Below are 144,179 nucleotides of genomic sequence, written 5' to 3' on the forward strand. Positions count from 1 at the left end.
GTTTTCATTCCAGGCCTACATTTATCTTGGTGGCAGAGCTACAAATGTGAAATCAAACCTCCAAACCTAGATGAATGAAATTGCATTTACCTGCTCATGACATGTTAACAAGCTATTTGCTGTGTCTTCTTAACTGGCATATAAGGCACATTGCAAAGCTCTCTGGCTGGAGGTCAGGGAGGGACATGATTTTTTGTGGTGTCCAGATACAATAGGAAACACTGCGGGATAGGATACAATTCAGTATCCTGGGTAAGACAGTGGAAAAGAATGACCTGGAATCTCATAGTTGTCATCATATCATCATCATCATCATAACTACTGTTTATTGAGCCTCTTCTACATGACAAACACTTTATTTGCATTATCTCATTTCACCCTTGTAATAACACTGTAAGGTAGCTAATATTTTTTTACTATGGATGGATGAGAAAACTGAAATCAGGTAACTTGCCCAAGGCCACCAGATGGCAGGTTCTAGATCAGAATGCCGGTCCAACTCGTGCTCTGAACCACTAGGGCTTAACAAACCAGAACCTCCCAGAATACACAAGTGCAGAGAACACAAGGGCTTGGGGGAACCCTGAGTCACCTGGACTGACCAACCTGACAACTTTAAAGCTTTGTTTTCAACAAAGCCAATCAGAGAGGATGGGTCAAGCCATCTTTCTGCAAAGCTGTTCTTTTGCCTACTTTTGAGGAGTCTCACAATACAAGAAAGGGACTAAAAATATTCTTTCCAGAAGTTTGATCCACCTCCGTTAGTTCTATATTTTGATTCTTTGCCTGTTAATTGCCATTATGGTCATTTGGGGAGAAACGTAAAGAAATATTCTTTAGAGTATTAGAAACTATGGCCAATTATGCCAAAATATGCTAGTGAGTAGCATAGAGATGGAATACAATTAAACCTTGAACATGGGTTTGAACTGTGCAGGTCCATTTATATAGGAATTTTTCCCCCCAGCATATATACAGTCGGCCTGCCGTATCCCTAGGTTTCGTATCTGCAGATTCAACCAGACATGGATCGAAAACAGTATTTTTGATCCAAAGTGGAAAATCTGCAGATGCAGAGAGCTGACTGCTTCATTGTTCTATACGCCATAATGTATGATTACAAAATAGTGATGGTTGCAGTCACCCAGCACACACTCTGGGCCACATGATTTTCGTACAGTTTCTCATTTAATTCTCACCACGACCCAGTAAAGTAGGTACTTAGGAGAAAAGTGAGACTCACCCACATGAAGTAATTGGTTCCAGATCACAACTATAGTTCCCGATCAGTGCTATAGTTAGCCTTAGATGCATAACAAACTACTCAAAGCTGACACGGCTTAAAACAATGATTCGGGTTTTTCTCCCTGATTGGTTGGGTTGCTGAGCTGCTGATTTCACCTGGGCTCACTGACAGCTGCAATCACTGGAGCCAAGGCTTCTCTCGTCAGCCTCCCCGTTGGTGCTGCTGTCTCTGGGATGCCCAGAGTTCTCCTGAACCGAACCTCTTACTCTCTAGGAGCCACACTGGCTTCTCGGCATGGCAGTCACAAAGCAGCAATCTCCAAGCAGAAGCTGCAAAGCCCTTTGATTCCTGGGGTGGAAACGGCACTTGCCCACATTGTAGAGGTCAAAACCAGTCATGAAGCCAGGAGGACTCCAGGGGAGGCAAAACAGACCGCTCCTCCACAAAGGAGTAAGGGAGCATGGTGATTTTTTTTCTTTTTTGGTCACCTTTAACAACAATGGCTCAGAGCTAGTAGATAAGCCGAGCCAGGATTCAAAGCCAGGTGGCCTGACTGGGGGTGTTCTAAGTAACTGTGCCATCTCTGAACACAGGGCATTTGGGAGACGAAGACATGGAAAGGATTTTGTACCACGCGTGTGTCTTACATTGCTCTTACAATCTCCTCACCTTTCAATTCTGTCTTCCCCCAGGGTCAGGCTCAGTGCCCAGCACGTGGGGGTGATTAATAATACGTATTTAGGTGACTTACAAGAGAAGTGACCCTGGATGGGACACGTCACCTCTTCAAGCCTCCCTTTCCCACCTGCAGAATGCGGATACAGTGCAGAGCACCACAGGTGGCTGTAAGAGCCCAGCGCTGTAGCGCGCGGAAAGCACTGGGCACAACACTGGCACTCGGTGTTCTCTCAGTATTAGTGTGACAGCCGTGTGGGCTGTCGATGAACGAACGCATGGGTGTTTTTTAAAGTGGGAGTACAACGCCGCTCGGTTTCCAGATGGAGACGCTGGCATGCAAGCACGCACTGGCGTGGGGGAACTAACTTTAAAATAGTGTTGAAATACTAAGATAACAGCTTTTAAAAAGTGGGAGAGAAACGCAAAACACAAACGTACAAACAAAAGGGGCCACAGCGCAGCAGATCTTTCTCTGCTAATTTTTTAAGGTTCCACGCTGGGGCTGCTGGCTTCTCCCAGGCTGGGGGGGGTGGGGTGGGGGTGCTGACTGGGCGCGGCCAGGTGGCGGGAGGGTGGGGGGGACGTACCTTGGGCTGACAGGTCTCGGTCACTTTGACTGGTCGGCAGGAGCCTTCACAAGCTCGCTTTCTGCAGGGTTCTTGTGCCTGGGAAGCGCGAGGGGAAAGGCTCTTGGACTTCGCCCTGCTTGGCGAAGCGCCGCGGGGACCGGAGGGCTCGGGTCTGCGCGCCTGGTGCAGCGGGAAGGAGCGCCCACCGCCCTGCGTGAGTGCGCGGGTCTCCGGGAGTCGAGCGGGCGCAGCGGGGCGGGTCCTCACCAAGTCTCGGGACGCGGGGCGCGCGGGGCGATGGCCTCAGGAGCTCTCAGCGCAGCGGGGGAAGGAAGCGCCGTGGAGGACGATGGGGTTCAGGTGGGCTTGGCGGGCGCGGAGTCTCCAGGTGGAGATACCTGGGGATGTTTGGCCCCCGGCTCTGAGTGCGCTCCACCTGGACAACACTCCCCAGGGCCCGTGGCACAATCAGAGGCGGTCGCACCTGGGCTTTTTTCAGACCAGGAGGCGTCTCCTAGTTGAGGAACCCCTCCAGGGAAGCGCGAAGCGGTGGGGTCCTCCATTACGCTCGGTGCGAGGCTCAAACACCATCTCCATCCTTCGTCAACACGTGTCTTTGGGGTGCTTTGATTTCAGGGTGCTATGATGGAGTGGAAGTGAAAAATGCCTTCGCTTTGAGCATGACCCACCAAAGACCTGGCTGACACCACAAAGACTTATTCCTGGGATGTAGGATTACGAGAAAACCCGGGCATGGGACAGGTGGAAGCAGCTCCCTGCCAAGTGGATTTGGTCCTCGCGGGGGAGTTGGTAGGAGTCAGTGAGACACGTAGAGACATGTATGAAATGCAAGCATCCAATACCTTTCAGATCAGCTTGGTGTAATGGGGAAAAAAATGGGCTTTGGCATATTTACGAATTTAAATCCCAGCTCTGCCTTTTGCTAGCTGGTGACCTTGAACAGATGATTTAAGTTTACTCAGCCTTAGCTTCCCGATTTAGAAGACACTTCTGTCCCTCTCCCCCTACATGTACATCCACTTGTTACTTTTTTTGGTGTGGGACGAGTAAGCACAGACATGTGAGGAGAAAAAAGAGGTCCAACTAGGATGCATTCTACTGATTTGAAAAATAACTTTTAAGAAAGTTGTTCAAACTAAGTACTGGAACATTTTTGGAAAAGCACTGGCTTTGTTGGCATGTGAAAGTCTGTGCAGTTGTCAAAACCCTTTGGCTGATTGGGCTTTCTAGACTTCAACCCCAGGTGAATCAAGTCCACGGGAAATCCTTTATAATGTTCTGCCAGTGTTCTTAGCAAGAAGCTGTTTTCTTCCTTTATAGGAGTTGGTTGTTTCGGAGGGACATAATTGGCCCCACAACATATGTGAATCCAGCTTATAAACCAATTTACAGTCAGGTTCTACTAGGCTGCTTTTGTAGCCAGAGAAATAAGTGGGCTTTGACTGACAGAGAGTTCAGCAAATCTGCTGGGCTTACCAGTTCACTGTCCTGGAAAAAATGAAAACAAGAAGCAAACAGCCTGAGCGTATTTTGTTAATAACTTTGTTTTTGTTTCTGGAAGCATATGATTTATTAGAGGAAAACCTAAGTGTTGAATACTACCCTGGTATGCACAGAACTAAGACAGGGAGAGAGGAAGAGCTTAGTTACTGCCAGATAATATCATGTAACCGTTAATTATTAACACCCAAATACCCAAGGTAAATAGGCAATGCCCAATTCTTCAGAGGAAATACAGTTCATCTATTATTAAAAGAGCAAACGTGATTAGTTTAACATTCCCAGGGGTTTAATAATGTGGAGTTTTTGTGGACTGAAACAAGAACATTTAAAAGAACTTAAATAGGGAAGTCTCTCATAATTAGAAAGATGCCTGTAGAAGAATGACTCGTTCATATCCATACTGACTTGGGAGAGGGGTAAGCTGGGCAGAAAGCTAAGAACTGTATTTTCCTGGCCAAAACCAGAAATAGAGTTTGAACTTTTATGCTATACATTTGCAAGTTCAAAGACTTAAGCAATAATGGACAGTTTATAGGACAGTGATCAGGTGCTTTCTTTATAAAACCTGTGCTCCTAAGTATAAATGAACTGAAAGCAAAGTATTGAGATTCTTTATCCTAGATATTGCAGGTACAGCCTTGAGCAAGAAACCACATGTTTTTCTTTTATTGCTTTGACCTAGAGCCTGGGGAGCAAGATGGGGGTGGGGGAACTGACTCTATGTGTGAAAAAGCAAATTCTTAGCATCTTTCCAATGTTCTTGAGTCTTATCTGTTAACCTTTTCTCCCTGTTCTGATTCTAGTTAGTGGTTTTAAATTGCTACGGTTGTTTATTGGCTCAAATACATATTTAGGACATCCTTTAAGGACTTTCTCCTTTTTCTTTTGGGACTCCATCTCCCACCCACCACTCATCTTTCAAAAAGACCTCTTGGCATAACCTGTTTCCCCGAAAATAAGAGTCGGACAATCAGCTCTAATGCGTCTTTTGGAGCAAAAATTAATATGAGACCCCGGTCTTATATTGTATTATATAAGACCCGGTCTTATTTTACTATATTAATAAATATTAATTTTTGCTCCAAAAGACGCATTAGAGCTGGTTGTCTGGCTGGGGCTTATTTTCAGGGAAATACGGTATTTTCTTGGACTTGTGTGGTTCTCTGGGGAGGAGATAACTCAGCTCTCAAGAGATGCATTCCTTCATCCATTTATTTATTTAACTGATATTTTTCCCAATGTTTGATTATAAAAATTTTAAAACATTCAAAAAAGAAAAGTGGAAAGAGTTTTACAGTGCATCCCCCCACCTAAATTCTCTTCTCATTCAATTGATACTGATTAGTGCCTACGTTTGCCCGGAGCTGTACTGAACTGTAGAGACATAAACAGCAGAGTACAGTTAGGGCACAATGAAGGGTTTAATTCGGCTGGAGCATAGAGTTTGTGAAGGGCTCATGTGACTTGGGCCTAGAAGGTTATGCTGGAGTCGCATTGTGGAAGACATTGCATTTCATAGCAGGAAATCTGTACTTCACCCTGGAAGGCATTTGAGGAGAGGGGAGTATCTTGTGCTTTAAAAAGCTCTTTCGGGGCCTAGGGGTAGGCTGAATTGGGTGAAGGGGGACTGAAGTCTGAGAGATGAGTTAGGAGGTTTGGCAAATGTCCTGGGGCTAGTAACAGGCAAACTGTGAACAGAATGGATTGCAGAGACTGAAAAGAGGAAGAAAGGTGGGACTTGGTGAGTGATTTGACATGAGGACGTGGCTTTAGAGCCCAGGCATCTACAAAGATAGTGTGCCATTAAGGATAGGGAAGTCGGAGGAGGAGGGAATTCGAAGGGGATGATGGTGTCTTGTGATATGACTCTATTGGGTTCGAGGGACCAATTGGGTACCCACGTGGAAGTATCAGCTAAGAGTGGAGAGACCAACAGCAAAGTCAGGACTGAACAACTATTTGGACTAGCAATTCGTGACCAAGGCGTGGTTGAATGAGAATGTATGGACAAAGATAAGAAGGACAAGACCTTGAGGGAAATCTGAATATGAGTTCTTGGAACAGAAAAAGAAATACTGATGTGCACTGTCAGTTAGCATTTTAATGACAGTTCTATCTACAGTGTTGTTGTAGCCACTGTTCTCCTTGATAACTTACAAGAGTCACAAACTAAAAAGCATATGCATACCAGTAGCATGGAGTCGTTCCTACTCCCATGATAGGAGGCAAGGGGCAAGGTGAGGGGAATAAGGCAGGAGTGGGGAGGGAAGAGGGAAAGTTAAATACTTTTTTTATCTAGGACTTAAATACACAGTGCTTTATCCATATAAACCATTTCCAAATGTTAGGAAGCCAGGTAATTTAATGAATTAGTCTATATTTTCGGAAGGCAGCACCTACTTAATGTGGGAACCACAACAACCTATCCTGATGGTGGCCATATTTTCCAAACCAAACCTCAGGTGTGACACATATTCCCGCTGCATGGTCGCCAAGCCTTCATCCAAATATGTAGCAACCCAAATGCCCCCCGCCCTTTCCAATGTAATACTTTAGTACAGGCTCAATAAATAAATGTTCAGCTCTGTAAACCCATTTTATTAATTGATATACCACTGACAAGGCAATTTATTAGAAAATAGATTTATTTAGCGTCTACTCTGTGGCCAGGGACTGTTCCAAGGCCTCAGCTGGAAGGTGAGGGCAGGACAGTCCTTTGTCTTCCTGTAGTACCTGGTACAGCTTTATACCGAGGGTGCCAAAAATGTGTATACAAGTAGACACTTTGGTCAGCGTTGCTCAAGCAGTCATTTGCTGTAATGAGAAGTATCTGGATGCTGATGGTAACCACTTTGAGCACCTCTTGTAACTGCAGAAGTCAAATGTGACTTGTATTCATCTTTTGTTATCGGTATATATTATTACAGTTTTTTAAATTAGTGTATTGGGGTGACACTTGTTAGTAAAATTACACAGATTTCAGGTGTACAATTCTGTAATACATCATCTGTATATCACATTGTGTGTTCACCCCCCAGAGTCAGTTCTCCTTCCATCACCATATATTTGATCCCTTTACTCTCATCTATCACCCCCCCCCCTTACAATTTTAATATGGTTTTCCTTTCTTAAAATGTGGACTCAGAATGGGAGTGAGGTCATTACCTGTGCCGACTGGAATAAGTGCAGTATTGATTGGCAGTGGCTTAGAGAACTGAATTTCTTGTGCCTTCTTCTAGCACACACTCAGTCTGCCTGGAACTATTGGGTTTTGTACAGGTCTCTCTTTTTCATCTTTGACTCCCCCACAAGTTTTAGCAAAGTATCTTACACTTGAGCATATACCTGGAAAATCTCTAATGAATTGAGTCCTGTTAAAAGAAAGAAAACTGTATGTGGAAAAGAGTGGAGAGGCATCTATATTTGAAAGGACTGGGAAATGTGGTTGTTGTAGGAAAGACCGGGCTGGGGCAAAGCTGAGCGGTGAGAAATGTAGAAAGTTAAAGACAAACCCATTCTGAGTCTGTGTGGACCCTATAAATATAAACTCCTTTGTGGAGTTTATATTTGATACAAGGGGGGAAAGTACAGCCATAGCTGATTCCAAACATGAAAACTTCCTTACTGGGTTTCTTGATGAAGAATATTATTAGCCATCAACAAATCTACTGGAAATAATGTTTTTGTTTTTGTTTTTCTCTCCCTCTAAGTATTGGAGTGTTTGTAGAATTCACTTGGGTTAAGGGGGAGTTCTGTATATTCAGGAACTGTGGCAAAGGCTTTCTTGCTTGTCTCAGAATAATACAGAGAGCCCTCAGCTGCCCTTAGCGTCCTTGTCACTTCTCTCTGTATTTTGTGGCCTGCCTAACTTCTCTACCTGGTCTCAGTACACCCTTCCAGGGGATGTTAAGCCCATGGATGAGAGACTACCAGGAATACACTTGTAATGACACAAAGTTAGTTTTATTAGCTTACCTCAGCAAAGGAAGACGCACGCTCAAAGGATCAGGGACATCACAGGAAGAGGCCTCTGAAAGGTGTGGCGTTGTGCTGAGTGGGTAAGAAGGGGACCCGTTGGATTGGGGGCTGCCCAGTAGCCATGACGAATCAGCAAACGATTATCTCAGCAGTCTTTGTTCAGGAGGTGGGGGAACAAAGTGGGGCTGGGGACACATTGGTAAGAAACCAGTCACCGCTCAGAAAAAAGGGTTGTCAGTCATTTGGCAGCTGCAGTACAGCCCTGGGTCTGGGTATGGAGAAATATTGTCAAGTGTTCTGAGAACATCAGAATGTGATTACCAGGAGGTTGATTTTCACTTACTCGGGGTATGCATTCATGTTCTCTCTCTCTCTCTCTCTCTCTCTCTCTCTCTCTCTCTCTCTCTCTCTCTCTCTTCTCAAGCACTGGTTCATTACTTCCATGGCAAAATCAAGTAGTGGGGGATCTTAGTTAATGATGCCACCGTCTGCCCTAAGTCAAATTTGGGAGTCATCCTCGATTCCGTTCTATTTCCACGTATAATATTTCATCACTCACAAGGTTCTGTGAATTTTACCTTCTACTTAATTTCAAGTCTGCCCTGTACCTGCTATTCCTATTGCCCTGCCCTAGCTTAGGTTTCATCATCTTTATTCTGGATTATTCTAAAGCCTATTAAATGGTCTCTCTGTCCCTGTCTTTTTAGTTTAAACCCATCCTTACACTATGGCCATGATAGTCTTTTCAAATTATAAAGCCCTCAGTAGTTTCTAGTCACTGGAGACTGAAGACTATGAGCACATCTACAAGGTCTCCTGGAACCTTCTCTCTATTGACTTCTTCAGCTTCATGCTGCTCTTTACCCACTTCCTACTTTATGCTTATATCTTGCCTACGTAGTGGTTATCAACTGCTGTGCAACGAAGTTAGAGAAGGTATAAAACCCATGGCCCAAGGAAATAGGAGAGACAACAGCAAATGAGAGTGGGGAATTCATTTGAAATGAGCTTGGAGATCTGCAATGGTCCAGGTAAGTAATGGCAAGTCCCCGGTTGAGGACATGGGAGTAGAGTTAGAGACGAGTGGGGGAAATGAAAACTATCCAGGAGATTCAATAGGTGGTTGATTGGCTGTGGGAAGGCAGCAAGAGAGAGACAGATATTCAAGAACAGGGAGTTGTCAGCTTTAGCGCTTGAGAGTATTTTTAACCGAGGTAGAAAATAGAGAAGTAGGGACACATTTAGAGAAGAAGATAGTAAGGTTAGTTTCTAACTTACTCTTAATTACTTTTGATTTTTGTCAATTCACATACATGGGTGAAAAATCCAAGTCATAGTGCAGTTCTCATAATAAAAATTTAGTTCTCTTCATCTTCCATAAGTTTATCTTTGAAGCCTCTTCCCCATGCTTTCACCTGTTTCTTCTAGTATTTCACTCCAATTTCTAAGTATTCTGCCTAATCTGCCTCTTGATTTCTTGATTTCTTTCTTGATTTAGAGTTGTACTTTTTATCAATTTGAGGTATTTTTCTGTGGACTTCCTATAAAGAGAGGAGAGAATTTAGTGCTCTTACATACTTTACTTATGTCCCAGCTTGCCGCTCTTCCATCCTGTCCAAATGGTTACAGAATTTTTTTGTTGTTCTTGCTGAAACCATATCTTATGTTTATTTATTATGTAGCTATTCCTCACCGGTAAGCTAAGTAGTACACTCAAACTATAATGCTTTCCTTGAACAGTTCGATATTCTTCGAGTTAAAAATTGCCTCTTTTTGGATTGCTTAGTTCTCTATGTCACTGATGGACTTCTGTCCAAGCCTGGTGACAGAACTGTAGAATCTTTATGGATATGATTTTTCACAAACATTCATGGGGGAGTCAGTATGTATTGTTTTTCTTGAGGCTTTTCCCTTCGACTTCAGTCTGCATTGGCGGCTCGTTAGCAGAACTGTCAACCTGGGGCCTCTCTCCTGCCTTAGTTCCCCTGGTACTGGGATGCCATGTCTTTCTTTTTTTGGTTTACTTCTTTGTTTTGGTGGAACACATCTGCCAGTACCTTTCTGAGAAGTGGCATACGAGGACCAATTTTTTGAAACCTCATGTACCTGAACATTTCTTTGATTTATCCTCACACTTGTTTGATAGTTTGGCTGAGTATACAATTCTAGTTCGGAAACCATTTTCCTCTTAGAATTTTTAAGGCTTTTTTCATCAGTATCTTTTAGTTGCTGTTGCTGCTATTGAAAACTGCAATACCATTCTGGTTCTTGATTCTTTTTATGTTCTCTCTCTCTCTCTCTCTCTCTCTCTCTCTCTCTCTCTCTCTCTGTCTCTGTCTCTCTTTCTCTCTCTCACTCCCCCCCTGCTCTTTCTATCTCTATTTTCCTCTCAAGTTTATAGAAGCTGTTCTATGTCATTTCATTCCTTGATCTGGGAAACTGGTAGTCCCTTTAAACCTGCAAATCATGTCTATACCTCTACTAAATGTTTTTGTATTATTTCTTTAATAATTTCCTCCCCTGAATTTTATCTGCCTCCCTTTTCTAGAACTTTCACTACTCAGATGTTGGTTTTGGTTTTCCAGAACAAATCTCCTACTTATCTCTTTTCTCCTATTTTTTAAGTCCTTTTTTAGTTATATTTTTCTGGGAGATTCGTGTGATTTTATTGTCCCACTCTTTTATAAAAAATTTAAAATTGCTACTACCCTATTTTTAATTTTCAGGAGTGTGTTCTTGTTCTTTGTTTCTTTTTAAGACAGCATTCCATTGTTTGATGAATGCAATGTCTCCTCTTATCTCCTTAAAGGTGTTTGTTTGTTTTCAAAGAGCTCTTCTGTTCCCCGCATTCCTGTTTCTTTTGAGGTGTTGGTTTTTTTTTTCTCCAAGTAGTTTCTTTTGGTTTTTCTTTCAAATTAGAACCTTTCCTCCAATATCCAGTGGTTCTTTGCATTCTGGTTATAGATTAAGTGTGAGAAACTAAGTTGCTGGTTGGAAGTTCCACTGTGGGAAGGGATTTGTCAGCAGCTCCCTGGCTCCCTGAAATTGATTGGCAGGTCCAAGTAGTTTCATTGGAGGACCTCATGTGTCAGTATGGATAGGTCCTGTCTGTAAGAGCTTTCATTTATTCCAGAGAAGAATTCTTCAGTCTCCAGTGCAGGGTGAGAGATTGAGGAATATAGTGGTTGCTGCCAGCTTTCTTTGAGCTGAGTGTTCAAGGGTTGTGTTTGGGGTACATTCAAGTTCAAGGGGAGCGTTGGCATGCAGTTTTTAATTGGGTACCTCTTCCCCAACTTTTGCTGTATTTCATATTTCCAAGTCTAGAGTTTCTCTGGTTTAATTTTCCAAAGAATACATTTTCTACAGAATAAGTCTCTCCTTTCCTGTTGGAGTCAGGGAAGGATCAGAGTGTCTCCCTGCTGTTAGACTCCCACCAATCCTTATGTTCACCCATGACTCACGTTTGTCTTGTGCAGTGTCCAGTACTTACCATCTGTGAGTGTTTCTGTGGTTTTGTAATGTGAATTAGCTTGTTTCTCATCTATATTCTACTTTAAAGTTTTCTCTGAAAAACTATTTGTTCACTTTCCATCTAACAACAACAACAAAAATTGACCTGTCTTACTTGCTATTTGGGGGGGCTATGGGTTTTATACCTTTTAAACATGTCTTAACTTTCACACCAAGGGGTTCTATGAGAGAACAGAAATAAATGTGTCTGGTTCACTATGTTTTAGCAGAAGGATTAGGTTCTACTTGGACAAGTTGAGTTTAATATACCCATGGGACATTAGGTGAAAAATGTTCTTCAGGCAGTTGGCTAGATGGGCCTGAAGATTTTAAGAAGAGATATTATTTTGAGCTGTGTCAACAGAAGGTGCTACTTAACATGATGAGGCCACTCTGGAGAGAGCGTTTGGAGTGAGACGAGCAGTGGACCAGGGATAGAACCTGGGAAACCCATCATGTAAGGGAAGGCAGAGGAAGAGGGGATTATGAAGGAGAACTGTGGGGACAGAGTCCCAGAAAGCAGTTTCTAGGCTCTCGGCCTCACGTGGAAAGGTGCTTGCTCGGGTAGTAGATGGCCATCAACTGTGATTGGATGGCCATCAGCTGTGGCTAGTTGGCCGTCAGCTGTAACCAGTGAGCCATTGGCCACTAATATAACTGCTGTGGTTACGCTGGGGGGGGGGGTTGGTTGGTTGGCAGAGAAGTGGACAGCGGATTGCTCCTGCTTCCTGTGTCTCCAACCCAGCACCAGAGAGAATATAGTGGTGTGAACCCCCTATCCATGGCTCCGTGGGTGTTCCTTTTTGGCCTCACCATATCCTGCATTCTTGTGCAGGGAGCGGGAGCTGAGACCCCTGCATGACAGGAACATTCTAGAAAATCCATGAAAGCACACATTACAGAATGCTAGGCAACAATAAATTTATCAAAGGGGTAATGTCAACGTGTCAGAGAAGTCAATTAAGATAAAGATGGAAACTTTTGTTTTGAGATTGGAGGTCATTGATGATTTTGGCAAGATGGTATGGACAGAAGCCAGAATACAGCAAGTAAAAGGGTGACAATAGTTTTTTTGCTTTTAGAAATTGCGGACAGAAGCAGTAATAGAGGGCATTCCCGTAGCTCAAGAACCAGGTGAGCAAGTCTGTGGGGTTTCTCCTGTTGTCCCACTTTGGAGACTATGCACACTTGATTTTAAAATACTTTTACTAAGGGCATTCAGCTCTGCACCTTTTGTTCTTGCTAAATCGTCCTTTTGTGACTTTGCTGCAACACCTTTGATTAGCTGTGTGCAGATAGTTTGACTGGTTTGATTTTAGAAATCATTTCCCACAACTCTCATATCTTTTCAGGGCTGGTGTGGGCAAACCAGACTGTATGGGAAATCCAGACTATTCTGATTATGTGGGGGAAGCCGCCTTTGTGCAGTTACAGGGATGATGTGTAACGTTTGCAGCGTTACACAGTGGGGTGCAGTGGGGAAAAAAATTCCAGCCCTTTACACTTAGAATAAAACTCAAATCCCAGAGACCCTTGTTAAGGTCTCTGAGGGTACCCCCAAAATAGCAAACTTCTCTCCGTTGCCAGAGTTCTAGGGAAACTAAGAAGACAATAGAGCAAGGCAGGTGGGTCACAAACTATCACCTTTAGTCCTGAGAGACGCTGGGCTGGGTTGGAGCTTTTACTTCTGGATAAGTGTGCTTCCTGTGACTAAAGTCCATAACTGAGAAGTCTTGCCCAACCATTCATAGGCCAACACCAGGTGGAGAGAGGAAAGCACTGCTTCCTGTGGGGACAGCAAGGGAGTTGAGACTAACTCCCAAAATCACATACATTTTTCCACCTCTGACCCCCCACACCCCGTGGTAGAGTGAGCAGGAGGGTGGCAAGAGGCCAGCCTCACCACTGATGGAAACATCATAACTGGGAAGAAGTGAGCCCCCAAATATGGGGTAGCTTTGAACACCCTACGTGAGCTGATACCTGACTCCACTTTGTACCACTCTCCCCATCACTTGCTGGACTCCAGACACACTGGCTTTTGCCTCCTATTACAGGGCCTTTGCAATCACTATTCTCCAGCCTTGAACTCTCTTCTCCCTAGATATTCACATGGAACTCTCTCATGCCCTTCAAATCTGTTCAGATGTCACCTCCTCAGAGGGCCTTCCCTGACCACTCGATCTAAAATAATACCGCTCCTCGACCCCACTGTAACCCTTTATCTGGCTTTAATTTTCTTAACAACTCTCATCTCTCTCTTCCCCCTAGATGGTAAGCTTCATAAAGGCAGAGACACTCTGTCTCTTTTGTTCTCTGTGCCTACACTGGAGTATGGCACATAGTTAAAAAAGCTAAAGATATAGTTGTTTATTAACTGAGCGGATGGTCGCCTTGAACTTGGAGTTTGTCCCAGCTGTGCGACTGACTGGTGTCATTTCTTGGGAAGGTGCTCCATCCACATGGGCCTCTGTTGAGGAGTTGTACTAACTCTTTTCAAGAGTTGCAGTGAAGATCAAGTGAGACAATGTGTGGGAAAGAGCTGAGGAAATCAGCTAGAGTAATTACTAAAGTAATCGAAGGCAATTGCTCTCAATAATAATAGTACCTCTTTTGGAATCAGGCAGGAATTTCTCGTCACCTCAGCTAGTGATGGTTAAGGTGACAACATTCAGAATTTCCGAGGTTCATTCTCATATGAAATATCCTCTTCCATTGGGCCCAGTCTTACCCTTCGATTGGCTACACTGTGTATCCTAATTTTTTAATTTGAAAATGGCAGTCATAGTAGGGACAAAAAGGCCGATTGTGAAAGGAATAGGCCTACATTTTTACCTCAGTGAAAGTGAAAAATTTCTCAGTGGAAGACACGGCATTTCTCATGAGTCTGAAAGGACTTAGGGCTTCAGCCACCGCCCCCCCCCAACTTACCCTCCCTCAAAAAAAAAACTAATTTTAAAACCGAAGGAAGTACACTAGAAATTCATTGTAAAGCAAAGTCTGGGCATGTGATTTTTCACTTCTTTGAAAATAAACATGTACTTAAATCACTTGCAATTTCAGCACCTGTAAGTCTTATAAACGGTATGTGCAGATAATCTAGTTTACTTAGAATTCTGCTTTTGTCAGAATTTGCCTGGAGGCAGATTTTGTCACCTTATGTCATTTATGCAGTGACATATGGGAAACATAAGGGATTTGGAACCTTCTAGACCTGGCTTCAGATTTCAGCTTTACTACTTAATGTCTGAGTGGGGAAAGGAGGTCTTGAGAAAATTAACCCAGGACTTGAGAAAGTATTCAACCTAGGACTTAGTTTCCTCACCTGGATATATCTTATAGAAAGCATTGGAATTAGGGCTTTTCTAAGAATAGCGTCACCGTCAAATAAACAATGCTGCCTTTCCACAGTCTTTCCAGCCTCTGGTGTGGTCCCACTACACATGCAATAGGGTCCTAGGGCAGCCATAACAAAGCACCACAAACTGGTGGCTTAAAACAACAGAAATGTAGTGTCTCTTCGTCCTGCAGGCTACAGGTCCAAAATCAGCATGTTGCCAGGGCTATGCTCCCTCTGAAACCGAGGAAAGAATGGCTCCCTCTCTATTGTTTGTCAGCAATCCTTGTTTTTTGACCTGTAGATGCATCATTTCAATCTCTGCCTCTGCTGACACATGTCTGTCACCTTCCTGTGTCTCTGTCTTTAAACGGCATTGTTTTCCTCTCTGTATTTCTCTCCTGTTATAAGGACATGGGCTATATTGGATTCAAGGCCCACCCTAGTTCAGTATGACCTCATTCTAATTTAATTAGTTACATCTGCAAAGACACTATTTCCCAAGAAGATCACCTTCTGAAAGACTGGGGGTTAGAACTTCAACATATCTTTTGGGGGGAAACAATTCAACCCATAAAATTTCATGCAGTCACTTTGGGCAAAACACTTAGGAGTCATCCTTGCTTCTTTTTGCCCCTCAGCCATTGTATTTCAGTCTATTAACAAATATTGGTAGATGTGCCTTCAGAATGTAGCTGACGTCTTCTCACCACCTCCACTGCTGCTCCCTGGCCCCACCCTCGCTCATCCCTGCTGGATTATTACATTATTATTAGCCTCCTAAGTGGTACCCTGATCCATCCTTATTCTCCTAAAGTCCTCTTGCTACATAGCATAGCAATCAGAGTGATCATTTCACATTTCACAATTCTAGTCAGACCATATTATTCCCTTACTTAAAAGCCTCCAATGGTCTCCCATCACAATTAGAATAAAATGCTGATGCATATGAATACAGATAAGATTCGACATGTGTTGTTGCCCATGACTACTCTCCAAACTCATCATGTACCACTTCCTCCTTTATTCACTGTACGCCCATCGACCCACAATAAACAAAGCTTCTTTGCACCTCAGGGCCTTTGCACTGCTTCCTCAAGGCTGGTTTCACCCAGACATGTGTTTCCCGACCAAACAATTGTTTAGCCCAAATACTTTATTGAAGGCATTTGGAGCAAGGAGAGCCTAGGGTATAGGTGTTCCTCCAACATAATTGTTTGAATGAATAAAGATCACAGAATGTGTTCCATTACGTTTTTAGATATTACAGAACAATAAAAAGTCTTATCAAATATTGTTGGTTTGGGAAATACTGGGGTAAAGTTTTAACACATTTATTTATAGCAAAACTTCTCAGTGACATAATAGTTTAATTCTGAGGGGCTATACTATGTTGTATTTCCAAACTTACCTGAATAGGGAGTAGGGACCCAGGCCCACACAGCACATTTTGGGAGATGCTGGTATTGGAACTATATAGAGTGGTCTTTGGAGACTAATAAGGACTGGTCTCTTATTGCTCTGCCACTTAGCTTTGTGGACCTGGGCATGTAAGTTACATTCTCTGAGGATCGGTTTCTCACCTGTAAAATGAGATGATAATAGTACTTGCATGGAAACGATTAGAAATACATATACAAAGCAATTGGCACAGTGCCTGTACATAGGCAACATTCGATAATTGGTGGCTATTGTGTTATTATCATGATGATGCTTTTGATTCTGGGAATGGTCTTTCTACATCAAAACTGTTACTAACATTTTGGGACATGTCTACTTTTTATTTCCCGCTCCCACTCAAAATTTTCCTTCTGGTTGGAGTGAGATTTCAAGGTAAAGCTCCCTAATACAGTGTCAGATAACGTTTTCTCTTCTTCCTGATTCTTTTCATGCTCTACCTGCCACATACCTCAGGTTTGTCTCCCTTTCCTGTGAGTCTCAGGATATGGTGGCAGAGATAGGGACAACTAATACATTAGCACGATTAGACACCACTATCTGATGTCAGAGGGGCAGCCTGTGTAAAAGAGATAGGCATGTAAGTCTCGGTGCCACTTAGTGCCAGCAAAAGGTTGTCCATTACCTTGTGTGTCATGTTCTGTGTCCTTTCTAGGAAAAGAGTGCTTCAAATACCAATTTTAGAAATTACAGTGATGTCATAAGGAAGATGAACAGTGGATCCTTCAAAATAAAGTTTTTCTTTCACCATTTGTTTGCATGGAAATCGTTTTTGCAAAATAGCTAGATTTGGGATTTGAGTTGGTATTTAATTCTGGGTTGCACAATAGCCCATTATTACAGGATTCAAATGCTTTGGATATGCTTGAATAATCTTCAGAGGTAACTGAATCTTTTTTAAATAAAGGAACCACCTTTTTGTACCCTTCTTTTATTACAGATTTCATGGAAATGTCTGCTACTAGTTGGCCCGTTTTTGTTTGTTTGGGGGAATGCTTTTATTATGTTGGGAGTTACTAAAACCAGTTAAATATGTAAGGGAGCTCCAAATAACTGTTTTAATTACAGCTATAATGTTTATTACATGAATGATTTTTATCCTTTGGGTAGAATAATCTGTAATATAAAAGGGAGAAGTGGGAAGGAGAGAAAGGGAAAACAGAGCTGCTTGAAACACGTGCTGTTTTTTTGTCCTCTTTCTGGAGTTTTTGTTTTGGATTCTTTTTTGTTGGTAGAACACACACCTTCCAGTGGCTTTTTCAGGTTTCTTTTCTGGAGGCTTTGCGTATCTAGTTTTGTTGTTGGATGCTTCCACATACAGATGACAACTTGGCAGGATTTTTCCCTTTTTGTCTCTTCTGCTGGTCATTTCATATGGTTTCCAGCTCATTTTCCAAATAAGAGCATGAGACCAACCTGTGCAGGTAAATATTTACCAACTGGCTCCCTGGGGGTGGTAGCGGGGAGGGGGGCAATACAGGAAAGGCCTGACTTGTGATGTTTGCCGATTTCCATGGTGTAAGTATTCCCACCATAGCTGGTTTCACACTATCAATATGACATCATTGAACACAAACTTGGAAAGAAATGCACTGTGACAAACCATCCTATAATCCATCCACGAATCAATAAATAAATAAATAAATAAATAACTCCGGAGCATACATAATAGTAAAATGTAGTAAAATAAGTTGGAAGTGATGAGTTTTGAGTATTTATGACATTTTTAAAAATGACTTATGAAGGGTAAGTTTTCATAGTTTCATTTTTAACAATGACCATGTTGAACAGCTGGTTCTCAAAATTTCTAGAAACCTAATCTTTGGTTCTCACCCACTGGCTGGGACGTAGAGAAGTCACTGTCTTGCCCGAGGGCCCCCTGAATCAGTCATGGCAGAACCTGGATGAGTATGAACTCCAAAATACGAAATTTCTCTGGAAAGATTTACTTATTAATGTTTCAGTTATTTATTTATTTTGCACATCCTCTGATGATCTACGAAAAGGTTTAGGACCATTATAGGCTGTTATTATCTATTGCTAAAATAAGAGTTAAAATATCTGAATGTGGTGGTAACCAAAGATGGGGGAGTGGAAAGCAGATTGGATGCCTGGCTTTGAGTCTTGCTGGGTCCTACTGCTCACCAGTGGTATAATCTTAAGCAAGTCGCATACTTACTTTTCTGGCTTCAGTTTTCTAGTCTGTAAGATGAAAGAATTGGGCCATACGAACATCTGTTGTCTCATCTAGGTCTCAAATATCACGATTCATTGTTTGGATCCATCAGTTCAACAAATATTTGCTTACTGCCAATTATATGCATATTGGTTATGAATTCTACTCCAGGCAGAATTAAATACAAAAGCAATAATTATTATGATTATTATAACATCTCACATTTATGCAGAGCCTTCATATTTACCAAAGAGAAAATGCACTTTGAGTCTCTGAGGTTCTGTTGCGTTAGGAGATCAGGACACATCTTCACAGAATGTTAGAGAAAAAAGCACCTATTCTAAAAGAACAAACAGAACCTTACTCCTAGGAAACGCAAGAGGTCATAACCAGGTAATAATAAGGAATAAGAAACAGGAACAAGCATTTTTTTTTTTTACCATGTCTGTCCGTTGCTTCACTTTGTCTTAAAAAAGCAAAACCAAAAATTATTTTTTCTGATTATCAGATTATCGTAGAAAATTTAGAAATTCTTAAGAAGTATTAAATAAGGATAAAATACCATATATCCATTTTAATAGCTTGCTTTTCTTTATCTAATATTTTAGTATATTTTCCAAAACATTATCATAGAGTCATATTCACTGCTACCATGTTTCCCTGAAAATAGGACCTAACCGGACCATCAGCTCTAATGCATCTTTTGGAGCAAAAATTAATATAAGACCCGGTTTTGTTTTAATATGACACAAGACTGGGTATAATATAATATAATATAATACCGGGTGTAATATAATACTGGTCTCATATTAATTTTTGCTCCAAAAGACACCTTAGAGCTGATGGTCTGGCTAGGTCTTATTTTCAGGGAAACATGGTATATATAATAATTTTATCTTTTTGGTATACTGTAACAATTAAGTTGCTTACATTGTTGACTGTTTTTATTCTACAGAGCACTGTGATATCCTAAAATTAGCCTGAATCACTTTTATTTATTGAACATTGTACATTGGACGCAGTTTCCAACTATAATATTTAAAGTTTAAATAGTTGTTTTAAATAGTTTTTAAAATAATTTTAAAGATAGTTTTAGCAAATCATATACTTTTGACCTTTAGCTTATTTGATTCTGCCAACATTGCTTTATATTTGCCTAGGTTTTATTCTGTTTCTAAACATTTATTAAGAGGAATAGTTTGCCTGAATCCTTCAATATGATATGTTTGAACTGGAAATAACACCCATGTTTTCATATTATTTCAAATAGACATATGTTAAACTGTATGGTTAACAATTTTTTCTTGCACCTTCTGTGGGCATTAGCTTCAGGTACAGGGTTTATTAGTTTAGAAAGTACTCAATAAATGTTCAATAAATAAAAATGATTCAGGCTAATCTTAGGATACACAAAAACAGTTGAGAAGGATATTAAGAAAAAACACACTTCCTTTCATGACAATAGCTTTCATTTCATTAGGAGAGATGACAACTGAGCACAGTTCAGGAATTCAGACTGTTAAATGATAACTGTGTAATGAAAAATGTTGTTGCTTTAATTCTCCTACACGGGAAATCGTGACTCTAATAGTTATTTGATTAAATGTTAATGAGATCTACTAATTTGACCCAACTCTGACTTTTATTAATTAAATATGTCAATTAAACGAAAACCAGTTTTACCTCTTTCTTTAACATCTTTGAGTCAACATCTGCTTACAAGAGAAGTGCTGTAACTACCCTGGTTGTTTAAATATTAATGACTTCCATTAAAGGGGGCTGGAGGTTTGCAGTAGGAAGATTGAGGAATTAGATGGCATTCTTAGTGTCTTGTTTCTGCCCCCAGGGGGAAAAGAAGAAAAAAAAAGAAAAAAACCTTTTACTGGAAGAACTTCTAGTATATTTTTAATACCACAGATTGTTTTACCCCCTGAACCAGTTAGAAAGATTGTTGATTTCAAGCATTCCATGAAAGTAGCTGTTATTAAAACATCAGCACAAGTTCACTTCATTTAAAAAATGTTTTATCAGTGCCGTAGTGGTCATTACCCTTGAGCTTCTTGGGAACCTAATTTCAGTTTCTAAATTCATTTTGTTCTTTATTATAGTCAATAACAGGCAAAGGCAATTTTTAGCTACATATTGTATGTGCTTGGGCTTGTTTAAATTAAGTATGGGGAATTCTATTAAGTTAACCGTGAAAGACTTTACAAGGATTATATATTCAATTCAATTATAGTTATAAACTTTTATCTTATGGGGGAAATGTGGCTGAAAAGCTTTTTAAATTTGCTACAACCAGTGTTTTCATATTATGCCAAATTGGGTTGTGATAAGCATGTGGTTAGTAGATTTTTTACACATTTTGTTTTTAAGATGTTTTCATAGCTTGGTATTTTAAAGCAGCAAACAGTCAAAAGCAGGCATTATATTTGCATACTTGTATATTTCTTTTTGCATCTAGAAATCTGAGTGAGCAGCGTATTTATTTCATGTGTTTTACTTTGATTTTAGGACTAAGAATTTGAATCGTGCTTAAATAGGAGTAATGCCGAGTAATGTAACAGCATCGATGTAGGCATCGTAATACTTAGCAGGGTCAGGATTAAGTGAAGAAGCGAGACACCACCTTGGGTGAAAAATTTGAGTGCCAAAAAACTCAGTCATCAGGATAAATAGTGTCACGCAGGGGACCCTGCTCACTGCGCCATGTGTCGCGCAGGGTGGCAGGCAGGGCCTCTGGTCCCACTCCCCACATAAGAACGCAGGACACGGTAAGGCCAAAAAGGAACACCCATGGAGCCATAAGTAGGGGAGTCAAACCAATATATTCTCGCTGGCGGCTGGGCTGGAGACACAGGAAGCAGGATCTACATAATCTGCCTAACAGCAGTCCGCGCTTGCCAGCCACCATCTTCTTGCTAGCCCCCATTTCTTTCTCTGCTAACGTAGCCACGGCCGTTATATTAGTGGCCAATGGCCTACGGGTTACAGCTGACGGCCAACTAGCCACAGCTGCTGGCCATCTGATCACAGTTGACGGCCATTTACTACCCGAGCCAGCACCTTTCTATGTGAGGCCGAGAGCCTGGAAACTGTTTTGGGGGGGCTTTGTCCCCACAAATAGTATGTAAAAATTGATGACAAAAAAATTCATGATGAACTAAATGTCAAAATTAAAAAGAAAAAAAAAAAACAACGACGAGATCCAACACTGTATCTCCACCTGAGTTGCCTTCCCCTGGTCCTGACTGGTTGAGTTCTAGTTGTGATTGCTCCAAGTTCATGTCGTTACATAAGGCCCTCCTTTGAGTCAAGTTTTCGCGATATTAACCCTGGTGATAATAATCCTGGCTTTCCTGGTTGAGTTATTAAGAGGTTCAAATCAGCTAAAAATACAAAGGAAAAGACCATTTTAAATCTAATTTACATGTTTGTTTATAAGTCGGAAATCTCATATAGTTTTAAGCCATTATTATTATCAGCCCAGGTGAATGCTCTAAGCAAATGTCAGATTTGAAGATCCTTGAAGAGCTTTGTGTTAATGAATCGTGAGACCTAACTCTTGAATTTATCAACTAGCTTTGGGGTAGGGACCCAAAGATCGTTCTAGAACCCTCCCTCTCTTCCTTCTTTCTTTTTTGTTCTTGGATGCCAAGTTTCCTGATTTTGTAAGAGACAGCAAAGGGAACCACAGATTCTCTTGGTTTGTTTTAAATTTCCCTACAAAGTGCCCGTCGATAAGTAAGGTCTCAAGGTTGCTCAAGCTACAGCTATTCCACCCACCAGTGATGCCTTCCCCATTTCTCCTGCCAGTCTGAGTTCCACCCACTCTTTATTCACATCTGACCTTGGTAAGGCCTTCCTAGGTTCTCTGCCTGAAATGTTCTCTGCTTCCTGTAGCGAATGAACGGTCTCTACCACTCATTTGGTGGTCAGTTACAGAGTCCTTGTTGTCTCGAGGCTTTAACTAATTCTGCATTCAATTTACTTTCCAGACCACAGTATTTATTAGAAATATAAATTGTTTCTCCAGTTACATAGTAAACCCCATTAGCCTGTTGATTTCAGGATGAGCAGGGATTGGGTCTGTTTTATTTTGGTAGTATCCAAGGGGTTGAGCAAAGGACCTTTACACACAATTTTTTTTGAATGAATAAATGAATGCCTTGCATGTAAAATGGTAAATATTTACTCTTTTGATTCATTTGTGGAATTTCATTGTTTTTATCCTAGGCGCAGACGGAATGATGGGTGCCATGTGGAAGGCGACTGTTTCGTTGGTACTGTTGGTGTTCAGCCCTGGCGGTGATGGGCTGTTTCACTCCATATACAGAAATGTTCGAGTGTCCATACCACAGAAGGGAGATGCAGGACAGCCATTGTTTCTTACTCCCTATGTTGAAGCTAAGAAACTCGCAGAAGGTCAGTTTCATCAGAAAACCATTGGGATACTTTTAAGTTTTTCTTTTTTTGAGCAATTATCCTGCAGGATCCCAAATACGTTCTGGTATTTTTATTCACTTGTTCTATTTCACATGCTAGTGATTTGATGTCACATATTATTAGAGTTGTGAGCTAAACGGAGAGTTTGTCAGGGCCGGTTTATCGAGTTGTTGAATCCCCATACTTCTCTTTATAAGATTAATACAGCGTCTGTCTACCACTGGACACTTAATAAGGTTATTACCAACCTTAGAACTTACTATGTGTCAGTTACTGGTTCCAAGTATTCTACATAAATTCATTTAAGCATCTCGACAATCCAGGGAGGCATACTCATTTTAACATACAGGAAGCTAAAAAGAAAGAGAAAAAGTTACTTGTCAGAATCCACAGACACCAGAGGCAGGATTCACACCCAGAACCTGTGCTCCCAGTCACGTGCTGACCCCCCTTGCCTGGCAAATTACCCAGACATCCTACGCCTCAGTTTCCTCATTAATTAGCTGGAGATGTAAGAATTTCCCCAGTTGCAGGGATATTGTAAGAATCAGATGAGAAAATGCAGGTGAAAACTCTTTGTGCTCTGTAAATCGCTCTCTAAAAATTAAGTGTTTGCAAATGGGCTTTTCTACTCTTATTAGTAGTAGGAAAAAATGTGTCATTTGGTGTCGTCAGAGACTGAAAGTTATGACCTGCCTCCACTCTTCATGCTCTTTCATGCTTCGGTAAATCATGGTGTAGATACATTAATCATTTTGGACCTCAGTAGGCTCCTGAGCTATAAAATAGTATATAGGTGGCTATTCTGATGAGCTATTTGTAAATGGAAGCAGGGATGGTGGCTGGAGGGAGCTATGGGGACAGGAAGTGTCTTTAAGAGGGTAGGAGATACTGTGTTTGGTGGAGGAAATGATGCGGGAGAGCAACTCTTGGGGTGGGGGCAACTCTTGCTGGAGCACTTTCTTTAAGTAGATGAGAGACATGGCATCTGGCACATAGATGGAGTCATTGGTGTTTGCTCTGAAGGACCAACTTTGTGCCCGGTCACAAGCGGATCGGCAGAGTTAATGCTTGTGTCTGGTGGGTTGGTAGGTGTCGCATGGGAGTGTGGAAGTGAGACTGGAAATGTTAGGGAAATGATCGTTTTAAAGATCAAAAACAAATCTATCTGCTCCATATGAAAGTTTAAAATAAAACAGCCGATGTCATTGTTCTTTTTCTTTGTTTTGTATAAAACCAGAACAGTGTCATATCTTAAGGACACATTTGAGTCCTGTTCATATCTCTTTTTCTAAAATACACATTGGTTCCATGTTTCACCATCTCTTTTCAAAGAAAAAGCGAAAAACTTTGATAATGTAGTCAGTGTACATTAGTGTGCATTTGATAACATAGCCAGTGGTCATATAGTCAGATAGTATAGTTAGATAATGTAGTCAGGCTTTTTTTAAAAAAGATTCATTTTTACTTGCTGTAGAAAAGTCATGAGAAGATGGTGGCCTCCTACAGATCGGCTCATTCACTAGACTTATATGAAGAGGCAATCAATCTAAATTTACCAAACTTCCTTAATAAGTGGATACCACTGACTTAATTATGTTCACTAACAATAAACCAAAGCAAACCATTTAGTTTAGAGTTGAAAAGGAATTAAATACTCATAGAACCAACTCTACCAATCCACAGATGAGACACAGTTACCTGCCATGACTTGCCCAAGGGGATACAAGTAATAGGAACAAACATGCGTTTAGGACCCAAATTTTCTCTGTGATGTGCCTGCTATAGTTTGTTTTTCTTTGTTTAAGAAGCTTGTGCTTTACTGGGGTGACCAGGTACACACATGAAATGATGAAGGACTAAGGCAGTGAATATTAAAATACTAAAGTATTGCATTTGAGTTCGGCACGCTGGAGATTTTGAGGAGAAAATGATCCCATTAGTTGGCATAGTCCAGGGAGACAATAGTAATAATAGTAAATAGTAAAAATCTCAAGTAGCTAGCATTTAGTCATTATATCCTAGGACCTAGCAACGTGCCCCTATGTAATGGGCACGCAATAAAAATTTGTAGAATTTAAATTTTAGACCTGAATATGTGCCAGGCATTGTGCTTTACGCACACCAGCTCCTTTAATCCCCAGAGCAACCCTAATGAAGAACGCATAATTATAGTTCCCATTTTACAGATGAGAAAAATGAGGCCCAGAGAAATTCAGTATCTTACCCAAGGCCATTTAAAGCTAGCACGTGGCAGAGCTGGGATTAAAATCTATCTCTGCTAGTTCCAGAACCCAAGGTACAAACCGCTGTGCGAGGTGACTGGCTACAGATCTGAGGGTGCTGAGCAAGATTTGGGAAAACAGACAAGGCCTGTGCGTACTGAGTGAGGACAACGGCTTAAACAAAGGCATTACGTGACAGTGACCCTGGTGTGTCTGGATCAGACACCTGGTAGGATCAAGAGAAATCCACCTGGGGAGATTGTCCACATCCCTCTCTTTCCTGTATTTCTTGACTATGAGTGTTGCAGTGATAATCGTCAGCCCTGGCAATGAAAAGATTTCAGGGGAGGTAGTTTCATCTTGTCCTCTGTGCCAGCCTTGATAGATCACCGTCTGATGAGTGACAATACTTAAAATATTAAATCTGATGTGATGTCACTTTCTAATGTTCTGTTACACAGTCAGAATCTTTGATTGGAATTTTAAGTGGCTGATCCAAAATCTGGTACATCGGGGTATGCAAATGAAGCCCTGATAATATAATTAAGGATACATTTATTCATCTACTGTACTGAAAGTTTTGGAAGCTCTGGACAGATGGTCAGCTTGTTTCCCTAACTCTCTCTTGTTTATTGAGTCTGTGAAAACCCGAGGAACGTGAGTCTTAATATTGCAATGGAACATTTTTGAGGTAGTCATTCACAAAAAGACAAGGGACATTTTATTTTTCTAATCCCCAATTAGCTGGTTTAGTTTCATGTAATTGTAATTGCATGTTTACTTTCTCTGCAGCTAGAATAAAATCCCTACGCTCTGAAACAAAATAAATATAGGAGGCAAATTTTAACATGTTTATGTTCACGGCATTTTCACACATTTTAAAGACTATTTTGCTATTAGATCTTAATGTATTATCACTTAGGGTCTGGTAGTGTCATGTCTATACTGATGATGACCCGAGTCTTGGAGGATGTGAAATGCACCCTGAATTTTATGCCCTTTTGGGGGCACACTCCAATCTTTTTGAACATGGTACTATTACAAACACTGGTAACCGCAGTAAATAACAAGAAGGAAGTGAAATCGCTTCAAAGAAAACCTTTTTCCTTTCTTTAACGGGTTTAAACATTTGTATTGTGAGTCATGGTTCCAGGAAGAAAGAAACTTCTACAGGGGTGTATTTTCCATATTCCATTAATAGACTCTGGAAGGATGAACAGAATATTTGAAAATATAAAACAATCATTTTAGTTGAAAGAATTTTTAATTATTTTATTGTGGTCTACTTAAAGGAAATTTAAAATTTGGAACAGGATGAACCATTTTTCTGTGGGCCAGGGAAGTTTTTCAAAATTTCTTAAGATCTTAATAAGGCCTGCTTGCTTTAAAAGGTTTTTATAGAAATAAGCTAATTCTAGGGCATTGTCAGTGAGGCTTGTTTTAGTCCATTCATTCATCCATCCATCCATTTATTGAACGTATGTATTGAAAGTCTTAAGTGTGTAAATCAAGCATGCTATGTCCCGGGAGGTACAAAGATAAACTAGAGAAATTCTTTGTTTTCCAAAAGCTGCTGATCGAGAAGGGAAGGTAAGAAATGTACCTGAGTAAATATAGGTAGCAGTGAAACAACTTTTGTGTCCTCAAAAGGGAGGGTAAGCATCTGAGTCATTTTCAGATAGATTGGTTCAATCATCTCTCTTCCATACTCCATCCCCTCCATCTCCTTTCTATTATATATTTTCTAAAGGGAGGGTAAGCATCTGAGTCATTTTCAGATAGATTGGTTCAATCATCTCTCTTCCATACTCCATCCCCTCCATCTCCTTTCTATTATATATTTTCTCTTTTTCTTGTTCTACTTTGACCTTTCTCATTTTTCTCTGTCGTTTCTCGAATCCTCTCCTGTTCACTTAGCCTTCTGTGTTTCACATCTCACTCGTTCCCAACCCCTCACTTTTCAGTTCTCTGCCCTCCTTTTGTGAAGGGTGGGGGTCTCTGACTCTGAGAAAATTGATAGTTTTGTGAAAAAATGTTTCAAAAGGGTTTTAGGTACAAACTTCCGGTTATAGAAGAAATAAGTCCTGGGGATGGCATGTACAGCATGGTAACTATAATTGACAATACTGTGTTGTATATTTGACAGTTTTTAAGAGAGTAGATCTCAAAAGTTCTTATCACAAGGAAAACAAAATTATAAGTGTGTGGTGACGATGTTAATTATACTTACTGTGGCGATCATTTTGCAATATATACAAACGTCAAACCATTAGGTTGAACATCTGAAACTAATATGTTATATGCTAATTATATCTCAATTGAAATAATGGCCCAAAACAAGTGTTTTAAAGCCTGCCCAACAATGAAGGGTGATCTTTTCTTGGGCTAATTTGAGAAAGGAAGCAAAGAAGGGGAAAGAAAAGAAATGACTGCTGGAGGGAAGGGTCTGCTGGGTAGGAGGAGTGAGGGGGAGGGCTGGCACACACCGTTTTTCCCTAAACATCTCTCTTTTCTTTTTCTTCAAATCCTTCTCTCTTCTTCTTTTTTCTTTGCCTTTTTTCTGCTGGGGAGGGTAGATCTCATTGGAAGAGAAGGGGAAGAGCTGGAGAAGTTAGATTAAGCAATCTTCACTGAGGGACCTGGACTGAGCCCAAAAAAGGCAAAGTCTTCCAGACTTCGAATGGCCTGGGCTGTTGAAAGTTATCCCCCACTTTGCTTGTGCCCTTATTTCATGTGCAGCTTTGTGCTAACGGTTCTTCTACACGTTTTCATTTGATCCTCACAGAAAGTCTAGGGTGGGGAAAACAGCATCCACGTTTTGCATAAAAGACAAGAGACGCTCAGAGAGATGAAGTCACTTGCTAAGGAGCCTAGTTAGGCTGCAAACCCAGGTCTGTCCGACTTGGAAATCTGTGCTCTTCCCATTGTGCTAGCCCACCGGGACCCTCTGGAAACTACCTGTTGTCACCTTTCCTATGTCCCCACCGTAGCCTCTGCTCCCAGGTGCTCCCCATTCCCAATCAGTAGATGCATTTCCCAGACAACAGCAGCAATGCTCTCTACAAGCCAGCCTCTTTCCTACAGGTTCTATGTGCGTGAACTCTTCAGGTTGTCCGTGTTTCATAGATAAGAGACTGGAGCCCAAAGAGGTTAAATATCCGCCTGTTAAAAGGGTCACAGAGCAGGTCATTTGTAACCCGAGGATCAGCAAAGCACCAGGGAAAAGGAACTGTGTGGTACAGAGGAGTTTCCCTTTGGGGAGGCAGATCCATTTTAAAAGCAGAACTTGTGGCCCCAGAGCAGTGGTGTGCAGGGAGAAGTTTAACAACTGGCGGGGGGCCTGGGCGCTTATTTGAAGCTCTGATTCCATGAGTGTAAACATTCTCCCTGTGGCTTATTGCACCCTGTCAGTGATGTCACTGAAGGTCAAGTTGGTAAGACATGGGAACCATGGGTACTCCAGAGCCTATGGGCTTTGGCAGCCACCGAAGCACCTTTAGTTGGTGGCATGTGTAAAAGATCAAGCTTCCTACCTACTCCTGCCTACTAAACAGTCTCTAACTTAAGTCTCAGACTTAAGTGGCTTTTCTTGAATGAGTCCTTTTTATTTGGGACCCTTGCTTTGTCACCACTAGAGAACTCCATTCATACTTCTCCTTCCACTTCCCTACCACACCCTGCGATTTAATTTCTGTTTTTTCTTAACTCATTTCCAAATCACTGCTTCCCCTTCCACTTACACCTCATGACTAATTCTCCAACAGAAGCAACGTAGCAGGGTGGGGGAAGGAGCAAACTCTGCAGCCTGACTCCTCGGTTTTAACCTCTCCTTGACTGCCTGTGTGACCTTGGACAACTTACTTAACTTCTCTGTGCTATACCTACCGCCAATGTAAAGCCCTTGGTACAGTGACCTTTTAAGTGTTAGCTTCTATTAGTATTATTTCCTCCTGGGTGGCCTTGGTTTTCCAAGCATCCCCTCTTTCCCCCTTCTTGTCCCTGTCCCTTTGCTGCCATAAGAAAGCCAGGACCTCTGCCTCCTACGACTGTCCTATCTGGCTCCCTCTACGTAGCCAGGCGGTCACCCCCAGTTTCACTGCCTGCCTCTCCCCACTGTCCCCAGCCAGCCCGGCTCCCCACATGCCTCAGCCCATTTCTCTGGATGGAAGTTAGCAGGCCTTTTGCTTTTATGATAAGGAAAGTGTGGAGAACACAGGCCTCCCATGGCGGAACGCTACTTAGCTATGTTGTTTCTCTTGCAAGCCTCTCCGCTTTGGGGTCAGGTGAATTTATCCTGCCCTGGCCCTCCAGGTGGCCCAATATGAACACTTCAGTTTATTTTACATTTTAGAGTGGAGCTGAAATTAGGAGATTTTTTTTTGTTTGTTTAATGAAAGTCTTATTTATTATCACTCATAAAATATATTTGGGGACAAAAAATAAGTAAATAAAAAATCAAAAACCCTGAAAGATGTCACTGTCCTTGGCTCATTTATGTATGTCGAGTACATAGACTTGGCAAGGGCACGTTGGAATTTGCTACAGTAAGTACCTTTCTGCCAGTCCCCTTGTCGCTTTTCTGCATGCCATCCCCGACCCAGCCCCTGGGAAAAGTCTGGAGAAGATGGAGATGGCTAACCCCCTATTATTTCTCTAATCCTTGGGTACATTTTTCTCCTCACTAGGGAGACAATTGAGTTTGGTCGCTCCTTTCTCAGGAACAAATATGGAGAGTTACGCTGGCTACCTCACCGTGAATAAGACTTACAACAGCAACCTTTTCTTCTGGTTCTTTCCGGCTCAGGTAAGCCTGCCCCAGCGCCTTAATAGGACACTGACCCTCAAGAGCGGACGCTCTGCTCCAGGGTAGAAATATTAGCCTACAACCAACTTAAGGGTGTATTTATTTTTAATCTTTTAGATGTTTTCTTCTTTTTCTTTTCTAAAAATAAGCACCGGTGACTCGGTGTGGTTTTCCTGTTTATGTGCAGGAAACAAATGTTTGTGGGGAGGTCCAATGTTTAAATTCCTTACAGCCTTATTCAGAATATTAATCCTACCACCTTCTTCCTGCCACAGACTTCTTCCTATCTTTTTGTGGTTTTGTTCTAAAAATACCTGAGGGCAGGGATGGGCAGTGGGGAGCAGAAGGAAGATAAGGAGCTAGGGAGTGAGACTTCTGAAGTTCACAGGTAGTAGTGTCCAAGCATGTCTTAATTTAGTCTTGTATGGCTGCCCTGTCTGTGGGTTTGCTGGGCCAGTTAATATTCCTGCACTCACTCTTTCATACATCCAGTACCCATTAATTGAGCAGTACTACCATGTTTCCCCGAAAATAAGACCTAGCTGGACCATTAGAGCTGATGCATCTTTTGGAGCAAAAATTAGTATAAGATCTGGTCTTATTTTACTATAATATAAGACTAGGTCTTTATAATATAATATAACATAGTATAATATATAACTAATGTAATATGACATAATATAATACCCAGTCTTGTTTTACTATAAGACTGGGTATTATATTGTGTTATATAATACCCGGTCTTATATTAATTTTTGCTCCAAAAGACACATTAGAGCTGATGGTCCAGCTAGGTCTTATTTTCTGGGAAACACACTGTGTGGAGACACAGAGGAGAGGACTCTGGGCCTTTGGGAAAGGGATGGGGAAGACTGGTAATTGAGGATGGCTTCCTGGAGAAGGAAGCCACTCCCCCTCTTAAATCTATAGAGACACAGTGGGTATTCTCTTGTATTTTACCAATCCTAATTAACTACTTTTAGGGTCACTTAGTTTTTCAGCATGAGCAAGTCATTTAGGCTTATGGATACTGTTAGGGGTATTGGCAGGGGTGCTGAGATGCCTAAACAAATATTATACCACCGCAAGGTAATTTTCTATTTTTATTTTGCAAATCGGATTTGCTTTAGAAGCCAGAGAAAACAATGAGAAAGCCGTCCCTCTGGAGGGTGGTATTTATATTTGCATGTGATTTACATGTAGCAATGCTGTATATATAATGACTAGATAAATTGCTTAATCTAGGGTAGTTTTCAAATTAAATTGCTTCTTTTGGTATGGTTGGGTTGTATTTTCTTGACTTCTCATTTCTGGTTTCCCAACCATGACCTCTGACATAGTTCACCACATAGTTGTGAATGGAGGGAGGCATGTAAGAAATGGTGAGGAATTCTAGATACTTTTGGGCTGGGCTTATCGTAGTCTTCAGGCTGTCACCTACATTGGGAAGACTTCCCTGGGCCCTAGATAAATTTTCTTATTTCTTCCTCAGTGTTACTGTTGAGTGAGGTAAATGAGGAACCTAGAGCATAAAATTTAAGGAAGGATTCACATGCAGTGTTTGACAAATGCAAGCTGGATACGTGACTATCCTCCAGACTCCTGCTGGTTTCCCCCCCCCAGCCCTTTGGTACCCAACTGGAAACCAGAGGATCAAGGAGTCTGGTCCATAAAGTTCTGCCTTCCAGGGCACAGAGCAGAGACTGGAACTCCAGAGGCAATCAGGAAAACATCCAACTATCCAACACATCTATCTTAAGGAGAACTGATGTAAATTAAGCCAAGAAATATGACCTAATTCTAACAGGTGGAAATTTTCTTTGTGTTCTTGGAAGTCTCTTAAACTTTATGCCTTTTAGAAACCATAGTATAAAAGTGTATTTTTGATATTGTATCTATCAATATTATTGAATACAGGGATTTATCATGAATCCCTTTGTATTAGTTTTCTATTGCTTCTATACAAATATTCACAAACTTAGTGGCTTAAACAACACTAACTTATTATTTTACAGTTCTGGAAATCAGAAGTCCAACACGAGTCTCACTGAGGGCTGCAGTCCTTCTGGAGGCTCTAAAGGGAAAATCTGTTTCCTTGCTTTGTGCAATTTCTAGAAGCTGCCTGCATTCCTTCACTTGGCACCTTCCACCATTTTCAGGGAAAATGGGTTGAATCTTTCTCACATTGCATCACTCTGGCTGACTCCATAGCCACTTCACTTTCTCTGACTTGTTTTCTGCTTCATTTTTCTACGGGGAAGGACCCTTGTGATCACATTGGGCCCACCCCCGCATCGTCTCCCTACCTGCAGGTCTGTTGACTGATGATCTTAATTCCATCTGCAACATTAATTCCCCTTTACCATGTAGCTTAACCTGTTCACAGGTTCTTGGGATTAGGATGTGGACATCTTTGGGGAGACACTCTTCTGTGCAAAATGGATACCTGAAAAAATTTGCCTACATTAGTGACTCTCAAGAGTGTTCCCTCTCAGTGATTCTCACATTTTATTGTATTTAAGAATTCTCTCTGAATTCTCCCAGGATGCTGACTTGTCAGTGGGAAGAGTCCATCCAATTGTAGAATTAACAGGTGGAGCATACCGAAGAAACTATTACTCCAGCCTGTGGGCCGCCAGCCTGTATTCAGCGTTTCTGGTCCCCAAGTGGCCCACATTCCTTTTACTAGAAAGAAACAACTAGAGCAGGCAAACCCAGATGTAGGCGGGTGTGGTCCCACGCACACACCTGGGATGAGGGCTGGAATGGGGGGCTGGGGACACGAGTGCAGCCTGTGGGGATCAGCTTCCCTAATCCTGCCTGGTATTCCTCTAAGGCCTGTTGGGGCTCAGCAGGCATTGCAATCTCTGCCTCCCCCAACCCAACCCCAGCCCCCAGAAACCTGATTCCTTACTTTTTCTTCTGCTTTGGTAGCTGTTTATGATACCAGTAAGTTCCTTCAGTAAGTTCCTCAATGACTTTTGCATATTGAGTCTTCTTTAGTAATGATTCAGATTTGTGAAAACAGGAATTAATGGTTAGGGAAGTGATCAAATGAAAATAAAACAAAGACCCAGTTTTTTCTTAGGTTGCCTCCGAGCAGGTTAACAGCTATGTGTAGAATGTAGGTGATGCACTGGGGTACTAAAGCTGGTCAGGAAAATGGGCTTAGGCTCTGCACCCTCTCTTGGTTGCTAGACTGAGGTCTGAACCCCCACACTCACCGCATTAAAAAAATGACTGAACTGTTGGGGTTCCCCCTTAATTAAATGAAGTCCTCGCTATGCATCTCCTGATTGGATTATGTTTTGAGGGGACTAGTCCTGTAGCCCTAAACACGTTCTAAGATGATCCCAGCAGACATAAACACCAGGCCGCCATGACAGGAAGAAAGACGCTTAAGCACAGAGTATACTATTGAAAATGACAGACTACGCTTCAGGGAACAGAGGCAAAGATGAAAAGACAGTACCGCTGACAGCTGTCACCCTATGGCAGCCAGGATGGATTGTTCCAAAGCCTCCTTACCAGGGGCCCACCTGCAAAGCCAGGTCTCTGAGGCCCCAAAGCAACCATTCCTGCTGAGTCAGTTGGGCTATAAATGATGGAATGGGCCAGTTTGGGTAAAGGAGATAAAGCATGTGAGAAGCAGCAGCAGTGGTTACCCAGATGGGAGAGAGTTCCTTTCATTTGGCAGATATATTAGTTCCTGGCCTGTCTCAGGGAAGCAGCTGATATTGTCATCGAGAGAGAAATGACCCTATAGAAAATGAAGGTAGAGAAAATAAGAGGTCCAGGAAGGATGAGACATTTGTAATATCCTCTGTGTATTTTTTTGGGTTGCTCTTTCTCAAATTAGTTTTGTTTTCCTGTTATTTCTGTGAGATTCCCCTGTTATTGTGTACAAATCAGTGCATAATGGATTCTAGAACTTGAAATTGGTGTGCAGTGGGGATACAATCTGCAAGAGAAATGAACAGGCATTTTGTATAAGATAAAAAGTACAATGAAGCCAATAAAAATGGAACAGTTATAATAGCTGTTGTTAATTGAACACTGACTCCACGCTAAACGCTGTGCATTTTTGAAATGTAGTCCTGAAAATAACTACACGAGGAATGAATTATCCTCATTTTATAGATGAAGAAGATTACAGAGATTAAATAATTAGCCCCAACAAGAGATTGGCAGAATTGGAATTTAAAACTAGATCTGGGGTGGAGAAAATCTTTGCTCTTGCCCAGCATGGATGATCCTGAGAAAACACTCACGGAAGGTACTAGACTCCAGTTGTTACAGGTATGGCTCTTGAGTTAGTCAAGCTTGCATAAAACCTTGGCTCCCCTGCTCGTGCCAGATGTGACCTTGGGCATATTTTCTTCACTTCTCGGAGCCTTGGTTTCTTTGTTTTAAAGTGAGGATCAAAATACCCACTTGACAATTGTTCTGAGACAAATGAGATGATGTGGGAAAGTCCTTAGTTTGGGGCCTGATACATAGTGAGCAGCGTTGCTATTGTTATTATTTAAATATTATCGAAATCATTATCATTATTAGTTTTCCTGTAATAAACAGACATACTGTACAGAACAAGCCAAGCACAATGTGGGAGGTTAGAGAAGACAGGAATGAGGGGGCTATTCCAACACGGAAGGAGTTGAATGCTGGCCAGGAGCGTGGATTAATTGCTTACCGGGTGAGGAAATCACAAAGTGAAATTGGGATTTTTCACATTTAAGAAGATAAAAAGGTGTAGAGATTATTGTTTTTTAAAATTAGAATCCTTCTCATTGGAAAAAAGTATCCAATATTTGACTTTTCTGTGGGAATATAGAAAATCTGTTGGATACATTTAGCCAAAGCCCACGGATTATTTCTCTCGAATGTCATGGAGCCCAAACCTGAGATGTTAAAGGTTAGACCTAGGCCCCTTCACTCAGGACCCCATCTTGCTCCTCGGGCCAAAAGGAATGGCTGGGATTCCTGGAGTCTGAGTACACTGAGTGTGACTGAGAAAGGACAGTGTCACGTCAAGAAGTCAGGCTGGGGTAGGGTGAGGCCTGGGGCACCTGGAGGCAACATTTGAGGGGTGCTCTCCCTCAGGATCATGCAGGTGCTGACCCTTCTTAACCAGACACCAGGAAAATCAGCAGAGCACAGGATTAGGTTGGCACAGTCCAGAAACCCACAATCCATGCAAGGGCAGTGAACAGCTCTGCTATTCCTGGGCCAACGCAGAAGGCCTTCTCTCTGTGAGTGGGACAGCATGTCCCTGAGAATACCTGGAAGCCTGCAGGACCGTCCACTCTGGGGGTGAAGGCATGGAATCAGGTCCCTCTGGATCTAACCTGTGCTAGGTTCACTCCCTCCTCTGGATGGCAGAATTTCTTGGGCAACAGTAGAAGTGATAGAGGGCAGTGGCTCTCAGACTTGCAGCTGCTCCTCAGAAATACCTGGGGAGTTTTGCAAATATAAAGCTTTCCCAGCTCAGCGTCCAGCCCCTCCCAGCAGAGATTCTGATCCAGTAGATCTGGAGAGGGCTCAGGGATCAATATTTCTAACAAGCACCACAATGATTCCAGTACAACTAGTCAGAGGGCTTGCATTTGGGAAGCGAGAACTAAAGGCTAGAACACCAGGGTTCTCATTCTATGTACACAGTTGCTGGCTATACAGCTTGGGACTGGGCATTCGTACTCTCGGGGCTTCAGATTTCTCATAGAAATAAAGATGTTAAGCCTAGTTGATTTCTAAGGTCCCTTCTCAATTTTACATTCTATGGCTCATGAGTTTTAGCCAATTTGCCTACTAGACATGCCTGAATGTGCAACCTAAGTGATAAAAACATCCAAGCAGTGTAAGTCAGGGTCTGGATTGAATGAATAAGCCCTTGAACTTGTGGCATCTGTGGTAACTAACCTCCAAGATAGTTGCCAGTGATCTTCCTTTCTTGGTCTGCATGGTCCGGTGTAGTCCCCTACCATGTCGAATCCAGGCCGGCCTTCCATGTTGAATCCAGGCCGGCCTTTGTGGCCAATACATCATAGCAGAAATGACGGTGTGTGACTTCCAAGGTTTATATCGGGCAGGACTGCTTCTGCCTTGGTCTCTCAGATCATTCAGTCTGAGGGAAGCCGGATGCCAGGTTGGGGACTGCTAAAGCCCCAACAAACCTATATGGACAAACCTATATGGAGAGGAAGTGAGGCGTCCACCCTCCCGTCAACACCAACCTTGGCTGATGTTCACCTCGCCCCAGTCAAGCTTTCAGATGACCGCAGCCCCAGCCGATATCTTGACTGCACGTTAATAACTTGACTCCTGAGAGACCCTGAGCCAGAGCTGTGTAGCCAGATATCCCCAAATGCCTGACCAACAGAAAACATGAGAGATAATAAGTGATTATTGTTGTCTTACGCCATTAAGGTTTGGAGACATGTTATGTAGCACTGGATAACTAAGACAGCCTCTTCTCATATATGCTTGGACTGTGACCGTGCTATCTTGTGACAACTAGAACTTTGGGTGTGGTGACTACTGTGCCAGGTTTTTTTGTTGTTTGGGGGGTGTTTTTTTTTGTGTGTGTTTTTTTTTCCCCTCTTAGCTTCAATTCTACCCTCTTACCTGATTTAAGAACTTTAAACGTGTTCCCATGCAGCTAATATGATGTTAAGCTTTGTCAGTAGAGGGCGCTGGAGGGACATGGTAGGAGGAAGTTGGCTTCTCTTCCAGTTCCCTTGTCTGGTGTTTTGCTTTCTCTTGGCCCTACTGCCTAGTTTGTCAGGAATATGTGTGTGGGGACACTCAGAGACTCTGCCCTAGCTGGGAACCCAGGCCATGGAGACCCTCGACAAGCATATAGCCCTGGCTCTGTCCCAGTGGGGCCCTGTCCACATGGTCGCCACACATCTCCAGCCTTGCCCCCACAGCAGGCTTCCTACAGCTCATTCCCCTCCACAGCCCTCTCACGAGCCTTGACCACCTATTCCCTGCAGGATGGTTTCCCACAGCCCACCCATCACACACACTGTGCACTCCTGGTTGCATGCCTCCTTTCAAGCAAGTGGGCTCCCAACATCCTGACATTTTTTGCACTCCCTACCCTGCCAGTCACAGCCCGCTGTCCCTGGAGGCCTTTCCTACTTGTCCAGGGACTGTTGGCCACCTTTAGGCTGGGGACCTATGACCTTCTCGGCCACCCAGTGGGTTACTGCTCTACCTTCTCCAACAAGGTCTGTACTGTAGCCTTGGGAAGGGCCCCTTATGAGTTTGTCCATCCTGGACACGCTCTCAGCCCAGGTAGTCTTTAGAATTCTCTTTACATATTTATGGTTATTCTCCCATTATAATGAATACCTCTTTATATTAAAACGTCCCTGTTCCTGGGTGAACACAGGAAGCCCACCCAGCATGCTGGTATTTGCCCAACACTGAGGATGTCGCTCCTGGGGGCATTCCAACCTAATCTTGCCCATGGCTGGCAGGGGCCACAACAAACACTGAAACTTGTAACAGAATTAAAGATCAATGTTTCTGGGTTAAAAATAATAATACTAATTTAAAAAATAGAAAAATTTAAAAATTAAAATTACTGTGTGGTTTCTATCTCCCGATCGCACCCTAACTGATATAGCCACCCCGTTCTAAATCCTTCTCTCCTGCCTGGAGACGCCAAGGGCAAAAAGTGTGGTCTGGCCTAAGGAACCAGGAAATGAAGAGGCATCAGGAGCCAGAATAGCCAGTCTTTTTGTCTCAGCCTCATTCCACCCAATGCCACAGGATCACCCATCTGTGCTTTGTTCTTCTTTCTGGGCAGATCAACATGTTTTGCTTCTCCAGGCATTTGGCAGAAGATGGCTTACCCCCAGTTTCCAAGTTTACCTGTCCTTGGACCATGCAATCAACAGAGATTAACTAGCACTTCTCCTAGGGGCAGAGTGTGATGGGCCAGTTTGGGTCAGGTGTTCTTTCTTGGTATAATCAGCTAAGGCTGCCGGTGCTGGATCACGTGACATAAACATGGCTAATGGGCCCTTTCTATTGCTAAATAAATGGAGAGTCAGTTCTTAGAGAAGGGGGTGTGTGCTGGACAGATCTCTTAAAATATGTGTCACCACAGATGGCTACAAATCCATTTGTCATACAGCAAAGATTTGGAGGTCACAGACATTTGTCTTTGAACTTTCACTGTTTATCTTCTCTTTACTATATACTCAATGCATCAGGGATCAAGAAGAATATAAGGTAGGTGAGATAAAACAAGAAGAAAGTAGCTAAAACTTAAATTATAGGTCATTCCATCTATCGGCATATTTGAACTCTGCAGAAACCTTTTGTGTGCCTGATTCCCTTTGAGAAATGAAAATTTAACATAGAGAGGAAAGTAGCTAACTTTTTCAGGCATTTCTTTCTTTGCATCAAGAAGGGAAAGTAGGTCCTTTTCTCTACGATTCTCCCCTCCCCCCCATTCCCTCTAAAGTTCCACTTTCTGGCAGGGCACAGAGACGCCATAACTAGGAAGGAAAAAAGGTGAGAAGGATTCTCATGGAGTGTAATCTGCCTAAAACTAATGGTATAATTTAAGAGTCAGTGGGAGCTTAGAGTGATGTAAGGAGGCCTCAAAACAGAAGAAAGTGTGAAAATGTTTATTTTCCATTGGTAGTGCGGTGGCGACAATCATAGTACAGGAAGATTTAGTGAGTGGTTAACACCAACTACTGTAACTAAAATTCCTCCGAAAAACACAGAATGTCTTAAGCAAGTAGTCTGTATGTGTTGGGAGTATGTGTGTAGAATTAAAATGGTATTAGGTACCTATTAACAATCTGGTCACTAAACCAATTGCTTTACGTAAGAAGTCCTGCCTTCATTTACAGCATTAGTGCAGTAGCTGAAGTATCAGCTGAACTGGGATCTGGGTGGCAAAATGGGAGTCCATTCAAACATACGTGAGGGAATCTCAAGACATTTACTTGGGGTACTAATGACCTCAATTAAGATAGAACACATTACTTAAACCACACAAATGATCAGCCTCTGCATATAGAAGTGTGAAGGGAGCCTTAATTAATTTACTAATTGCACTTCTCATTTTAAGTGGTACCATTGATTTGGGTCCATTAGTGGTTTAGTTGCTGTTTCTCTTACAAAGTGAGAGGTACCTTATTGGGGGTGGTAAGAAGGGGGTAGCTGGAGTATGTACCCGGCCCTCGCCATTGGCAGAAAATGTTTCCCTAATGCATATCGAGATACCTAAGATTCCCTAGTGTCACTCCAATAAGTCCTCTGTATAAAATACAACCATGGTACTTGCCAATACACAAGTCTTGAGTGACCCCCACCCTGCATATGAACTTACTGCCTCAGTGATATGTGTAAGGCCTCAGGAGAAGGTTATCTGTACCATGTCACATAGAGGAGGGCCCAGAGGATGGAACAGAAGATGGTTATGGTTTGATTGGGGGGGGGGGCAGGGTGGAAAGGGAGACTCAGAGCATAAGGGGATGCTATCCATGGACGACATGTCCACATGAGAGCAATAGGGCAGGAGAGTTCTAGTTTAGTTCCATTTAGTTTACACATAGAGTCTCCACTAGGCTCACTTAGACGCAAGGAGAAAGGACGAAAGGAAGGGTGTTTCTGAGAATCTTTTCATGCACAGCATGCTAAACTATCTAAATGTTTCACTTACTTCAAATGACAGTCTATTGAGACATACGGTAGACTTTTCACCATCATTGTGAATAAGTAATGGGATGGGCTAATGTGAGAAATTGTGAAATTTCCTTCTGTAGGGATTTTTAAAAACGGACTAGATAACCGGTCTCCTTCTAGGCTGTTCACTTTGGAGCAAACCCTCCAAGTTCATGAATTAGCCACCAGGGGTCACCAGAAGAACCCAAAGGGCTTCTGAGACAAAGCAGTAGTTTCTTGTTCACCAACAAAAAGTGCTGGTTTGTGGGACCTGTTGTTGCTACAGAGACTTCTCACTTAAATATTTAGGATGCGTTTTATATTTAGAATTTCTTTGACCCTTCTTTCTGATCATCAGTTCTCACCACACCTCTGTATCATTTATAGAGATTTTATTTTCTTTTTAATTAAATATATATAAACGCTTATCAGTGAGGGATTAGTCATCTTTTAGGTCTCAGCTCAAATGTTAGCCTGTCACCAGAGGCCTTCTTTAAGTATTCACTCTTATGTCCCTCATTATTCGCTCATATCACCCATTTATTTAATTACTTATTTAATTCCTCCCTCACCAGAGAAGAATCAGAGCTAACTAAATGTGTCAGACACTGTTATAAGGGCTGTGCATATATTAACTGTTTGACTCTGCAACAACAACTATATCAGATAGACATTATTCTCATTATTTTGAAGCAGAAGCCGCTGAGGCACAGAGAAGTTAAGTAACTTGCCCAAGGTCACACAGCGGTAAAATAGCATAGTTGGAACTCAAGCCTTAGCAGTCTGTTGCCAAAATCCGTGCTCTTAATCATTTGGTATCCTACCGAATGGGAGCTGCTCGGCATCCCCAGCCCTAGAACAGTGCCTAGGAGCAGTCTGTGTTATTTGTTAAATGAATGTGGTAAATTCAGATGATAACGTACTGAGGTGAAGAGATTTCCACATGTTGTTAAGTGAATACAGCAAATACAGAGTATTATTTATAGCCTGATCCTATTTTTGAAAAATAAATAATATTTATGTATATAGCATGTATAATATCTAATATAATATGTATGTATATATATATGTGTGTATATATATATATATGTATATATGTAGGTGCACAGAGAAAAATCTGGAAGACTAAACAACTAAACATCTCATGATCATCTCTAGGGAATAGGATTGGTGGGGCAAGGGGGATTTTTTTTATACCCTCTTTGAAAAAAAATTAAGAATAAGTACTTTCTTTATAATGTAAAAAGTTTTAAGGAAAATTTTAAACACTTTTGACAAAAATAAATGTCCTATATCTCTTGTTTCATACACTCTTCAATTATAGCTTCAAAACAACAAATACGTTAAAGTCCTAAATTGTGTAGAATTGTAAAGGAATTAAAGCAGTTGTTTCTCATGTCACTTGATACCAAGCTTTGCAATGTGCTTTTTGTTCAGGATGTTGCATTGACTTTTATTCTTTCCTAAGTGGGGGGTAGAGCGTGGGAGAAGGGCTGCATTCTCATAATCGACGGCTACTGGAAATATCACCCTAGGAATTGTCACATAATAACTTTATGCCATTCTTCTTGACATAATTATTGTTATATGTCACATTATGATGTCATATTATATTATAAAAGTCTGCATGCTGTGATATAACTAACTACCTTTTGGGGTTTTAGCATGGAACATGTAAACCTTTATTTTCCAGCATCTGACTTGTGCATTTCATTCCAGATAAGGGCCTATCTGTTCACAGGTTGGTTGGCTGGCTCATCAAAGTAGAAAGATGTGTGTGTGTGGAGTTTTCTTTAAAAATGGGCTTGTTCAAGGGCTGTTGAGGTCATTCACCTCCTTCAGGAAAGTACATTTGAGGAACAAGGTCAGCTGAGGTTGGAGGTGTATATGCAGATCTCTTATTATTTAAGCATTCCAAGAATGCAGTGTCCTGGGCTTCCAAGTTGCATAATAAAGATATTTGGCACCGAGGTGTTTGACTTGACTTTGTAGTGTGGCCTCTCAGGGTCAGGCTATTTTTCTGAGCTGGGAGCTCCCATCCTTGTGCCAGGTCACAGGAAAGGACATGAAAAGCAAGGGGAGGATAGGGTGGAGACCAGAGGGCTTGGGGCAGCAAGAGGGCAAACTCTCCATCACCCTTGCAGATTCTCAGTCCCACCTACACATGGAACCACATGGGAGCTTTTAAAAAAAGACTGATGTCTGCCTCACCCCAGATCAATTGAATTAGACTCTCTGGGATTTGGGCCTAGGCAGTAGTTTTTTTTAAAAAAGCTCTGCAAGTTGCTTTAATAGGCAGCCAAGGTTGAGAACCACTGGCTGGTGTGTAGCGCACTGGGGCTTCTAGAAGTTCATGTGCATATTTGGAAGAAGTGGTGGGGGGATGTCCATTGGAATGGGTGGACCCACAGTATCTCATATTCTGGGAGGCTGGAAGTACTGCCATCCAGATTCCACTGTTTCTCTCCCTCTAATATGCGCCTACTGCTGAGTAAATACAACTGCAAGGTGGTCCTGCTCAGTGGTATTGAATAGCAAGTCAGGGGAGATAACAAAATCACTTATTCAAACAAAATACACACAGTTGGGTCCAGGCAGGTCAGGGCGAAGCTGGTTGTATTTATTTAGCACTGTAGAGTTTGCAACTTCATGACATACTTTCTCTTCTGGGCCTTCAGGCAAGCCTGTGAGGTGGGCATCACTGCCATTTGATGGATGAGGAAACTGAGGGCCCGAATCCCACAGCTCTTACGTGGCCAGGTAGAACCAGACCTATTTGGCTACCAACTGCAGGGCATTCTTGGCTTCCCCGCAGCAACCTTAAAAGGCTCTCTGATTTTGATTTTTCCTGTGTCAACTTATACAACAGACCCTTAGTCCTCTTGAATTCTTCATGGACATTTTAGGCAAGAGGACAAACACGTGAAAAACCAACCAGGGAAGATGTCGGCCAAAGGAGCAAGGAAAAACACCAAATGACCCACCTTTCCTATTCTCTCATTTATAGATGGTTTACCTTAATACCACCTATACATTTCTAATATTTATCTTTTATAGCAATAGCTAACATTTGCAGAACAGGTGCTATAAGCCACTCACTGGGCTTTATGCAAAGTAATTTATTAATTTATTTCTCCCAACAACCACATGAGAGAGGTACTATGATCCACGTTTTCCAGGGGAGGGAACTGAGGCCCAGAGAGCTTAGGCGACTTGCCTAAAGCCACACAGCTAGTAGGCAGTCAAGCCCAGATGTGAATCCAGGGCAGCGCAAGAGCTCACACACTTATCCATTGTGCTGTGCTGACTCTGGGAGCCATAGGCCTGCTGATGTAAGTTCCTAGTCTCACCCTGGGTTCCTACCTTTGCCACCTGTTTCCTCAGTTATAATAATCATTTAAACCCATTGTCCTTTTATCATGCATTAGGCATTGTTCCAAGGGCTTTACAAATAGTATCTCATTTAATTCCTTGATGCTGGAGAGTGGGCCCCAGAGCTAGCCCCCCATAGGGAGGCTGTTCATACCACCTCCTTTTTCAGCAAGGCCCCCTCGGCCCCTTTCCAAAGCTGCTAAAGGACTCCACGTGTGACTTTTCATGACTGGAGAAAAGAAATCCCTCTAGCCCCTCTGTCCTCATGGTTAGAACCCTGTATGACAACTCGTCCTGCAGGTTTGCGGCTGTGGCATCGCAGATCCCCTCCTGGGTCAGGCTTCCCTTCTGCCCACAGCCTGCTCACATCCAAGCAGAGGGAGCCAGTTCTCTCAGACTGACTAACGAAACGCTGATTTGTCTCCATGACTGAGCTAAGGAAGAGGCTGCAGGATTTTGTTCTGGGCTGAAGCAATAGGATCCCTGCTTGCCGAGCCTGGCTGACTGAACATGAACTGAGCCGAGGGTTCACTGGCACGTCCCGCTGTGAGCCTGGTTGGGGCCAGGTGGAGCTTCTTTGAGATGGCTCTGGAGGAGCCACTTTGGTCTAGGCCACCTCTGCCCTAACTGTTCTCACACCAGGTTCTTTTTTCTTGAGGATTTTCCCCGGCGTTTCCTTCCGTCTCCAGCAGTGTTTCCTGGCTCTTGTCGTGGCTGGATCCTTCTGTGCTTTCAGGTTTTAGTTCAGCTCTCAGGACTCATGGAGTCCGTCCCTGATCACCGTGTCTAAAGAGAACCCCTTTCTTTCTCAGCCCCCAATCACTCTCTTAACATCCCCCTATGTCCTTTTCACACTCTTTAGTTGTCACATTTATTTATTTACTTACTTATTGTCTGTACTCCCCATGAAAACGTAAGCTCCAAGAGGACAGGTTTTCTGTTTCACTCACTCCTCTGCTGTGTACCTTCTCCTAGCACGGTACCCGACCGGTATGAGGCACTCGATAGATACGGGTTGAAGGAAAGAATTAAAGAATTTTCCGTTGACACCTGAAACTAATAAAAAAAAAAAAAAGAATCTTCCCTTGAGAGTGATGGTATCAACACTTTACTGCCAGAAGCTAATTTTCAGCACCCCAAGCACTGCCAATGACCTTTTCTTGTTGACATCTCCCACGTCTCCTAAATTAATCCATTTGTTGCTGTTGTTTGCCTGGCTAACATCCCCGTGTTGAATGAAATTTTCTGTTGTCTTGGTGGGCACCTTCTTAGTGAATAAAATCAGGAAGGCTGTTTGGGCTCTCAGTGAAGGGGACAAACTCACTGAGGACGTGGGTTTTTTGTTGTGCTTCTTTGGGAAGATGTTGGTCATATGGGAAAGTACGCTGAAAGTTTAAACAGCTAAATATATATATATATGACCGCGCCCTAGACAGTATGCTGGGTGTCTGGGGGCATAGGAAGGCATAGATTCTACATTCAACGGGTTGTCTGGCCATTAGCGAGAAAAAACTTAGCACAAGGTGGACCCCAGGCTATGAGGCAAATACTAATCAAAACAACAAAAGATGGCCACCGGGCCTCTGCTTGTAGTGGAGAGTGGTCCTTAGGGTCTGGGGAGCCATTATGAGATTGATTCGAGGCTGGGAAACACAGAGGATTTGGGTAAATAAGTGTGTTGGGTGTTTTCTGGAGGATATTGTGCAGCCTTAGCACTCCGTGTGATCACTGCCCTCTCTGTCCCCTCTAGGGAGACCCATCGGAAGCTCCAGTAGTTCTTTGGCTGCAGGGTGGGCCGGGGAGTTCATCTATGTTTGGACTCTTTGTGGAACACGGACCTTATGTTGTCACACAAAACATGACTCGTAAGTATTGCTTGGACTTTGTTTTCGCATGGAGAATTTATCATCTGAACCTGTTATCTGCTCCAGAGATAATTTAGAGTGTACACGGAACCAGTAGGACTCGCTTAACAGTTCCAGGTTATAAAAACATGGCTTTCTGGCAATGTCTGCCCAAGAAGGAGGAGCCACCAGGGTGAACATCCAGGCTGGGCTGCTCTCTCCCTTGAAATTTGGGGGAAAGCTATTTCCTCGCAGTCTGCTGCTAACTCAACCAATCTGGTCTTACAAAAACAGGTGGTATTTATTACTTTTGGGCAAGCCTTTTTGCGTGGGCCTAATGGGTGGAATTACATCCCTAATTATTCACACGATCTGAACACTGTATGGTTCAGTCACATACATGATCAGACATCTTGGAAGCAAGATACTGTGGGTGGGGGCTGGGGTGAAGGAAGGAATGGAAAAGGAGCCACATCTGGCTGTAACCCGGGTTTACCTCCGTCTTTTTGGGGGGGATGTGGTGGGGGGTAGGGACTGTTTACTTTCCCTGGGCTAGAATTTGAAGGGTGAACCAGTTCATGACTCAGTAGAAAACCATGTGTGCCGATTCTGTGGAGGTTGTTCTCTTCAGTATTGGGTGGGAGGACAAGGTTTCAGGAGGACCGGATGTTAGGATGATTCATTGGATGGGACAGATGGTTTATCACGTGGGTTGTTGGTGGGTGTTCTACGTGAACCAGTCGCACAGGGTTTTATTTTCAAACTTCATCTTAGATGTAGAAGCCCTCTGGGTCTGGGGCAAAATGAAGGAGAGGAGAGGAAAAGGAAAAGGTGCTGGTGTCTCTTCCCCAGTGTGAGAGAGCAAAGCAATGTCAGACATGAGGAATGCATTGACGTGGTGAGGACAGGTGGGCATGTGGGGCTCCTGATCAGAACTAGGTCTTCAGATAGAATTCAATGGGATGCTTTTTCCCCACCCGTTCTCAAACCTCTTCTCTGTTTTACTAGTGCATACCCGAGAGTTTCCTTGGACCACCACGCTGTCCATGCTTTACATTGATAATCCAGTGAGTATCTGATGGTTCTAGCAATGTCAGGGTTAACCTCTCTTGTCTTTTTCCTCTTTATTAAGTACATTTATGAAATGGGGGGGGGGAGGAGGAAGTAGAGATTCAGGTTTTGTCTTCCTAAAATAGAATTTAATCTGTAGAATTTATTTTTGAGATTTAGTTTCTCTAATAGGTATTATTATATCCGAGTTTGGGAATTTTACTTGCTGCTTTCTCTCCTGCCTCATTTTTAATCTTATGAAACTATACTATCCAGGATAAGGGATTCATTTCTTTCCACTGATGACATGGCTTCCCCACATCATGGGTTATTATCATATAGTGTCAGGACTCTGAACATTTCAAATAGAATTCTAGATATAAAAAATCAGAATTTGTCACCTTCACTTATCACAGTGAGCAGAATGGCTCATCTCGGAACAAAAAGCAGAATTCTCGGTAAGTGCTTTGGAAGCTGAGTCCAATAAACTGCAGAATAAAAGAGTAAATTTAGAGTCAGCTTCTGCAGATTGGGAGTGTCTTTGCCCCCTAATTTCTCTAACTTCTCTAACTTCCCAGATGGTTCAAAGAGAAAACAGGAAAATAGAGGGGGGAAAAGTCCAAACATTTTTGTCCCCCCAACCCCACATTTTGTCAACCATCCTCTTTCCTAGTCTGTAATTGCATATTAAATGTCCTGTTCCCTTGGGTGTTCTGGGGAAAAAGAAAATTATACCTGGTGGGCGGTGCATTCCTTACACAAATGATTTACCCAACATAAGTAGAAGCTTCTTCTTTTGTTTACAGCTTAGTTGTCTATGAACTTCTCGGTGTAAGGAAACATTAGTTTAAAACTAATTCTTAATTGTTCTAAAGCCTCTTGTCTACTGAAGATGAAAGGGCTTAGTGGCCATTTTTCTCACAATAAGGAAATGAAACACACACACACACACACACACACACACACACACACACACACACCAATCTTTTCTCTCCAGCCTAGAGTTCCTTCTTCACAGGACAGCAGTGCACCCTCCAGTTGGCAGAGAAGAGACAACTTTGGGTCTTTTGATACTGTAGCAGGAGCAGAGAAGGGTGAATTCCTCATCCCTCCATCAACATCTGGCAGGGTCCCCTCTGTGGAATCAGGACAGGTCAGTCACTGACCTCAGGGCAGAATTTGGTGCTGATAGTTTATTAGGGCTTGGGGAAGGGGAGGGGAAATAGGTGAAAGGCAGTGTCCTTCTGTGAGGCTAACTACATGCATGTATGTGATGCAAAATCTAAGGTCAGGGGCTTAGCCTTTGGAATGGGTCCATTTCCTTCCAGGGTGCTGTCTCTCTCTATGGGGCTCCAAAGCATGTGTTTCTCTGTGTTTATTTCTGCTTATGTGTTTCACCTTCAGGTGGGCACTGGCTTCAGTTTTACAGATGATCCCCAAGGGTATGCCGTCAATGAGGATGACGTGGCCCGAGATTTGTTCAGGTAACAGGCCCTGGCTTTCTCTTGGCCTCCTTCAGACCAAACGTTTTTCTGTTTCAATAGGAAAATCCTTTTAGTAGTAGAAGTGTTATTGCCACACACACATACACACACACACACACACACACACACACACACACACACACACAGACTCTATTTTCCGCTTTGTTACATGATCCCTGGTAATTGTGAAATTGCCCACCAGAGAAAGTAACAAGGAAAGATGACCCCTTAAGGTATAATTTTAATTTGGTGAAAAATATCCTTTAAGAAACAATGGAAACAGCAGAATTATTCAACCAAAGATGATCTTCAAACCTTTCAGCCAGACGCCTGAGAGGTTTCTGCCTGCTTTCCAGCATTAGATTTAACTCTGCATTTGCCGAGAAGCAACATCTCAGATGTTTGTTTTCTTTCCCAGGTTTCCTCCTTTTGTGGCCTTCAGGTGCAGTTCTTCATTCTCTTGCTGCTTCTCATGACTTTTCAGGCTGAAAGCTGAGTTTGTTAGCTAGTCTCTTCACTTTTCTCTTCATTTTATAAAATTACTCTTTTACTGAAAACAAAAATAAGGAAAATGTAGTTGTAAGCCTGATCAAACGGTATACCTTTCTTTTTCTTACATTATTAGAGCTATTTTCAGTATATAAGAGGGTGCTAAAAAAATGTATACACATTTTAAGAAAGGAAATAATTGTATTAAAATTCTGCTCATGGTAAACACTTTGAGCACCTCTTGTAATTGCAGTCAAACGTGACTTCGGTATATATTGAGTATTACAATTTTAATAGTTTTTTTCCTTTCTTAAAATGTGTATACATTTTTTTAGCGCTCTCTCTCTCTCTCTCTCTCTCTCTCTATATATATATATATATATATATATATATATACACACACATATATTTTTTTTTTAAGTAAGTGACCTTTTTTGGTCACATTTTTCCAACCCATAAATTATTACTGGAGATGGAGTCCTGAATTCTTTCCAGTCACTAAGCCACCACTGTTTATGTGTTATAATAATGTACTAAAAGAGCCTAATGGCCAGAAAGAGTTAACTAGCTCCTCTACTCCCAACTTCCCCCCAACACTCAATCTGCTAATTACTTGGTCAGCAAACTCAACCAAGTCCAAAAGTGAAAGTGAATCCAATAGAGTCAGAGTTTTCTGATCTCTGACAAAAGCTTTCCGTTTTCGTGGTGACTGGGGAAGAGGAAAGAACAACTTCCTGGCCTTTCTCTCAGAGACGTTGCTCTCCCTTCTCTGCTTTCCGAGCCAGAAAAGAATATGGCTGCTGGTGTCTTCACTTTCATTTGCTGCATGTCCCATTTTTTAAATATTTCCATTCAGTTTCCCGGGGTTAGGGGAGAGATGCCGAGGACCCCACACTTCTGCTTCCAGGTACAGTGGGTTCTGGGAGCAGATTAGCCAGATCCCAGCAGAGGCCCCGCTCCCCTCCCTCTAGCTCACACTCCTCCTCTTTGCCTCCACAGACATAACTTCAATGGCTGCCCTTACGAATGGACTCAAGTACCATGTCTTTCTCATTGAGTACTGACTCTGTGCTGTCATTTTTCAAACAGGAAACTTACTTCTCTCCTCTGCCCTACCCTCCCGCTTCCACCACCACCACCACCACCACCATTCTTGTTTAAATCCAAACAAGCTTAGTTGTTTAACTAGCGCACACCCTGAGGGCAGAGGTTCTGTATTTAAGAAACACATCAATCCCCAATAAGCCATTTCTTTTTCTGTCTCTCCTTCCCCTAAGATGGTCACAGCTTCCAGTTGACCCTCCGGTGTGGATATTTACTGCTGACATGTGGTACATCTCCTCTTGCATGACATGGAAAGAGAGCCTATTTCAAAGCATCCATTGTTTATAGCTGTTTTAGTTCTTTTTGCTTCAGGCTCTTACGACTGGAAAATAGCTAATCAAGGGTAGTGAAGAAAACTGATTTCAGCTGTTTCCTTTATAGTTTACACTATTTGTTTCCCTTTGTGATTACATTCTTCTCTCCAGCTCTCCAGATGGGTGGCTAGAATAAGAAGGTCGCTTTGAAACCTGTAAATGACCTACTACAGGTTTAAAGAGTAAACCTTTCTTCTTCTCCCTTTGAAAACCATCTTTCTTTTTTTGCCCCTGAAAATCCCATTTCTTTTGACTATTAATAGCACCTGGCTTTAAGGAGTAACCTGCTAAAGAAGCATTTGACTTTCCCATTCAGGCTGCTTTTCTATGTATATGGAAATGAAACTTTTTTATTAACAAGATGTTTAAGTATTCTTCTTTTTTGCTTACTTGGATTGTGCTCTTGAACCACATTGCCGCTCTGGTTTAGAAAAAATATTACGGAAGAATAACACATTACTAACTTTGATTTAGAGTACACCAACTGGTGCCACTCTCCTTCTACCACTGTTTATTGATTGCCTACTATGTGCCAGACGCTGTTCCTGGGGCTGGTAATACAGCAGGAAGTAAGCCCACAGCCCCTGCTCTCGTGCTGGGCCTGAAAGTCTTTCCTAAGCAGCCAAATGAAAACGCTACTGTCATTCTATTCCACGTAGTGGTTTGCATGGGAAATTATATCTATTGCTAAACAAAGCTTCATAACACTATGACTATGAAACAGGTCTCACATATTAAATGAGACCATGGCATGACCCTCATCGGGTGAAGATCATGGCCTGGCCACCTCAGAGGTGGAATGAATGCGGAGAGTGGCTCCTTGGATGCAATACAACAAAACGTTCAAGATTCTTGTTGCTGAGCTTGTTTCGGTCAAACTGTCAGTGACTAAAGCTGCACCTTGTGTGGCTTTTGTTGTAATGGAGCTTTCGCTTAGATTATTTTAATTTTGATTCTCCTGAATGTCTTGTATTAATTATGCCTCTGACTCCATTAGAACTGATCAAATCGCAGTTCCGTCTTCTCATCTATAGGGCATTGCCATCTCCACGCACCTTCTCTGCCCTGAACCCACCATTTTTCCTTTTTGAAAAAATTATCTGAGGAGTCATTTTTTTTGCTAGTCATTCTCTCTTGCAACATCTCTTCCTGTTGTCCTTTAACATACCTTTCTGCCGCCAGGTAGCCTTTGACAAAATTCTAATTATTAGAGAAGTCCTTGGTGCAATGCCAGCAAATTTGCCAAGTGGAATTGCCTGGAAGAGGCATGCTTCCTGTGCCATATTGTACCTGAATACATGCTTGAAATGCATGCACACACACGTGTATTATGCATTATATACAGAGGGAGCCAAAAAATGTACACACATTTTAAAAAAGGAAAACTGTATTAAAATTGTAGTACTCAACATATACAGATAACAAAAGATAAATACGAGTCACATTTGACTTCTGCCATACAAGAGGTGCTCAAAGTGGTTGCCATCAGCATCCACACACTTCTGATAACAGCGAACTACTGCTTGAGCAATGTTGACTAAAATGTTCACTTGTATACATTTTTTGGCATCTCTGGTATTTTAACAATTCTGCTCTTAAAATTTTAAATTTTAATGTGGCCATGATTATGCATTAGATTTTTAAACAAATCTTCGCCATATAATAAGATGAGTCCTTAACTAAAACACAGTTAAATGAGCAAATGCCATAGGTAAATCTAACTTACTAAATTTGCCTTTTTCATTTTTCACTCCCATTTAACAAAGACCTACCAAGGGCTTGCTATTATTAGCCGATTTTCTGTTCGTATCATATGTGAAATTAAAACTCTGTGATAACCTGCTTAAGCAGGGCCTCACTTTGGACACTTGTTGAAGTGTCCTGGTATTTTCGAGCTAGAAGCAAACTGGGAGATTACCTCCTTGAGCAAAGATTGCCAGATAAAGTATAGAGTGCCTAGTTAAAATTGAATTTCAGATAAACAATGAAAAAGATTTTTTAATCTAAGTATATCTCACGTTATAGTTGGGAAACACTTGTACTAAAACATTATTTGTTGTTATATTTGGGACATACTTATACTAAAACATTATTTGTTGTTTATCTGAAATTCTAATTTAACTGGACGTCTTGTATTTTTATTTGCTAATCAAGCAACCCTAGCAATTCTCCAACAAATTCTCCAAGCGAATAAGCTTTACACTAAGGCATGTGGCTTAACTGAAATTTACTATCTTAAATTATCTATTGCCTTTTCAATTAGCAGGAAGAGAGAAAGAGAAATTGGTTTTAGCCCGAAGGTTAGAGAGGGAAGGGTGGAGGATAAACTCCTATTTTTATCTCTGCTCTAAAGCCAGCTATTGCCAGCACAAATATGGAAGCTATATAAGGCAGCTTCCCAGATTTAGCTGCTACAAAGATTTTGGTTACTATAAATAATAAATAGAAAAATACACTGAAACTCTATAGTAGTGTTTAATGGTGGATTTTTATGGAGCCTTTGAAAAGTAAGTACAGCCAGGATCATGGTGATTATAATGACCCGTTTTGCCTCTCTATAACCCTTGAACTTTTTCCTCCTTCTGGTTTTGCTGGGCCTTCTTGCCTTTCATCTTCACTGGACGGTTCGTGGCTTTTAGTCTCTCAGCAGGAAGCTGGAACAAAAACCCTGTCTAGATTCTCTGGCATTGCAATCTGGGTCAAAACATTCATAGAGCTTCTGAGTTTCACAAGTTTTTGTTTCCTTTTTGAAAGGTTTTGGTCAAGTAGAGAATCATTTAATGATCCAGCCTTTTCTTGCTTATTATGAAATCATTTCTTGAGTCTGTTTAAATCCATTGCAGCATAACCCACTGAAGTGGCTGTTGGCATTCTTTAGTAAATGTGATTTTTGGAACCTAGAGGCCACTGTACATTTACTTCCATATTCGTGGCCATTTGGCAGTTTCCTTTAGACTATAGTCATTTTACAGCTTTTCTGTGCTTTGGTTATTAAAACACTGAAATTCTGGGAGCCCCATTAGAAATGTTCAGGGTTGCCGAGAGAGAGAGGTTGGTAAGCAAGTAAGGTTCTCATTATCTCACCACAAACCCAAGTTAATGAGGTCATAAGGTTTGCAGAACTGCCTCCAAGAATTGCTAAATAATAGGTGAAAGTCTGTACCATTTGGCTCAAGGGTCCCTCCCCTCCACAGGTAGGAGATCCAAGTTGGTAACCTAGAGATTTGGAAACTGCCCAGAGTACTGACATCTACTTGTCTCAACTTCTTAGTATCACAAAGTAAGACCACAGTACTTTCTAACAATCCACAGAGTGTGGGGTGTTATGCACATGAAACATTGAAAAAAAAATGTCTATAGGAGCTTACACCACAATGGTATCTTATTCTCAAATGAGAAACCTATTGTCAGAGGGTTAGATTGGGTGGCACAGCATGACGCCATTCTGATTCCATGCGATTTTTCTTCTTGTTTTTTTTTTTTTTGCAGTGCACTAATTCAGTTCTTCCAGTTGTTTCCTGAATTCAGAGAGAATGCCTTTTATGCCACTGGGGAGGTGAGTTGAAGTCATGTTTTCTTGTGTACTTCCAAAATCATGAGGACCGAAATATGTTATGACGCTGTGGTTTATTTATTCAGAATGTAAACACACACACACACACAAATATTAATGCAGCCTATATTAAAATTCTCCAGTTATCCCCCAAATTTCCTCCATAACATTTTTTTTGATCCAGGGTTCAATAAAGGTTCATATATCAGAATGTGTTGTCATGTCTCAGACCCCTACGTTTTGTTGTTGTTGTCATTCATGACAATGAAGAGTCTGGCTCAGGAGCCCCATAGCATGTTCTATGTTCTGAATTTGTCTGACTCTTTCCTCAGTGGTCAGATTCAGTGAAAATATTTTGGCAAGAACACGATATAGATGGTATTGTGTACTTTCTAGATGTCACACCAGGCGGCACATAATGTCCGTTTGTCCCACTATTGGTGATGCCATTGTACCACCCCCCCGTGTAATGTCTGATTTAGATAGGAACCGTCAATGGATGCTGAAAGTGTTGGGTGACAGATTTAGGGGGAACAGGTGTTCACTTGGTCTCAGATCATTTATCACTTTCAAAAGGAAAAATGTGTGTGGTAAGACCTGGCAGATACCAGGTCTTTCTGATCATCCTCCTGTAAACAGCTTCTGCTAGTCTTCTATAGAGAAGATCTTTCACTCCACCTCTTCTCTCTTGTTTACATTTTAAAATAGCACTGTGGACTCATGGATTGTTATTTCTGTTTGGTGTGGTAAAATGTATTGCTATCATTATTGTTTCTGATGTTCAGATTGTTCTCTATTGGGTCGACGGGAGCCCCTCAATCTGGTTCCTACGTCCTTCCTTGGGCAGGTCCCCATTTGTCTTTGAGCTTTTCCTTGCTTTTTGACACAAGCATATTTCTACAATTATCTTGTACTTCCCCTGTCCTAGCCCTGGAATCAGTCATTTCTTCAGGGAAATTTGGTTCCTTTTAATGGGAAATGGTATTTAAAAGATATGACCTGAACACTTAACTGTACTCATTGCTGCTGGGATGAAGTTTCTTGTAGACTTTGTCTGTGGGCAGAGCTAGGAAACAAAATGACTTCATACGAATACTCATCAGTCTAATTCAATATCACAAGGTTCTTTTTCCCCCCCATTCTGTATTTGTATGCCCCTTCTTTCACATTGAGGGCCAGGGTTCCAACAGTATCAGTATATTTATTATTTTGCTCAATCCTCTACAATATGTGCAAAATGGTAGTGTATCGTACCATTACCAACAGGAAACCTCCACGTACTTTGGATATTTTTGTTTTTTGCTGCAATTATTTTTATCCTTAGAATATATTTCAGCCAAGTTTCACATCAAAGTACTATGTTTGAAAGTGATAAGATTAATTTTGGGGGGGATTATGTTACAATTTAATATACAGGTTCACTTACATACGCTGGTTTCAATATGGGAGTTTGCTTTTTTCACCCTTGTATATTTGAGGTTATTTTAAAAATGTATAGCAGCCAATATTTTGAGAACATACACATTTCTAGGTATTAGGAATACAGTTGTGAACAAAACAGAAAAATCTTCTATCTTCATACATTCTAGAGGTGAAGACAGTGATAAATAAAAATTTAAATCTGTACCATACAGTCAGGCAGGTATAGGTGTCTTGACAAAGATAAAGCAGGGTAAGCGTTGGAGAATGATGGAGATGCTATTTTGGATAAGATTGTCAGAAAAAAGGCTCTCTGATTAGGGGACAATTGAGCAGAGCCCCTGTAATACTGAACAATGGCTGCAGTCTCTGGAAGATGAGCTTTCCTGGAAGAAAGAACAGCAATGCTAAGACTCTGCGGTGGACACAGGTTTGATGTGCTCAGAGGAAAAACACAGAACCACTGTGGAAGGAGCCGAGATGGGAGAGGCAGGCTGACCATAGAGGCCCCTGTTGCCCCTGGTAGAGTTTGAATTTCATTCTAAGTATTATGGGAAATCATTGGAGGGTGTAGGGTTCATTGAAAGAATAGCTGGAATCAAATTCAGTTCAATTCAACACACATACATTGAGTGTCTACTGGTCTGTGGCATTGGACAAGAATTAGAAATTTAACGATTAATAAGACATTGACTTCATCATACATCTGAACGTCTAATAGTTTAAGTACAATACAGAATGAAAAGCACAATTAGAGAAGTAGGTCTAAAGACAAATAGCACTGGAGAGTGCAAATAGCTGTCTCAATATGGGAACCTCAGGAAAGTCCAAACAGAGGAGGTGATAATTAAACTAGATTTGGGAGAATGCGTAGGGGTATATTAGTCCAGGCTCCTTTGCTTGCAAGTGACAGAAACCCTATTCAAGGTAGCTTAAGTAAAACAAGGGACCAATTGTTCAGGTATGGCTGGATATAGGTGCTGAAACATTGTCCTCAGGATTTTGTCTCTCATTCTCTCTTGATCTATTCACTTGGCTTTGTCTACTTTGTAATACTTCACTGGTTTCATCCTCAGGTAAGTTCTTTTCACCTGTGTTCTTGCCCCTCCGCCTACTCCAGAGCTCTGGTATAGCCTACCAGCTCAACTTCTCTTCCCCAATAATTCTACACATATTCCTGAATCTCATATGATCCATTTGGACTCTATGCCCATTCTAGAACTAATAACTGGGGTTAGGGGATGGAATATACAAATTCTCCAAAGTGGTACCTGAGGCCCACGCCAATGGCCTGGGAGTGGGGAGGGATCACAGTGGGGCCCTCACCCTCTGAGAGTGGAAGGTGAGTGGTCTCCACAGGAAGATCCAGGTGATGATACCAGCAGAAGAGCTGGAAGGGTGCTGGGCAAGCACAAACCACAGGTGTTCACTCTAAGGGATTCAAAGCAAAAGAACAGTCTCATTTTTTCCAAGGGAATGGCAAATTAATGGGACCAGAAACTTGTTCTCTTATGCCCACTTTTTTCTCTTTCTAAGCTGCTTGGAAAGGACATACTGACTGCTTTTCTTTTTTAAGCCATTCATCCAGTTGGGATTTTGTAGGATCTCTACCCATAATTCCCTGCTCTTCCTTGCCTTTTAACTCATTTCAGAGGCAGGTTGGGGAAAGGAGCAGGAACAGACACTGCCATCATTTTTGGTAGCAACTTTGGGAAATGCCCAGTCTCCACCTCCAACAGAAGAGTGATATGCTGACCGTGTGATTCTTTGTCTGGCAAATAAGGTGGCCATGTTGTTAACCACTCTGTTGAACTTTCAACAAAGCTGCCAAATTCTGGATGAAAATTTTGTCTATTTCATGTCTACCTGATGATGGTTCCACACATGTCACTTCTGAATGTGTGTAGGAAAGGACAATTTTCTTTTTACATTCTTTGCTTCCAGAATGAATGCTTTAAAGGAAACCTGTACCTTCCAAGTGATAAAGGAAGATGTGAAGGCAGGCAGGCAGGGCTTGAGTAGAGATGCAGTGAGTTGCCAGACAGTATCGTCTTCCTAAGAACTCATGGGATACGTTAAATCTGGGGGCACATCTCTTTCTAGAAGGAGGAGCACTCAGTAATGCCTTGATGATTTAATACTAGAATGCTATGTTTCTACAGTCTAGTTTGTACCATTTGGTCTTCTGTTTACAGAATGGATGGATAGGTGGCAGAACGGATAAGTTGAAGGTGTTCCGGATAAATAATCAGAAGACTTGAGATTCACTGCTGGCTTTGCCTCTCTCTGGAAACTTCCAAACATATTCTTTAATATCTCTGGGCTTCTGCTTTTCATCTTACCATCAGAGGGGTTGGTTTATAAATTAGATGACTTCCAGGGACATTTTGCTTTGCTAGATATTCAGCCCTACTTACCTAGATGCACTCTTTAAGCATCTGTGTACAATTGCAGTTTTAACATAATAGAAACGCACTGTCCCTCTCTCCACCACACACACACACACACACACACACACACACACACACACACATTGTAATAGATTTTGCAAGAAGGGGAAATCGTTTCTCTTCTGAACTCCTAATTTCCTCACACTCTTAGGGAGATTGAACAAATACTGCCACTCGAATTGTAGAATCATCCTTGAGAAATAAATTCTCATCCTTGAGAAACAAACAAACAAACAAACAAATAAATTGTTTTCTGCTTTTCAGTGCAAAGGTACTGGACCTAAATATCCTTCACATCTGTGTGCTGCTATGAATGAGGGAAACCTGATACTCAAAGGGTCTGGAGCCGCTGTTCAGCTCCCCGACCTTGTGGCAGGGAGTCTAGAATAATATTACCTGCTGCATAGGCTTGTTTTGAGCGTTAAATTCGATAATCCTCCTCCAATATGTAGCGGACTGACTGGCCATGGGGAGTTCCTAACACCAGCTGACTGTTATTACCACTCCTGTTGCAACACTGGGTTCATATATTATGGCTCCAAAGCATTTGGCCTAATGCATGTAGAAAGGGGCTGGGCTGGGCTGTTTGGAAAGCTCTGCTCACCTGTTTGCGGATGTGGCATTGTCTCCCCTGTTATCCTGAAATCATCTTTGAAACACGTACTTTGCTTCATCTAAGAGATGACTGTAGAGTTTAGAAGTCGGATAGCAGTGGAATGTGTCAGAACCCACCCCAGGCCCCTTGCCACGGCCCTGGGAACCATGGCCAGCTCACAGCCAGAGCCGTCATGTGGGCTTGCCCTCAGTGCAAGAGAGAAGCAAAAACTGCTTTCTCTCCATTTCTGCCCAGAACAGCAACTGGAATTAATTTTCCTCTAAAGAGAGACAAATGTGTCTGTAAATCACGCTCCTCCAGGCATGAAAAAAAAAAAAAAAAGGACTTCAAAAAGAGAAACAAGCTGTGTTTAATTCACATAATTAACTTTCTTTATAAGTGTTATCCTCTCCGAGCCAGTAACTATTAGAGAGATTGCTCTTGTTCTTGAGGTACAGACACACTTTAGAATCCTCTCAAGTGTACATGGGCCCCGCTAGAAGTTAAAGCAAAACAGCCCTCGGTGGAAGGCTGGGAGGTCACAGGAGCAAAGGGGACTGCCCATTGTTCTCTGAACATGTGGCTGTATGTCCAGTCCCGGGAAAGAGTCAGAGCTTACGGTGGGTTGTGACAATGAATGGGAGCTCTTCCAAAATGGCAGGGCATGTGGTTAAAACCGGACATCTCTTCCTGATCAGCAGGAAGGGGCCTTCTCTCCTGAGAAGCAGTTTTGCAACCGTGGTTAATTTGAGGGCCCAATAAAGGCAGAACTTTGAAGCTATTTAAAAATTATTGAGCTTAATAGGATACTTTATCTTCATTTGCATGAGCAGAGTCCTGCTGGGATCACCGAGTCTGACAGCCTTTATTGAAATCACCGTGGTTCACTGGGTTCCGGTGGCGTGCTCCCAGTAGGCGAGAGCCATGTTTGTTTAATTTGTTTCATACAATACTAAGCACAGTGTTTAATGAATGCTATATAGTGGCTTCATGCAAGGCTGTTGCTAGATAAAATTGAAATATGGGTGATATTTCCCTCCAGCTTCTTTTCATTTCCCGTCCATGGCCCTTTCCCCTGCACTACTTCCCAGGCCCTGAGGACCCCCCTTTTTACTCCCTTATTTTCCAGGGCCATCCAGTGCCCTACCTCCCACCCCCAGCCTTCCTTTTCTTGACTGTATTGTGCTCAGGTCCTATTTCCCGGTGCTTCCTTCATCCACTTCATGATTGTTCTGTTTCTCTCCCCCATTCGGACTTGTTTGCAGCTCACTGTCTATTAGAAAGGATCTGATCAATTAAACTTGCTTCCAACAGATTTGTATTTGAATAGAGGCCAGAGCCTAAGCCATAAAAAGATACTTGTCACTGGGAATTTCAAGCACTGACATACAAGTAGAGGGGTGACATCTGACGTGGGATGGGAGAACCATTGTAGCCATTGGCCTATAAGCATTTTATGAATGCTGACCCCATTAGCCCAACCTTGTGGCCATTGAATGTGGTAGCCAGCAGGGGGCCTTCAGTGGTATCAAGTTCACTTGTTTTGTTTGTAGGTCCTATTTGAGAATATTTATTGAGAATGGATCACATGACAGCATGATACTAAGCACTGTTTCATGCATTACCTGGTTTAATCCTCAAGCTACCTTATGAAGCTGACACTGTTGTTACCATCCCCATTTTACAGATGAAATGACTGAGGCTTAGAGAGGTTAGGTAGGCCCTACTAATATCCCCCAGCCCGGATTGGCACCTAAGCTTAGCCAGACTCCAGAGCCCAACAACTATGAAGGGACTGGCTAAGGATGGTGACCCCGCTTGTAGAGATGCTACCTGGAGCCTGGGGCCTCTCTCCTCAAAACTGCACCATCTCCAAGACCTGCCTCTTCCCACAGAACAGATCCACTTTCTGTAGAAGGGGGTCAAACATCCCTTCCATATTTTGTGCAGCATCTCTAAGGGTTGTCAGCCGTACACAAACAGAAAAGAAGTTCCCTAACTTCTTGGATGTTTCTGTCTCTCTGGCTAAGGCTTAGTTTTAATCATAAAGACTTGGCTTTGATCATAAAGTTTTATGGAATAAATAAATGCAAGTTTCAAGTGCTGTAAAGGCTTGAAGTCCTTGGAATGCAATTATTTTCAAAAGTTTGGAACTTGCTGAATTTTATTAGATAACATTCAAGCTGCTGTAACTCTTGAGCTTATGACAAATGTCTAGTTTTGGTTATGCTCATCTGACTTGCCAATGTTTCCTTTTAACCTTTAAAAATGGATCTGTGACTATTTAATGAGTATAATATTAGAAAAGTAAAGGTTTAAGCTGCAACCTGAAAAAATGAACAAGGGCATATGGAAATGTTTGCAAATTGGGTTTTAGGCTTTTGGATAGCATATCTAGGTCGAAGCAACACATATTTACTGATTCTTTAGTTGCATGGAAAAGCACGTGACTAAATCAGAAGTCATTAGAAGCTTTGTCTGAAGTGGCCTACCATGCTGGGCCAAGCAACATGGTGACACAAAAGGTACGTGCTTGGATGAGATCTCTAGGTTGGGGACAGGAAATGCTTAAGTGAAATCTATTATGCAGCTTCAACGTTCTGAATTCTATCTACAGTGAGCAAAGAAAGGACTCAATTTATTGACTGTGGCCCAGCACTTTCATTGTCTTTATTTAAAAGTCAAATTGTAGTCTCTTCAAACACAAGGGTTTATTCATGTGGCTGAATCACCTGGCTTCAAGCTAGGTTTCTCCAAAATTGGCACCAGGTCATTTGGGGGAGTGCATCTTTTTCACCTATGTTTGTCATTGATTAAAAAAAAAAAGAAAATTAAAGGCACATCCTCTCAATACAAAATAAAAATAAGTCATTTGGAAGGTAGCACATACCTTTGCATAAATTTACGTGATTAAAAGTTTGGTACAGATTGTCCTGCGGGGTCTCAGCTCCCGCTCCCCACATAAGAACACAGGATATGGCAAGGCCAAACAGGAACACCCACGGAGCCATAGATAGGGGAGTCACACCACTATAGTCTCGCTGGCGGCATCCGCCTCTCACAATCCATTGTGCTAACTACAGTCCGCGCTTGCCAGCCACCATCTTCTTGCTAGACCCCTTTTCTGCTAGTGTAGCCACAGCAGTTATATTAGTGGCCAGTGGCTCACTGGTTACAGCTGATGGCCAACTAGCCACAGCTGATGGCCATGCAATCACAGTTGATGGCCATTTACTACCTGAGCCAGCACCTTTCCACGTGAGGCCGAGAGCCTGGAAACGGCAGTCTGGGGCTCTGTCCCCACACAGATTGAAATGTTTTTCTTATATTCATCTATTCCTATAGATTCTGTGTTTCTTTTTAAGCTCATATTCAAGATAAATGGATGTTAGGGTAAAGTCATATTCATGTTAGAAGCCATATTTTTTCTTTTAATTGCAGCATTGTGGTCTTGAAATTAGATGACGCATGGTCTGGCAATGTCTAGGAAGTTGTACAGATTACCACAGCACTGAAGTTCCAGCTTTTGGCTTTCCCCATTCATTAATTTTCTGAACTGGCCATTTTAAGGCCACACCTCTTCTCTCCTTAGTGAAAATAATGGTGCGAGTGAAGTAAGATTCTACCCGGAGGCTAGATGAAGTCAAGGTCTCCCTAGCTTAATCCTGTCCTCTTGGCTGCTGCTTCCTGTGTTACTCCATTAAACGTAGGCTTTTCACCAGTTTTTGTGGTTTTTCAATGTGTGTATAAAATTCTTTTCAAGGACTAGTTCCTTATTCCCTCTAACCACCCCTGTAAATTGGGGTGGCTCCACTGTTGTCTGTGCTTTTGAGGACAGCTAGAGGACACTGCACTGGTATGACTTTCTCCAGAGGGCGGCTCACTTTGTCTCCTTTTGGGGACATGAGGGAGTTCTCATCAGCCCCATAGAGAGTTCTTCAAAGAGACACTCATGGCAGCTCCAGCCAGAGTGGCTGAGAGAGTGGGGGCAGAGCAGGCAAAAGGACACAAAATGACTTTGCCCATCCTCAGTCTAGTGCCATGAGTGGAGTGGACAATGCCCCCTTCCCCACTTGCCAGACAGAGGTTAGGAATTAGGGTCTGTGGATAGTGACACTTGGAGTACGGGTTTAGGAGTGGCTCATTTCAAAGGCCATTGCTCATTATCACCCATAAAGTTTCTGCATGTTTCACCATAAAATGTATACTTAGAAGCACAGCAGAGAATGAAAATAACTGCATTTTTTTTAAAAACTAAACTTTAGTAAGAAATGTAGACCACTGAGAAAAGCTTAAACAATAGTAGCTGCTAACATATGTGAAATTTCTGTAAGAGGGCATTGTTTCCATTATAGTATTATTCTCTGACACGATTTTTTTTTTCTTCTGAAGGAGCTGACTAAAGCTTGATTTTAGATATGAAATCCTTTTTCCTTCCTTAAAAGTCACTGGGTGGCCAGGGTGCAGCAAGTTTGCTATGAATATTGTTGAAACATGTAAGAAAGGAGAGATTCAGACAGAATACACGATTACAAGTTTCTTTAAGTCCAATTTCATTGTGCTTTTACACATCTGGATAATTAACCAAGCATTACATTCTCTCTAGACTATTTTTACAAGTACAATATGCTCTTAATGTGATTTCCATTAGGCTGTTCCAAGCATCATTTAGGAACTCAGAAAGATTGCAGACCAAGATTCAAAACCACTGTGCAACTGTGATGTTGAGACCTTTTATTCTCGTGGGGGAAATAAAAGATTGAGAGCTGACTTTAGAGATCTTCTGATATAAGAAGGAAAACTGGAGTTTTATTGCTTCTTTAAGCTCCAGCAAATACAAGCAGATGCAAACACACCCCAATATCTCTGGTCCTTCTTCTCAGAGGCAATCTCAAAATATGATCACCATGGGAAAATGAACCAAAGCAGAACTATGTTGGAAATTGCAGCGTGAAGCCTCTTTAAATATTAGAAAGGAATACTAAGGGCAGACTAAAATCCTGATGTGTTGATGGCTAACCTAGTTTGAATGATCGTGTTAGATAAATGTTTCTATGGCTGAGTTCCTCATTTGAAGGTCACTGCTGAATCCTAAAACACTACGTGGCCATGCTTTTCTCCTTCCCTTTTACAATCGCTGTGATGCCGTGCTGAGTTTTTATGAGGCCACGGTCTGATGTGATGGGAGAAGGTTAGTGTTAATTCACAGACTTTGGGAGCTCCACTGGCCAGGTGCTGCCCACATTGGTGAACACCAGCGAGAGATCAGAGGAGCCGCAGGGCTCACGGTTGTGATGGGGGTTGCGTTCGTCCTTGTTACAGGCAGAATTCAGAACAAAAGAAGCAAGAATTCACAAAACTACAGGATCACTGTTGTAAGTCCATAGGGGTCATTTAGTCCATTTCTGATACATCAGACAAGCACACATAAATTCTCCCCCTCCCCCCAAATAAGGAGCTCTAGTCTATTTAAAACATACCCAGAAAAGGGAAAATTGAGTAAAATAATACATACTTGATTTATTGTCTCATTGTCTTTTAATGGGCTCGTGGTGATCTGAGAATCGTAAAATTGAGGACGAATAAACAAGTCTGAGCTTGCAAAAAAAGAGAGAGAGAGAGAAATATGTGTCAACAAGGAGAGGGAAATAATTGAAATTTCACTATAACGTCTCAGTGTCTGTTCTCCATAAAATAATCCTATAATTGTCTACTGTGTAACAGCAGCCTGAGTCACTCAACCAATGGAATGAGTAATGAAAATGGCAGTGAAGGATTTGTCACACTGACACAGGCAAGGAAGTGTGTGATCGTCATTAGAAAGCAAACAGTGAGGTAAACATCAGCATTGTTAGGTTAGCAGATGTGCAATGAACATTGAGGAATGTGTTTGGGGTGCTGTCCACAGCTACTCTTCTTCTTGTCTTGTTTTCCATAAATGGTCAGGTTAGCAAGCGTGTAGTGGAAAAACCCAAGGTTGGACCCCAGCTTGGGGAACCAGAAACCCATAGTCTATTCCAGGACTATTGACTGAAATGTGATTTGATGTGAGAAATGGGAGGTGTAGAGGCAGCCAAGCCTGGACAGAATTCCAGAGAGGCACGTGATGGAAATGCACAGACCCATGTTTTCATCATTTTAAAATGTAGGAAGATAATATTAACCTTAAATTGGCTCAAATGAAAGTAGGTGGAATAGCCTGTTTCATCGTAGATACTCGGAAATTGAATGGGTGTTTCTTCTTAATTTCCTGCCTGGATATATCCCAGATACACATGATGCTCACAGCGGGAAGGTGCCATAAAAATGTGTCTGTTTTCGCTTAAGTTTGTCATCACTACCTATACAGCAACTTAAAGTACACACCCTTCCATCTCAGAAAAAAAAAAAAAAAAAGGAGACGAGAGAGGTGTTTTATTGCCAGGCTTTATAACAAGACAACTTGAGTGATGATAACACTGGAAAATATACTTTTAAGCATGTGTACTAATTTCCAGTAGAGAAAAAATGTTTAGAAGTAATGTCAGATAAGCCATTCATTGATCCAATATATTTTTATATACCGACTACGTGCTGGGCAGTGTACACATTGTGGGCATAATAATCCATGAAACAGTAAACTTTTCCTTATCACTTCTGAGTTGAGTTTTCCACAATGTGTTTTCAAAAGAAATTGTGAACGTTACATGTTTTGTACTTTATTCCTTTTTGTGTCTCCTCAAGTATTTAGCATAATGCCTTTGACAGAAGAATTGCCCAATAAACCATTATAGAATCAAGGTTATATAATACATCTTTACCAGTAAAATGATTACACAAGGAAATTTGCTTTTGGGGGGTCATGTGACAGAAATTTTATTTGATAAGTGTTCGCTTTTGTGCTTAATGAGAGAATATATAGCACAATTATTCAACAAACGAAATTTCAAAAATGTAAACACATCTTTATATTATCACAAGGAAGCTAAAATGTGTTCATGAGTATGAATAGATAAATTGCTTTGATTCAGTACTTTGCCTAAATAATTATTATTGCACATGAGGGCTGCGTCAGCTAGAAGATTTTGTATAAATTACGTAAATTACATTTTTTATCATGACTTGGAAGGAGTTTTGTTTTGGAATGGGTCAGACCAAGTTTAATTCTGGCTCTACCACTGAACCTCTCTGAGCCCCGGCGTCTTCGTAGTGCAATGGGAATAACGATATCTTCAGCATATGATTATTCTATGGAATAAATGAGTGCTCTCGGGGCTTCCCAGTCTTTGAACTGCAAACCCCTAGAGAGCCTTGGAAATATTACGAAGGGTCTGCAGATTCGAACGTACCCACGTGATGCCTCTAGTCCATTTTGAACATACATGCATTGCTGTTTTTCAAATGCATGTAGGCTAATTCAAGATGCATTTATTCAACAACTATTTATTGAGCATTAACAAAGAAACAGCATCACACACAGGGAATACACTAAGAAACAAAAACAGACAGACGTCCCCGTGTTCATGGATCTTCCACTCTCGTCTGGGTGGGGCAATAACAATTCAAGATAAATAAGCAAACGTGTGCTGGAGAAGGAGAAGGATTAGGATGGAAAAGGAGAGAAGGGGCATAGAAAATATTTTTAAACAAAGGAGAAGGAGAGGGAGGGGAAGAAGAAGAAAAATGAAAATTTTATATAGGGTGGCCAGGAAGTGAGGGAGCTCTGGGGGAGAGCATTCCAGGAGGTGGAATGAGCTAATGCAAAGGCCCTGGTGGGAAGACCAGGACAGATCACAGTTATGGCTGTGGTCCAAGAGGGGCTGAAGAGGACTGAGCAAGAGGGTAGGTAGTAAAGGGTAATGTGAGTGGAGTAACCAGATCTTGCCAGCCCTTATGTCTCAGAAAAAGCACTTTACTCTAAGGGAGAGAGGAAGTCATTAGAGGGTTTGAGCAGAAGAGTGGCATGATCTGATTTATGGTTAACAGGCTGTCTTGAAAATAGATGGACAAGGATAAGGGTGAAAGCAGGGGGCCAGTTAGGCTACTGCAATAATCCAGGTGAGAGATGATCGTACCTGGAGCAAGGTGATGAAGTGGGGATGGGAGAAAACACTGGATTCTGGACATGGGTGATAGAATAGGTTGAATTGATAAGATTCACTGATGGACTTTTGTGGGGTAAGTCCACTTTTGTGGACTTTTGTAGGCCAAGATTTTTGGTCTAACCAGTTAGAAGAGCAGAGCTAACATTATTTGAAAGGGAGGCTGCAAGGAGGGCTTGGGGATTGGAGCTTCATTTTGAACATATGAAATTTAATATTAAAAGTACAAGCGGAGGTGTTAAGAAGGCAACTTTTTATTTTTATTTTTATTGGGGAACATTGGGGAACAGTGTGTTTTTCCAGGACCCATCAGCTCCAAGTCATTTTCAATCTAGTTGTGGAGGGCGCAGCTCACTGGCCTATGTGGGAATCAAACAGGTGGCCTTGGTGTCATAAGCACTGCGCCCTAACCAACTGAGCCAACCGGCTGCCCCAAGAAGGCAAATTTTTAATGGAAAAAATACAAAGTGATTTTTAAATATACTGAACTAATAGTAGTTTTGCCAGCATAATCTAAAAGCTGAGTTATTATTCTAATGGTTGTGTCCACAAAATCTTTTGAAACTGCAAAAGAACCCTGTACTAGGAAACAGAGGCAAGTTCAAGTGACAATTTTAGTGGCCAAGAAATATTATTTCCCTTTTCCTTTTCCTTCAATACATGTTGATCTCAAAATTTGCATCATTATACAGGTTTTGAAATCTTAATTTTGGCTTTGAGATTTTTATTTTCTTTTTTAATAATGGAACTTCCTGGTAAAAAAAAAAAAAAGCCCTATGGATGGGCTTACCAGAATTGTGTTCACTGGTACATGTTTGTGGTTGGTTTTTTGGGGGGAAGGAAATTAGAATGTTCACTTACTATTTTTTGTGCACCTAACCGGTGACTTGCGTGTCACGTGCTGCTACTTGGGATGGCAAAAGGAGTGAAAGAGAGAGCTCTTTGCTGTTACAGAATTTTCAGTGTGCGGTTACGTCTGTCTCCTGTGGAGACACTGCTGTCTGATTGTTGTTCTCATGAGCTTAAACACATAATTTTACTAGCACACGTGTGTGATGACTCCTCTTAACATCTGCCCTTCTCAGTCGTACGCAGGGAAGTATGTGCCGGCCATTGCACACTATATCCACACGCTCAATCCCATGATGTCGGTGAAGATCAACCTGAAAGGAATTGCTATTGGAGATGGATATTCTGATCCGGAGTCGGTAGGTGTCTGCCTTTCATTTCCATTTTGTTCCTGAAGGAGAATAAATCCCCGTTAAGAAGATGGAGGCTCCTCTGACCTTAGAGACCTAACCCAATAAAGGGAAATACTGTTGCCCAGTTGACTGTCTAATAATTTCAATCTTCTAGTTTTTACCAAATGCTTTAAGGTGTCAACTTACTATGTCAGCCTAGGTTAACTGTGAGGGCATGTGTAGGAGTTCATGTGTGTATATGTGTGTTGAGTGTGTATGTTTATGTGTGTTTGTTATGTGGTATGTGTTGTCTATGTTTTGTGTATATCTGTTATGTGTGTTTGTGCAGTGTGTGTATGTGTATGGTGTGTGTGTTAGTGGGTGGTGTGTGGTACGTGTGTAATGTGTTTGTGTGTGTTGTATGTATGTGTGTTGTGTGTGTATGTGTGCTGTGTGTTTGTATGTGTGTGTTATGTGGTGTGTGTTTTTTGTATATGTTTGTATGTGTTGTATTTGTGTTGTATGTTTTGAGGTACGTGATGTGTGGGGGGTTGTGTGCATGTGTGTGTGTGTGTAATTGTCTTGTTTGGCTAATTCCAGCACGAGACTGACAAATTACAAAGAGTTATGTCACCAAGCAATGGGCTTCCCTAACTTCTCTCTTTCTTGCCCTGTGGCATTTGTGTTTGTCTCTTTTCTCCTCAGATCATAGAGGGCTATGCCTCATTCCTGTACCAAATTGGCTTGTTGGATGAGAAGCAGAGAAAGTACTTCCAGAAGCAGTGTGATGAGTGTGTAAAATACATGAAGGAGGAGAAGTGGTTTGCAGCCTTTGAAGTGAGTTCTGGGGCCTGTGCTGCCCTGGAGCAATGAGAACCATCTGAGGAGAGTCCTCGAAGCACCCGGTGCTCTCGGGCTTTTGCTGTTGGTAGAGAAGGTATATCTGTCACACTGCCCGAGATCAGGAGGCAAGGTGCATGGCTCCTCAAGAAAAACAGAGCTGCCTGAGTTTCTCGGAACATACATTCGCTACGTTTTCAATCTGAGATCACTTCAGGGTGTTTATGTAACTGTGTCTTCCATGTACTGTTTTGATTTCTTTAAGCGCTGTGCAGCCCTAAGGGCACACCCTATATCATAAGGGAATCAGAAGAAAGGTAGCCTAGAAAGTGGACTCATATGCTTCAACATGTGCTCTAAACCCTCCGGAAGGGTACTACCCACCACACACAGGGTTTCAGCTGGAGAAGTGACCACAGTGTGTGACAAATGTCACATGGTCCTGTGTGTCAGGAACAAAGATGGTAATGTGTAGTGATTTGAAACTTTTTACAAACAGCCATTGCTATTTGTAAATATTGTCACATTGCTCCTCTTAAATTGAAATTGAGAATCCAGTAATATGGTTGTAGTCTTCACCCTCTGTTTTTGTTGTTATTTAACATGCAAGACTACACCAAATATTAGAATACAGGAGGTTGGGTTTTGTGTTTGTGTGTGTTGGCCAATGCAAAGATCATGTGTAAACAATCTCCCATAGCGGGTTATTGCCACCTTTACCGCAGAGCCATCATGTTTGACAAAGATTGAATTTTGAGGACTTTGATCTTTTTGTTATTGAAAGCACATCCTGTAATACTTTACCTAACACATTATTGTTATTAAGACTGAAGCCCAATATTAATAGTCTTTTAGGCACCACAGGTCAGCTGGTTCAGATCAAAACAGGAGACATACAAACTTAGGGAGAGGGGGATACCGTAAGTTATGCTCCATTGCACAAGTGGGTGCCAGGACACTCTCTACCTGATATCCCCGCCCCCGGCAGTGACTGTCCTGGCTATAAATTCTGAGAGCAGCCAGCTGTGCAACTGGATTGAGTTCAGTAAGCCCTGAGCCATCCCCAGGACGGATGCCAGCAGGCTCCCCTTTCTTTGTGTGAGAGCACCTGCTGCGGCTGCAGAGTGTGGATTCAGAATTTCTTGTGATTGTAAAGGTGAAGGAAGAGGGATCTTATCGAGGACGTGTAGGATCATTCTTCAACTTGCAATGACTGTATTTTCAAGACTGGTGTTAGGCTCCCTGCTGTGGTAGACAGAAAAGGTTTAAAAAGGACTAAACCTTTAAATTTAGAATTCATATCAAATTTTACATTGCATGAGACCAATCTGTAAGTGAGACATTTGCTGTGTTTCTGAAGAAGGACACAGGGATTAGCAATGTCAAGAGCAAGAATATTTGATAGGCCCAAAGGGATAAAGAACGCAGAAAGACGTCCATGGTGCACAATGCAGCAGCCACAGGATTTTGTGACACTCTTGAAAAGTTCAGGTGTTTTGTGTATTCAGAGATAATGGGAAGATGGCCCATGAGGTTAAGTAGGGTCTTTCCCAAATCAGATCCATCCAAAAACAAACAAAGAGAAAAACCAAAAATACCCTTGAAGGTATGCAGTGTCTCTCTCACCACTAGTCCAACATCTTGAGTGATGAATTAAAACATGGAGACCTTTGCTTTTTCAAGGAAAATGGATAAAACAGGAAAGTCAGCAAGTAGTGGGGTCTAAACTGTTCCAACACCTGCAGTAGACGACTCCGAGAAATCCTGAAACCTAAGAAAAAAAACCAATGTCAACATCTCAGGCCTCAATACCTGTTTGGTGTTCTGATCCCTTAGAATGATTTAGTTAATGAAAGAGCCGTAACTCCGAGCTGGAGGGAACTTTAGGGCTCTTCTCTCCTGACACACACGTGCACATCCACATTCCACTGATGAGGATGTTAAGGCCTGGAGGGGTGCCAGCCACCGCCAAAAGCCACATAACAGACTGGCAGGCATAAGGCGAGGATTGTTCCCCCATTTCCAACCTAGTATTTCTCCTGTGGTAATTTTGAGGCATTCTGTAAAACTCCTGCGGCCTCTTAGCGATTCTGCAAGGTGCACAATGGCGCATGTCTGGTCCCGTATTGCCAACCTGACCATGACAATGTTCTGGATCACAGAGTTCTCTTCACGAAACAAGTTTTCACAGGTCCTATGAAACAGGATTTCACAGGTCCTGACCCCCTACCTAATTTGTTTCACAGCAAATGATTTTTGTTTCTGAAAATCCAATCCATTCTTAACGGTTGAATTTATATTCCCATTGGTGTTGAGGATAATTTCTAAAGATGAATTCCAAAAATGCTGCATGCACTCAGGATTCCTGCAAACCTATAGTGTCCCCTCTGGGTGGACAAATTAGAAAAAGACACCTCCTCTGAGCTGACATAGTCCTGTGGTTTCAGGGTTTGGCAAGCAGATGCCACCATTGTGTGAGCATAAAAGGTGGCCATTTCTCAAAGCACAGCCCTGAGCCAGGTTACCCAGCCTGGCAAGAAGATCTTTGGCTGGTTCTCTGCCCCATCTCAACCCCCAGCCAGGCGTTCCCGTGTGGTATACCATCTACACAGCCAGATGCAGTGGCCCTGACCTACCCTGGCATTGGCTAAAGCATATGTACTACCCACCTCCACAATTCCACACTGATTATCCTTTTCATCCTTGGTCCCTAACCCCGTGGCCATAGTGACTTCAGTAAGTTAAGCTGCTTCCTCTTTGATAAAGAGAACTAATAAGTCCAAAAGCATGGCCAGAAAGAATTGAAAACAAGGAGACACTGCAGTCTGACTGTTGGGGAGCTGCTATGTGTGTGGTTGAGCATGCAGAGTGGGGAGTCATGACCTGAGTTCAACTCTCCCTGACCTTGTAAGTGGAGTGTCCTTGGCAAGTGACTTAATCTCTATGTGCCTCAGTTTCCATACCTGGACAATTAGGATACTAATATCTTACCTCGTAAGAAACCTAAATTCCTGCTTGCTAGATGGTTTTGAAAATGTGCTGAATTCATTCCTTAAAATCCTTTTTACAAGAGCCCCTTCCAACTCAGTGTCTTCATCCCCAAAACCCCCAATGTGCCATCTCTCTGTGACTTTTCACTTCATCTCCTTGCTCTACCCCAATCCTGCTCTCCCCTATTGCTGCTGCTTCCCCTGCAGCCCTCTCCAGTGGGGGTTGTTTTCCCTCTTCCCTACTTTGTATCATTTGGTTGAGAGGTGGGGTTAGTGTCCCCCTTGTTCCTCCTTGCTGCTTCCAGATGATGTTCCCTCCTTCCTAAAGTGGTAAACTTTGAATCTCGTGTCCTCATGAGACCACCAACCACTTCTTGTAGTGATCGACCCACCAACCCCTGCCTTACTCCTTCTCACTCCCTGAATATTGTAGCTGCTGCCTCACCGTCACCCTCTCCAGCATAGTTCTTATCATTATTTTTGGTGATTGCATGATCCTTTTACTACTTGGTCCCTCATTTCCTTCATTTCCTCTCTTTCAGCGATCTTCTCCTTTTCACTTGAGCTGCTCATTCCCATGACCAAAAAAGAAAACAAAAGAAACCCATAATCTCAGATTCAAACATCTGCACCTCCCATCCTCCCAGCTCACTTCTGGAATGCACCAACTCGAATAACAGTACTGCAGCCCCAGTCTTTCAGTCCGTTGATACTACCTCTTTAAGGTCCCTAACCTCCCAAGTCTTAATTTCTCTGATTACCCAACTTAAACCCTAGGTCAGTCATTATATACATTCCTAGCCTGTGCCCCTTTGGCACTTCCATCCACACCTTTGGCCAAACCACAATCCTGGCTGAATGCATCTCTCTACCACTCCGTGTCTGCCTCTGTGCAGCCAAACATGGCTAGAGAAAAGCACACAACCATGCAGACTGCATTCACCCTCAGCTGGTGACTGGCTTTTTAAAGTTAGACGTCCAAAGATAACTCCTGCCACTTCCAAGCACCTTCATGTACGTCCATATCCTCTGTCCTCTCTCGTGCTGTGGCTGAGTGGTCAGTGACCCATGTTGTAGCAGCCCTTCCCCACAAGGCTCACTGCCACAGCCAGGACTTTGGGGCTTGCTGTTTCCTCCTCCTGGAATGTTCTTTCCTTAGATGTCTTCATGGCTCGCTTCCTCCCTTCCAATCAGGTTTTATTCAAATGCTTTCTAAGCGAGACCTCTGTTTCTTCACCTCTATAATGCCCAATACATTCACACACAATATGTCCACAGGCACCCAGGGCGCTTCCTACTACCCTTCTCCTTTTTAGTTTTCTCCTCAGCACTTACCACTCTAACATACGGCACATTTTACCTAGTGATGCTTGTGTATTGTCCCCCTCTAGAATATAAGCTCCATGAGGGAGGACTTTTGGTCTGTCTGGTTCACTACTGTTTCCCCATTGCTGAAGACCGTGTCTTGCACAGAGAAAATGTGCAATCAGTGGTTGGTGAATGAAACAATGCAAGAATGAAAAAGTTATTGAATAAATGAAATAAGAAATGCCTGTGTATTTTTGCCCACCTTGACGTTTTCCTTCTTCCTTTCTCCCCCTCTCTCTCGACCTAGGTAATGGATAAACTGCTAGATGGTGACTTAACAAATGACCCTTCTTACTTCCAGAATGCTACAGGATGTTCCACATACTATAACATTTTACAGTGCACGGTAATGACATTTATAAAACCATGATAGTAGTTGCTTAAAACTTGTGGCAAAGCCAAACTTCCTCCGATTTGGGAAAGATAGCTGACTTTATACTAGACAAATATGCCCAAACTGTGTTTCATTATTTGGTCTCCTGATCTGTAGGATTCCAAACCCCCCGCCACCCCTCCACACACACACACACCACCACCACCACCACTAATGTTGTGTACATTATAATCTGACCAGTGAGAATGGTCAGAGAATGTGTGATATTCCAGATAACTCAAAACAATCTCTGATTAACAAAATATCCCCCCAAACGAGCTTGTTATACAGAAGTTCTTTTGTGGAGGGTAGAGGCCAGGCCTGCAGTTCTGGGCTTCAGGTCCCAGAGTGCCAAGCCTGTAGTGAGTTTCTTAAAAATTCCCACATTATTTGTTCTGTACTTAAGACAGTTTGGATAATCAAAACTGCCAAAGTCTTTGTGAAAATATTTGCTTTGTCTTACTTTTAACTTAAGATGTTTCATGCATTTAGTATGGGCCTCACTTCGAGCCCTCTGGAGTATTTCTCAAAGTATTCAAGTAGTTTCTTTCATAAAAGTAGGCCAAAGTTGATGTCTTTTGTGTAGAATTAATCAAAGAAGACAAAGTGAGCCAAAGTGGCCATTTGGATTGTATAATCTCCGTCTAGCGTATGTGACAATGCATTCTGTTTGTAAAATTGTCTTATTTGTGAACTATTTTATAAATACAGTCAGTATAAAGTGAATTTCTGCCAGCCTTGTGGTTTTGGAGTTAGATTTTACCAAGAGAAAAACACATGGTATCAAGAGAGAAACAAAATTTCTGACTAGATTTGTTTCGAAGTAATATCGTCACAGCAAAAATTGTTGATGATACACACAAAATTGTTGATCTCAAGCTCTAACAGTTTTTTGTTCTTTTGTAACTTTCAGTATAATGAATATCACAGGGACTTTTATGCAGGTTTTTTTTTTTTTTTACATAATACTCATGGATAACTTTTCTTTTGTCCTATGTCTTTCCTAAAGTATTATCTGTTTGTACACCCTGTATGTTCCCCTTTAAATTATGCTCACCTGATGTTTTTGTGTGTGTTGTTTTAATAAACAGAATATGGAAAAGAAGTCCTCAGCTTGTAACCCACCATGCCATCAACCTGGCCTCATGTAGTCATTTGATCTTCTTTCCGTAGATCCTCTGACAAGGAGCAAATTGATTTTGATAATCTCACCTCTTCTGTTTTCCCTATCTTTACTTCCAATGGGGCTGTTAATTGGAGTCACAGCTGGCAAAAGATTAGATTCCGAAAAGAAAAATCCAGTATTTGCAAATTGGGTGTTGACTCTGAGAGTTGTCAGATCATCCAGATTTGCTGTTAGTAAAATTTAAATTACCTCAAAACCCACAAGGTAAACTTTTCTGGGTGGAGACATAATAGTCATATCACATCTATGTTATATTATGAGAAATTTGAAGCTTTGCCCAAGTTTTACCTGTTCTGCCACCTATTCCTATCCCTAATATCTTTCTGCTGTCCCCTTCTACCAGGAACCTGAGGACCATAGTTACTTTGGGAAATTTTTGTCCCTCTCGGAAGTGAGACAAGCCATCCACGTGGGAAACCGGACTTTTAATGATGGATCCAAAGTTGAAAAGTACTTGCGAGAAGATATGTTAAAGTCAGTTAAGCCATGGTTAACTGAAATCATGAATAATTACAAGGTAAGAGAGTTATTTCAGTTACTGTCTATTTTAGGAAGTATTCAGATTACCCAGATCAGAGGCGACTTTCTTTGATTTGTAGTTTGACTTCTGTTACTCTTTACTTTTATGATGTTTTACAAATATAAATAACAACCCCTTCACTGCTTGATTTCTTTGAATGAAAGGTTTTATGTTTTTGCCTTCTAAATTAAATCACTTTCCCCGATCGTTCCTAAAATGAAATTCTCTTTGGCACATGCCACTTCTAGTCAGTTCTTGGGAAATAAGTATAGCAGAGCTGAAAAAATGTCTGGCCTTGTGTAATCCAATTTTCCCTTATTGTTTGTTTTATAAGATTAATCCCAGTGAAGTCAGGGATAAATGAAATCAACTGGTTATTCCAAAAATGCATTTTGCTGAATAATTGTATTCATTCACATTGCCCAACCACAGTTTGGTTTTTATGTTTTGCTTTGGTTTGGTGTAGTTTTTTTGTGTATCTGCATTAAACTAAACACTGTGCTAGGCTGTCAGGTTGAAGCAATGAATGATAAAGGGTCCCTGTTTTGAGGCATGTAAAGTCAAATCGTATGTTTTCTGATTGTTCTGCCTGATTTGCTGCTGGAGGTACCAAAGGAGTGAACTAGTGGAAAGGAAGCCCTGAAGTTTCAGGCAAAGGAGCCATGGACTCTAGAAATCTGTCGAAGGGAAGACACCAAGAGCAAGTGACATAGGGAAAGGTCATCCTGGGCAGTTTTTCCCGCTGCTGTTCTTCTCACCTCCTCTGCTCCTCCAGGGCTGTCATCCTCTGTCCTATGCATGGCCTATGGGGCAATGTTGCAGGATAAGCGTGCTTAAATGATGAAGGAGACCACCACCTGAGTTGATCCTCTCCCTCTCTATTTCCTGGCAGAGGCAAGAGTCATATTTGGGAAATAAATATAGCAGAGCATTTGGGATGAACAAAAAACAAAGCAGCCAGTGGCCAACACACCTTTGTCCGAATTAGAAAAAAGGCAACCTCTCAAGATACTTGTATTCCGTCTGTCAAAAAATTGTCCTAATATACTGCTTTTATTTGAACCAGACCCTTTACTGCCATTTTCTTCCACGAGGAATACACATTCTAATAACATCTATATTAGGAACAGTGTCTCTCGGGTTGTTCGGTGTACAACCTTCAATACTGTCTGAGGGAGTCCCTGGCCAAGTGTGCCATCACTAGATTGTGTTTTGGAATATGCCAGACCTACAAGGCCCATTTTCTGGTCCTGCCTCTGGTACAGAGTTTCAGTCCCTAGACACACAAGCCTTTGTGAAAATAATCTCAGCTCAATGGTAAGCAGAGTCTACAAAACTACTATATTGATCTGCAGAACTTGATGAAACACTTTCCAGGATAGAAACAGTCTCACTAGATGAGGTCAGAATTTCCACCATTCCTGTGTTTGGTTCTGTTGGGGAAATGTAGGGACCCTTTGTGCTTGCCTGCCTAAAGCCTTCTCTGAGCACTTTCATCAAGGCCTGCTATTAACAGGTGTCCTCTTCTCTGAGCTCTCTATTGTTGTCTCAATGTATATGCAGTGGAATCAGAACAAGGTAGGTTGGCTTAAAACATAGTACACTCACGGCGATGTTTATGTGAGACTCAGGGCTAATTTGTCATAGAAATTAGTGCACATGTTTCTATTCATAGGAACCTGAAAGTCTCTTTTCAGTACTAGATTCATTTTAGCCAAAGTGGAATATTTTCTGATGGGCTGAGGAAGACCCTCATCAGTTTCTGGGAATTCATAGAACGCCTGTGTTACCTCAGTGTCTGACTGTCTGAGTTTCTGAGACTACATGAAAATATAACCTTTTCTTATAATGACTTATAAGGTATATGTACTCAAAGTCGTTCTCTTTTCAGTAATTTCAGATGTTTGGGTGATAAATTGAAATGCCATATTAGTAATTTTCAGAATAACTAGAATGAGAATCTGTTGGGCTATTGGAATTCTTCATGGTTAAACCAGGTCACAATAGTCTCAGGATTTTCAGGGTGCCGCTGAGTCCTGGTAGTTATAAGCATGGGTTCTTACGTTAGGTGTTTTGAGTTTGAATGCTGGTTCCACCATTCGCTGGCTGTGTTTCTTTGGGAGAGGATATTTAAATGCTAAGCTTTAGCTTCCTCATCTGTAAAATGGGAATAATAATAGTACTTATAGGTGAGTCCCTGTAAGGTTTAACTAGATTATATATGCAAAACACTTACAATTAGTGACTGGGCTGTGAATCCAATTCTGACCTCAGAGCCCAGCACAAAGCTTGGGACTTGTGGAGGGGCTAAATTGGTTCCATGTGGACAGTGAACTCTAGCACCCAGCAGAGGCAAACATACAGCATCTAGAGGTGTTTTCGTTTCTCAGATTTTCATGGCTAAGTTCAACTAAAATGTAAGTTCATAATCAAAAATCACTGAACATTCAAATAAACAGACTACCATCACTGGGAATAAGCAGAAACAATTACAACAGCTGTGGATATCCAAGACTCTTCAGATATAGGAAATATGAGGGACCGAATATAAAATAACCATGTATGAAATAAAGACATACGAGGTTGGACAATTAAGTTCACGAACTTGTTGCAACGATGTTGCTAACCTTTTTTGATATCAGAGGGATTATTCATTATGAATTTGTACCAACTGGACAGTTAACCAAGTTTACTGTTTGGAAGTGCTGAAAAGGCTGCGTGAAAAAGTTAGGTGACCTGAACTTTATGCCAACAATTCATGGCTCTTGCATCACGACAATGCACTAGCTCACACAGCACTGCCTGTGAGGGAGTTTTTAACCAGTAAACAAATAAATGTATTGGAACACCCTCCCTACTCACCTGATCTGGCCCCCAATGACTTCTTTCTTTACCTGAAGACAAAGGAAATATTAGAAAGAAGACATTTTGATGACATTCAGGACATCAAGGGTAATATGACGACAGCCCTGATGGCCATTCCAGGAAAGAGTTCCAAAATTGCTTTAAAGGGTGGACTAGGCACTGGCATCAGTGCATAGCTTCCCAAGGGGAGAACTTCGAAGGTGACTGTAGTGATATTCACCAATGAGATATGTAACGCTTTTTCTAGGATGAGTTTGCGAATTTTATTGTCAGACCTCGTAAAAGTGGTATTACAAAATAGGCAATAAACAAGAAACTATCGACTATGACTAGGCCAATTTGAATGAAAACCAATTAGAACTATAAAAAAGTAAAAAATATAGTTATCGAATTTAAAACTCAGTGCATGAGATAAAGAGCAGATTAGACATTGCTGAGGATAAAATTAATGGATTAGAAGAAACTTTAATAATGAAAGAATTGTCGTGGGAAGAAAGGAGCTGATAAAAGTCTTACCAGAAAGTAGACTTTACTTAATACATTATACTTCCTTTAATCTTCCCTTTTCCTACCCTTCTAAAACTTTGTCTCCACTTCAGCTGTGGTTCGAATTGATCCCTTAGCATTAGAAGCACTTGGGAAGCTTGAAAATAATACCTAATCATGGCCCACTCCACCAAAGTAGTGATTTAATTGCCTGATATAGTAATTAGCACATAGTAGTGTGTAATGAACTTGGAAGGGAGGAAAGGGGATAAGTAGGGAGAGGGAAAAAGGACAGAATGACAAAAAGAAGACAGATGGTCTGTTCATTTATACCATAAGGTGTCTTTATGTCACCAGAGGCTCCCAGGATGTCCATGAGAGGACTCACCCCGGCTCAGTGGGGACCGGGTTCTCATCTCTGCCCAAGAAAGAATTCAAGAGGGAGACAGACGCAGGAAAGCAACCTTGATGTATTGAAATTGAAGTACACACTTGAGAGGACAGTTTGGGATGAACTCAGAGAACCAGTTGTGCTGAGAAAGTCACAGTCAGGGGGTTTTAATCCCACCCAGGGTGGGGAATGAGTGAGATCCCATTGATGTGGTTCAGTCATCTCCTCCCCCTGGGTGGGACCCTCCGTTTCCCGCTTTTTCTTCCTTACTTGGTTCCTCTGGAACTGTCATGGCATCAGATGCATGATGGGAGCCTTAGCAACTGCAACGAAAATGACGTTCTAACGACATTAAAATTAGCTAAAGGTCAGGTTCCCAGTCATAGGGATTAGCCTTGCTGGGTGAAACTGGTTCTCGGTTTTCTCCAGCTGCAGGTGCTGGATACAGCCACAGGTCACTTGTGTAACCAGTGAGGCACCTCACCTGGTATCCTGGAGGAGGTTGTCAATTTCCCCAGGTTACCTATCCTGCCTCATTTACAATAAATTTATATTCAATTTTAGTAAGTGAAAATACTTCACCACTGTAATTACCATTGACCATGTTATGTATATTGTATCCCTTCCTCTTTTAAACAGTGTTTTTTAAAAACAAAAAAAAAAGCAAAGACACTCTCATACATTAATTGTAAGATGTATCCTGATTTTAGTAATAACAAAATACTGTCGGGGGTGGATAGGACATCTCTAAAGTCTGGAAATGCAGCCCACACTCCATAAGAACTACTGGCTTTGAAAACCCTACTCTTTCTAGAGTTCTCCTGGTCCTTAGTCCATTCTGAGAAGTTATATATTCTTGTTACATATGCTAAGAAGTTACAAATTCTTGTGAGGATTCTTGCTAAAGATCTAAAGGTTGTGAATATGTTTTCAACTTCCCTTTCTCTGTCTATGGTTCTTGCCTTTCTAAAATACATGGGCTATATTTTCAAAGACATGAGAATGACAGAAAGAATGTGTGGTGTTGGTAGTGGTTGTGTGTATGTGTATTTCTTGTGTGAAAACTTTATTCAATAGGAGCCACAGCTCTATACATAAGGGGCCATTTCGATCCAAAGCAAAACATTGACCTTGGATTTGAGGCCGCCTCTCCTGCTAAATTATCTGGAAGGCCACTGCAGTTTTAGGAGGTACCATCTTCAAATGCCAATTCTTAACCTCCACATGCTTGTTTTTTTAAAGGTTAAATTGCCCTAGACTAGGGCTTAGTTTGCTGTGTTTAAAAGTTCATCTAAGTCAGGAAATTGTAAATATAAAGTTACATTTCCCTGTCACTTATCCTTCTGCAGCTCATTAAATTTCAACTAATTGCATCTTCAGAATCCAGGATCTTAATGTTTCTCAGCTTCACTGCCAGACTGAAATGTTAACACCCGGATCGTTAGAGTTTTATTTACTTGTCCTGGGCTATCAAAAGATCTCCGTTTAGAAATGGGCAGTTCCTGATTAATGGACTTGACTTAGAAGTTTTAAAGCTAAATATTTCTAATAAAACGAACTCATTCTAATTGCTTGCAGCATTTTCTTAATTACATCTTCTGATAGCAAAATGTCAATAGTAAAAGTGGCCAGGAAACTAGATTTGATAAGTGTCTAGCATACCAAAAAGAATTTAACACTTAAATGGACCTGATCCTTCAACTGCTGAGTTGGAGTCTAGCTTCCATCAAACCACGATGGGAAAAGTCTGGCTTTGTTGACTGTAAGCTGATGTGATCCCTCTTCCAAACCCTTTGAAGACAATGAAGGGAACACCAGTGCCATTCCATGAAAATTTGTGGGAGGAGGAAGTAGCTTAACTTCCAGTGAAGCATAACTGAAAGAGGGAAGCTAATCCTGGGGCATTTGTTTTATGTAATCATAGCCTATAGATAAGCAGCTGCTACTTTACAGGCAAATAAAAATAGTGTATGTTTATGCTTTGTGAATTCATTTTACCTGCTTCAGTTATAATCCAAGTACAAGGGTAGCATTAGCCGTTTGTTTCTTTGTTTTGTTTTGTTCTATGAAACATACTTCTGGGCTTCTTTGATTTTTAAGAATTTCAATGACTAAAGGGAAAAGAGAAAACCCAGAAATTATGAAATAGACTTTGATTTCACCCAAACTTGCCATGCTTCTGACACCTTTTCTTGTTTGTCCTTTAAATTTATGTTGAGATGAAGTGTTGAAATAAGAACCAGCATGTATTTTGATTTTCTCTGATTTCTCGGAGCCATGTGATGTTGTTCTGCCGTGTATGTTAGTTTGTTTTAAATTGCTTTGTTTGGTGAGCAGGGTCATTATTTTGCAAGGACTTTATTTTATTGTCCTTTGAAGTTACCTCATACTCAAAACATTAGGAGGTACATTTGTGATTTATGACAACAGGAAAAGTAGAATTTATTCTGGAGCCACCCAAATATGGGTAAGGGTGGTGCGAGAAGAAAGATAATAAGTGACAATACCATTGCTATGCAGATTCCAAGAATCTAAAAATCATTAAGCTAAGAAATTCATACAGTCGGCCCACTGTGTCTGCGGGTTCCCCATTCGCAGATTCAACCAACCATGGATTGAAAATATCTGGAAAAAAATGTTATATTATTGTGATGGGTACTATGTAGTTAGGACTAAGGTAATTGCATCTGTACAGACTGAACATGTACAGACTTTTTTTCTTGTCATTATCCCCTAAAAATACAATATAACAACTATTTGCATTGATTTGTAAGAATTTCAAATACTTGTTATATTTTTAAGAAATATAACAAGTATTTACATTGTAATAGGTATAATTAATCTAGAGATGATTTAAAGTATACAGAAGGCTATGCGTAGGTTACATGCAAAACTGTGCCATTTTAGGTGAGGGAATTCAGCATCCATGGATTTTTGGTATTCACGGGGGTCCTGGAACCAATCCCCCAGGGATACCAAGAGATGACTTTATTTAAATTCAGTCCCTATTTTTTTTAAATCCCTTTATTTAAACACTTTATTTAAACCTATCCCTTTATTTAAATCCAGCTGCTATGAAATAAAGGCAATTATATCAGTTGACTTTGAAAAGATAAATGGAGAAAGGGTGAGGGGTATATTCCTTGTACAATAAATGTCAACCCACTGCAGTAGTAGTTTCTCAGCTTTATTCTCCATGTCATTGTAAAACAGGAGAACATACAAAACGGTGACACAAATGTTCTAAAAGACTGAACTCCTTGAAACCAGTGGTCTCCAAAGCAGTCTGTGCTCACCACCCTCCCCAGGGGTGTGGGAGGAAAGTGGTAAAGCTTTAATTTTATATTAAAAAAGAGAAAAGAAAATAATAAGTCTTGCTAATATTTACTAGATTGGCACTGGGGCGCTTATTTGGTCTGTATGTGAGGGAGTCACATATCAGATGCGATTGAGCCAGAACGCCAAACCAGTGTTTTGGTTTTGGTTTTTCCAAGAGTCGTCACCATCATCATATTATCACTTGAGTCTGTTTGCCACACGATGGGACTCCACGTCCGGAGCTCTTTCCACTGCAGTTTTCTCTTCTTCCATCTGAGCATGGATGACTTAATTCAGTGGCCTTGGGCTATTCATCCAAAAGGGAAAGCAGCACTCCCACACTTGCCCTTCCCACTGCCTGAAGAAGCCACAGTCACAAGCTCTAGGGCTCTTCGCAGGTACTTCTCAGCCCTGGATTTGCCTGGCCTTCAGTGTAGAAGTTGTCCAGCCACAGCCCTGCGTGGGTCAGCCTGTGCCATCTACTTGCTTATGATGATCAACTCCCAAGTGTTGTCCCCGGGCAACAGTCAACCCCACAGCACAGGGTTCCTATGCTAAATGACACGTGACTGAATGAAAGCCAGAACCTTCAACCCAGCTTTTCGAAAGAAGAGCTCTGGAGCGGGAGCCCCGACTTCTGTCTTGATCTTCCTATCTCCCTGTGCTCCTTTCACTCGGCATATTCATGTCTGTTTCTTCAGCCTCCTGACAGTCCCCATATTTGTTACAGTCACGTGTACAATCCTTGTGAGCCTATTTGACATTCTCTAGAAAGAAAAGGGAAAAGGATGCTTTACTTACCAAACAAGGGGAAGTTGTGTGTGGGGGAGAAAAAAACTAATTGCGAGCTAATGGGCTGGCTTGGATGAATAGCACCATTGACAGCGTGGGACAGAGAATCTTGCTCCTGACTGATACCAGGCTTTCCTGTATAGATGAAATCATAAAGAGCACAGAGTACCAGTTAAGACTCCTTTTTCTTTTAATTTGGCAAGGAAAACTACGTTGTGCAACCAGGTACTTGCCCTCTTTCATGAGGAGATGCATCTGGTTGGAGACCTTCCACGACCTTTGCTATTCACCTGGGCGTTGATAATCACAGGTGGGGAGTAGACTTGCAGAAGTGGCTTTCCTGGCTCTTGGTAAGAGTGCTGACCTACTGGTGCTTTCAGTCCTCTCCTAAGAGAAAGGCAAAGTAATCTTCATTCACCAAGAACAAGTTTTCTCAAGCTAAAAGGCAAGTTTGTTATGGGAGAAGGCGATGCCAGTGGGTCTGATGCGTCTCAAGGGCAGCCAGAGTCCAAAGTGGGCTGCGCCCGGGGAAGACTCTGCTGCTAGATGCGCAGGGGCCTCCCTTCGCACTGTCCATATTCTTCTGGGAGCTTCCAGCACCTTTGCATTGAGGGCTTTTGCAGGTTGCTTAGCGTTTCTCCTGCTTCCTCCTGTGACCAGGCCATCCTGCTCTCTGCGTTCCCCCTCCAGTAACTTCAGCAGGAAGGTCATTTCCCTGTCCTGCCTGGGCAGAAGGGAAAGTTGGGTGGCAGGGACATTGCGTAGTCACCGCAGGGGCTCAGCTTTCCTGGGTTTTCTCCTCCAAATCCTTCATGCATCCACTCAATTTTATGGCAGTGCTGTTATTTTTTTGAACTTGAGTGATGGTGGTAATGTCTGGGAGCAGGAAGCTGGACTTGAGGGCTTTCCTACAGCTCCTGTCTGCTCCCCCTGCAACAATTGAGGCCGTTGGAGCAGCTTCCACTCCTCCACATGAAATGTTTTCCAGTTCCTTAATCAAGTTTCACGAACTGCAGATTGCTCCTTTAAGAGTGGCTATCCTTGGAAGTTACTTCTGTCTTTTGGCAACTGTTGACAAAGGGACCAATTATCTTTGCAGGATATAGCAAACCCAAGGTATATTGGTATGTGGGTGCTGTCCAATAGAAATAGAATGCAAGCCACATATGTAATTTTAAATTTTCTAGAAGGCACATTAAAAAGATGAAAAGAAACGGGTGAAATTAATTTTAAGAACGTATTTTCTTCAACCCCATATATCCAAAATGTTATATCAACATGCAATCCATATTAAGAAATTATTGAGATATTTTACATTCCTTTCTTTGTACTAAGTCTCCAAATCAGTGGGTATCTTAAATTTATAACACTTCTCAATTTGGACTAGCCATGTTTCAAGTACTCACTAGCCACATGTGGGTTAATGCTTATAGACTTAACTGTTATAAATTATAGCATTTTTTGTTTGTTCCATGAGGCTGTTTCTTGTTGGTTAGGTTGTATGCAATACTTATTAATTATGTCCATTTAGTAATGTGGGATGAGAAAGAAATTGTCTCCTTGGCCCACCTTTTAGTAGGGTAATAATATTGACAAGCATGCGACAGTCTTTGGAGATGACCTTGGTGTGTGGCTTTGAAGATGACATTCTGACAACCAGGTGGGACATTCCTCTCTGGAAAGACTTGTCTGGGGGGGTAGGGGTGCTGGCCTGCTCCTGGGCGCTTCAGGTTTTTAAATCCAGATATTGACAGGGATCAGAGGAGACTCTTGAGAGGCAAAAAGATCAGAAAAGGGCTATGAGAACAGACCTTGAAACAAGAAGCAGAGCAAGGACCCCCTAGAGTGGGTCCCCAGGACTTTTCCATTCAAAGTGGAGGAAAACTATTCTCGGTCATTATTTAAAGTAATTTTAAGTGTGCCATTCCAGGTAGTTACATTTTTTTCAAAGATCCCTGGTTTGGAATGATGGTTTGCTGGATCTTTTTCAAGTTGGCCTTGCGTCTTGTTCCACTCTGAAAGCAACCAAATTATTTAGAGTTAAGTTGCAAGAAAGCAGGAATAATTTTCTTTGGCCAAAAGACATTATTTGTATAATCGCTGGACTCTCACTCAACCTTGTTTTGCTCCACTCTCAGTTTTCTTTACTCGTCTTGGCAAAACCAGCTGGGAAGGGAATGGCAGGCACATGGGGGTATGTATTCTAAGTCTATATGCCCTCTTTCACTGTCTTCCCTTCTCCTTAAACTTGGAAGCAAAATATGTCTCTTTTGAAGAACAACTTGGTTGCAGAAATGACTACTGTTTTATTCAATCGTTGCATTATTTTTCTACCCAACCTTCTCCAGGCAGACCCTGGAGACTCCAGCTTCCCGAGCATTATAGGTAGATATGCCTGCAGAATTATCAGGAAGAAGAGCTAACGGTGTAAGCAAAGGACAACTGGGACCCAGGCATTGTCCATGACAGGATAACACTCTGCCTGCAGTCGGAGTGTTTCTTGAACCTGACATTCCACCGCTGAAGTTCAGTTTTTCTTTTGCAGCCGAGCTTTTGAGAACCCCTTGGGGATTACCCTAGGTTGAGTTGGATATTAGTGAAATTAGTTCTTTTCTGCTCAGGAGAAAGGCACTGGTAGGTCATGCTACTTGGTTCAGGCAGAAAGAACTCCTAGCTAGGTTGGAGTTTGTAGAATGATAAAGAAAGGCAGCCAGAAGAGGAAGTATGGAGGGCTGCTTTGTAGTACTTTCATTGATTTAGCATCTGTAGGAAAAGTGTCTTTAAAAAATTTTTTGTTGTCGTTTGATTGGTGAACAGGAGAACATTCAAACTAAGACAGATAGCAGCCAACTGGGAATGCTGTACAGCCTGGAATAGCTTAGGCTGCTGTTCAATCATTTCCCCAAACAGGAAACCACAAAATGTTAGAGATTAAGGTCACTAGATCACTGGGAAAAGAGCATAACTTTGTCTGCAAAGTATTATGATGGATTGTAAATGGGCCAAAATATAAGCATAAATCTTTCGTTTAAAAATGCAACAACAAAAATCCAGCCTCCTCACAAAAGCACACTTTGCTTTCCTGTTAGACTCAGACTCCACAGGCTCCTTCTGCGGCGTTTCAGTAATTTTCCTAATAAGTGGAGAAGTACATGGGCAAATAGAGGGAAAAGTTGTGTGTTCTCGCTCGGTAACACGCGTGTTTTGATTTGGATTTGTTTTTAAAGTGAAAAGTGTTAGATCGGTAACGGGCCCTCACATGATTTATTTTCAGCCTTATGCTTTTATACTGGTGATAATGAAACACATACACACACACACACACACACACACACACACACACGTATGTACATTTCTACCTCCAATCCTTTCTTTCAAATATTCAGTTTTACAGGCACCATTAAAAGCACAGATGTCTCTTCTTTTCCCCTTTGACTATCCTGTGGCACCCCCCTAATTTAATTGAAGTCAAAATCTGAGTTTAGACTCTGTGGGATCTTTTTAGTCGAGTCTGTAGGTAAACTGGTCTGCAGGGAGCTTTGGCTAACACCATTGGTTGTCTTATCTGCCTGGAAAATAGTTACCTTTCAGAGGCATTCACTGTGTAAAATAAGCGTTCATCATCATCTGCTTCTGCTCATTAGATCTTTCCTAGGGAGAAGTTTTTCTTGCTAAGAGAATTAAATTTAGGCATAAACAGTTGATTTATATGTATCCTGAGTTTGGAAGGTTCATGGTTTGAAAATGTTCAAATGACTAGATTTCAGAAAGATGTTAAGTGAAACTGACTTTTGTTGACCCTTCTTTTAAAGAAAACTTAGAGAATGAAAGAGGAAGCTTGCCTTTCGTCTTCTGATTATTCAGTTTTGAAAAGTTAAAGAAAAACCTGGAGCATCAGGAGGGCAGAGGTCACATCTTTTCATATCTGTCCTCCAATCCTTAGACGCTTCATAACTATTGGCTGTTGAATAAGTAGAGATTCCGAGTGAGCAGATTAAATAAACAAACAAAATGCACTCCTTCTGTAAGGGAGCAGACACTCTTTCCTGCAACTCAGATAAAAGCTACTTCCCTTCCCCTTCTGATGGAAGTGAATCTCAGCTGCCTGAGGATCCAGGAAGGAAATGAAACAAAGGAATAGAGTTGGATTGAGACCTATTGTTTTCCCCATGACAAAGACATGGATACGGAGAAATATTTTTCTCTTCTAACAAAAACAATAGCATAAGTATTGAATAAATGACAACTGCCCTTGCACCTCTGTGGGGGTGGGGAGGGACACTAAGGAAGGGGTGGGACAGTGTCTAAGGGGGACAGCAACTGCGCAGTGTTAGTTCATTGTGGCCCAGTGGAAATACAGGCACAGCATGGTCAGGTCTCCCAGGGTTTGAATTCTGGCCTCTAGTTGCAAAAACAATATCACTGTGTAGCCTAAATTAGTCTATCTACAAGCTGAATGCAGGTAGTCAATTTAAAACCTCTATACGGCACTCTAGAATTTTATTTTCAGATTATTCTTGATAAGGAGTAGCAAAAACACTGATAAAACCCTGCTCTTCAGGCTACAGGATCTTTTTTACATCTCGTATCCCATTTGGCTCTCCTAACAACTTTAGGATGTAGACACGCCTCTTCATAGGGAGTATGTAGGGAAAGATAAGGCTCAGCGTAAGTATGTGACATAGCCACGGTCACTCTGGAAGCACAGGCCTCGGGAGGCTGAGCGGGGGCTGGGGCGCAAGGCTTCTGCCTGCAAGTGTCATACTACTTTTACAAGCCCCTGCTGTTGGTTTCATCAAATCAATCACCTCGTGCAGCTGTGGTAGAATTCTAACTCTTACATCCTAAATCACAGTTGTCATCCACCGGTAACAACTCATTTGGAAATTCTGGAGCTATTTAACAGCTATGCTGAGCTATTCAAAGGCAGTGATAATAATAACAGCCAGTATTAATTGGACAGTTAGTATATACCTGGGAAGCAGACAGCTTTACCTAGGTTACGTTGTGTGATTCTCTGAGTGAGGAAACGGAGCTCGAGACAGGCTGAGTGACTACATTAAGATAATCTTGCTAGTAAACGACAGGGCTAGGAGCCCAACCCAGCCACAGAGCTTGGGTTCTTAACTATAAACGTGTATCCTTCATTCCAGAGTCACACTTACCTTTAGGTTTGCTCCTTGCATGTGGAATTACAAACAGAATGTACCACCTGTTGAATGTGTTCTTTGGGGGGATAGTGACGTAGGCAGAGAGGCAGTGTAGAAAGCCCTCTTAGAAGCACACAGTTGGGACTCGGGCAGATCTGAAGTTGAATCTGTCACCAGTTGGCTCACCTCCTTGCTCCTCTGTCACCTAAAATAGGGTAAATAATCCCTGCCACTGCGGTGTTGTGAAATCGTGGATGTAAAATGGTTACAACATAATAAGAATGAAAGAGTTCAATTGTTATTCAAAAATGTCCTTGTAAAAAGCTATGCTTTTTACCACACTTTTCGAGCATCTAAGCATGGGGAAATTCCTTGTGACCTTGAGCCCCATGCTTCAGAACTAAAAGTTCCTTTAAAAGAGTAACTTATAAACTTAAGGCTTTGACTACCACAAAAATACTGCCAAGATGCCGTGCCCAATGTGTATAAAAGTCGTAGTGAAAGGCATGTTATTTCAGGAGTTTGAATATATAGAGTTCAGGTTTATCCTGGCTGGATTTCCTCCTGCTGTAAGCCTTTGTCTGAAAGCGTGAGATTGGTCACCAAGTATTGGACGCACAAAGACCATCCACATGCTCTGAAGGTTTACTTTAGAAGTGCTTTGTTAAATCAAGTCATTTTCAAATTATCAATCTGCTTGAGAAGGAGGAAAACCTAATACTTACTGAACTCTCCGTTTGTGACAGGCAGTGTACTAGGAGCTTTGTGCACATTTCATTCATTCTCACTACACTGAAGTGTAAGTCTGATCGTCTTCACGTCTAGGAAAGGGAACTGAAGCTCATGGAGGTGAAGCCTCGTGTCCAGGGCTTCCCGGTTTCTGCACCCTGGGGCATGTGTGCACCGGTCTGATGGTGCATGACTTTGGATTTCCAGCTTTTAGCAATAGAAACACCTCTGGTTACTTGAAGCATGAAAGGAATAGACATGGAAGACATGATAGGTCACAGAGTTCACAGAACAATTGAAGAACTGGAGTATGGAAAGATAGAGACCAGGGAAAATTCTGGGGATCCAGGTGGCAAAACTAATTCATCAGGGAACCCTGGGTGACTCTGCCCATTATTCAGATTCTAGGGAAAGAGCTTTTGAGTGCCCTCACTCAAGGTCACATGCCCATCCCTTGCGCAGAAGAGACAGAACACTGCTTGACAGTCTCCACTAGGGCTGTATCCTTTGAGGGAATGCGAGTACACTTACCAGGAGAAAGAAAAGTAGACCCAGGCAAGCAAAAGAACAGACGATCACGACACAGCATTACAGAAAGCCTGTAGAGACAGCCACTGACTAGACCCTGTAGGTGTTGATAGGTTTCATGGTAAGGGCTGTGGAAGGACAGAGTGTTAAGGGAGGTCCCTTCTCAGGGAGCTGATGCTATTTCACAGCTAGGTCATCACGGCCACTCCCTACACCCAAAGTGAGGCATCTGTCACCAGCTGGGTAATGCCTTTACACACATCCTTGTCCAGAGAACCAAAGTGAGAAATGACTGAGAGATGTCACCAGACTTGGACAAACAGACCAAGATTGTTTCTGAATTGGAGATGTGAACTATGACACACACAACCAACTCACCATTTCCACAGGCTTTTGGAAGCACTAAACATTTAGCTCTGGGGAGTCCGTAAATGCTTGTTGGTCTGAAGGAATTTAGTTGTAGTCTTAAGGAGTTCTAGGTAGAAGTTTGGAAACTTGGGATCTGGGGCACCTTCTGGCACCTCACTGCATCACAGTTTCCGAAAGTGGAGGTGGGTGATATAACCCTTCTCGTCCTGATGGTGAAGCAATGTGAGAATAAAGCCATGTGTACAGGAAAGCACTTCAAAAAGTGGAGAACATAATAAAAAATGCCTGTCTCATCTCTGCGTTTTGACAGGGGAAAAAAGATGCTTGTTATCCAGATCACCTAGTGCCATCTCTTACAAATGCTTGAATTCTGGAATGTGTTTATAAGAGCATCTATGAACAAACTGAAATTAGGCTTTTTACCTAATTGCCATGAAAAAGTGAGAGCCAGTAATATTTGAGTTTGCAGAAATGATTCCCCAATAAAGACCCATCTTTTGCCTAACAGAGATGCTTAACTTCTTGGTGTTATTATTTGTTTTATTATTTTTTCATTATAAAAGCATCCTAACCACACTTACTAGAAAACAGTCTAGTTAAAACAAATCATCCCCTCTTCCACTACCTTAACGACTAGTATTTTGATGTATTCTTTTCCCAAATTCGAGCATCTTTTTATAGTAATTATAAGGCACAAGTCATGGAATCATAGTTTTTCATTGATTTCTCAATAAGAAGTATTTTCCTATGTCTTCGCATAACCATCAATTTCAACAAGCTACACAGTTAGACCTCCAAGTACTAAAAGAAAGGAAAATTATCTGAAAGAAAAATCTTGTGCCTTTACTCCTGAACTGAGGCCTTACAGAGGACTAGAAAGGCAAGGGAAGAAACTGGTGTTTAGGGTGCTGCCAGGTAAACCAACTCCAACCAGCCCTTTCCTTACACCGTGTTTCCTTAGACTCGCTACTGAGAAGGGAAGTGTAGCTAAAAGCTGCATTCATTTCTGTCTCCTCTCTGTCTTTAGACCTTGTTGCTTAAAATACCAACCAGCCTCAGGGGGAGGGTTGCCCCAGACTGTCCCAGTTTTAGCCCAAAAGTTCTGCATCCTGGGAAATTCCTCAGCGCAGGGCAAACCGGGACAGTTGGTCACCCTACAAGGAAGAAATGGAGCAAATGTGTGCAGATCCTTCATAATTGCCCAACCTGTGGGGGTTTATGCCTTGTCGGAACTTCTCTGACCATCAGGATGTGGGGAGCCCACGTGTGTCTGTTGGCTTCAAACCACCCGCCCTTACACTCCACCCACCTGACTTCTCAGCTCACTGTCACTGAATCCTGCAATATCCCGCCCACTTTGCCACCCAGAGGCAACTGGATATTCCTTGGGGGGTGGGGGGGGTCTGACAAGAGTAAATGTGACATATGGATACAAGTAAAAGCTCTGGAATTTTTATAGTTAATGCTGGCAGCCTTAAATGCCAGATCTGAAATCACTTTGCTTGATCATTAATCTGATTTCTTTTTTGGTTTCATTTGACTTATGTGCCCTTTAGAAGTTAAAAATGATTTCCTTGCTTTGCCAAGGAAGCATTTCTATTTGCCCCCCAAAGTGGGTGTTCCCTACATCACATTCACAAAACTATGCAGTTCAGCCCTTCGCTGCCTCATTCCAGTTATAGTGCCCTTGTGTATGATGAGTCTGGAAGAACAGGGGACACAGCTCATGGATGGGCTTCAGTTCAATGCAGTTCAACAAACTAAAATGTATTCGAGTGCTGTACACCTAAGCCTGTTTTTGCTATAATCTGTGGATTTCCATCCCTTAACAATGAAATGAATCAAATGAAATCCCTTAAATCGATTTCAAAATATGCTGATAATAGTAAGGCAGTTAGGAGAGACACTGAAAGACACAAGCTTTTTGTTTAGTGGCCACTGAGAGGAAAACGCGAGATCCAATTGTGTGCTTGATGGGGAACCAGGATCTTTTCATTGACGTCCAGAAGAGGAATTACTTTATAGATGATTATCTTTGTAAATCAGCTATAATCAGGCCTTCCTAGAATGGGGAAGGATTTAAGCCTTGTTTGCTGGTACAGATCATATTTAATTGTTTCCATACCGTCGGCGACACAGCTGTAAGAGTTTTGCACGGGGCATAAGTATTCAAGGTCTTTGAGGCAATTTCTTTGTATACACAATGCAAATTTTTATTGCTATAGTGGAGTGGAGTTGTTCTTTTCTTTTTAAAGAGGCTTTAAATCGACCAGGATTTTTCCCTTTGGGTTTCTGCTTCAGCTTGTGGAGGTGGTGACGGTGACTGGATAACATGAAAGTCCCCACGTCCCAGCAGCAGAGGCCCAGGGCTCTTTCATCTTAGGCTGCGCTCTGGCCCACTGCTGCTTGAGGATTGGGAGTGTGTAACAGTCCTGGGCTTTTCAATTATGTGCAACCCTTTTAAGAAGCCTACTCCAGGAAGGCAGAGGTGGAAACACATGCAGCAAAACATTTTATATCCAAGTGGAGGGTGCAACCAAAGGTCTTCACTTGAGACAAACCAGAGTTGAGGAAAACCTCCTTGCTGGGGATAGAGTGACCATACCTTACGAGAATTAATATCATGTGATTGCATAAAAATAGCCTCAGGCGTAGAAAACAAAGGAGGAGGTTACTCAAATTTCTGTCACCTCATTAATCAACTGTATTCATTTTTTAAAGTTTCATTCCATATATGTGAATAGGCATACCTATTTTATTTAACCACTTACTGATTATGGAACTTTTAGATTGTCTTCAAGATTTCGTTGTCGTAAGACTAATGAATATAGTTATATAACTTTTTTATTCCTTTAGGCTTACTTTTATAAAATACATCCATTCCAAAGATTGGGTTTATGGGGACAAAGTTTCAACATTGAAAGTCTTTGTGTTGAAAATGGACCATTGCTTTCCTGAAGGGTAGTGCCACTTTACACTGTCCCTGTGGTGTCACAACTTCCTCAGCATTGGGATTATCTGAATTCTTTTCAAGTCAATTAAAACTGTTTTGGGAGAAAAGATAAGAGTTGCCTTCGAGTTCTTTCTACTATAATATCCCTCAATTTGGGGCGGGGGGTATGTGTTCTGGGAAAGAAAGGACAGTTCTCAATGTGGACAAATGGCTATCATAGTTAAAAAAAGATGTTGGAAGTTGCATGGCAAACATAGTTGTTGCCTCCCACAAGTAACAAATATGAGGCACCTGCATCTGTCCGTCTACCTCAAAAAATTATGGTTGCCACTGTGACATCCATGTGGGAGGGGAGAGCAACATGGATTAACAACCCCCAAGGGAATGGCCAACTCACCAGCTATTGCAGTGCCCGGAAGCGAACTTAATGAAATACAGGCCTCATGAAAATCCAAGGGTGTAGGATTCCTCAGTTTCACTAAAATGCTGTCACTACAGCCCTCTTCCTTAACACAGCTGTATATGATATCACTGGGATATACAGCATAAACATGTTTGCAACGGAGAGAAGTCTCTATGCAGATTCTTATGAAGAATCAATCTTTTGGCAAAATTCAATGGTTAACACAAGGCTTGAGTGTATTTCAGGTTGTTGGTGCACGTGCCCAACTGGAAGAAAATGCCCTCACTGATCTCCGGGGCTGGCTTCTCTGAACACTGCATCAGGGAAGCTCACGGTCCCCTTTTCCGTCTCTTGCGCCTCCTCATGCGCACACTTCCTATAACCTAGATAGAGTCTCTGACTTCACTTGCTGAATCCTGCGTTTTTACTGGGCTCAATTTCCTTTAGGTTCTCATCTACAATGGCCAACTGGACATCATCGTGGCTGCTCCCCTGATGGAACGCTCCTTGATGGCCATGAATTGGAAAGGATCCTGGGAATACAAGAAGGCAGAAAGAAAAGTTTGGAAGATCTTTAAATCTGATAAGGAAGTGGCTGGTTACGTGCGGCAAGTGGGTAACTTCTGTCAGGTATGAAAATGCTCTGTGGCTTGCAGGTTGTGGAAATGGGACAGTGAGGTTTACATCAAAGCTTGAATACCCAGAAGGCATGGCTGGCCTTAAGCAGAGTCACACTCCAGCCAGAATGTGTCTTCTGTGGTCCCACTTTCCACAGAGATGACCGGTCTGAGTTCGTATTAAAGGGCATCAGACTTAATATAAAACAAGACAAAAATGGAGGTATTGTTCAAGACATGAGATAACAATCAAAAAGACAATACTCAGCCCTAAAAGGTGAATCATTAATGAGAGAATTAGTCTATTTGGGAACAGAGGGGAGCTTGAACATATTATTGGACGACGGTTCAATGAAATGTCCTCTGGCAAATCTGTGATCACACTTGTATTTTACACATAGAGCCCAGGGCAAAATCCCTCTAGCTGATGCCCCGAGTGCGACCTCCGCTGTATGGGTCAGACATTGTTCCTGGTCAGGCCTGTCCAATGAGCCTCAGGTTTGCAGGTCTCAGGCCTTCAACGATAAATAGGGCTTCTTCAATGATTACATGACGGTTAACATGCTTCACCTGCAGAAAGCGTTTGGAGAAATTAAGAAAGCTCGGTAAGCTTTTGCTTAGTCAAGAGGAGAAATTTAAATCTTCCAGACTTGATCTTTTTTTTCCCCACGCTTTTTTATTTGCGGCAACATTGGGACCTCAATTCTGTACCTCTGGGTATTTGGAATTATAGCTTTCTAAATGCTGGAGTTTTCCATTAGGCAAATCTATGGTCCAAATAGAAATTAATCAGAGGCATGCTACCTTACACGTATAGTGCTTTGGGATGATAAATTAGAGTTCACAAAGAGTTTCGTAAGGGATCACTGGGTTATGACATACATTACTCATTTATGTTAGAAGAAATGGTGGGTCAAGTAAAATTATGGGTGTTTTAATGTAGAAAGCATACCTCTGCTTCCCTACCCCAGTCATTCTAACCACTAAATCACATGTAAGACATTTAAATATTGCACGAAATGTTAACTACCTTGGACAAAGGAAACCGTTGAAAGACATATTTCTGGACTCATGTGAGAGGAAACTCTACCTTGGAAAAGTTATAACATTATAGTTTCTAAATCAAGATAACTTAGACCAAAGAATGAAACACTGGTAGCATTACAAACTAAATGACTCAACAGAAATAATTCTGGCAGTACATATAGAGGGTGCCAAAAAAAATGTATACACATTTTAAGAAAGGAAAAAATTATTAAAATTGTAATACTTAATATGTGCTATTAACAAAAGATGAATACAAAGTCACATTTGACTTCTGCAATGACAAGAGGTGCTCAAAGTGGTTACATCAGTGTCCAGACACTTCTGATTATGGCGAACTACTGCTTGAGCAACGTTGACCAAAGTGTCTTCTTGTATACATGTTTTTTTGGCATCCCTGGTATATATTAGGTCCAAAAATGGGACCAGGGAAGGACAGAAAGAAGAGTGCATGGGGAGAAGATGGAAAGTGCGGTGTCAATATCAGTTCTTGCCTCCCCAAAGCTGCATTCAGGTTTCCAGCCCCTAAACTGCAACTTTATGGTAGTTCATAGGTTTTGTAGCCTCTTGGCCCCTGAATCAACTATTGTTTTCATGGGGAGAGGTCTACCGAATGTCACACTCAGCTTGTTGCCCTTCCCTTCACTTTGAAAGCCTGGCCCTTTGTGGTAGGCAGAATAATGGGCCCCCAAAGTAGCCCTCTTCCTGATCTCTGGAGTCTGTGAGCATATCATATGGGAAGAAGGGATTAAGGGGCTACATATGGAAATAAGATTGCTACTCATCTGACCCAGAGATGGGAGATTCTTCTGGGTTATCCGGAGGAGGCTAGTTTCATGACAAAGGCCCTTATAAGTGAATGAGGGAGGCAGATGAGTCAGAGTTAGAGGGAGAGGTGAAGATGATAACCGCTGGCTTTGAAGATAGAGGAAGCAACCTGGATGCAAAGAATGCAGGCACCTTCTAGAAGCAGAAAAGGCCAGGAAACGGACTCTCCCCTGGGGTCTCCCGAAGGAACAGAGCCCTCCCAACATCTTGATTTTGGTCCAGTAAGACCATTTCGGACTTCTGACCTCCAGAATTACATGTTATAGACGTTTACATGGTTTTAAGGCACTAAATGTGTGGTACTTTGTTATGGCAACAATAGGAAACTAAAGCACCCCTCGTGCCTGAGTAAATCTTCAGGACTTTCAGATGGATGTGTGCAGTATTTTGTCCAGCTTTTCTAGTTGTCCATAGAAGGAGGATTGAGAGCAACACATCTGCCTGCCAGGATAAGATGTGGCACTGGCTGCTCTGTCTTTTTTTTTTTAACATTATACCACAGGTATGTTCAAAGTTACAGTATAGATTCTTACTTACCTTTAAATGATATTCCATTGAATTCACATAATTAATCTTCGTTAATTCTCCTCTTGTTGGTCATTTCATATGTGTTTCAGCAGTTTCGATCTACATCCACTATTTAAATAAATCAGTCAACAGATATACTATGATGTTTTGTGTGCAAAATAACAAAAGAGAAAAAGGAACAGAAAATATGGCAATAAAAAGCATCACAGGGGTGGGCTCTTCTACCTGTATTTGTGTTCGATAACGATGAAGCTAGTTTGGGCTCCTTGAGCACTAAATATATGCCAGACGTTATGATCGGTACGTCGTGGATATTATCAGAACAGCCTTGCACATTGCGTGATACCTTTTCCATTTCACACAGGAGGAAATAGACTCTGAGAAGGTAAAGAATGAATCCAGTATCATCCAATGACAGATTGGGATTCAAACTTGATTCAGTTTGCTCGCGTAGCCTGTTTGCCTGTGTCTGTTGTATCGCCCCTGATATTTAATTCCCAGCAAAGTGGGGAATGTTAAAAATCTTGTTTGATTTTTTTCATATGTCTGGAAGCTATTTGTTAGGTGTCCCTCAGGTGCAGTATAAAAGAGATACTTGCCAATACTCCTAAGGGTTTAAACATACCTCCAGCAACATGTTAGAGAGAGCACAAAGATAGTTTGTGGCTGGAATCAAAGAAATATTAGTTTAATAATAAAATGCCCAGATGTTTTTATTTCTGACTGTATCCTCCCATTCTGACCAGGTGGTCTGGCTGCTACAAGGTCAGCAGGATTAATATGATAAAGTCCCTTCTATCAAGGAGCTTTTACTCAAAGGAAGGAAGGGATAAAGGCAGACAAGAAGGAAATATATACATTATTAAATAAGATAAGGTCAGAAAATAAAACTGGATGATGAGAAAGAGCCTCAGTGGCAGGTGGTGCAGACACTAATTTGGATGGTGGGTGTAACCAAGAAGGCTTTCTGCAGAGGTGAGATACTAGGGGGTCGCCACGTGCAAAAGTGGGTAAGAGTTTCTGTGCAGAGAACGTCAAAATGTGCTAAGAGGCACCAACAAGCTGGATGTAACTGAGGAAAGGAAGGAGAACCAGTGAGATTGGGGTGTGGTAAGGAGTAGGGAAAGAGAGGAGATAAAGCTGGAGATTCGGCTGTGGCCACGTCATGTGGGTCCTTGTGGGTCAGGGTAGAATTAGGATCCAGAGAGCTAGTCATCTCCCATATGATCACACACACACACACACACACACACAATACATACAAATACATACATACATACATAGATTCTGTCTTCTGGAACTTGATTACACCTTAGCCAGTGGATTGAGAGCTGAACTAGAAGTCTTCACTTCTTGCTCTGGTCCAGGATCCTTTCCAGTTCAAATTCTGAAAGTCTTCGTGTTATCCTCTTTGGTATCATGACGTTAACATACAAACCCTTACGTGGGATCTTTTCTCCTACAAGAAAAAATTTGCTTTGTTGTCGACATCTTTCTGTCTGAGGGAATTTTTTACTTCAACCATTGATAATTGTTACTGAATTGAACTGTGTACCATATTTGGTTATATATGCATACGAGTATGTGTCTTTGTATGTCTGTGTATTTACACACATGATCTATAACGTATGTTGAAACTGCATGAGTGTTTGAGTCAGGAGGACCACGATTTGCGTTCTGAATCTTCTATTTAATAGCTGTATGACCTTGGACAAGTTTCTTACCTCTCTGGGCCCCAATTTCACCTCCTAAAAAATAGGGATAGTAATAGTACCTACTTGCTATGGACTGAATTGTGTCTCCCCAAATTCATATGTTAACACCCTAACCTATGATGTGACTTTGAGAGACAGGACTGCTCTCTAAGGGATAGAGATAACTAAGGGTAAATGAGGTCATAAGGACAGGACTCTGATCCTTAAAGGCTAATCCCATAGATGGGATTAGTGTCTTCAGAAGGAGAGACACCAGAGAGAGAGAGCTTGTGCCCTCTCTCCCTGTTGTATCTCTCTCTCTCTCTCTCTCTCTGTCCCTCTCTATCTCTCTCTCGCTCCCCCCCCCCCATATGAAGACACAGCAAAAAAGCAGTCTTCTGTGAGCCAGAAACCAAATGGGCTACCACCTTGATTTTGGACTTCTCAACTTCAGAACTGTGAGAAAGATTTCTTTTAAGAACAACAGTCTATGGCATCTTCATAGGATTGTTGAGGGGATTCAATAAACTAATAAGTTTCAAGCAGTAGCTGACTCATAGCGAATGTTTGCAGGTATTTTTGTCATTATTATCACTTATAAGAATATATATAACAAAAGGTAAATGATACATAGGAAAAGTCAAGATCAGGGAAAATGTTTGATTAAAAATCAACCTTTAGGGGAATGTGGAAATAGTAAGATTTAGGCCATGAAGGGCAAACATGAATGTTGAGCTGCCAGAGTGCAGTGGCCATGTCACTCGTCCTTTTGTCTGTTGCACGGCTTTAGAGGGAGGATCCCACCAGAACACTCAGCGTGTCCTCCAGACCCTCTGATGGCTGCCTCTACCGCTTGTTGTGTGACGTCCCCAGCCCAGCCTCGGGAACGCTGCAGTGCCCGGCTTTGCCCATGTGTCCTGCTCAGCTCTGTGCATTCAGCTTGGGAGGCCAGCCAGATTGCAGCTGCAGGACACCCTGTGCCACAGAGGTGGGAAAAGGGATTGGCCGCCACTCAGAAACTTGTGGCAAATATCACACGAAGCCCGCTGCCTCCTCTCGTGAATGCAAAACACATTGAGAGATGAGATGGCACTTCTCTGGCTGCCAAAAAAACGGGTAACAACAGCGGCAAGGCCCACATGTGTTTGTGATAGGGAGCGTTTCACCACGCGGCAAAGGATCCGCATTTTATGTAGGCGACTTAAAAATGTTGGCGAGCTCCCGCCCCCTTAAAGCCTCAGCATAGGATCGGGGGTAGAGTGTGGACATGAGGGCGGAATGAATGAGGGAAAAGAGCTCCCGTGTTAACAAAGGCATTCTCTGTGAGTCTTAGAGTGAGGATACTGTCCAAACGTCAAGCGTCTGATAATGAAAAAAAAACCAGACCTTAGCCATGGACTTGCTTTTCAGCATGAGACACACAAAACAGAAGCATGTGTATGTGTCTGCCAAAAAAGAAACCTCACTCTCTGCCAAACTCCACAGCTCTTAATTTAAAAATCGAAACCCAAGTAGACTTGTCTTCAGATGGTTGCTTAAAATGTCCACTTAAAGGGATGACAGCTCTCCCCAGGGAGCAATGGGGTCCTGAGAGAGGGAGCAGGTGTCCCCAGGTTGTCCCACCAAGCGATGCCTGGGGAGACCAAGGGCCGCTCTGGCTCGCCTTCGGAGTGAGTGAAAAACAGGTGTCGTTTGTTGTCCCTTGCTGGTCCTGGCCTAGAGGTAGCAAGGCTTTCTAAGGTACCTGCACCAGTCTAGGAATCGGACAGGGCCTTGGTGTCATCTGGGTAGTAGCCTTTTCTGAGCCTTCGTTTGTTTATCTGTAAAATGCCAAGATCGGACTGAGTTATCGCTAAGGTATCTTCTAAGAAAGATCGGAAATATCCATTTTTCGTTAACTCCCAGAGGGACTCCGTTAGCAGGACATACAGAACAGTATAGTGGCCTTCAGAGCATACATTTATATGTATAGCTATGTACACACACACCTGCTGTCTATACACACACACCTCACGGGTATTGACTCTGGTGAGTATGTGTATATATGTATGTGTATGTACGTATGTAAGTAAGTATATATGTGTGTACATGTGTGTGTGGGTATGTGTGTGTGTCTGTGTGTGTAGAAATATGTTGACTTAATAGTGTTATAATATAGGTCAGAGGTCTGATCTTCTTTTCTCCTTGGCAGTAGCAACCCATGGCCGTCACTACTGAGGCCACCCTGCTGCTCCCTTTTGGGTCTTTTGTTCCCCTTCTCTGTCAGAGTTGCTGTTCATGATCTCTTTTGATGTTCTCACAGCTTTTGAAATGCAGAATGTTTTGTTCTTACATCACTGAGTCGTCATTTCAACCCCAAAGAAGTTTTGACTCCATATTTAGAAATATGAAATTGTAGTCAGAATACTGGCAATGCTGATGAATTTCTTAAAGGACATTTTTCTAGAACAAACTTCATGAAGCTAAATTTTCTGACAAAAGCGTTTAAACCATTTCAAATTTTTCTATCTTTATTCCACTGAAATATTTTTGTTGAGGCTAATTATTTTCCATATGTACATTGAAAGAGAAGTTGGAGTCACTGGTCAGTTTTCATGCTTCTCAAATCTCAGTAGCTGTAGCTTCTGCTCTTACGACTTTTGCATAATTTCCAAGTCTGTTTTTCCTGACTGCAGTTTAAGTCATTGTGTTTTCATTATCAGTATCAATTCAATTTATTCAATAATTTCAGGATGGATTATCTCAGCTAGGTAACATTTTACAGCTGGAACAAATTTTAGATTTAATTTTCCAGATGGAGAAACTGAAGCCCAGAAGTTAAGTGACTGTCTCAAAGTCCCCTACCCATTTCAGGTCGGAGCTGAGATTAGATTCCAGGCCTCCTGGCTTCCAGCCCAGTGGTTTTCTGCTTCACAAGACTATTCACCTCGGGAATGACACATTGGCAACCGTATGCTAGTATAGTTAATATTGGAACCTGCATACACGTCTGTCCTAGTGACAGCAGGCCTGCGAAATAATGTATTCAACATCCAGAGTTAGCTCTGAAGTCACACGCGTGTGCCCACCTCCTATAGATAGAGTATTGGGGTTTTTTGAAAGGTACTAAAGCCTAGTTGATGATGAGGCCAGGTTCATCTGGTGTAAAGAAAAGGTATGGCTTTATCTGTGAACTTTTGATATGAATAAAAGAACAGATGCTAAAATTGGCTAAAATGAGCAGAGAAAACATGGTAGGTGGAGACTTGGAGTGAGATTATACAGGGCTGAGCACAGGCAGAGGGCACAGTCTGGTTTTTAGTCTGGAGCCTGAAGAATGAAAGCTGGAAGAGAAACTCAAATGTGATCGTATGGCCATGGTGATTGGCAAAGGGGTGAGTGTTTGTTGTTTAAGCAGTGGGGAGCCACTGAAGGTTTGGGGGTTTTCCTTTCCAGTTTTGTTTTTATTTATTGTGGTAAAACATAGAACATAAAATTTAGCATCTTAACCAGTTTAAGTGTACAGCTCAGCGGCATTAAATACATTCACATGCAGCCATCACCACTATCCATCTCCATAGCTCTTTTCATCTCATAAAACTAAAACTCTGTCCCATTAAATCCTGACTCCCCATTCCCTCCCCTAACCCCAGACAACCACCATTCTACTTTCTGTCTCTATGAATTTAACCACTCTAAGTATCACCTATAAGTGAAGCATACAATATTGTGTTTCCCCGAAAATAAGACCTAGCCGGACAATCAGCTCTAATGCGTCTTTTGGAGCAAAAATTAATATATTGAATATATTAATATATTCATTTTATTCATTTATTCAGTTCATTTATTCAATTAATATAGTGAATAAGTTGAATTGATACTGATAATTATATAAGACCCGGTCTTATAGTAAAATAAGACCCGGTCTTACATTAATTTTTGCTGCAAAAGACCCATTAGAGCTGCTTGTCCGGCTAGGTCTTATTTTCAGGGAAACACGGTGCATGTCACCATGGAAAGTTTTTAAGTGTACTTGCAAAGCTGTCATTCGAGAAGTTTAAAATGGCAGCAAGAGGGTGAATTCAAGGTGGAGAGAGGTCAGGGGAGGGGCATCTCTGGGAACTACAGAGAATGTTAGGAGCTTTATTGGAAGAAGATTCTCGTCCTACTTCCTCAGACTGCCTTCTTGATGCTTGATTCCGAAATAGAGATGGGGCGGGGGGTGGGGCAGATAAGCTTCAGAATGGCCACGCTGTGAGGACCCATTCCTGTTCTAGAGGCAGTGTTTACTATGTAGCCGGACCAACTTAAAAGCTAAGTATCTACAAGAAGAGCCGGGCATGCTGGTGTCATACTAGTGCTCTCCTCAGGCGGCCACAGGAGCCACTTCCAGTTCCCTGAAGCACAAGCTATGACTTCACCTTGACTCAGACAGGGTTTGGCTTAGGGCGACCGCAGGCGGGTAGCCAGCCGACCCTCTCCGAGGGGGCTTTTTCCTGAGTTTCCAATAGGAATCAGACCTTCAGCTAGAGGTTACGTCCAGATAAACCAAAGGGAAGGAGCCTGCCACCTTCAAAGCTGAAAGGTTTTGGAGAGCCATGACCAATGGTAGGTGGTCTGGTGTAATGCGAGGAAGGTAGACGGTGGAGTCGATAAACCTGGTTTGAATTTCAGGTCTGTCACTTACTAGCTCTGGGCTGGTTCCTGGTTCTGTAAGAGGTCGATTACTTCATGGGAATATTTGCAAGCCCTCGGGCAGACCTGTGGTCTGCCACACCCTTTTTTATCCACAGTTTTGTGGAATGCTAGTAGCTCGCTAGCTGCTCGCATGTGATTGTATGTATTAATTTATAAATGAGGAAACAGAAGTTTCACCTGAGAGAGTTGTTTAAGGCTTCAACTAGTAGTAGTAGCTGAAATGTGACGATCCAAATCAACCTTTCCCCTGTACCTCGGTGCCTTTGAGTACCTGAGAGGGCAGTGGAGTGGGAGGGATGGAATACGCTGCTTGGCAGGATCTAGGCTACCTGTCTGCCCTTGGGGGGTGTCTGTGGTGGTGGTGACAAAGATGGGGGTGGAGTGCTGGTGATGGACAGTATTTGGCAGCACATCTAATCCACATGGAATGACTTGTCCCCTAAAGGAAAGGGGAGTGCCTACAAGAAGGAGAAGGATGGAGAAAGAATGGTGTGCAGCCAGAAAGCATAGCCACAGCTTCCTAATTGTGCTTTTCTAAAACTAACCTTAACTTTATTTTGTTTCTTTGACTACACACTCACAACTAAAAACAATGGAGAAAAGAATAACCACAGTCCTTGGAGCAACAGGGAAGGTCAGACTAGGTATTTGAATGTTTCCACAGATAATCCACAGAAGAAATGGCAGAGAGCTGGCTATCTGCCTTTGTGGGACTTCCTGCTGACCATTCTTCTCTTCCTTTTTTTAAAATTTTAAACAGTTGTAGGAGAATTATGAACTCTTTCTGAAGGAAATGCCAGTTCCAGAAAGGTCTTCAGCATGTCCTGGCTTGCATTGACAAAATCACAATAAGCAAATAGCAATAAATGTGACTTTTGCATTGGACTGGTTGAGAGGGGATGAGAAGTTAAGACAATGTTTAATGGAGGAAAGTAACTGTAAAACAGATTTGAGACAATGATTACCAAATGCAGCTAATTCCCTGGGGAAATGTTTTGGCTTTGTTACAGAAACTGTTCAACAGACTCTTCCTCTCTCTCCCAGCTCTGTTCCCTTCTACAAAGAGGGAAGTCCTGATTTATGGTTCTTTGTCTCCATCTTCTAGACCTGGAGAAAGTCCTTCTGTCCATTTGGGGGATTTAGACTGTGGGCAGAAAGCCAGAACATAGCAATCAAACCACATGCCCACGTCCTCAATAACAAGAGTTGTTGTCATCAGAGAGCTTCATGGCAGTCACAGATTAGGCTCTCCAGTAGCAGGCATTGAGGCAAAGTTTGGGGTACATGATGTTTATTAGGGATTGACACCTGTAAAATTAAGGAGCAGGAAACAGAATAGGCAGAGAAGGAAATCAAACTGTGATACAGGCCTGGCAAACCTTGGCCAACCTTGCAGGCAGTGCTAGAGACAGAGATTATTTTCCATCAGAGTGTCCCACATCAGACCAAAATGACCGCCTGCCTCACTCAGTCACCAAATGTGGGTTACCACAGGGCAGGCATCATCTTGGGAAAGGCTTCTCTCTGCAGCTGACTCAGACTCTGGAGGAGCTGACAACTGGAGGCCGTCTGCTGACTGGACCCCCCACAACTGGGCAGTAAGTCCATCCCTGAAGGGGGATCTGAGGGTGCCTCCCTATGTCTACCACAACGGCCACCCAGATGATGTAGTTGCAAGCTCTCAGGGTTGGGGCGGGGCCGGGGAAGACAGCAGCAGGAGCTGGGAGTTCGCCAAAGACCACATGGGATATGGGTCTTCCTTTGTTTGCACAATGTAAGATTTTGCCTAAGCTCTCCATGTAAGTATGTCTCCTGCCTGCATTAGAAAGATGGAGCAGCCTTGCTTTTCAATTCATATCAGGCTTCCAAGATCTTTCAGGAAAAAGAATGAAGAATTGTCAGTAATTTATTTTCCAGTTATTTATTACTATTACAGAATAAGAAGTCACATGAAAACTTAGGGTCTTAACACGACAATGTATTATTTCTGACAGTTATGTGGGTGGAATGGGCTCCGTGAGGTGGTTATTCTGCTTTACATGAGGTAGACTGAGGTCACACATGAGGCTGCGTTCAGCAGGGAGTTTGGCAAAAGATTCCAGTCCTTTTGAGGCCAGGGTTCAAAAGTTCCAGAATGTTGTTTCCATTGCATTCTCTGGGTCAAAGCAAACCACAGAGCAAGGACAGATTCATCGTGATGGGAAGAATGGCAAAGAACTTGGGACCTTTGTTAATCCGCACATTTCCTAAATCAGTGTCTTTCAATCTTTATAGATTCCCAAGCCCTGTCTCCAGCTATTCTGACTTTATTGGTCTAGGATAGGACCTGATCATCAATGTTTAAGCATCTTAGGGAATTCTAATATGTAGCAGGTTTGGGGGGACCCAAAATTGTGATGTCTTTTGTCCCTCTGTTGATGCTGAAATGGCCTCCAACTTGCAGGAACCCTGTGTGGCTTATGTTTGGATAAACTTCCGTTCTGACACCTAAAGTGCTTTCTAAATCCTGACCTATTTTACTTACTTCCAGGCCAACCAGAAACCTGAGAGCATGGTTTTACTCCTAACAAACCAGCCATTGATCTGAAGCATCACATTTAGAAAAGTGTCCTCTCGTCCACAGTGTCTACTGCTGTGGCTCTGGTACTCTGCAATCGTCAGCCAAAACCTGACGCTAAATTTTAGACCTCAGTCCCTGCCATGCATTGTAGGTTTACAAGTGGTCTTTGTTCCTCTCAAAACACTGATAGACCACTGGTAATTTAGACTTGGAGAAAACCTCTTTTATTTATTCAAAACATCAGCTTCCTTTTCCCAACAGAGTTTTGCCCTGTACTAAAATAATATGATCCTCGTGTGCAAACTCTGTAGGTAGTAGTGTGTCTTTGTTACTTTCAAAAAAAAAAAAAAAGAAAAAAAGAAGAAAAGATACAACCAGATCAAGCAGGATCTGTTGTAAACACCATCCAGAGGGGTCCTTAGCAGAGATGTCCACCAATCACAGTGAACTTATTTCTGGGTATTACTTATTATTTGTTTAAGGACACTGATTATTGATCAAATGCTTAATGGATTGATTAATTCCATGTCAAAGTAAAAATAAAAATGCATCGATGTAGACCGAAGCCTTGTCAGGAATTAACCTAACACTTCCATGAGGTAATTGTTAGGTTATTTCGTAAGGGTTCCTAATCTGGGGGTACAGGCCTGTGGTTCAGATTCAAGGGGTCAGTGAACTTAGAAGGGAAAAGAATTGCATTTTTATTTTTACCAACTTCTAACCAAAACAGCATTTCCTGCCATTATGAATTATGGGATTAGCATTTCCTGCCATTATGAAGGTAGGCAGCAATCCATAGCTGCGTTCCCAGTACCTTTGACTTTCTCACTGATAGAAAGCAGAAATGCTTTCATATCAAATACACACGGGATCAGAAATACCCCGAAATAACATTTATGACCATCATGACTTTAAAATTACAGCAGTTAGCAACCCGCTGGTTACTCCTATTGAATGTGTTCATACAGAAGTACATTGATATATCACAAATTTGTTTTTTACATGGATAATTTCAATGCAATGGCTTTATTTGTAATCTATTTTATTTATATATACATATATTATGTATTATATAGAGAGGGAGTGCCAAAATATATACACATTTTAAGAAAGGAAAAAACTATTAAAGTTATAATAATATATACTGATAACAAAAGATGAATACAAGTCATGTGTTTATATTTTTTTGGCCCCTCGGTATATAGACTTATACATAGAGGGTATGTAAAAACATTATTCTGAGAGGTGTTGATAGGCTCCACTAGAGAGCCACAGGGGTCCATGGCACAAAAAGACCAAGAACCCATATGTTAGACTATTTGAATTGTTGAAAGTAATTGGTAGACCATCCCCAACCCAACGACAGACCACCTTTGGTGACCCCAGACTGAGGGGTTATGAGTTTAGCTATCAAATAGACTTGAGTTTTACTTCTAGTTTATTACCTTGGCAATTCTAATGACCTGTGTCACCATACTCAAGTGACATTACAATATAGGGATTAAGGGACTGGATACTGTGTTAGACTTGGATTAGCTCCCTGTTCTTCCATTTCTAGCTGTGTGACCTTGGGCAAATTACTTAACCTCTCCAAGATGTTCTCATCTGTGACGTGGGGATAATATTAATACCCACCTCCTCATGGGAGCATTAATATTTAGGATTCATTGAGATCGTGCTTATTACACATTACCTTCTCCCTGGCACCTAGTCAGCATGTAATAAATATTTATTCCTATTGCCCTTACTGATCTCTCTCCTAGCATTAATGTGTTTTCACAGGGCAAGAAGTTCTCCCCCTGTGTAACAGGGTCCTTAAGACCTACTGTGCTGTAAAGGCTCAAATGATGAAATGGGCCAAATAGTATTTATCAGACAGACCTGGAACTAGTGCAGTTGTATCCAGTTTTAACTTCACTGTAACAAGGAAACTGTCTTGGTGAGAGGTGCAAGAAGTAGAGAGGGCTACGGAGGTCTTCCACATTTTGCTGTGTGGCAGTCTAATAATAGTAAATGAAAGTGGCTAAATTGAATAATGAGATGTTTGAAAGCATTGGGTTCCTTCTAGTTGAACAATAATCTGAACCACCCCGGTTGACAATAAATGGAGCATCTAGCATTTCTGTTTTTGTTTTACCTTTTGTACTTACCTTCTAATGCATGGAAACATGGAAGAAGGGGAATATAGGAATTTAGATTTAGAGAGTAAAAAACAATCTATCAAAAAGAAAAGAAAAGAAAACCCCAAGTATTTGGCAACTTGCTTTTCTGCAGTCCAGCATGGAGATGTGGGTGTTTGTTTTTGTTCCTAATATTTATTTTTTTGTGCAGCAACTGAAGTCCCAAGATTTAGATTCTGGCACCAGCTCTGTCTTAAAGCTGCTTACCAAAGGGCGTCCTTCCCATGTTTGCCTTTGTTTCCGTTCAATTGCTTCTCTGTATCCTCCCCACTTACTTTTTTTAGAGGTATGGCCCATCTCATCATCTCTGTGTTGGGCAGAAGAAAATAGCATGATAGAAAACATGTTAAATTTCTTAAAGATTTATTTTTGTGAGGTTTACAGCCTCAGTAGGTAGTTTTTCTTTTCAGTTTTTTAAATTAAAAATTGAATAATAACCAAAGAATATGTATAATACGTGTGTAAGGTAAAACAAACAATGATAAACGAACAGCCTTGTACTTACTACCTAGTTTAAGAAATGCAGCATTACCAGGAGCTCGCCCTCCCCAACTCCCTCCCCTTTCCTCATTACCCCTGGAGGTAAACCACTGTCCTGGATTATGTTTTTAATCATCCTTTCCCCTTTTTAGTTAGTAGTTTTGCTGTAGATTTACATCTCCATAAACAACATTTGACTTTAATTTTAGAGAAAGGAATTATTCTGTATATGTTTGGCAGCAACACTTGTTATTTAGTGCTCTGTGAGATTCATCCATGTTGGTATGTTAAATTGTGCTTCATTCTTTTTCATTGTGGCATAGTTTTCCATCGTGTGATTGTATCACGCATCCATTCTGTTGCCGATGGACATTTGGGTTGTTTCCAGTTTTTTGCTACTACAGCTGTGGCTGCCGTGAACATTCTTGCATATAGCTCCTTGTGTCTGTGTGCAGAGTTTCTCTAAGAATAATGCTTGGAGGTGGGATTGCTGAGTTCACAGATCTTCAAATTCGTTAGATTAGGCCGAACTGCTTTCCAGATTGATTGGATTCCTGCCAGTGATGCATAAAAGTTCTGGTGATTCCACTGGCTCCCCAACTCTTGGACTTGTCCCTAATCATCTTTTACCTGGGCTTGTTAAGTTATAGTAAGTGTCCTTTCCCGTGTCTAACATTTCATGGTTTGCCTTCTTTTTCTCTCGCTGTCTTTCCCATCTTCTCCTCTAGCTACCATCAGATCGAAGTATCCCACACTTGTCATGTCTAAGACTTGGTGCTGCTTTGGTTGTACAAATGCATTTTTCTTTCTGGATGTCCTGTGCTGAGGGCAGCTACCCAAAAAAGTCCAAATGAAAACAATCAGAAATTTATCCCTTCTTTTCCTTTTACATCAACTCATCAACAGTGGCTCAGTATAAGAAGCCAGTAATAAAAGAGATTTCAATGTATGCCGTGGATTTGCAGGCAACCCTAGAGCACTGGGACAAGAATCTGAATCATCTTCCAACACAGTACAAGTCCCCTCCTTTCCATCACTTTTCCATTGAAACAATAAGAAAGTGAAGTGATTTATCCAGCCGCTTTGCTATGAGACTTAATAGAAAGTCAAGAAAAATAGTAATTGGCAAATATTACTCACCCAGCTCCAGCTAGCATTTCTCACATCTGCTTTATAATATTCTTCTCATTGCCCTGGTTTTATTCATTTCCTAGTGTTTGACAGAGAAACCACAAAGAATTACTTAAAATGAAAAACACTGATTTTATACAAACCAAGTTTTAAAAGGACACCATTTTAGGGACACTAAAAACAAAACTGATGGCTACCCCACATTATAAATTCTAAAATGAAACAGTTTTTGCTTTGTAGTGTTTTAAGAAAATGCCCGAGTTTTAAAAGCGGCTTCAAGAACACTGTATGTGTTTGAAGTTGTTGTGTTTAAACTTTTTTTCCTTTTACAAGAGCCTCCTTAGCTGGTCTTAACTAGTCTCCCTCCTCCCCCATCTACTCTCCTCCCTGTGTTTTTTCCAAAATGCAAGTCTGATCGTGTTTTCTCCTTGTTTGAAACCTCTTACTGCCTCTGTGCGACCTGCAAAATAAAGTCCAATCTCTTTGCATAGAATAATGAAGATGTTTGATCTGCTCTTGTCTTCCTTCCCTAACCTGAACTCTCTCTCACTCTCCCTCCTTCTCAATTAGAATTCTAAGAAAAAAACAAAACACCTTATAATTCCTCAAACACACCTTGCTGTGTAGTCAGCCAGCAGTTCCCATGGGATACCCTCCCCTTTCCTTAAAGGCCATTCCTACCCCTCTGACGGCCTGAAAAACCCTCATTTGCCTCTCACAGCTAAGCTCCAGCACCACCTCAGGAAGCCCTTCTTCTCCCAGAAGGCCGCCTTCTCTGCATCTCGATCTATGTGCCTCTTCTATTGCTTGTAGGATGGGTGGGGTTGCATTTAACTCTGCAGTTGCCTTCCTCCCCTGCTTGACGCTGAGATCCCTGATGACAGGAATAATGTATGATTTATGTTTGGAGGAAACAAACCCCTTAGCACAGCTCCTGGCAGTCAGTAAATATTCAGCGTATTAGAATTAAAATCAAACTGGCCCTACCTCATGCCCGCACCCCTCTCATGTGTGTGTGTGTGTGTGTGTGTGTGTGTGTGTGTGTGTGTGTGTGTGTGTGTTTTAATACTACGATTATCAAGGAATGCTATCTATGGTTTTTCACCAATTGAACACACCACAATGTCTTCTAGGAAATAGACTACACATGCGGGGATAATAAATAGTTCAAAACAATTCCATTCCAACTAGAGGATGCATTGTTTATTTCAGTGGATGCCTTTCCTTTCTGCATTACATAGGAGGAAAAAGAAATATTCTGGGAAGCAAATTTATGGAAGGAGTTGTAGAAGTTTCATTATCTCAGTGGCTGACTAGGGTGTCCTCTCCTTTTAAAAACTTGATTTTGGTATTGGGATTCCCCCACCCCTTTTAAAAAAGAAACACACAGCTTTCTTCCTGAAAATAAAGGAAATAATAAACAATAGCAACTCCCAATTTTACTCAGATTATTTGCCAAGAGTCCTTTTCGTGTGGTTCTTTTTCATTAGAGAAAACTGATTAGCATAAAAAGAATGCTTCTAAATTAAGCTACCCAAAGATGCACTTAGCTAATACTCAGGGAGCTAATTTATTGTATTATTTAAAATACAAATTGGATAGCAGATCTATTTACTAAGGTTTAACAGCTAGGCAATGATGCATAATTTTCTCTTAGCTGGTGAGTGGTTTTTTTAAATAATCTATTGAAAATTTAACAGAGAACCATTTCATTATGGGAAGTGAATAAACACTGAAACGTCTCACATTTAAAGTAGTATTCACACATGGAGGATGGGTTTTAAAAATTAGTAATATTTGAGGAACAAAGAGGGAATTGGGGTTTGCTTTTTCAACAGTAACTTTTTGTTGTTTTAATTGGAAGTGTAACCAGATTCACAAAATTGCTCATGGGAATGTTAAACAGAGCCAAAGAATAAACAAGATGAAGCGTGGAATGGGGTAGAGGAATGGGCAGTGTGGTGGAATAAAATAAAGTTCTGTTCAGAAATGGCCGCATTGTCATCCGCACTGAGGGCCCTATTTTGGCTTTGCACTGTCTTTGGTTTCATAGCAAAACCGTGTGCCTTGTTTTAGTTCAACAAATGGCACCACGACAATGTTGTGCCCTTGGGAATGTTCTGTATCCTAAATTCCTGAAACCTGGGGACATTTGCAGGTCCAGGGTCCTCTTTGGCTGTGGCTCAGAAACACCGTTGAATCTAGGTACCCTGTCCGCTCAGGAGTTGTCCGAACCAGACCAGCTCTGGAGTGTCCCAGGGACGCCGATACAAACTGACGGTGGTGGTATGGTCTTCAAACTCTTATGCCAATTTTTCAGTGGGGGAGGCAAGAATGATGCAGGCAACAGGAACTTCTTGTCTTTCTGCAAACATTTGAAACCTGGCCCGTCTGCTATCCTGAGCCAAGGTTTCAGAGAAGGTTTAGACCTTATAATTTACCCATTTGGATGGATGTTTCTTTGATGTATTTCGGGAAAGAGGAAGAACGCCCAAATGTTTCATCTTTCCCCAGGAGAGCCAAAATGTCAGGGAACCAGTGGTCTGAGGGTGAACTGGCTTGGGAGGGAGGGGTAATGTTTGCCAATTTCCATGGTGTGAACACTCCCACCTTGGCTGATTTCAAGCTACCCACGCGAAGCCACTGAATGTGGAGTGAGACAGCGACATGCACAGGTGTGAGAGAGCTCCAGGACACGTTTGCTAGAGCCATCCCCCATTGTGGTTTGCAGGAAACAAAACTTGAGCGGGCTGGCTGCCTCTCATTTGCATGTTATGCAAAAGACAGTGAGGCAGTCAGGACGTAAGCCCTCAGAACAAAGGCAGAGAGCATGTGCTGCCATAACCTCTGCCCTGTCCTCCCCACTCTCTTTCAGTCCTCCAGAAGAACATGACAAATGGAGATCATGCCGCTAGATATTGAGTAAGGGTAATTAGTGAGCTGGATTGTGCTTTTCATGTCTAATATAAAAACTGGACATGGAGGAAATGAAGTTTCGATTCCTTTTCAATTGCATCCAATCGTGGTCTGTCACGTGGGTTCTTAAAAGGGAAAAAACACAGAACAGCTTTCTGCCATTCTGCTGAGACAAGTAAGGTCTTGCTTGCTTGACATTTCTGTGTGGGGAGAAGAGAGTGTTTGGCATTGCATGTGGTAAAAAAGGGGTGGGGGGGAAGAAGGGGATGGGTCGTGGTGTTGGCAGGCTGAAGGGATAAAATGCACCTCAGACAGTTAAGTCAAGTGTATTGACAGAGGGTGGAGCTCATATTGAAGCTGCTTTCTTACTTTAATTGGGATGTTTCCCGTGGGAAGGAGGGATTCATAGCATGGAAATAAAAGAAGACTGGAAGAGAAATATTCCCCGTCCTGAAGAATATATTATAATCCTTTCTTCCGAAAAAAAGCATAACAATGCATTTTATATTTATTAATACAGTAGCTTATGCTCTTCCTCCACTCTTAAAGGGAAAAAAGTATCCCTTTGACCATAAAGATAATGACATGTGATGACCATTGCTTCAGAGCTTGTTGTTTATCTATACGGCACATGGGGCAAGCTTCATACATTCTTGGGGACTGGGTGCCATGGAACATTTTGTACGCATTATCTCTCTGAATCCTCACAAATAGTTACATAGTGTTAGAGTGACCAACCATCCTGGACCGCCTGGCACTTTTTCAGTGCCCTGAAAGTTTATATTCCCAGAAATCCCTCAGTCCTGGGACATCTGGTCATCCTAATTCTTCATTTTACATTAGAGAAAGTAGAGGCAGTTAAGTCACAGCTGGGCTCAGACTCAGATGTGCTGAATCCTGAGTTCAGGCTCTTCATCAGCCCACATCCCTCTTCTCCTTTCCCTTCTCACCATCTATCCTACGAGCCTACATCAGTTCTCCCCTAAACAGCTAGTCTCCTAATTTACCTCCTTACTCCTTCCAAATCAACCCCCTCGTTCCATATTAAGTCATCTTTGGGTAATGCAAATCTGAGCATATGACTATCCTGCTTAAAACCCTCTAGGATATGTTCAGAGTAGTCAAACCCACAGAGACAGACAGCAGATTAGTGACTGCCAGGAACTGGCAGGAGACGGGTGTGGGAAGTGATTGTTAATGGGCATGGGGTTTCCTTTGGGGTGATGAACACATCATGCAACTATTTAGTGGTGATGGTTGCACAGCATTGGGAATGTGCTAAATGCTACTGGATGGTTTACTGTAAAATGGTTAAAATGGAAATTTTATTTTATGTTACGTGTACTTTAACACACACACGCAGACACACAATGCTACAGGATAAGATCCATGCGTCTCTGCAGCATGTCGTATGGGATCTACCTGTTCACCTTCTCTCTGTTTTCCCTCTGATCCTTTGTAAATGGAGCCATTTGCAGATTACAGCATGTGCCATGCAGTGCCGTGCCCCACTGCTTTTGCAGGCACAGTTTCTCCTTTGTCTGCAATGCCTCCCTCCCCTCATCCCATCCACCACTGTCTTTCCAGCGATCTGCCCCTCCAAGACCCCCAAGAAACCTCTCGTGACACTTCTGCATCAACCTGCCCATTGGGAGTTTCCCTCCATATTTTGTCATCTAAAAAGGCACAACTGGGAAACTTTACTGCCAGGTCCATGTTTCTAGTTTCAGGGAGAATTGTATCGTCTCCTAAAAAACAAAGTGGAGTAAAGCTTTAAAATGTTTTCTAAAACCCTTTTAAAACCCATGACACATATGTGACCCCTGGACCATGTGGAACGCTGAGTGTGGAGATTTCAGCTCTCGTGTGGAAACACCCCAAACGTGCAGTTTCTGGTGATGAGACCGTTTCTACCCAGGGAGCCTTGAGATGACTCTTGTCACATTTTGTCACCTACCTCTAAAAACTGTGGCGTGGTCTGTGTCCTTGACTTGTGAGTGGTGTGCAGCTCAGCCATAAACAAGGGAGTGGTTTCTTTTTCAGCACTCAGAAGTTTGTTTTTGAGGTTGACATTGGTGAAATGCTATACGTGAATCTGCTAGAGAACATACTTTGAGAACTTGTGGTACATGAAAAAGACTGTTCCGAAATGAGCTTTTCTTTCCAATTTTCATGACACCATTTATGATGCCATTTGGTCATTACATATGGCGGCTCAGAATTGGACCGGAAGTTGGGGGGGTCACTGAGAGTAAGAATTATAACACGCAACCCTGTCATCTCTTCTTCACCACCTGATTATCACAGACATAGAATGTGTGTGTGTGTGTGTGTGTGTGTGTGTGTGTGTGTGTGTGTAAATACCTGGAGAGCAGGTGATCAGGAAGAAAGGCACAAAGGTGAGGTCATATTAAACAAATTTCTATTTGTATTCTCCTTCAAGGTACATAGAGAATTGCCTTGTTTGTCACAGGATAGAAAAGTTCTTCTAAACAGTGGTTCCCAACAAGGAGTACTCTTTGAACCAACAGCATCAGCACTACCTTGCAATTATTAGAAATGCAACTTCTTAGGCCCTACCCTTCAGAACTCATACATCCGGGGGTGGGGCCCAGCAGTCTATTTTAATGAGGTTGTTTTTTTTTTTTTTTGCCATGTTTGAGTTTGAAAACCACTGTTTTAAACAGCTTCCATAAAGCAAGATTTTTGATGCTAATGTGAGACCACAATATTCTTGTTGGGTTGATACAAACATTTTGATCCTGGATTTTGAATAAGGCTGTGTTGGAAGAATAATGACAATTGCTAATGTTTCTTAAGTACCGTCTCAGGCCTGGCCCTGTGCTAAGTGTTCCATGGATATTATTGCCTTCATTTCTCACACACTTCACAACTGCCCCCGGTGGTAACACTTCTTTCCCTATTGTATAGTTAGGGAAACTGAGGCTTGGAGAGGTTGCACAGTTGGCTTGCGTGCCGTCGTGCTCCTGCACTCTGCCTCCTGAGCCCAGGCCGTAAAGCCCGACGCTGTCTCCCATTAGCTGAAGCTCTGGCCCTGGAAGCAGGGTGACCTTAGCTCGTGGGTGTTCATTTACTGCTCTTCTGGACCGTTGCTGCCAAACTCATTTCCAGTTGAAGCAGCTGGGTTTTGTCACAAACATCGTTTCGTTAAGTGTCCTCAGCTGAGCTGAAGTTGCATAAAAATCACTCATCAGATTCCTGTCAGGGCCAGAGATTTGGATGGGAATTTTCAGGAAGAGAATTCTAGCTTGGGAGTGTGAGGACAGCAATATTTTTTTCCTTTAGAGTCACATGCAGGGGCTCTTGTCCCACATCTGTTTACTTTCAGTCTGTGACCAAAAGTGGGACACACTGGGTCTCCAGGTGCAAGCCTGAACACAAATGGTAGGTGGGCGCCACTGTCATTGCAACAGGCACAGATGACAACTGATGGAGTGTAACATAAAGCAGGTGTTTCCAGTTGTGTTGGAGGAGTAAGTCCAATCTCACATCTCTAATGAGGGTCTGCTTCCCTTCTACCTCAGAGGGTTGTTGAGAGGTGGGTGAAATGTTCTGTGAAGAAGCTATAAAGTTTGGTTCAAGAGTAAGACATTATTGTGTAAGTACAATGACTTGATTAAAAACACTGGTGGTTGCATCAGAAGCCGGGGTTCTAGTTAATTCTCTCACTTACAATTGTGGGACTCGGACAAGCCACCTAATGGCTCCAAATAGCTCAGTCACCTCAACGCTAATGTGAACGGCGCTCTCTGCGGTTGTGCAGTGCACAACTTGGATAGCTGTGAGCAAAATAAAATTTATCTAATGTTGATCCCACCTACCTCACAGCAAGGTTGTATGTAAGATAGTGGGTGTTGGCGGAGATTAATATAATGAATGCACTACATAAATATATTTGTATTGTTTTTTCTACCTCAGTTCCTTTCAGACTGAAGCAGGTGAAACAGGACTGGCCTCTTACGAAGGGCCATATCATAGTGATTTTTGCTGACTGATTCAGCAGCTAGAAGTTATGGAATGTGATCCTTTTACTACATGTGTTCACTCACTTCATTTACTACTAACTCCTGTCCGTTCTCCACGTGGGCCACGGGACATCACAGGCCACACTGACCTCTCCTGCAGGGTCTCCCAACATTCAGTGTCAGTCCTTCTCCTTTTGGTATTGAATCATGAAGGCCTCCCCTTGTCCTTTATGTGGGACATTTGCTAAAACTAGAGGCTTTCTGAGTATAGAGAGCAGTCCCCCTTTTTATCAGTGTGGAGCTTAGCACACTGATGGGTGGACCCCTTGTAGGTCCATGTGTGGGTCTGAACTCACCTCAACTGTTTTTGAGAATGTTTTCTACATTCTGAGAGGTGACACAGGTGTCCACTGTTACCCAAACTCTTGGAGTCTTCACTTAAGATTACTGCAGGTCGTATGTTAATTCTGTGTAAAATTTAAGGGGATGTGTACTGATAGCTCTATTTTACTCTGAAAGGGTCAAAAAGATAAGATGGGTAGTAGAATCTATATGTGAGAAAATGAGGAAAGTGGGTATTAATGAATCTAAATTGTGAGTATATGAAATTCTTTCAACTTTGCTGTATGTTTGAAAGTTTTTCATAGTAAATGTTGAGGCAAAAAGCATGTTCTAATTCTGTGCTGCTCAAAAAATAGCCTTTTAAAATTTCAGGTGGTAAAAAAAAAATTTCAGGTGGCAAGATTTTTTTGTTGGTTGTTTTTAATTTTGGAGAATCACAGTGTCCCCTTTATTAATGAATGGTAAAGGCTAAGATGGAAGCTTTAGCTCAGTGTAGAGGTCAAGTGGATCGACCCATTGAAGGATGGAATACGGTAGGTTCCTCCATCCAGTTTCAGGCACAGCTGACCTGGGGTAGGTGTCCGCACCGCGGGAGCCTAATCAGGTAAGAATCACAGCATAGAGTTTGGGAGCAGACAGCTCCCTCCAAAGAGGGAAAAGACAAGGAGGAGGAATATTCCAGTTTTATGGATGGGAACGATAAACACAACTTTGTGTAAAATTAAATAGCTACACAATTTAAAAACTTGTCTACCTTAAGCTACCTATTATTAAAACTATTAAAAGCAAGAAAATCAGCATATCCAAAGGCATGGATTGATAGCATACGTTCTACATTCATGTGAGCTTCAAGAATATTTTAATCTGAATTAATACTTTCCATTTATTTAAAATATCCATCTCTCAAAATGTCAATTTTTCTTTTGTTTTTCTTCTTTAAGGTCATTGTTCGAGGTGGAGGGCACATTTTACCATACGACCAGCCTCTGAGATCTTTTGACATGATGAATCGATTCATTTATGAAAGAGGATGGGATCCTTACTGATGGATAAGCTCCTTTCCGAAAAGAGAACATTAAGGGTTTTAATCTTTGAAAAGAAAAAGAGTTTCTGTTTTCAAAATGGAAAATATCATATAAATAAGATAATTTTTTTTTCTATCTGCAAAGCGTTTCTCATCAATAAAAATTATCCTTGAAACAAGCGAGATTCTGTTTGGGAGGGAGAGATGGTACATCACACAATTAAATTTAAGAAAATGCTGTGCATGACTAAGGATTACATCTTTTAATTTAAAAGATGGACAGAATGGATGCTGAGATAACCGATTCAGGTAGAAATGGATAAATGGGTTGTTGGGACCTTGCCAGCGAATTTTAAATTCCTTCTAAGAGTATGTGAAAAGTGCAATAAACGAATAGAGCTGTAACCATGTCTTGTTCTGTAAATAACAGAACTTTGTCAGACCATGCATATGCAGGTGTGTGGTAAATGTTATTGGTTAGGAAGAGCTGAATTAGCACTCCAAAGAAATGGGTGAAGTTATAACAGTGGTGGGGAAGAGACTTGGAAAGAATTCACTGAAATAGAAATCTTAGATGTAAAAGTAATGATGTACCAATTGATGATAAGCAGAGGACCTTAGTCAGAGAACATATTGAATCTTTACCTTTCCTTTCTTTCTTTCTTTTGTTGAACTTGTTGGTTCATTTGAAGTGTACACATTTCTCATACAGCCTGCATGCCGCATGAGTGATGAGCTATTTTTAATTTGCATTTTAAGTTCTGTATTTCTCTTAGTCAAATAAACAATGACTTACTTTAGTGTCATTAATAAAATATCAAAAAAAAAATTTGAGATACTCTGGCATTAAAATGTATACATTTCGAAATATGTATACATTAGTAATTTTCTAACTGAAATATCACATCGTGGCACATCTTTCCTATTAGCGCATCCTGTGCTGTCTCTGAAATTCTACAGCGTGTTTGACTTTTTCCACATCATTACCCTCTTATATTACCCATCTATGAATTGGCTCGCTGGAGAACTAAATTTGAAAAGCCAAAGCTTTTTCTTGCTGCAAATATTTTATAGAGTTCATTTGGCTTCTTGTTTTGTGCCCGATTCCATTCAGGTTGTTGATATTCCTTTGTTTTTTTATATATATTTTTCACTGGGCCCATATACTCCAAGTCATCAAATCAAACATCCTGATCAAAAGCAGACTTTCATGACTGCAGAGAAAACACTCTCTGCAGAGGGGGAGTGTGCAAAAACTTTTACATAGGGCCCCATCTGCAAGTCAGAACCTTTGCATTCGCTCCCACTAGTATGTCATACACAGGGAGACCTGGGAGTTAGTCCTGTGTGTATCACGTAAGCCCTGGACGTTTTTGGATAAGTCATTGTACTAGCTCCCCAAAATCTCACGGTAGCCAGAAGAGGAGATTGCTGGGATTCCTCCCCGTTCACATGTCATTGTAGGAGCACCTATTTCACAAGGATCCCACGAGATGATATAGTCAATGTTCATTATCCATGGATTCCATGTATCTGTTCACCACCTCGCTGAAAATTGATATGTCATCCACATATGAATACCTGGTGTCATTCAGGAACGTGCAGAGTGATGAACACTTTGAGTCACCTCATGTGCACGTTGTTCACCGAAGTCAAACAAACCTGCACTGTACCTTCTCGCTGCAGGTCTCCTCCTGGAAACAAATGACTGTTTTTTCAGTCTGTTTAGTGCCACATGTTTGTATTTTTGTTGATTTTGCTGTTTAAATGGCCCCTCAGCACAGAGCTGAATGCTACCTAGTGTTCCTAAATGCAAGAAGACTGTGAAATGCCCTATGAAGGAAATACTGTGTTAGATCATCTTCCTTTAGGCACAAGTTATAGTGCCGTTGGCCATCAGTTCAACATTAATGAGTCATCTATTCATATATTGTCTTCTTTAAACGGAAACACACATAGACCAACGTTATGTATTGACTGATTGACAAACACGTTGTGACCAACGGCTAGTAGGAACCAAGTCCTGTATTTTTTCCTAGAAGCAATGGTTCAGAGTTCTCAATTCAGTGTTTGCAGACACGTTATAGAAAATAACTCCTGAGAACAAAGAGACGCTACTATTTTTATAGACAGAACACTAGTGTAGGGAGTGACACAAAACAATAGCTCCATAAATGGAAGTCACAGGTGTCGTCATTTTTATCATCTCCCTGCCCCAGGCACTAGGGCATTGGGGACCGTGGAGGGGACAGGTTGCCAGGCCTTCCCAGGGCAAGCCTAGCCAACCTCCCTGAAGGTACTGTTCTAAGAAGACTGAATCTGGTAGGTATTTTCCTTTAAAGAAGGAAGGGCAAGGTAGTTCAAAGATGAAAGAAAAACAAGCTTTTTAAATTTAATCGAAGAGAGTCCTTTGTAGAAATTTCTACGTGGCACACGCACCCCTTGGGATGCCCAAGACAATCCATTGAGGTGCTCTGCCTTGGTCCAGGCATGAGACAGATTTCTCACCTGATTGCTGTTACTGTACTGGGGAGTTGTAAGGAGGAGAAGAGAGGCATCTTCTCATAGTTCTGGATCCAGCATATGACCAAGAATTGAAATTTACATGCCTAGAGGATGTTATCAATGTGATTAATTTCCTAAACAAAGCCTTCAAATAGTGGGATCTCTCTAACCCTTGGCCATGTGATGGGGACCAGCCAGGGAGGTCTCTGGTACCATACACTCATGACAGCGCATTTAAAGGATATGTAAAACCTGAGCGTGAAGTGTGCATTTTCTCATTGACAAAAAGACAAACGTTGTAGGCGAGCTGTCACTTCCTGTCATGGCAAGTGTCTACTGTTAGTATGTCATCTAGCAGATACTTTTTAAAAAAGTAAACACACAGTCTGTCCTTTCTAGGTCGAAGTGATACTTTAACAATTAGTGAGAAAGTAATTTCTTTTCAAAAGAAATTTAATCCATGGCAAGAGCGTTTTGAAAACATGTTTGGATATGTTCTCATCAACTGTGTGCACACTACAAAAAAACACCTTAAATCAGGGAAAATTTCAGCAAAGTTCTTTGCGTAAAAGATAGATGGAATTGAAAAATGAGTTCATAAAGTTCAACTAATAATGTACTTCTTCCATTTGGAACCACATATCGCTGTAAAGTTTCTTTTTCAGCTCTGATGGACTCTGAAACCGTGTCCAAATAAAGTGAACAACATATAACCAGATGTTTGGCTATTTCACAAAAGGGTAACCCAAGATTTTTCAAACATGACAAAGCATATTGAACACATTGATCCTATTAAAAATATGAGCAGTAATTTTTTAGAAAGCAAAATATTTTGTACTACTAAAAATTGAATACAATTTTTAAAAATTTAGTTGAATTTCATCTTTAGCCTTTTACAGTTTCTATTTTGATTAATATTTTTAATGTAAATATTTGTACAACATGATTATACTTTGTAGATGAATGAATAATTATATTTTTTGGTATGCCGTCAGCAACTTTTTAATGATAAGGGTGACAGGGCATAAAGGGCTGGAGAGCACAGAAAAAGTCTAAATTTAACAGTGGACTTAAACTTTGTACTGATTTTGTTAAGAAAAAAAAAGCCAGGCATTTAATAATACAGTATGTTTTCATTTAGAAGGAAGGAAGCAAAGGGGGAAAGAAGGAAGGGAGGAAAGGAATGAGGAAGGGAGGGAGGGAGGGAGGCAGGAAATAAATTAGAGTGGGAGACACAGAAGTTTTGTAAAAAATAGAGCGTCTCTGGGAAGATAAATAAGAAACTAATGACAACAGGAGAGAAGGGACTAGGTGTGGTTGGGCATCAGTGGAAGGGAAACTTAACTTTCAATGTATATTTTGATTTTTATACAATTTTGTGCTTACGTTCTATACAATTATATGTAACATCTGGCCCCAGAATTTCCGAGAAAGAACTATCCTTTGGGTCATTTTGCTGTGGAAACAGAACCCTGACGACAAGCCTGATGGACTAAATCTGCTTGGCAGATCGCTTTAAGGAGAATGTTTGGGTTCCCTGGGCAGCCGGACAGTGGGAAGATGACAGTGGCAGAAATACAGGAAAAGGAGTGGTGAGAGGAGGAAGAAGAGGGAGGGTGTGGCCACGTGTTGGCTGAGACCAGAGGAATTTTGAATTCTGCAGAATCTGGAATTATGAGCAATGTCAGCACTGGTCTCCCCATTCCCAGAACACAAAATGTTGTTGCCGCGTTGGGCTAAGGCCAGGGCTGGTGAGTCGATTTGACCTTTGTGTGGCAATTGCAAAGAGGCAGAACAGTGCTCCTGTTGCAATGGGCTGTCAGTTGGGAGTCCTGTGGAAGAGGTCCGGAAGGGCCCAGCCTTGCCCTCTGAGAGGTAGTTCCCACATGGCGAAATAGGCCTTCCCTCAGGGTTCATTTCAGCCGTACAAGTACAGACCTAACTCTGTGAAATCAGAGGTAATCATAGTACATAGCTACCCTTTTTAAGCCACTAAAATACACCAGATGTTCAAGACATCACCAGGTAGACGGTTTTCCCATTTCACACACGAGGTCATAGAACTTCACACCTAGACACGGAGACACTTGCCTGAGTTTCTGAAGGCCACGGCAGAGCCAGGTCCTATTCAAACCTGGGTGTCTCTCCTTAAACCCCATCCTCTTTCCACGGAAGGAACGCACCCTGCCCCCTGATCCCGAGCTCTCTCTCACCTGACGACATCGGTGGGTCAATATGGCTACTCCATCCGGGGTTTGGGTGTGTATCATCATGCAGAACACACTTAATTTTGAAAGTTGTCTAAACAGGATTCTTAGAAACTTCTAGACACAGTATCTGCTCCACCCAAGAGGAACTAATTTAAATTGGAATGATGATTCTCTGGAAAGTACTCAGAGCTTTCATTTAATTATGTATTCATGTGAAGTTCCTAAGTCTTCTTTTATCATGCCACCAAAAACATGATACATAACGCTGGAAACCAAGAACTAAGATCCTGTGACTGATTAACTGCTTGACTTGAGGGCTGATTTACTTTGAACAACCCAGCATTTCTTCCTTTCTTACCCCACCTACTCCTACTGCTGATGGCATATGGGGCATGGTTGTGTCGGTCATTTAAGCCTCTGGTTCTGAGCTCAGAAACCATTTCGTTCTTCAGGCAAGCCTGTTCACCTCCAGCATCACACAGGAAGTGTGAACCCCGCGATGCAATGCAGCTACCTGCACAATTGTGCTACCGTTCTCTTGCCTGCTGGAATGGTGATTGCTATTGTCATTCTGAAGATTTAAAAGAAAACATTCAGAAAACAAACCTGAAGGGTGATTGATGTTGTTGCCCCTAAGACACCGAAACCTAGGAATTGACAGCAAGCCGTGATGATTTATATCTGCTCCACCCCAAGAAATGACATCTGCTCAATCATTTTAAAGGGATTTTTGGTGACCAGGAGTGTAACGTAGGGCTGACTGCACTGGGCTCTGTGCACTGGAAGAGAAGAAGCCAGGCCCGTGGTTGCTGCGCAGATGGATTTAACAGGAAAATTCATTGCATCTAGCCAGATCTATGATAATAAAAATGTTCATCTTTTTCTTAAATTTTTAACTTTCAAATTGTGCATTGCAAAAATTCAGTGAAAATATCGCCCCCCCCCCCCGCCCCGTGCCCAATTCCTCACCGTAGCCGGTAGTGACCAGTGATAATTCATCCCAGGCTAAGGGAGGGTAGGTCACGTTGAACTCAGTACCACCAACACTGCACCCAGTGGGGGAAGACAGTTGCCCTTCCCCCCCAAAGAGGGTATTGTTCCTAGAAGAAAGGGGACCTGGATGCCAGGCAGTCAAGAGCTAATAAACGTCCACCACATGCAGAAATCAAAGCTCCGTCAAGATTAAAGCCAACCTCTACATTTAGACCTGCAGTGGGAATACACATTGGTAATTTTTCTAATTTCCCAATGACTATTTATAATCATGACAATTTACATGTACATCTAGAAATTGTTGCTGATACTTGAAATTCTCTTACATGAATCAAAGGGGAAAAAGGAAGTAAGTGCCTGAGAGAATTGGCGCATGGGGGGTAGGGCATGGCGTGTGAAGAGAATAGGAAAATGACGATACCCACACAAGCTTTATGAACAGAAAGTCCCCTGGATCTCTGGCCCCATCATGGTGACCATCTTACACCAGAATGTGCCACATTAAGCCTCCTATGTGACCGATCTGCTCTTGGTGCTAAAGATACAAAGACAAATTTAGCCTCTGCCCCTGAGACCCTCTAAATGGGGGTAGGAGGACATGTGAAGGGCAGGTGGGTCACCACTGCATAAATAACTGTAATCCCAGAGTGCTACCTGCTCTCACAGAGGAAGGTACAAAGCACTTGGAGAGCAGAGAATAAGGAGTGACTCTTTACTCCTGGGGAGAAGGAGTTTTCCAAACTGAGGAATGGAGAGGAAGGCCAGAGACTTTCCAGAGGCAAAGACTAGCACTGACCAAGGCCTGGAGCATAAGAAGTTGGGGGGCTGGGGGGAGAGAGGGGCTGGAAGCACCTCCTGTGTGTGCCTTCTCTCCTCTTATTTCATTCTCCTACCTCTGATAGTTCAATTGTTTTGTTGCAAAATCTGAATTCTCAAATGATTATCCTTAACTTCTGTAATGAAATAGGACTAACTCCCACATTCAACTGATTTGAATAGATCCCTAACAGCCACACTTTAGTTTTCCAATCTCGTCTCTGTGCAGTGAGGGAAAGATCTAGAAGGCTGTCTTCCTATAAGTCCATCCATCAAGTGGCGTTAGTGGCATGTGAAATGGCATTTCTTTATTAAAATCCCCACATGCTATATGATAACATCTTGGGACGGGCTGTCATTTACCAATTTCCCATCTCCCCTGAGAAAAGAAACATGCTTGAAGGAAGTCGTTTTGAAATGCTCCCATAGTGTGACTCACTGGAGGGAAATGTCAAAGCCTTTCGGGCAAAAAATAAACAAAAGTGAAAAAATATGTAGATTCTACCCCCCCAAAAAAAGGCTTGGAGTGATATTGCACTGGAAAATTGAAGCTGATCTTGGACGGGATAAAGGGAATAGTGGAGAGAGATTTTGTTTAGTCAAATGAGGAAGTTTGTTCAGGGTGAAATTTCAGCAGAATGTATTTTCCTTGGGACAGAGGACAAGGCATCGCTAATGAGACACAGCTCCCTCAAATGAGCTCCTTCTGCCCCTGAAAAATCTTACCATGTGTTAGTCTAGAGCCTAACCACAGGTCTTGAAGAACTCTAGTTTCTTACAGAATGAGAAATAGAATTCTCTTTAGGCCTCATAAATAAACCAAGCTCCACGTAGCTTTGCTTCTAGATCAAATTTTTACCTTGACGGCTGGTCAGAGAGAAGAGAAAGGTGCACGAGCCCACCGAGCACACGATTCTGAATCTGAATTCCACTTTCTGTAATTTCCACCTCTTCCGTAGAAAACTTTTCTCTCTTCCTTAGGCAGCAGTAGAGTAAAACAAGTTGATAGTCACATATTCGATTTGGAAACATTACAGGGACAAGGAAAAGAACTCAACAATCCAGTGTCATTAGGATACACCCAGTTATGAAAACTGAAACCAGGTGGTTTAAAAACACTCACGCCAGCAATTCCCAAGGAATGGTCTTTTAGTAAAGACAACCCTGGGAAGGCTAAGAATGCACAGAGGTTTGTGTTATTCTCTCCTGCTTCTTGCTCCACACAAACCCCTCAATTCCCAACAGAGGTGCCATCAAATAAAAACCACAGATCAGATCTAGAGAGACAAGGAAGGCATGGAAAACCTTGGAAAAGAATCAAAGGAGGTAAATAGATATGGGAGGAATTCTGAAGCCCCAGAGGACAGAGTGTGGTGCACATCTCAGAGTGTGGTGGGTTTTAGGCTCCCCTTTTTCTCCCCAGTTCCAAATGCAGACTCAACAGCAGCCTGGTCTCCAGCGCCACCAGTCTTCATGACGAGCTGTTTCTTCCTCTCTGCCCGAAACCGAGTAAGAAAACAACTTGACCTTTGGAGTAGAGAGCACGTGATGATGAGTTTCTCTGGGGACAGAAGTTTATCACCCGGAAAGGTGGCCCGGTGGGTGGGAATGTTGGCAATGAATTGTTGCTACTTTTCCATGTTTACTAAGTCAAATTGATTCTGGGCATCTTCATAAATAAACCAATTCCTAATGAATGGCATCACGATAGGTAAGGAAGACAGAATTGTCTAGAAGAAAACAGAAAGAATGATAAAATTAATAGTATGTGCCTCAAACTAGACATACAATGTAAAGGCTATTTCTTCTCACATCTGCCTGGACAAATTTCAGAAAACCACCATCAAAGGGTTCTATATTTTTTGGAGAGAAAACTTGAGGTTGCGTGGGTTGGCTCTTTTGTTCCTCAGGAATTGACTCTTTTTCTGTTCACCAGTGCAGCTGTTTCAAATTGTGTCCACTCTCAAGCTCCAGTGACTGCTCCCCTTACTCTCAGAAAATGGCTTTGCCTCCTACTTTACTGAGATAGTCAAAGCAACCCAACCCTGGATCCCTTGGTTTTTCTCCACACCCCAACATACTGTGACAGCATCACTACCCATAGTCCCTTCCTATCACGGGAAAATCATGGCCTCTCTTCTGAGCTTCCCACCCACACCTCCAACTTACCTCATGCAAATTCAAATTCTACATGACCAGATTGGTCATCTTTCCCCCTAAACCAGCAGATTCTCTTGGTTTCCCTTTGTCTTCTGAGAACACCGCATTCTCACCACCACCATCCTTTTCTTGCCCTTCTCTCATATTCAGCCAGGGGTCAAACCCTGTTTGTTCTACTTCAGCAATATTTTTTGCATCTCTCGCCTTTTCTTTCCTGTTTCTAGACTATTGCACAGCCTATGGAAACTTCTCCCTGCTTCTAGCGTTTCCGTCACCAGTCCCAACCATTAATCCATCCTAGACAATGTTGCTACTGTGTTTCCCTGAAAATAAGACCTAGCCAGACAATCAGCTCTAATGCATCTTTTGGAGCAAAAATTAATATAAGATCCAGTCTTATTTTACTATAATATAAAACCAGGTTTTATCTAACATAAGTTACAGGTCTTCTATGAATTTTTGCTCCAAAAGACTCATTAGAGCTAATTGTCCGGCTAGGTCTTATTTTCAGGGAAACACGGTATTTCATTTCCTAATGCACAACTCGAATCTACTCACCCAATGGCTGCCAAGTACTTTCAAGTTAACATCAAAACACCCTGGTTTTGAAGGCCTGTCATAATCTGACACCAACCTACTTTTGGGGCTTCTTTTCCCAGTGCTTAAAGACATCCAGTCAGATGAGATTATTTGCCCTCTACTGTATTCTATCTCTATTTTCTCTTTGCTCATGCCTCTCTTTCTATCCACTCAATCAAAATGAAACACTGCCCACCCAGCCTTCCAGGCTCACACAAAGTGCAAGATGTCTTAAGCTTTTCTCTTCCCTTGGTTTCTCTCTTCCCATTCCTGCCTCAAAAGAATTGCTTTCTTCTCTGCATTATCTGTCTCACTTCTGCAACACACATTTGTGCCTTGTGTCAGAGTTCTTTGAAGTTTTCCCTTTTTTTGCTCTCCATTTGAGCAGGTAGTCAGGGAGGTAAGTGACAGAATGAGAAACAGAAAGATTCTGGCTTTTATTTTCTGATAGCCGGAAGCCCAAGGGGAGAATAGGGTTTGAGAAAAGCTTAGTTGTTTGGGAAAACAGAGGAGAAACACCAGATTCAAAGGAAATCCCCCCAGTTTGGGGAGAGAGGCAAGTTCTGCAGGTTCTGCCTCCTGGTGGGGGGCAAGACCCCTGAGAGGAAGAGCTTTTGGGTGGGGCATCTGGGGAGCTGAAGCCCTTTTCAGCCTTGCCCAGAGCAGCAGATGGCCACCAGGAGTGAAAGGACAATGGGGACAGACACAGTGTGATGAGCTGATTAGCAGAAGACCTTCTCCAAGGTCTTTGTCACTGCATAAGACCCTTGAAACTTTGACATAGCTCTCTGGGGGCAAAGGGGGGAGAGCAGAACAATAACTGAGATGAAATTTCCCACTGACCCAGCCAGGTGAGGGGCAGAATTTAAAAAAAAAAATTATAGAAAATAAAGAGACTATTTTTATCACCTGAATTTGTGGATTGATACTCATTCTTGATATACTATTTAAGTAGACATGTTACAACTTTTCCCTTGAGAAAAAAACATGGCAATTCAACAATATTGACTGAATGCTCACTGTGTGCGGGGCACTGTTCTAGATGGTAGAGACATAGCAATGAACAAGACAGAAGACCCCTCCTCAGAGACATTATATTTTGGAGGAAGATCAGTGGTTAACTACGTACATACTTTGTGTGCTGGTTTAATATGATTTCAAATCAATTTGTTTATGATTTAAGTGAGGTTGTTTTAGTCCCCTTGTCTGTGACAAAGACAAAAAAAATGTGGCTTTGCTCTAAGTATGAAGCAAGTTGTGTCAGGATGTCATCATTCTACATCTATTTTCATTGATAAGCAGTCAGCAGCTCAGCTGCCGAAGAGCCCCACTGAGAGCTTATCAGTAAGAAAACGTGGGGAAGCAACTCTGCCAGGGACCTGTAGACTAGAAATACTGACAGATTATGAGGACTATTAGAGAGTTGCAGTTTGGGCGAGGTGACTCTTCGCTAACCTAAAAACTCAATGAAGACCCTTAAGACATTTGTTCCCACTGTGGCCAGGGCGTCTCTTCGGTCGATAGTGCTGTTAAACTGTGCAGCGGTCTCAGGAGTAATAACCTTCCAAGCAGCTCAGCCCTCCTATTACCGTGTTTCCCCGAAAATAAGACCTAGCCGGACAATCAGCTCTAATGCGTCTTTTGCAGCAAAAATTAATATAAGACGTGGTGTTATGTTATGTTATGTTATGTTATGTTATGTTATGTTATGTTATGTTATGTTATGTTATACCAGGTCTTACGTTAATTTTTGCTCCAAAAGATGCATTAGAGCTGATTGTCCGGCTAGGTCTTATTTTCAGGGAAACGCGGTAACACTGGCATCTTTCTTCCCTAGCAATGTGCTCTAGCAACAGGGGCCTTTTACTTCTTCACTGGCAGCTGAAAATCAGCTCTGATTGGTTGCTGTCTCTCCCCAGTGCCTACTGGTATAAAAAAGTACACTTCATATTAAATTTGGACTTTATTCCTTTATCTCCCTTTAATAATAATGTGATTAATCTGTCATTTGTTTGGACTATGTTATTGCTTTATTTGGTTTATCAAGAGACATGATCCTCTATGCTACTGGCTACTGAAATTATTATAATGCCCACAGCAAACCTGTGCTAAATAAATTACTGACAAAGACGGAATCAGTCTCTAACATTTGCTGTCTCCCACAAAACAAACAAAACCAAACAATGGCTGTAGAGATACATATTGACTGGTGCCATAAACAAAATCAAAGCAGGGTACAGGGATCAAGTGTGACGGGAGGTGAGGGCATGGTGACATTGGGGGGTCAGGAAGGGCCTTCCTGACAGGCTGACGTCTGAGCGGCGTCTGAAGGAAGGGCAGAAAGGAGTCTCGCCTGTATCTGAGACACTACATACACGGCCAACACTGCAGGCCCAGCAAGGGGCCCCGGCCCTGGGAAGGGAATAGAAGCTCAGTGGCCTGGTCTGGGAGGAGGGGCTGGAGATGGCTGACCCACGGGATGCGGAAAACCAACGTAAAGACTTGGGACTTGCCCAGCGTTGCTTCCCCCACAGGGCGCCAAGCACACAATATGTGCTCAGAAAGGATTTATTGACTAAAGGATGAACCAAACGTGGGTATTTATACCACAGTGAGAAATAATAGGTAACACATAAAAATAGGAATCTTTAGAACACAAATATGACCCATAAGCCTATAACCCCAATACAACCACCTGGAAACTTTTAATACTAATCCTTTTAGTCTTTTATTATTTGCAGATTCTGTTTTTCATATTGAAGACAATGCTATGTCCTGTCTTCTTCACTTAATCATACTGCAATTTTTAACATCATTCTTTCACTAAGATACAGTGGATCTTTTAGCTGGTTTCAGCATCTTCGGCAAAGTGGTCATGAGGCCACTGACCCTTGCAAGGGCCGCAGTAGGTGCTCAGCAGCTACTGAATTTTAGGAGGAGGAGGATTCACGGGCCACCAAACCCTGTAGAAGGAGACAGACTAACAGCATACTGGCCCACATGGCCCTGCGGGCCCTGGCTCCAGGATGCCAAAGGCATGTCCCTGTGTCACAGTGCACAGGGATGTGTCAACAATAGTGAGGTGGTACCTATGAAATTCTCCCCTCTCCATCTGGCCTTGAGGCATTGGGACTTTTCCTAAAGAGGCATTTGGCTCCTCTTGGGTCTCTGCCCTTCCCTCTAGTAGCTGCCCCCCAGCTCTCCCTAATTCTATTTCTGGGTGAATGACTCAGCTTGATTTGGTGTCTATGACTTGTGGCTTCTTGAAGGAGCCAGGCCATTTTGGAACACAATGAAACATAGCTCAAACCAAGCAAAACTACCTCAGAGCACAGCCATACGTTGGAAAACAGAAAACATATTTATTTTCTATGTCCAGGATTATAAACTCTTCAACTATAAAAATAAACATGTATCTCAGTTCAAAAAAATCAGAAATGACTTCATAAAAATCAGGCAGCAAGCCTAAGCTCTTCTCTGATGTGGCTTCCTACCCTTCCATCTGCTTTGGGGATGGCTTTTTCTGGAAGAGCCGTTCGGCCTCTGCTGAGGTGTCCTCTTTGACCCTGGAGAAGGATAAGGGAGTCTTCATGGCCAAAAAGGGATCCTCCCCCCTTAAGTATTTTTGGAGTAAATGTATATTTTACTCCCATGTTGCCTCAAAAATAAGACCAGGTCTTGCATTAATTTTTGTTCCAAAAGACGCATTAGGGCTTATATTCAGGGGATGTCATCCTGAAAAATCATGCTAGGGCTTATTTTCCAGTTAGGTCTTATTTTCGGGGAAATGCGGTAGTAAACCAGCCTTGCTAGAACGTGAAGATATTGTTCACTGGTTGCTGAAGCTGCTCTTGCCCCTGAGCAACAGATGAATTTATTCAAGACTTGCATTATTGAAAGGAAAACAAACCTAAGGCAGGAAAAAATTAATGGGAAGTTTAAGGGAAAATACAAACAAAAAACAACCCACCACCACTAAGGAATAACCCTCAGCCTGGCTGAGATAATTAGAGCCATATGGAGATGGGAGCCCAGGTGCCCAGGTGGGGGGTTGTGTCTGAGGACAGAAACAGCTGCTCTTTAGCCAGCACGGTCCAAAACCTTCAAATCACCTGCAAAGCAGAGAAGTAGTTGCTTCCTTCCTCTCTCTCTTCTTCCCTCTTTCCCTGCAGCACTGGGAATGTTGTAGGTTGGAACCTTTCCAGGTGAGAAGGCACGGTGTGATGGGGCTGGATACTAAATGGGGGGTTGGGGTGCATGGAATGAGCAGAGCATGTAAGAGTGTAGTCATGGTCTCTCATCCTTCTCCCAAAACTCTGGATTTCAAAATCGGGCTCCCATCCAGGAGATAATAAAAGATGCATTCGGCCGCCTCTCTGGCTGTTCTACAATCATTTCATGGTGGGTTGTTGGATGCTTTGAGCTTAACCAGACCTGCACATATACTCAGTCTAATTCCATCATGTGGCTTCTAATGCCATCATATGTGGCCTCTGGCAAGAAAGCCATTTTCTAATTGCTAATATCCTTTCCCTCCTGCATTCATCCTGCCAGAATCATTTACAGCTCCATGTCTGAATCTCCCCAGAAAAGATTTTTTTTTTCCCTTCTTTGCCAAGATGGTTTCCAGAAAACAACCCTCTCTACAGGACAAATAAATATATAAGAGTTCACCAGCAGCGCAGTGGTGAAGAATTCTGGGATCTTGGTGTTCCATAAGAGAAAAGAATATCACAAAAGTTCTTTGTGTAGTTTTTTGTTTTCTTTTTAATTTATGGCTTTTATCACATTTGTGACTTCACCCATTTAAGGAAGAACATTAGCTTGTTCATCATCTCAACACTTTGTTAATGTTTCAATTCATTGCAGAAGCCCTTAAAAGACGTTATATAAGGTCTATAAAGATAGGGACTTCTGTCTATTTTATTCAACCCCATATTCACAACTCCTAGTAGAGTTTCTGGCACTTCGTAAGTGGTCGTTAATATTTATTGTTGAATGAACTGAGCTATTTTCTAATGGGAAACTGAGAGTCGAGGCACATTTTTGGATTTTGTAGTGATCAGTGTGAAACAGAACTGTGTATCTCTCTTGGAGTTAAGAAGGAAAATTTTGTCCCAGTTTCACTCTTAGGACCAATGAGACTCTTAAAATAGACTTTTATCTTCTGACTTTAAATTTGCAAGCTACCACTAGATATTTCTTAAGTCAACCCTTTCTTCCATTACAAATAAAAACTCTATTTCGTGTCATGGCGGTACTCCTTTGTCAGTTACAGGCTAAGCCTGCCAGCAATAATAAACAGATTGTTCCCCCTATTATGCCTGAGAAGAGAATTCTGGATTCCAGTAAAAGGGATGTACTTGGAATTAAATGTGCTAAGATGAAATTTTCTCAATTCTCTTCATTTTGGGGTAAGCAAAGCAAAAGTGAATGTAAACGAGTAGTTCTGAAAATACTCCATATTGTTTTATTTTTAATCATTCTTAGCTACTTGATCCGGTGTTGAGGACTTGAGAAAATATAAAATTTCAACCTCTGCTTTTCATAGTTAGAGAAAAAAAGCTCATTTAATAGAAATCTAACAGCCATTGGCCAAGTCCCCGGTGAAACTGTGCAGTGATTCTTAAGTGACTTTTTTTTAAAGTCTCTCTTATTTATAATGAACTAAAATCCAGACTTCTGTACAATCTTTTCCCAGAGAGAAAAGTCTGTTCCACATGTGTTGACAGCTACAGAGAAAGCCAGTGGTAGTCCCCATAGTAAAACCAGGCTAGGATGAAAGAGGGAGAACAGAAGCCTTTGACTGAATTTCAGATGCAGACCTAAGAGTTTTTTTGGGTTTTCTTTGAACCTCAGCATAGGGAATATGTACCAGCAAAAGGTAAAACTAATTCGTGATGATGTCAGACCTGGAACTTCAGTGCCTTCTTCCACTTCGCAACTTGCGTGTGGAATTCCAGTGCAAAGAAAAGCCTAGGCAGTAAGAGATCTCCAAGGTGCCATTGAAGCTGTGGGAATGGACTTTCCGTGTTCCTCCTGTTTTGATAGTTTTAAACCTAATTACCATGAAATATATATATATAACCCAGTTGTGGACTGAACTTGTGGATGTGGCTATCTAGAAAAAGGAGCAAATGAATGCATCATTTATCTTAGATCACTGCTGGTTAATGCATTAAATGTTCAGTGCAAACCATTGTTAACTGTAGTAGAAGTGATCATAAATAATTGTTCTGTGTGACTATTACTGAAATTTAAAAAGTAAAAAATGTGCCTTTTCATGCCTTGCCCTGTTTTCCCCTATTTAAAATTGGAATCCATGCATATCTACTAGGATTCTTCCTCACAAACAGGAAATGTGATTTACTAGCATTGAGGCTCTTGAAGAGTTAAATGGATTTGGCTATTGATTTCTTACCAGCATTAGCTGGTTATTAGAAATGTTTTTTTGTTTTTTTGTTCGTTTGTTTTATTTTTTTTTTTTAATTTGGCCGACGATGAGGTCAACAGTATAACAGCATTACCACCCAAAGCAGGTTTGGTTTCTGTCCTTAATTAGAATTTTCATAACATAGCAGCTTGGATTTGCCAGGGATTCGTGCTTTAAAGGGATTATGTTGAAGATTAAAAAAGTGGAAGCCTCGTGGCACAAGGATGCTTGTGAGTGTTTCGGGATTCTTGTCACACCCTCAGTTGCTGTGAAAGTGTAGAGCACTGAAGAAAAATTCTCTTAAGGAAAAGGCTGATTGGGCGTTGGCATGGCAACTGTAAACAGGACCCAACCTTTCCCGGTTTAGAAAGTTCAAACAAGTCTAGGAGCTGGAAGTAGAATGCCAGAATGATCTGAACACCTAAACGAGGAGAAGATAGCAGAAGTGCTCTTTAATTAATTAATGAAGATAAAAATCAGAAAACAGAGTCGTGGGGCAGTGTTAGGGGAGAGCTGAGGAGGCCCTCATTCTTTAGTCTAGCGGAAGCAGAATATCAGATGGCTGAGATGGGGCCTGCGGTGGCCTCCCGGGGCTGAAGGCATTGTGCTGGTCCGGGCAGTTCTCCAGCCCCACTGGAACCAAGGTGACTAGCTGCACAGACTGAAAAAGAGCACTGCCCATAAATCATTTAAAAGATTCCACAAGTAAGGAGAAATGGTTTCTAAAGAGTACTGCCTCCACCAAGGGGGTATGGAATGAAACAAATAACAACATGAACTGGATCTCAATGTAAGCCACTACACTATGTGGCGGTCCTGTGGGTGCCCTCAGCTACTTCCTCCACAGAAAAGCAGAGTCCTATTCACATGAAGGAACGTAGGACTCTTCCCAGACTGCCAGTCAAATGACACATGTAGATGACATTAATCATGGATGGAAATGATGCTACTAACCATGCCTCCCGACGTGCAACACGTTTACATATTCAAAAGGCTACATAATATCAAGCCTCAAGGTGCTTGCAATTCATTTAGGAGAGAGAAGGCTAGGACGTCCGAACAATAGTTTAGAATACTTATTAAGCGATAAATAACTAGCCACAGAAGGACACTCTCTGGGTTTCAGAGTCTGGTTTAATCCCATTTCAACCATTTAGATCCTTGTGTAAGAGTTTTAGTGGGTATAATTCCAAATGGGGCAAGACACAAATATTGCCAAATACATGCCTTGACAATACTTTCCTAAAATGGAAATGCCCTTATTGCTCTTATTGACACAAAAGAGATTGAAAGCAACTTAAATATCCATTGTCTGTGTCTTATATAAATGTGATGCATTCCTTTATTTTTTTAAACTAGAGAATGAGGAAGCTCGCTTTGCACTGCTATGGAGAGACCTCTGTATCACTCAGTGTCCAAACAGGAAAGTAGAAACCATTCTATCTATTTCAGACAAGGGTGCAATGTAGGGGATTGGTTATAAAAACTGCTAGAGGTCGCTGAGGACCAAAGAAAGAAGGGGTCTTTTACCTATAAAAACTGGGAAGCTGCTACTGTCCCTTCGCTGGATCCCTTGAGTGGCTACTCACTGCTGCTACTGAAACCACTCCCGGGCTCCTGGAGCTTCTAGCAGTCAAGCCCTGTTGCCTGTAGCCGGGGAAATGGTTAATCTCTTCCTCCCATACCAGACCTTACTGCCTGTGCCTCCCACTGGAAAAGCCTACCATGAAATTGGCTGAATGAGTGAGCCTGGAAAGGGAATGGAATGTACCTACAAAAATGAATTTGGATAAAACAGCCAAGAGACACAATTCGGTACATCCATCCTTTACACAGATCCCACATTCCATTGCTCCCATGCAATATCATCCTTCTACCTAACAGAATGCAACTATATTCCTCTTACAGAGGAATCCCTCCTAAAAGTGGACAGTACGGAGTGGGGCCACTGCGAGAAAGCAGTTTCAGCCACCACATTCACCTCTGGGTGACATCAGTTCTTCTTTTCCTTTTGTTACCACCTTGGATACTCCATAAACTAAAGGCCAACTTGTAAAGTTAATCACCAACAACACTCAGTGTTATACACAGCAAACAAAGAGGAAAAGATGCGTAGCTGCTGTAGTTCTTGTTCTGGTAACTTGTCACACTCGTTGACTGATAATGATAATCAATGATGATAACAGTTGAATAATAATTGATAATGAGCTTCTTCCAATGTCCATTCTATGTTCCCTTTGCCTTTAACCAGCACGGCAGTGGTTTGGGGTTCTCTCTTAGCAGGATGACTCAAACCTTCATTTCTGAAGGATCTGAGTCTTTAGTTGTGTTTCAGGTTGCAATACTCTGCCAATTACGTTTGCACAATGGGGAGAGTTCAATGTAATAAACTTGCTACCACCTGGCTGGCTGGTCCCCCTGGGGAATGATGCCACATCCGGGTTCAGCATTGGTCTCTGCTGTCAGCAGATGAGGCATCCAGCCGGGACAGTAGCCAGATCAGCCTTGGTGGAGGGAAGTCCATATTGGTAAGCTCCCATTGGATATGTATAGCTTCTATCCCTGCCACAACGCCCATGCTCCACAAGCCTACTGAGCCAGCCTCGGGGTGGCTTGGAAGGGGCCTGACTGACATCCACAGAATCAGCCACCCTGTCAAGTTGATCACCGAGACCCTCATCAGTGGATATCCCTTGGTGAGCATTCACATCAAACAGTGCCCATACAGAGAGGTCCATCTACAAACCTCTTCCTCACACTCCCTTGTTACCAATATGGCAGTCAAACCACTAGTCCCCCATGAATTGGTATGTACCCCTTCCTCTAGCCATCCCTCCATCCGGACAAAGTGGATACCTGCTCAGTGTTGGTCTTGAGAGAACACCCTACAGCACATCCCTGACTTGGGCTGTAATGCTTCAGCAGTCCGTATCTACTTGGTGTCTTGAAACTGTGAGGGACCATTTGTGAACCTGGCCCAAATATTTTCTTCACCTGTCAACTGTCAATCCTGAAAGGACACAGGTATGGGTTGAGAGGGAGTGAAAATGCAGCCAGAGGAGGAGCTGTGGGAATCTGAGCTACCTGCTCATGAAACTTCCTTGAGCGTTCAGGGCCTGCTCAGCTCCACTCTGGTATACACTGTTCACCCTGGATGATGGACTGCTGCTGTGCATGCCCAATCCGATCGACAGCTTGCAGGATGAGGGTATCAGTCATATATTGTTGCGTAACAAATTATCCCCAAACTCAGCACTAAGCATGTATTACCCCATGTGTTTTCTGAGAATCAGGGACCTGGGAGCAGCTTAGCTCTGGGGCTGGTTCAAGGTCTCTCACAAGGTTGCAGTCAAGCTTTACTCCCTTCACAGCGTCACTAGACATGCAATAGACCAGTGGTTCTCAAATGGGAGCAATTTTGCTCCTCTAAGTATATCAGGCAATGTCTGTAGACATTTTTGGTTGTCACAACTGATGGTAGTGCTACTGCTGGAATCTAGTGGGCAGAGGCCAGGTATGCTGCTAAACACCGTACAGTTATCAGGGTAGCCTCCCACATCAAAGAATTATTTGTCCCAAAAATGTCAACAGTGCCGAGGCTGAGAAACCCTGCTAGTGAGCCTCCTTTCACTATGGTTCCCACACAAAACTGGCAGCTTTGTGGGTTACCCAGTACATTGCTAAAACAATACACTCAAAAGAGGATTATGTTACTTCAAAAATCTAAAGAAGTAGAAAACATTGTAGCTCTTTCTTGGTAGGTGGTACAATGTGCAACAAATTGCCCTTCACTTTAAAGAGAAAATGCCAAAATTTCCCAGACCACTGGACCCCTAAAAACTTCACTGAAGTTGTAGGCCTTTGATTTTTCTTGGGGCTTCTCTCCCACCCTCTGGTATACATATGTCTTATTAAGGCATGTAGGATATTATTAAGGCATCTAGGCTATTTCCTGCTCACCATATCAATAATATAATGCATCAGCACGATGCCTGGGTAATATCAAAGATGATCAAGTCCCTGCAGAAGAGAACTTGTCAGAGAGCCGAGGAATCACCATCGGTCTGAGGCTAAGACAGTGAGGGTGTTTTGCAAACCTACTAGTTGAAAGCAAACCCTCCATCTGGTGATCTTTCCTAATTTGGTATTGAGGGGAAAAGCATCTGCCAGATCAATAGCGAGCAGCATACAAAGGGCCCAGGAGCTCTGTTGTGTTATCCACTAAAGAGACTACATCTGGTCCGATACCTGAATAATTTTACAAGAATCCATCGTCGTTCTCCAGCAGCCATCTTCCTTCTCCATATGCCAAACAGATGAGTTACATGAGGAGATGGTAGAATAGCCCCTGAACGGTTCAAGCGTGAGATGGAAGTACAAATCTCTACAATTCCCCCAGAGGTATAGCACTGCTTTCTGTTTACTCTTATGTAGGAAGAGGAAGTTCCAGGAAGCTTCTGGGTGGTCCTGTCTACCAGAATATGGCTTACTACACAGCTTAGGGAATCAACACGGGGGTTCGTCGAGTTACTGAGGGTGACCCATGACCACTCTATTAAGGAATGGGAAAATAACCAGAGTGTGGGTGAGGGGACCCACTGGAACCCTGTGAGGCAGACATAAGCCAAATTTCATTCATCACCTGACTTCCACAAGCGACACCTGCCTCCCACACTTCAGTGGTCCAGAGGCATTTGGGGACTTGAGAGATTCGTATCAACTCAGAACCAATGTTCAGAAATCCCCCAAAGGCCTTGGATATTCCCCTTTCCTCAGTGCACAGTCACCCTAGCGACATGGCTGCAGATCTTTTGGAAGACTTAGAGATTTATGCTAGACATTAGGCAATGTTACAGGGTCTCTTCATCCAAGGTTGGAGTTAGCACGCATCAGACCTTAGCACACATTGGATTCAGCTGAAGTTCTTGATAAAACCAAAGACTGCTGGACGTACCTCTGTAGTGTTTGTGTCGGTAGGTCTGGGAGAGGGTGTGAACATTTGTATCTCTAACAAAACTCCCAGGTGCCACAGTCTGAGAATCAGGGATCTGAGGATTTCTATGTCTTTGAAATGATTCAGGTCTGAGACTTGGGTCACAGACTATGACTCTCTATTGAACAACTCAGATTTCTGTTCACTAGACTTGGAGATTTTCCAATTACATCGATCAAGTAATTCTCCGTAGGCTGCCCATCTCTTCTAATCCTAGGGCCACCACGAGCAATTAGCCTCCATCAGAGACCCTGTGTGCTCAAATACTCTCCTTGTTTGCTGCTCCAAGCATCTGCCCATTATAGTAACGACACCCCCCTTGCTTCAGGCTGTTAAGGGCTGCCACTTGGTTCTGGCCCTCCAGGAGGCTGTCATTCACTGAAATCGGGAAGTCTGTTTTAATGAAGGTGTCTTCTTTCATCGGTCGGTCTCTTAAAAACCCTCCAACAAGAGAGTTAGCTTGAAACATTTGCCAGGTCTGGAGGAGCCTGGCCACAGTAATATCAATCAGGAAAGATCTTTCCCATGCTTCTCACTACTCTGTCTCCCCAAATCCCCATCCTGGAAGGGAAAGAAACTGCCATTAACATGACAGGGTAATGAGAGCAGACCCACTGGATGGGCAAAGAGACAAGAAGCTGATCACAAACCCCATCCCTACTTCAGGCTTCTCGCTTGCATGGGGGACAAAAAGGGGGTTTATCTCAAAGCAAGGTTTTGATTATGGCATGAATTTTAATTATGAAAATAAGTGTTTTGTGCTTTGAAGGGACTGGAAATGCATCTGTATTTCTTAAGAGTGATCAGATACTCACGGGTCTGCCTGAGTTTCCATCCAGGTGGTGGTAAAGGAATATCCCATGGAGTGGATTCTAAAAAATACTGGGAAATACAACACAGGTTGCTTTGTAATTGAACTCTCTAAGACCTGCTTATTCAAGGTTCCAGCGATAATGGCAAAGGATGTGGAAACACATAGAGATGGTAATATCACCATAGAGAAGGCAGGAGATAAAACATGGTGCTCCCAGACACAGCCATGGCTCCTCAGGTCCCCATAGGACCACAGAGACAGGCAGCCATGGGTATCCCGAGTCATGAGGACCCCGGAATAGTCTAGAAGCACACCCCTGGGCTTTATACCCTCCGGGCCCTCCCTCACACCTAATTGTTTCAGAGACTCTGCTAATGCGCCTACACACTCGTGGGGTGCAAAACAACCCCAGTGTACTTCTGAGGGTTCACTAGGAGACTGGCTGAAATGACAAGCAGTTTAATGGAGTATCCTCCAGGAGGCTTAGACTTTCTATCTGCCTGAGTTTCATTCCTGAACGACCCCAAACCATTTATGGGAAAGCATATCATTTCTTTCCTTTTCAATAGATGATAAGACAAGCATTTTAAACACAGCATTTAAATATATAGATAAGTCTGTTTTTCGACGCTGCTCTTTTCCTTAGATCCATTAGCCTACGCCTCCACTGGCACCAGAAGAATAGCAAAAAGGCTAATGGGACTGGAGCAGAGTGAGAGAGGAGGAGAATAATCGGAGATGAGATCAGAGAGGGGTGCTCTTGGGGGGAAGGGTCACAGTAGGCCTTTCAACTCTGAGAGAGCGATTGCAGGGTTTTGACCAGCCGGTGATATGATCTGATAGTTAGGAACACAATCACTCCGGCTGCTGTGTTGTTCTGCTAAGAACAACACTGGGTGTGAAGGGCCAGGGTGTAAGCAGGAAATTATTGAAGTAATCCAGGTGAGAGATGACAGCTGCCTGAACTGGGGCATTGGAAGCGGAAGTGATGAGAAGGATATATTCTGAAGGTAGAATCAGTGAGTTTCCAAACGGACTGGATGTGAAGTGTGAAGAAAAGAGTGAGGTGAAGAATGATTCTAAGGGTTCTTGTCTGAGTGACTGGAAGGATGGAATGACCATTACCTAAGTGTGGGAAGGACAGGTTTTAGGGAAAAGACCAAATGTTCGACATGTTTATTTGAAATATTTCTGATATTTGAGTAGAGATGTCAAGTAGGCAACTCACTATATAAGTCTTGTGTTTAGCAGAGAGATCCAGGTCAAGGGCAATTTGGGATCTTTAAGACAGACACAGTATTTGATGTGATGTGATTAGATCTCCAAAGGGAGGGGTAGAGACAAGAATGAGGTCCAAGGGCTGGGACCTGGTGTTCTCCAACATCGAGACCTCGTGGAGATGGGAAGAAACCAGCAAAAGAGCGTGAGAAGGAGCTGCTTGTACGGTCAGAGGAGTATGGTATCACTGAAGCCAAGAGAAGACAATGGTCCAAGAACAATGGCTGGATCAGCTCTCTCAAAGGCTGCTGACAAGTGGAGCAAGATGAAGACCAAGAATTCACCACTGGATAGAGGAGTGGCCATTGGTCACTTGCCAAGAGCAGTTTTGGTAAAGCGGTGAGGCTGAAAGCGCTAACTAGTGAAAATTCAAGAAGATGGGGAAGAGAAAGATTAGAGACAGTAAATATAGACATCATTTTTTTTCTAGTAGATTTGCTGCAAAAGGGAGCAAACAAATGGGGTAACAATGAGAAGGTCAACTGGGGTCAATAAATATTTCTTTTTTCTTTTAAGATGCGAGAAATGGCAGCATGTTTGTATTCCTATTGGAATGCAAATTTGTATTCCAACTGGATGTTGAGGGGGATGATGTAAGAGAGAAAGAAAGAACTGCTAAAGTGATGTATGGGCACTCATCCAGGCAAATGGGCACTCTCAAACACTGCTGGGGAAACTGCATCCTGCTTCAAGCTTTTTGAAGGGAAGTTTGGCGTTATATATCAAAATTATATGACATGCAAATATTCTTGCGGACAAAAACAAATATTCTTTATTTTCAAGATTCTATTCTACAGAGATACTAGCATCTATTTGCAAAGACACAGCTACATGTTATTTCTTAGAATGGTGTATATAGTATCAAAAACCTGGGGATAAAACTTAAATGTATATTGATAATGGATGGTCAAATCCATACCCGGAATACTATGCAGCATTGAACATGAGGTTGAGCTACATGTTCTGTTCTGGAAAAAAAAAATCTCCATAATTACTCATGTGAAAAATATCAAGGTACAGAAAAGTACATGGTATGCTTCCACCCATGAAAAAAAGCGGTGAACAAGATGATACATGGAGTTATATGCAAAACATATATGTTTATATATGTAGAGACCATTTCTGGGAGATGAGGACTTATTTTCCACTGATTGTTCTTTTCTAATGTTTCAATTATTTTTAAGAAGTGTATTTATTATTTTCCATTAAGTAATAATAAAAAAAGAAAATACCTTTGGTAAAAAAAATAAATTTAACAATTCTGTCTGTTCATTATTTTATTAATGTAAAGGAAATTTTCTCATATAACATTTAAGGGAGAAATGCTATTATCTTCTAGGTTGTTTTGGAAGGTAATGGGGGGGGGGGAGTCCTTTTAAACTGACTTTTACTGAACCAGCAAGGTTTTTATGCAATAACTAGCAATATTGGAATATAAGTTCTCATTATATATACCAAATGTAAAAGATTTTTAGTTTCAAAGTGTATTTCTGTTGGGCACACAATAGGCATCCAATAAAAACTTGTCGGGTTGAATGGATCACTAATTAGATGAATGTCAACCCTAATCATTTGAGAAACGAAATTCAAATACCAAACATTACTAAGGCTTTCTTCTTTCAAAGGTGTGTTTGCAGGCGTGTATATAGGTATGTGGATTTCAAATAGATTAGCATCTTTTCTTTTTGTTTTCAGTTTATTGGGCAGGATATAAGGTGCTATGCACTAAACCAAAAAGTAATTTTTATACAATTTGGAAAACTATTTAATGACATCATTCACAATTAAGAAGTTGGGATGAAAAAGAAATCAATTTCGAGAAGCAGAAAGTGTCTCTAAGGTTTGGGTTTAAAAATGCACCTGTGCTGAATTTAAAAAGTAGTTTTAAATATAAAGTTTCTCAAATTAATAGTTCTTAAAAATAAAAATAAAAAACATTAGATACTTCTGAAAAAAGAAAGCAGAAATTCATCATTTTTAGCGTCTGTCAGCTTGGAATCTCTTATTTAGTATTTTCATGAGCTACATTCATTTCGATGATCTTGATGGATGACAGGACCTTCAACTGCCTTCTGACACATCAGGTAAAACTGCATTTCTTTCTATATTTTTAGCCTAAAGCGTACGTATTGCAACCAAATCTTTTGAAAATTAGCACTATATGCTACACAATAGCAACATATGTAATAATCCTTCAATTTCCAAAACTCCAGGATTATTTAAGCATTAGGGATTGTCTGCTATTTATTTAGCCTTCCATGTTTTTTTCTTTCCCTAGCGGACTGAATTATTTCTTACTTTTCATGCTCTGTGCTAAATGCCACGTCTCTCCCCCTTATGCAGCTGGAGTACATGTACAGAGGCGTATTTTATTTCATTATCAATTTTAAAGTTCATCTGAAGTTAAGGAAATAATCACTCATTGTGATGGAATTGCTGGGGTGATAGTACATTCTCAAAAATGTTAGGATTCTTTTCAATATTGGGTCTATTTCCTGCTCTTTTGTTTGCTAATAGACAATGATATGTAGGCAATGTATAAAATCTTCACACTGAGGTGCAATTATTTGTAGGCAAGATCCACACCTTGACAGGCTTCTAAGACCAAAAAAGAGCTGGAACTTGATTTGCTGACAAAGTTCTCCTCTATTTGAATTCAAACAGCAATTGATTGATGGCTCATTCTCATGCCATGTGCGAGTCTATACAAAATGCTATCGACCAATATTTTTCAAACATGGTGCATTTGAATCAACAGGGGATTTTGTTAGGATGCAGTCAGTTCACAGATCTGGGATGGGACCAGAGATTCTGCATGTCTAAAAAGGTCCCGGGTGATGCTGATGCTGCTGGTCCATAGACCTCACTTTGAACAGGAACTTACAGAGCAGCTTGCTCTCTCTCCACCATGTGAGACATAGTGAGAAGGTGGCTGTCTGCAAGCCAGGAAAAGAGACCTCACCAGAACCTGACCAAGATGGCACCCTAATCTGACTTCCAGCCTCCAGAACTGTGAGAAAATAAACCTCTGTTGTTTAAGCCAATCAGTCTACTATATTTTGTTATGGCAGCCCTAGCTGACTAAGATACCGGGGGACTCTAACGATATGTAGCTAGGTGAGCAACCGTTCTTCTTAAAGTCTTTTTTTTTAAGCATGTTTTCATTTCTCTTGGGTAAATACCTAGAGGTGATATTTTCAGGCTATGGAACAGATACATGTTTAGCTTTATTTAAAAAAAACTGCCAAACAGTTCCCCAAAATGACTGTACCATTTTTGCTCCCACCAGCTACGTACAAGAGTTGTAGTTACTCCATGTTCTCACCTTAGTGTTGTCAGTGGCTTCCTTTGTTTTTTTTAAGTTCAAATAGTTCTCTTTTATGAGATATTAAGTTCTCTCTCACTCTCTTTTACTTCTGCCAACTTTGAACATTGCTACCATTGAATAATCATTGCTATGACTAAAAAAGATTTTTAAAACTCTACTGCTGCATTTATTTTTGTCAGCTCGATTCCTGGAAGTAGGATTGCTGTGTCAAAGGACATGTTTCTCTTCACATTTATTTAATGGATATTGTCAACGGGTTTGCAGAAAGACTACAATCATTTATATTTCTATCAGAAGCATGTATTTTGTACCAACTTCCCTGCTGGTAGGGTGTTACCATGTTCAAAATGTTTTTCCTCACTAGGTGTTACTTTCTTTCATTTTCCTGATTACCAGTGGGAGTCAGCATCTTTTCATATAAGTGGTGGATGTGCCATTTGGATGTGTTCTGTAAAAGACTTATGATATTCTGGGGGCAAATACTTGTCAGTGTTTTTCTATTTTAAGGCTTCCTTAAAAAACCACACACACACTTATCTCTACAATAAGACCAACCTTTTAGGAGCAGTTTAGCATCGTAGTCAAGAATTTGAGCCATTGGAGGATAATCTACAAACATAAAGAAAACTATAAGTATAATAATCCTTTTACCCAGCAATCCCACTTCTAGGAGTCTACCGATATTTACATGTGCTCAAGTACAAGATGATAAATCTACAAGTTTATTCACTGCAGCACTGTGTGCAACCATTAAAGCTTAGAAAGACTGCGAGTGCCCAGTTACAGGGAACTGGTTGAACAAACTACAGGACGTTTCACAATGGAGTTCTAAGAAGTTCTAAAGAAAAAATGAGTAAGGTTTGTTTGTATTGATACCGAGAGATCTCCAGAATATCTCATTAAGTGAAGAAAAAAAAAACAAGGGGTATGTGTACAAAGGGGAAAGGAGTTAAAATAAGGTTATATATCTACACACACATACACGTACACACTTATATATGCAAAAAAAGAGAAAGAAACGCACTACACTGGACATGTAAGAAACTATAATATATGACTATGTGTAGAAGGAGGGAGTGATAGGAGGTAGAGGGAGCAGGGATGGAAATAAGACTTCTCTGTGAATATTTTTCCATTTAGTTTTGATAATGAATTATACAAATGCCTTACCTATCATAAATTTACAACGAGAAGAAATCCTAGAATTGAAAAACAAACCTAAATATCTAATAAATGGGTAACACGATCACACAGAATAACTGTAGAAAGAAACACACTGATTTTGTGAAAATCAGTGAACTCATCATGATCCTCGAAAATAGACCGGCAGAAAAAAATCATTTGTCATCACTGAGGTTGTTACTAACAAATTCCTCCCACTGAGAATTGACGATTAAAAGCACTTCTACTTCCCTACACCAAAGTGTTTTTCAGGGTAACCAAATACGTAGCTCTAGTTGATGAGAGAAAGCTCTTCTTTACCAAGGAATGGCGGCTAAGAAGCATAGAAGAGATAACATTAGGAAAATCATCATTTTGTGATTTCTAACAAACATGAATTCAATCAAGGATTGTGAAATGGAGTTGGCCATTCAGTGAATGGCGGAGGGGAAACTGCACATCTGCATGGCATTCAAATAACTCCACACAGGATACTTTCTGGTCACAAATAAAACACCATTACTCTCCAGAAGCAAGCTCAGCAGCCATCCCATAACCCAGAGGACAGTCGGAGTTTCAGTCATGGTGGATACCAGATGGCGTATGCCTCCTAATGGAATGCCATTTGAAACACAAAAGCACCCAAAATGACTCTAGACAAAATTTATTAACATGAATAAGCTTATAGCTCTAACTTCCAATTTCCAGGAAATACAGGGGACAGAAGAGCAAGCTAACTGATTACATGCGGAAGCAATCAGACAAACATTGAGTAAGAAAATTAGTAGATGATAAAAAGGACTGTTTTAGATTTTAATTACCTAAGGGACATACAAACCAGATAAAGGGCATGGTCCAGACCTAAATCCTGCTTTGGACAAGCCAGCTTTGGGAAAATATTTGGGGGACAATTAGGGTAATTTCAATTGGATTGAGATATTAGATGCTATGAAAATGTGTTGATAGGGAAAGACAAAGATTATTAAAAGAAAAGCCGTTTATAACATATGATCTTGTTTGAGTTAAAAAAATACATGTATGTGTACAAGAAGATCTGGAAA

General features: G+C 41.8%; 1 protein-coding gene across 4 annotated transcripts; it reads left to right on the top strand.

Moving 5' to 3' along the window:
• The first annotated feature begins 2,145 nt into the window (after positions 1 to 2,145).
• CPVL (carboxypeptidase vitellogenic like) lies at positions 2,146 to 116,712 on the top strand. 4 transcript variants are annotated; one of them, XM_081080316.1, is made up of 14 exons: positions 2,146 to 2,412; positions 2,579 to 2,707; positions 22,713 to 22,901; positions 29,833 to 29,951; positions 44,767 to 44,881; positions 45,869 to 45,927; positions 47,315 to 47,394; positions 52,791 to 52,857; positions 66,485 to 66,607; positions 67,286 to 67,417; positions 72,026 to 72,124; positions 73,681 to 73,854; positions 92,289 to 92,471; positions 115,766 to 116,712. In XM_081080316.1, the coding sequence occupies exons 3-14, from the start codon at positions 22,724 to 22,726 to the stop codon at positions 115,868 to 115,870; spliced, it is 1,434 nt and encodes a 477-aa protein (XP_080936442.1). In that variant the 5' UTR covers positions 2,146 to 2,412; positions 2,579 to 2,707; positions 22,713 to 22,723; the 3' UTR covers positions 115,871 to 116,712. The 4 variants fall into 4 exon arrangements, with proteins under 4 accessions (XP_080936442.1, XP_080936440.1, XP_080936443.1 ...); XM_081080314.1 differs by lacking the exon at positions 2,146 to 2,412 and adding an exon at positions 8,897 to 9,026 and having other exon boundaries at positions 2,539 to 2,707; XM_081080317.1 differs by lacking the exon at positions 2,146 to 2,412 and having other exon boundaries at positions 2,541 to 2,707.
• Positions 116,713 to 144,179: the final 27,467 nt, after the last annotated feature.

Source organism: Rhinolophus hipposideros, assembly GCF_964194185.1.
Source record: "Rhinolophus hipposideros genome assembly, chromosome: 18".
Lineage (NCBI taxonomy): Eukaryota > Metazoa > Chordata > Mammalia > Chiroptera > Rhinolophidae > Rhinolophus > Rhinolophus hipposideros.

Coding starts and splice junctions, on each gene's coding strand:
- CPVL (XM_081080314.1), top strand. CDS start 8,975: ATGAGAGTGGGGAATTCATTTGAAATGAGCTTGGAGATCTGCAATGGT. Junction 67,418..72,025: donor AGTGGTTTGCAGCCTTTGAA/GTGAGTTCTGGG, acceptor CTCTCGACCTAG/GTAATGGATAAACTGCTAGA. Junction 73,855..92,288: donor AAATCATGAATAATTACAAG/GTAAGAGAGTTA, acceptor AATTTCCTTTAG/GTTCTCATCTACAATGGCCA.